General features: G+C 42.8%; 2 protein-coding genes across 4 annotated transcripts; both read right to left on the bottom strand.

Annotated features, from left to right (window-relative positions):
- Nucleotides 1–40699: 40699 nt before the first annotated feature.
- On the bottom strand, nt 40700–81098 carry RPF2 (ribosome production factor 2 homolog). Of its 3 annotated transcripts, none has more exons than XM_035698161.2 (10): nt 80946–81098; nt 78433–78565; nt 75499–75536; nt 69962–70001; nt 65192–65273; nt 64463–64539; nt 57569–57668; nt 47225–47327; nt 41655–41799; nt 40700–40895 (listed from the first exon to the last, which is right to left on the bottom strand). In XM_035698161.2, exons 1-10 carry the CDS (start codon nt 80966–80968, stop codon nt 40716–40718), a joined length of 921 nt encoding a protein of 306 aa, XP_035554054.1. In that variant the 5' UTR covers nt 80969–81098; the 3' UTR covers nt 40700–40715. The 3 variants fall into 3 exon arrangements, with proteins under 3 accessions (XP_035554054.1, XP_035554052.1, XP_035554053.1); XM_035698159.2 differs by lacking the exon at nt 80946–81098 and adding an exon at nt 80641–80930; XM_035698160.2 differs by lacking the exon at nt 80946–81098 and adding an exon at nt 79538–79678.
- Nucleotides 81099–93096: 11998 nt separating this feature from the next.
- Nucleotides 93097–106835, bottom strand: GTF3C6 (general transcription factor IIIC subunit 6). Its single transcript, XM_025444418.3, has 6 exons — nt 106472–106835; nt 106091–106171; nt 103640–103703; nt 103497–103541; nt 101323–101436; nt 93097–96226 (listed from the first exon to the last, which is right to left on the bottom strand). The coding sequence occupies exons 1-6, from the start codon at nt 106526–106528 to the stop codon at nt 95922–95924; spliced, it is 666 nt and encodes a 221-aa protein (XP_025300203.1). The 5' UTR covers nt 106529–106835; the 3' UTR covers nt 93097–95921.
- Between the last annotated feature and the right edge of the window lie 37344 nt (nt 106836–144179).

The raw sequence follows: 144179 nt of genomic DNA, 5'->3' as shown, positions 1-144179 counted from the left end.
CAAGGGGAAAAAGCTTCCTCTTCCTGCTGGGGCAGTCGACTATGGGCTCCTTCCTCTTGGACCTGCAAGGGGCTGAGGAGGAATGGTAAGGCACAAGAGCTTCTCCTGCTCCATTTTAAATGAGGTTGTCCTTTATTGATTTTCATGAGTTGCTGGCGAAAATCCTAAATTGATATTTGCAGCCTACTAATGAATTTGGATTTGAAGTTTGAGAAACACTCCAATTCAATCCAATGCTCTCATCTTCTAAGTGAAAAAACTGATGCTGGTAAAGAGGAAATGGCTGTATTGACTGCTCCGTGAATACACATATGTCAGTGCCTGAGAGTGACAAGACTCTAGGCCTTCTGATCCTCATCCTGGCCTTCCCTCAGAACTTCCTAAGACTTCTCTTGCCTTCATGTATAGAGACAAAATTCTTTCTATTTTAAGAGCTATCTAAGCTTAAAATAAAGCTAGATAAAATTCAAAATTCAGTCTCTCATTCTCTTTAGTCACATTTCAAATGCCCAATAACTCTATGGGACTATTTAGACCCTCATACTGGACAGCACAGAAATGGAATATTTCCATCATAACAGAAATTTCTGTTGGACAACACTGATCTAATGAGCAAGGTAATAAAGAGAACGCCTCCACTCAAATGCATTCAATCAGTCCTGGGCATTCCTGTTCAAATGAAGCACAAAGAGAAAAAAGACAAATCAGAAAAAGATAACCACGAAGCTAAAAAACATCATTTGACAAATTATTCAAAAGATCAGAATTAGTCTGGAGAAGATGAAAACACACTGTAAATGTGAAGATTATCTTCAAGTATCAAAGGACTGTCATATGAAGAAAGAATTAGTATTATTTGGTGACTTAAGGAATAGAATTAAACCCATGGGTCAGAGTTAGAGGGTAAAAGATTCTGGTTCAACAGAAGGAGGAACTTCTTGCATGACAGAGCTATCCAAAGGCAGAATGGACTGCCTCATAGAGGAGTGAGCTCAACAGTCTGAGAATGTTCAAGCAAAGTCTGAACATTTGCCTGCCATATAAATACTTAAAAAAAAAAAAATTGGGACACCTGGTGTGGCTCAGCGGTTGAGCATCTGCCTTTGGCTCAGGGCATGATCCTGGGGTCCTGGGATGGAGTCCCACGTCGGGTTCCTTGTGGAGAGCCTGCTTCTCCCTTTGCCTGTGTCTCTGCCTCTCTCAGTGTGTGTGTGTGTCTCATGAATAAATAAACAAAATCTTCTAAAAAATTTAAAAATTTAAAAAACTATGGAAAGAAGGAAGTTATTTGTCAAGTATATCAGGGAGGAGGTAGGAATCCAAACATAAATGAGTAGTTGGACTTGATGATCTTTGGAACTTCTTTAAACTCAAATAACTTGTCCTATCTCCTCTGATTGGTTTTCAGCCTCTGATGGAGAGATTCTGGATATCATGGGTAAAGTACTGAGTGTTCTGGACTATTTTGAGCAAGATCAGGTCAAAACTCAAGAATATAACAGGGTCGGGGGCAGGAGTACCTGGCTGGCTCAGTTGGTAGAGCATGCAACTCTTGATCTCGGGGTTGTGAGTGTGAGTCCCACGTTGGACATACAGCTTACCTTAAAAAAATGAAACAGGGGCACCTGCCTGGCTCAGTACATTTAGTGTCCAACTCTTGATTTTGGCTCCAGTTGTGATCTCAGGGTTGTGATATCCAGGCCCACATCAAGCTCCACACCTTATGATTCTTTCTCTCCCTCTCCTTCTGCCCCTCCCCACTCCCTCTCCAAAAAATAATAAAAATAAAATAAAACAAAAATAGGGATCCCTGGGTGGCGCAGCGGTTTGGCGCCTGCCTTTGGCCCAGGGCGCGATCCTGGAGACCCGGGATCGAATCCCATGTCGGGCTCCCGGTGCATGGAGCCTGCTTCTCCCTCTGCCTATGTTTCTGCCTCTCTCTCTCTCTCTGTATGACTATCATAAATTAAAAAAAAAATTATAAAACAAAAATAATTTGGGGAGCCTGGCTGGCTCACTTGGTACAGCATGTAACTCTCAAGCTCAGGGCTGTGAGTCCAAGTCCTACACTGGGCATGCAGCCTACTTAAAAAAAAAAAAAAAAAAAAAAGAATATGACAGCGTCAGAGCCCCAGAGAAAGAGAGAGAAAGAAGGTGAATGAGTAAGCAATGTAACTGAAATTAAATGGAACAGAGGGACAGAAAAGAAGATGTAGGAGAAAAAGGAGATCTTGAGAAAAAGGAAAGACAGAAGAAAAACCTGGGATGGAGAAAAAGAATAAGATACTTGTAAGAGATCTGGAATAAAAGGCACCTATAGAAGTGTTAATTTTGATTCTCCCTGACTCAATGAGTGAACTAATAAGTTTTTTTTTTAAGATTTTATTTATTCATGAGAGACACAGAGAGAGAGGCAGAGACACAGGCAGAGGGAGAAGCAGGCTCCATGCAGGGAGCCTGACGTGGGACTTGATCCCAAGACTCCAGGATCACACCCTGGGCCGAAGGCAGCGCTAAACCACTGGGCCACCCAGGCGTCCCAAGCAAACTGGTTCTTGATTTTAATAAAGAATACTTAATAGATTAAGTGGATCACTTGACATTATCACTCAGCAAACAATTCAAAAAACACTTATGAGGAGTAAGCACAGGAAACAGGAACTCAAGTTCTCTGACCTCAATTAATACCATTCAAATATAATATGAAGTACCATATTAAACATGTCTTAAAAAATTAAATAAACATGTCTTAAGATCAGGGTTGTTTTTCTTTTCAAAGTTTTCATTTTCCTTTGTATTATAATTTTTTAAAGAGGGGGAGGGGGAAGAGGGAGAGAGAGAATCTTAAGCAGGCTCCACGCCCAGCACAGAGCCTGACAGAGGGCTCAGTCTCATGACCCTGAGATCATGACCTGAGCCAAAAGACAAGAGTCAGATGCTTAACCCATTGAGCCAACCAGGGGCCCCATGTATTTACAATTTATTTTAAAAAAAAAGGTCAGCCTCCACCTCCACTCCTTTTCAGGTGCTCCTTCTTCTGGTACAGGGATATGAATGTAAACTTCTGATCTCAGGTTCTGAGTATTTTTCCAGTTACAAATAGTATAATCCCATTCTTTTATTTTTAAAAGTATGTGTGTGTTTTTCCCTGCAGGATAGGATTTTGAAGGTTTTTCTCCCCTGTTTTGTTTATCCACATTTTCTAACTTTTCAGTAGTAAACATTTATTTATCATATAATGAAATACATCAAAATATTTTAATGGAAAACAAATCCTTATGATAAATTTACTGCCCAAATGATCTCTCTGTTAGAAAACTTAGAAGTACTATTTAATTTCCACAATAGTAGTTAGTGCATGTCTGTACTATCTGATAGCTTCAAGTAATAATTGTAGTCATAAAGTCTTTATGAGATTGTAAGATTAAATTTTGACTCCTCTTTGACTCATTCTGGAACTGGAGAACTGTTAAACTCCTCTGCACTGTGGTTTCTGGCCACATTTCACTGTGGGAGTTCTACCCCAACCTGGCACAAATTAAGAATGATATGGGCTTTGATGGTCAAACAGCCTTTGAAAGCTTTCTATTTATTATATTTATATCTGCCAATGGTCACCTACTGATAAAAAAAAATTGAGGGAGTTAATATGGCAGTTATAATTCTCTCAAAACTAATAAGTCTCAAAACTTGACTAGCTAATTAGTGTCCAAATTAGCTACTAAATCCTCATTGCAGCTTCCTGAAGGTCAACGGGTGAAAGACAGAAGCTAACGTAAGCACCAGCGTAAGGTTATAATTTAACCAGTGGTTCCCATTTGAGATGACCACATTCCTACACAGAAAACGAAATGTTTGTTCAACAGTTTTATCTGTTTTCTTCCAGGGGATTTTAAGTTATTTACAACTGAGAATCAGGAATGTATTATTCTAGCTCTAGCTACTTTCTTTAACAGACTTCAGCATGGATCCAATTCACACATAAAGCCCATCAAAGGTGGTAGTCTGATATTTTGCTGTACTCCTTGACTCAACCCCAGAAAGATTAAGTCACCCAAGGTCACTTAGTTATGAGAAGAGGAAGGATTAGAACACAGAGTTCCCAGTCTCTGGGATAATCAAGGAGCCCTGTTTGGTGTTTTACTGAATCATGCAATCCCCCTTTTAGTTTACAACCATGACAGTCTCCAGTTCTCACATATCGCAGCTCGCTGTTTCAGTCCCTTGCCCTCTTCATTCACTCAACAGCCATTTTTGAGCATCTGCTCCTTGTCAGTCACTGTATTAAGCATTGATAAGATAACCAACACATTATAGTGTTGTGCCATTTACAAGCCACTGTCACACATACCATATCATTTGGTCATGTAGTGTGAATAGTGTGACCTATTCAAAGTCAAGAACTTGGACTCATTCATTCTTGCATCATCCGAGACTTAGTTCAGTGCTTGAACAATGTACCAAACATTCATTGAATGGATGAATAAATGCAGGAGAGAATGAAGGGGTGAATGAATATAGAAGTCCTCATATCTCTGGTCTATGCCATTTTTTATTTGGGATTGGCAAGCATTCACTTTCCTCTTTAACTCTTTTTCCTTTTGGAAAAGCTTTCTGGTTTCTACCCATTTCTTTCTCTCCTATAGAGTAACACCTCCTAATTATGCTCAGAGGCAAACCTCAGGTACCCAGAAGTCCCTAAAACTCCTATCTTTTTTCCTTGGCTAGGACCCTTGCCATTAATTTGGCAATTGAATTATAACACAAATTCTTGTCACTTGTCTTACTACTTAAGAATAATTTTAATTGGGGATGCCTGGATGACTCAGTGGTCGAGCATTTGCCTTTGGCTCTGGGCATGATCCTGGGATCTGGGATCAAGTCCCACATCAGGCTTCCTGCATGGAGCCTTGCTTCTCCCTCTGACTATGTCTCTGCCTCTCTCAGTCTCTCTCTCTCTCAGTCTGTGTGTGTGTGTGTGTGTGTGTCATGAATAAATAATAAAATCTTTTAAAAAAAAGAATAATTTTCATTGGAATAAAAGCTGTGAAATTAGGTTTTCCTTGTTAGATTTAGAAACCCAGAAAGCAACAAGTCAAGGATCCTAGAAAAAAACGGTGGAAACCATACCTAAGCTGTGTACAGTTAGTGCTCAAGGTGAGGTCAACAGACAGAATCAGAAAGTGGCCTGTGTCCAAGGATTGCTAAAAGAGTTTAAGCAATTATTTATTAGTCACACAAACAGAAAGCTTTTTTTCTTTTCTTTTTTTTTTTTTTACATACTTCCAGATTACCACAAGATTTTAAAAATTTTCAGGGCATCACCATGAAAACAGCCCTGAGGACAGTTAAGGCCCCAAGAAAACAATGGGCACCTTTCCCACCTAAAGTGGCAGTGGTCAACTTCCAGGGAAGGTGGCAGAGTAGGAGGATCCTAGGCTCACCTCATCTCATGGATACATCCCAATAACACCCACATCAATGTAAATAACCAATAAAATGACTCATAGAGAAGCAGAATATGCTCTACACAGCCAAACAGAGAGAGAGGGCCATATTGCAAAGGGTAGGAAGGGTGGAGATGCAGTCAGGAGCCAAACGGACCCATGGGACTGTCCACAGGAGGGAAAGACCTACCGGCCACAGAGAGGGGAGAGGAGCAGATCATATCCCAGGCATGAGGGACCCACATTGGGAAGACAAATTGCCATAACATTTGGTTCTAAAAACCTGAGGGGCCCAACTTTGTGGGTTCTTACAATCAGTGGGGCTTAATACTTGGAAATTTAAAAAGCAGCAGCCGTGGCTCTGGAAGAGCCAGAGGGCAATAGGAAGCTGAGCCCTTACCCTTAAAGAGCTAGCACAACAAAGAGCTCTGCTGAGATACAACACAGAAGCAGCAGTTTGAAAGACACCTGGGGTGTATGGGAGGAGATATGTTCTCTAATCTTGGGGCCTGTGCTAAAGGGGGAGGGATCTTCGGGAGACTTCTCCAAGAACAAAGGAGTTGTCAGGCATCATTTCCCTCTCACACTCAGTTTATTTTTTATTTTTTATTTTTTATTTTTTTATTTTTATTTTTTATTTATGATAGTCACACACACAGAGAGAGAGGCAGAGACATAGGCAGAGGGAGAAGCAGGCTCCATGCACCGGGACCCCGACATGGGATTCGATCCCGGGTGTCCAGGATTGCGCCCTGGGCCAAAGGCAGGCGCTAAACTGCTGTGCCACCCAGGGATCCCCTCACACTCAGTTTAGACACAAGAACACCTGTGGGAATCAGCACAGCACAGCACCAACACTCTCCACCTAGCCTGCTAACTGTGCGTCCCACCCCCCACACTCTTCCAGGACCAACCCTCTCCAGCCAGCCTCCTCCCAACAGCAGACCAGTACAAATTTTGCTAACGCTGCACTTCTTACCCTGCATTCTCCTATGGACTTGCCCCCTCCACAACACACCTGGTAGGGGTCCATCCAAGCTGCCCCACACGCATGGTAGTGTGCAAACAGCCCCCACAGAGGTCAGCATCACCCCAAATTGATTCCTGCCCTAGGAAAAGAGGGAAAAAAACACACAAACCAGTTTGACTGTGGTGCTACTGGGGGCTGGGGACAGACAACTGGTGTGACTGCAGACCTTGGCAACCAACTAAACCTTCTTGTGGAACGACTCAGGGAGAGTGCTCTATAGTTCAGTGCTACCACAGCTCTGACCAAAGCCTAATATGACCCAACTCAAGGCACAAGGCACAAGGCAGCTCCAGACTGGCCCACTGACAACACAGAGAACAAATCCTGGCCACAACAAGCAAAGAAAGACATTGCAGATGACTAAACTGAAGGCAAATGCAGCTCAGCCATAATAGTAGGGTGAACACAACACACATAGGAGACCCTTCTAAAGCACCGGGTTCCGGTGAACAAGAGACATTGTACTGCAGGACACTGCTGTAGGACCCCTTTTTCATAAGGCCACTTTCTTTCTTTCTTTCTTTCTTTCTTTCTTTCTTTCTTTCTTTCTTTCTTTCTTTAATTGGGTTAAGAGAAATTTATTATCGCACAATTATGGAGGCTCAGAGTCTGAAATCAAGGCATTGGCAAGATTGGTTCCTTCTAAGGGCTATATAGGAGAATCTGCTCTAACCTTCTTCCTTAGCTTCTGGTGGCTTCAGGTATCCCTTGCCTTATAGATGGTGTTCTTCCTATGTCTTTACATGATCTTCTCTTTGTACATATCTGTCTCTGTTTTCATATTTCCCCTTTTATCAAGGACACAGTCATGTTGGATTAAGGCCCATCCTAATGACTTCATTTTGACTTGATCATCACATTCCCAGGTACCAGGAGTTAGGATTTCAACATTTTGAGGTGGAAAATAATTCAACCCATAACAAGGCCACTACTTTCAAGAGTAGGAGACATAGCTGACTTTCCTAACACATGGAAACAGACACAAAATTAGACAAAATGAGGAAATAGAGGAATACGTCCCAAAAGAAAGAATGGGACAAAATCACAGGAAGAGAGCTATGTGAAAAGGAGATAAGTAATATACCTGATAGAGAATTTAAAGTAGTGGTCATAAAAATGCTCACAGGACTCCAGAAAAGGATTGAGGACCTCAACAAGACCTTGAACAGAGATAGAAAACTATAAAAAAAGAACCGATCAGAGATAAAGCACTTAATAACTGAAATTTAAAATACACTAGAGTGAATAAATTGTAGATTAGAGGAAGCAGAAGAAAGGATGAGCAATCTGGAAGACACATTAATGGAAAACAATCAAGAACAAGAGAGAGGGGATGCCTGGGTGGCTCAGTGGTTGAGTGTCTGCCTTTGGCTCAGGTCTTGATCCCGGGGTCCCAGGATTGAGTCCCACATTGGGCTTCCTGCATGGAGCCTGCTTCTCCCTCTGCCTATGTCTCTGCCTCTCTCTCTGTGTCTCTCTCATGAATAAATAAATAAAATATTTAAAAATAAAATAAAATATTAAAAAAAGAATAATAAAAAAATGAAAATAGATTAAGAAAACTCAATGACACCATCAAGAGTAATAACATTCACATTATAGAGATCCCAGAAAAAGAAGAGAAAGGAAAGGGGACAGAAAATGTATTTGAAGAAATAATAGCTAAAAACTTCCTAAATCTGAGGAAGAAAACTGATATCCAGGTACAGGATGCACAGAGAGACCCCAGCAAAATCAACTCAAGGAGATCCACATCAAGACACATAGTAACTAAAATGGCAAAAAAGGAGTGATAAAGAGAGAATTTTTAAAGCACCAAAGGAAAAAAAACAAAAGTTACATACAAGAGAAACCCAATAAGGCCATCAGCTTATTTTTCAGTAGAAACTGCAGGCCAGAAGAACGTGGAATGGTATATCAAAGTACTAAAAGAAAAAAACCTGCAACCAAGCAAGAATACTTTATCCAGAAAGTTTATCATTCAGAATAGAAAAGAGATAAAGAGTTTCCCAGGCAAACAAAAGTTAAAGGTACTCATCACCACTAAACCAGCTCTACAAAAAATGTTACAGGGATTCCCTGAGTGGAACGGAAAGACTGAGCAGAAGTAAGAAAGATAGAAAGCACAAAAGCGGTAAAATTAAGTATATCTATAAAAATCAGTTAAGGGAGGGATTCATGAATTTAAAAGATGTAAAAAATGCTACCATATACCTAAAACATGAGGGGGGGGTAAAATTTAGTGCTTATAGAATCTGTTCAAACTTAAGCAACCACTCATTTAATATATACTGGTATATGCTTAGGATGATAGAAATAAACCCAGTGGTAACCACAAATCAAAAACCAGTAACAGACACACACAAAAAGAGAAAGGAATCCAAATATATCACTAAAGAAAGCCACCAAACTGTGAGAAAAAGGAGCAAGAGAAGAATGTAAAACTAACCATAAAACAAGTAACACAATGGCAATAAGTACAGACCTACCAACAATTACTTTGAATGTAATTCAAAAGACATAGGGTGATAAATGGATTAAAAAGCAAAACCCAGGTGGCCCGGGTGGCTCAGCGATTTAGTGTCACCTTTGGCCTAGGGCGTGATCCTGAAGTCCTGGGATCGAGTCCCACATCAGGCTCCCTGCATGGAACCTGCTTCTCCCTCTGCCTGTGTCTGCCTCTCTGTCTCTCTGTCTCTCATGATTAAATAAATAAAACCTTAAAAAAAAAAAAAGCAAAACCCACTTACATGATGCCTACGAGAGACTCATTTCAGACTTAAAGACAACATGCAGATCAAAGGTGAAGGGATGGAAAATCATTCATCATGCAAGTGGAAGTGAAAGGAAAGCCAGAGTAATAATACTTATATCAGACAAAATAGACTTTAATCCAAATACTGTCAAGCAGGGCACGTGATGTGATGAGCACTGGGTGTTCTATGCAACTAACAAATTCTTGAACTCTACATCTGAAACTAATGATATACTATATGTTGGCTAATTGAATTTAAGTTAAAAACAGAAAGAAGAAGGAAAAAAGAAACACTGTAGAAAGAGACAAAGAAGGACGCTATTGTAATCATAAAAAGAATAACCTAACAAGAAGATATAACAATTACAAATATATATGCATCCAACATAGGAGCACCCAAACCATAAAGTGGCTAATAACAAACATGAAGAAAGTAACTGATAATACAATAATAGCAGGGGACTTTAATACCCTACTTAAGTCAATGGATAGATAATCCAAACAGAAAATCAAGGAAACTGTGGCTTTGAATAACACATTGGACCAGATGAATCTGACAGATATATTCAGAACAGTCCATCCTAAGACAGCGGAATAGACATTCTTTTCAAGTGAACATGGAACACTTTCCAGAATAGGTCACATGTTAGTTCACAAAACAAGTCTCAACATATTTAAAAAGATTGAAGACATAGCATCCATCCTGTCCAACCACAACACAATGACGCTAGAAATTGACTGCAAGAAAAAATGTGGAAAGAACACAGATATTGGGACACCTGGGTGGCTCAGCAGTTGAGCATCTGCCTTTGGCTCCAGTCGTGATCCCAGTTTGGGGATCGAGCCCTGCATCAGGCCCCCTGCAAGGAACTTGCTTCTATCTCTGCCTATGTCTCTGCCTCTTTCTCTGTGTCTCTCATGAATAAATAAAATCTTTAAAAAGACCAAAAAAACCAAAAAAAAAGAGAACACAAATATTTAGAAGTTAAATAAAATACTATTAAACAGGGCAGCCGAGATCCCTGGGTGGTGCAGCCGTTTGGCGCCTGCCTTTGGCCCAGGGCACAGTCCTGGAGACCCGGGATCCAATCCCACGTCGGGCTCCCGGTGCATGGAGCCTGCTTCTCCCTCTGCCTGTGTCTCTGCCTCTCTCTCTCTCTCTCTCTATGTGACTATCATAAATTTAAAAAAATAATAAAATAAAAATAAATAAATAAATAAACAGGGCAGCCCCGGTGGCACAGTGGTTTAGCGCCGCCTGCAGCCCAGAGTGTGATCCTGGAGACCTGGGATCGAGTCCCATGTCGGGCTTCCTGCATGGAGTCTGCTTCTCCGTCTGCCTGTGTCTCTGGCTCTCTCTCTGAATAAATAAATAAATAAATGTTTAAAAAAATACTATTAAACAATGGATGGGTTCACCAAGAAATCAAAGCACAAATAAAAAAATACACGGAGGGGCACCTGGGTGACTCAGTGGTTGAGCATCTGCCTTCAGGTCAGGGCGTAATCCTGGGGTCCTGGGATTGAGTCCCACATCGGGGTCCCCTCAGGGAGCCTGTTTCTCCCTCTGCCTATGTCTCTGCATCTCTGTGTCTCTCATAAACAAACAAATAATTAAATAAAATCTTTTTTAAAAATGTGGAGAAAAATGAAAATGAAAACACAATGGTCCAGTCTGTAGGATGCAGCAAACGCAGTTCTAAGAGGGAAGTTTATGACAATACAGGCCTACCTCAAGAAGTAAAAAATCTCTCAAATAAATAACTTAAACTTACACCTAAAGGAGTTAGAAAAGGACAAACAAAACCCAAAACCAGCAGAAAGAAGAAAATAATAAAGATAAGAGCAGAAATAAATAGAAATTAAAAAACAAAAGCAATAGAGCAGATCAATGAAACCAGGAGCTCAGCCCCACCCCCAAATCCCTCCCTGGACTGAAGAGAAGGATCTTCCACTGTCTCATGAGCCTGGTCTTTCCCAGTTTACCTCATCCTCTCTGCTTTCCCTCTATTATCATTTGAATGGTTGAGTCACCCAAAGAATAGAAAACACTAATTTGGAAGGATATATGCACAACTATGTTTATTGCTGCATTATTTACAATAGGCAAATTGTGGGGCCTGGGGGCTCTCGGCCACTAACAAGGCAACCCAAGTGTCTATGGATAGATTGAATAGGGATAGAAAATGTGGTATAGATAGATAGATAGATAGATAGATAGATAGATGATAGACAGATAATGAACTATTACTCAGCCATCAAAAAGAGTGAAATCTTGTGATTTGCAACAACACAGATGGATGGATCTAAGGGGTATAGTGCTAAGTGAAATAAATCAGACAAAGACAAATACGTGATTTTACTCAAATGTGGAATTCAAGGAACAAAACAAATGAACAACAACAACAACAAAAAGAGACCAAAAAAGACTCTTTTAACGATAGAGAACAAACTGAGGGTGACCGGAGGGGGAAGCAGGTGGGGAGATGGGGGGGGGGACACAGATGGAGGGGATTACGAGCACACCTCTCAAGGCGAGCGCCTGAGTACTGTAGTGTTGAGTCTCTAGATCATACACCTGAAACTGATACAACGCCGTATGCTAATGATACTGGGAATTTTTAAAATAAAGAAAAATAAAAAATAACCTCCCAAAGTGGCAACGGTCCAGTTCCTTCACACCCTTGTTCAACAACTACTTATTAAACCTCTACTTGTCAGTGTTAAGGATATAGTGCCTTAAAAAACCCAAAGCAAACCAACAACCCTGCAGGGCGGCCAGGGAAGGAGATGACGCTTCAGCTCAGCCCTGGAGCACACGCAGAGCTTCCAGGCAAAAGGTTGGGGGCTGCCCCCCACCCACTCCCCAACCCAGCTGGAGACCAGAGAGGGAGAGGGTAGGCCATGAAATCTAAGACACACACACAAAAGAAAGAAAGAAAGAAAGAAAGAAAGAAAGAAAGAAAGAAAGGAAGGAAGGAAGGAAGGAAGGAAGGAAGGAAGGAAGGAAGGAAGGAAGGAAGAAAGAAAGAAAGAAGAAAGAAAGAAAGAAAGAAAGAAAGAAGAAAGAAAGAAAAAGGAAAGAAGAAAGAAGAAGAAAGAAAGAAGAAAGAAAGAAAGAAAGAAAGAAAGAAAGAAAGAAAGAAAGAAGAAAGAAAGAAGAGAGAAAAAGAAAGAAATCTAAGACACAGGTCGGTGAAGGAGGGCCTGGGGGGGAGCAGTGGAGCTTTATCTGAGTACGACAGAGAAGTGAAGTGGCAGGTGCTGGCATGTTTCTCTCCCTACCACATTGGGTGGCGAGACCCTCAAGGTAAATCGGCCATCCGAAGTGGCACAGGAATGACTGTCCCTTTGCGTCATTTCTTTGGATGCCATGTTAGGGGACTAGCTATGCTGGGACCTATCGTTGCTTTACTACTAAACGCTTCCCGTTTAATAAAGACCCACGGGGGATCCCTGGGTGGCTCAGCGGTTTAGCGCCTGCCTTTGGCCCAGGGTGTGATCCTGGAGTCCCGGGATCGAGTCCCACGTCAGGCTCCTGGCATGGAGCCTGCTTCTCCCTCCTCCTGTGTCTCTGCTTCTCTCTCTCTCTCATTCTATGTGTATCATAAATAAATAAATCTTTAAAAAAAAAAAAAAAAGACCCACGGTGCCAGGTTTTATCCAAATTATCCCATCAAGTCTTCACGAAGACGTGCTTGGTGTCAAACATCTGATGCTAGTCTTTGACAGGAGACCTCAAGGACTCCACTGTCCCCCCGCCCGGCTGGGCTGCGCCTGGTGGAGATGACAGCCCCAAACCTGTTGGGAGAAGGTCAAGGTGAGGGTCTGCTTCTGCGAGGTCTCTCATCAGGGGCAACATCTGCGCCTAGAGTTGGCTCGAGTCAAGGTTGATGTCCTCCCTCCGCACGTCGGTAGGTGCCCAGGGGTAGGAAAATGGGGAGAACCCGGCCGGCAGGTCCTCAGTCCCGTAGCACAGAAGCTCCTAAGGGCTCGGCCAGCGCCCTGGGCCCCTGCAGCCCTCGTGTGTTTCTCCAGGGGCTCGTGGGAGAGGCCTTGGGGACGGGCCACGGGGGAAGAGGGGCCCTGCTCAGCGCACCCCCGAAACGCTGGGCGCGGGACCAGCCTGGAGCCCGGGGGGGACCTTCGGGGTCGGGGCAGGCCAGGGCAGCGCTACAGGCTGGGGTTCGGCCTCGGCCAGGCCGTGCACTGGGGGGCTCGGCCACTAACAAGGCCACGGCTCCCTGCACGGCGCGGGACCTCTGTGGGTGCGACTGTCTCACGTGTAAAACGGGAGCAACAGACCCGCCTCCCTGGGTTCCCGGGAGCACGCGGGGCACCGGCCTCGCCGCTCGGTGTGGTTCGCGGGTGACGCCGGGGGGCGAACGGGGCCCGGAGGACACGGGGCACCCGCGTGCGGAGGAGGGCTCGTGGCCGCCTCTGCTCTGCGGGTGGGCGCCAAGGATGAGGCCGCGGGGCCTCCGCCAGGGGACGCTTGCACGCGGGGGCCCGGGCAGCAGGCGCGAGCAGGGGGCGGCGCGGGGCAGCCGCCCGGGGAGGTCCTCTTGTTTGTGCCTCCCGGGCCCAGGAGGCCCGCCCCAGCCAGCCGCACGCACGCACGCACACATGCACACACGCACAGACACAGACACAGGCAGACACACGCACAGACACACGTGCACACAGACACAGACACACACATGTGCACACACAGACACACACGCACACAGACACACGCACACACAGACACAGGCAGACACACGCACAGACACGTGCACACAGAGACACGCACATACACGCACACACACGCACACATGCACACACGCACAGACATGCGTGCGCACGCACAGACACACGTGCACACACAGACACACACATGCGCACACACAGACACACACGCACACACAGACACGCACACACAGACAGACACACACGTGCACACACAGACACACACGCACAGACACACGTGCACACACAGACACGCACACAGACATAGGCAGACACACGCACAAACACACGTGCACACACAGACACACACATGTGCACACACAGACACACGCACACACAGACACAGGCAGACACACGCACAGACACGTGCACACACAGACACACACGCACAGACACACGTGCACACACACACACAGACATAGGCAGACACACGCACAGACACACGTGCACACAGACACAGACACACACATGTGCACACACAGACACACACATGTGCACACACAGACACACGCACACACAGACACAGGCAGACACACGCACAGACACGTGCACACACAGACACACGCACACAGACATACGGGAACACACACGCACGCCCACACACAGACACACGCACACACGCGCGCGCAGGGGGAGCGAGCGCTCCCTGGGCCCAGGGCACGGGCGCCCGAGCCAGCGCCCCCCGCGCCCCGCGGCCCCCCCCCGGAGCCGGGACACAGATGCCAACAGCAGGAGGCGGGAACGGCTTTGGGGGCTCGGGGAGGAGGGCGGAGGCGGCGGCCACCCTGGGCCCGGGCCTGGGGCTGCGGGGCGGGGAGGGCGCGGGGCTGGGGGCAGGGCGTGGCGGAGGAGCGGCCGCCGGGGCGGGTGCAGGGTGCAGAGGGCGCGGGTCCCCCTGCGGCGCCCGGGAGGCGCCCGGCCGTGGCTCAGGTGCCCGAAGCTTCGGGGCTCAGGCTTCCCCACGAGCAGGCGGGAGGGACCCTGAGACCGAGGGACGCGGGGGGGGGGGGCGGAACAGGGGGAGGCTGGGCGGCGGGACCGTGCTGGGCCCCGGGCATCGCAGGCCCTGGAACAGACGGGCTGGCACCGAGCGGGGTGCCCTGGGGTCCCCGGGAGGGGGAGAGGACCGCGTGTGGCCGGAATGAGGTCAAACCGCTGGAAAAATTGTGCCCTGGGGTGAGCGGTGGCCCCGCAATGTGACCTTACTTGCAAGTGGGCTCTTGGCAGACGGAATCCCGGAGGGTGAGGTCACCGTGCAGGAGGGGCCCCGAGTCCCGGGACTGTGGGCCTCGGGAGATGACAAAGGGCCACCGGCAGCAGAGGACAAGGCCCTGGGAAGACAGCCCCCCCCCCCCCCGGGCGCCTGGGGGCTCAGCGGCTGAGCGTCTGCCTTGGGCTCAGGTGGTGACCCCGGGGTCCTGGGATCGAGTCCCGCGTCGGGCTCCCTGCACTGGAGGGGGAGCCTGCTTCTCCCTCTCCTCCCCACTCATGCTCTCTCTCTGTCAAATAGATAAAATCTTTTTTAAAAAAAGAATTAAAAAATACCAGTGCACACGGAGACAGAGCCTGGCGTGCTGCACCTACAAAGCGAGGAATGGCCGGGCGGGCTGGCACCCCGGAAGCCCCACGGGCACCTCCTCCTGGAGAGCCTCTGGAAGGGAGCCCCCCGGCCGGCACCTCGACTCTGGACTTCCAGCCTCCAGAAGTAGGAGGCAATACATCCGTGTTGTTTTAAAGCCCTCAGTTGGTGACATTCGTCCTCGCAACCCCAGGACATCGACCAGCAGGAAGAAGGTGGCAGTTTGGGAGGCGGGAGAGCAGCTGAGCACCCCCACTGCCACGAGCGAGCCCCGCAGGGCGGCGAGGCTGGGCGGCCGGGGGCTGCTGGAGACACCCCACGCGGGGCTCAGCGGGCCTGGCCACCACCGGGCGACACGCAGGAGCGGGCAGGGGCCGCGCTCCGAGGGGCGAAGGTGACCAAAGTGTCACGGCCGGCGCCCGAGAGACCAGGCCCCCTGCCCTCTTTGTTCTGTCACAGGCGCTACTGCTCTCCCAGAGGACAAGAGGACACCCTCGGAGAAGATTCGGGAGCCTTGGTGTCTTCCCGGGAGAGAGGTGAAGGGGCCACACTGCGGGGTGAGGAGCAGGCCCCTGGTGGGGAAAGACGGGGTGACTCGCGGGACGTCTAGTGGTGAAAGAGAAGGCCGCGGTGGCCCGGCCCATGCTGTCCTTAGGACACCGTCCGGGGGTCCGTCGGCTCCAGGGTCATCTTGGGTCAAGAAAAGCTGATATCCCCCTGGTTTTCCCCTCTGCCACCCGGTGCGCACGCACGGGCCCAGCGGAGAGGGGGCTCTAGTGGGGCTCCACAGCCGCGCCTCGGCCTGTTTCAAACGGGTCCCTGCGGTGGCCACGGAGGGTGGGACAGAATGAGCGGGAGACTCAGAGAGTGGGTGCCTGTGACCACGAGGCGGTGGCGGCGCTGAGGGCCCAGGGACTGATTAGAGGCAGCGCCCTTTGGGGCCCTGGGGTGCTGATCCCTTTGGAGGGGGCCCCTCCGGAGGCCTGGGCCTCCTCGGCTCAGCAGGGGCCGTGGCTCCAGGGACCCAGGGATCCCCCCGCTCCTGTCTCCAGATCCGGGCGAGGTGGCTCCTGCCTCTCACCCAGCTCCCTGCTCCGTGAGGACCCAGCCGCCCCCTTGTGATACACCGACCCGACGCCGACGCCCGAGCTGACAGCAATTTGTTGTTGTTATCCTTTATTACTCCTGCGCGGGCCCCCTTGGCCTGCCTCCCTGGCACAGAAACAAAGAGGCGGCTGGTTAAAGCGCAGACCTGGGTGCGCTGGAGGCCTGCAGATCAAAGCCAGAGGCCGGGGTGGGCAGCCCTCTTCCCCGCCCGATAGGCATCTCCCTCCCAGCACAATTTTCACACCCCCCTTTCCTCTGTTTGCGCAGAGGGTTCCCCGCCCAACCAGCGAGAGTCTGATGCCAAGGGGAATTCACATGATTTATTAAGACTTGACAAAGAACACAGTTGCGTAGCATGAAAATTAAGAACAGAATCAAATCAAAGGCATGGGCGTTTTACCCTGCACACCGCCACCCACACTGACCAGTCTGCTGATGAAAAGGTAGGGGGGAGAGGGCTGAAGGGAGAGGCCGGGGAACGGGTGCAGGAAACTTTTCTTTGCTCATGTCTTGTCTAGGCCACACGAGCGCCTCCGTCTAGAGCCGCTCATGGCTCCTCCGTCTCACCCAGGGGTTCGACAACTGGTGAGGGCCGGGATAACATACTGGCAATACAGAGGAAACGCAAAGCTTTTGCTAATTCATTCAAGGTTTCTTGTGTTTTGTTTTTAAGATTTTATTTATTTATTCATGAGAGACACACAGAGAGAGGCAGAGATCCAGGCAGAGGGAGAAGCAGGCTCCCTGCAGGGAATCCGATGCAGGACTCGATCCCAGGACCCCGGGGTCACGCCCTGAGCTAAAGGCAGACGCCCAACCACTGAGCCACCCAGGCGTCCTTCGTGTAAGGTGTTGAACACCTGCTGTGTGCTGGGCGTTGTGTGAGGAAGGCTCTGGGGATATGAAAGATAATAATACACAATCCTTGTTCTTATGCAGCGGCACGGATTAAGGATTAAGGCCTAGACAAAGCACTCAGAGAAGGGAGTTGCAGAAACCTCCTCCTGGGGAAGTTAGGAAGGCTTCGGGGAGGAGGTGATCCTTCAGGTAATTCTGTGAGGTCGAGCAGGAGGTCCCTAAGTACTAGAAACACCATGTACCAACGTACAGAGTTGTAGAGAATATGTTTTGTTCAAAGAACATGAAGAAGCTGAAGGCTGGGATAATTTAGGAAGCGGTAGGGGATGGGGCCAGAGAGGCAAGCTGGGAACATAACTCTGAAGAACCTGTTCTACCACACGAGAAATTTGGATTTTATGTGAATGCAGCTCTGCTGGGAGAATGTAAGTAGGAGAGCTGCTCCGTGAGACTTTGGTTTTGCAATGATAGATTGGATGGGGCGCCCGGCTGGCTCAGTCAGTAGAGCAAGCAACTCTGGATCTCAGGGTCATGCATTCAAGCCCCATGTTGGGCATGGAGCTGGCTTAAAAAGTTAAAATAAAGGGCGCCTGGACAGCTCAGTCGGTTAAGCGCCTACCTTCCTGGGATCGAGCCCCACGTGGGGTTCCCAGCTGGGCTGGGAGCCTGCTTCTCCCTCTCCTCCCTGCTTGTGCTCACTCTTGCTATCTCTGTCTTTTTTTTTTTTTTTCAAATAAAATCTTTTTTAAGAAATTAAAAGTAGGGATCCCTGGGTGGCGCAGCGGTTTGGCGCCTGCCTTTGGCCCAGGGCGCGATCCTGGAGACCCGGGATCGAGTCCCACGTGGGGCTCCCGGTGCATGGAGCCTGCTTCTCCCTCTGCCTGTGTCTCTGCCTCTCTCTGTGTGTGTGTGTGTGTATGTGACTATCATAAATAAATAAAGAAAAAAATTAAAAAAAAAGAAATTAAAAGTAAATAAAAAATAAATAAAAATGACGAATTGAACTAAATAAATAAAAACGAATAAAAGAGGAATGGGACTAAAGACTGGGAAACCTCAAGGCTGGCGATCTAGGAGACCCCTGGGTGGGGGGGTAGGTTTGTCAAGGGGGAGACACGTGTACAATTCAAACCCATTGAGTGTGCTAGGGCCAGAAGTCCTTACCTCTACCGTCTCATGTTGTCCACTGTCCCCTGAGTGTCTTCTGGAGAGCACCCAGTGCACGGACAGAGGTTAAAGGAGTACGTGTGTCCAGCCAGGAACACCTGATGCGGCCACATCTCTCCTCGGCCAGCTCAGTTGCTGCACCCTGGCGAGGAAAAGCAACTTATTTTCACAGTTAGAAAATGTGTTTATGTTTTGGCCATCAAGAAGTAAAATATACAAGAAAAGAAAAGTTGGAAATAAGGGAAAAAAGAGAGAATGCCTATAGTTTCAGAAACTGCCATTAAACTTATGGTGGACCTTCTTCCAATCTTTTTCTATATACAAAAGGATTTTGCTTATTTTTTAAAAAAGATGTTATTTATTTATTCATGAGAGACGCAGAGACACAGTCAGAGGCAGAGGGAGAAGCAGGCTCCATGGACGGAGCCTGAATTGGACTCAATCTTGGGACTCCAGGATCATGACCTGAGCCAAAGGCAGATGCTAAACCACTGAGCCACCCAAGTGTCCTGGATTTTGCTTATTGTTACTTTTGTTTATTCTAGACATCCCCATAGGGGTTCATTGAAAATGGTGTTGTTTTTTTTTTCTTTGAAAATGGTGTTTTAAACATGTTATCATACATGGTTCATAAATATTTTCAGGGGCTGCATAGATTGCTTCGATTGGAAATAATTTATTCGAATAGGTTCAAATATGTAGGTGGTAAAAAAAAATTCAAAATGCAGGGGCGCCTGAGTGGCTCAGTGGTTAGAGCGTCTGCCTTCAGCTCAGGTCATGATCCCAGGGTCCTGGGATCGAGCCCTTCGTCGGGCTCTCTGCTCAGCAGGGAGTCCGCTTCTCCCTCTGCCCTCACCCCACCCATGTGCTCTCTCGCTTGCTCGCTCTCAAATAAATAAATAAAATCTGTAGAATCTTTTTAAGATTCTCAAAATGCAGGAAGGATACACATGAATAATAAGTCTCCCCCATGCTTATGTCCCAGCCACTCAGTTCTCCTCAAATATAATGCCAGTCTGCTGTGTGGTCTTCCAGAGATAAGCCACACATGTGCACACAGGCACCTACAAATAAATCTCCTTGCACCCTCTCCCTCGAGGTTGGCTGGCATATTATACACACGGTGGACACTTGGCTTTTTTCACTTATCAGTGCATCCTGGAGGCTTTTCCAGATTGCCAAATCAAAGCTGCCTTGTTCTTCTTACTGGAAATGCCATGTCTTAGCAGGCAACAAATAGCGGCTCTTCAAGAGCGCCGGGCCTCCCTGGAAGCAGTAACGTGCAGCCAGTCGGCTCATGCAGGAGAGCCAGGAAGGGCAAGTCGGAGGTTTCCATCCCCCGCCCACAGGCTGTGGTGCTCAGCAGCCACGGAGACCAAGATGTGTCCTGTTAATGAATGAGGACAGAAAATGAGACAGGAAGAGTGAACTTTGCTCAAGAAATGAGGTTGGTTTTTTTTAAAGACTTTATTTATCTATTCATGAGAGACACAGAGAGAGAGAGGCAGAGACACAGGCAGAGGGAGAAGCAGGCTCCATGCAGGGAACCCGACGTGGGACCCGATCCTGGGACTCCAGGCTCACTCCTGGGCCAAAGGCAGTCATTAAACCGCTGAGCCACCCAGGGATCCCCTAAATGAGGTTGTTTTCTGTCTCACATTCACTAGCTTGTGGGAGCACCCGTGCTCCAGGAACCTCCCCAGACCCCCCAGCCTTCCGCCACTCCAGCGCTTCGAACACAGATGGGCCACCCCACGATGGTGCGACAATGTTGCCCACCAACGTCCCCGCATCTCCTTGCCACAGCCCTTTTCTCTTCATTTGCTTGACAGCTTCCAGTTAGAGGCACAGCCTTCTGCCCTAGCTTTATCCTGCTAGCATTTTAATCAACGAATCCATGCACTAAATACCCAGAAAGGCACTCGAAATCTAAGGTTTGACATAAGAATCATACAGAGGGGGATCCCTGGGTGGCGCAGCGGTTTGGCGCCTGCCTTTGGCCCAGGGCGCGATCCTGGAGACTCGGGATCGAATCCCACATCGGGCTCCTGGTGCATGGAGCCTGCTTCTCTCTCTGCCTCTCTCTCTGTGACTATCATAAAAAATTAAAAAAAAAAATCATACAGAGTCCTGAAAGGAGGGCGATTACTGAAGGGAAGTGTAGACAGCAGCTTGAAGCATTTGTTGGGAGCGAGACTGTCCTATTTTCCTGAACTATCCAACCCCAGGCAAATGGAAAGAGTGGTTCATTGCATCTATAGTATCGAGGAGACCCCCAAATTCCATGTTACATGGCTCTTGATCTCAAAGAGTGCACAATCCTAGCATGGTGCTAGGCGCTATGGACAGATACAAAATCGAGGTGGGGAGAGCATCATGGTTCAGGCGGTAAGACAAGACATTGGCATGAAGAGCAAATACCAATGCAAGAGCTATCACGAGGTGGTAAAGAATGAATCTCAAAACAATAATTTAGATCAAGTGTTCTTGATTCCTCACTTGATCATGAAAGCAAATTTAGTGGGTGGTGTATGTGACCAGAATCTTCTTTTTTTTTTAAAAAAATGTATTCATTCATGAGAGACACAGAGAGAGAGAGAGAGAGAGGCAGAGACACAGGCAGAGGGAGAGCAGGCTCCTTGCAGGGAGCCCAATGCGGGACTCGATCCTGGGTCTCCAGAATCACATCCTGGGCTGAAGGCGGTGCTAAACTGCTGAGCCACCCAGGCTGCCCAGAATCTTTTTTAATAGAGTAGAATAGAATGTGTGGCACGTATTTTGATTATTGCTTTGTAAAGCTCCTTTTCAGTTATATATCTGTATGTTTACGTTTATGTGTATATATATCTCTCTCTCATATATATGATTTTTTTCCCAGTTACCTGTGTTCTGGCCGTGTTAGAAAATATACTTATTATTGTGGGTTATAAATTTTGAAAACAACTGACTTCCCAGGAAGAACTGATCAATATGCATTTCAGTAGCCAGGGAAAAATCCCTCAAAACTATAAGAGCTAGCACAAAGTAGGTGTACCAAAAACGTTTACTTAGGCTGCACATGCTACAAGACTTTAAGAGAAGGCCAAATAAAGCAAGTTTGGGCTCAAGAGCCCTGGATAAGTAAGGGAAAATTTGTAGTGTCCACATGGGTGCTGCTCAGGCAATGCACCTTGAATCTGGAATTCATCCACTTTGCTCTAAGTCGGCCCTCCTAATCCAGGTCCTTGTTATCTCTGGTCTGGACTCTGGCCAAGACCTCCTCAATGGCATTCCTTCTTCTGGTCCAGTCCTCTGTATCAGTTAGGAGTGCATTCAGCTGTAACAAGAATCCCCATCGCAGTGGGTTTTTTTTTTTTTTTCTTCTTCTTCTTAGGGAGAAGCAGGCTCCATGCAGGGAGCCCGATGGGGGACTTGATCCTGGATCTCCAGGATCACACCCTGGGCTGAAGGCAGATGCTTAACCGCTGAGCCACCCAGGTGTCCCCCCATCGCAGTGTTTTAAACAAGCAGGGGATTGTTCTCATGTAGCAAAAAGTAGTGGGGGTGAGGGAGCTGACCAGAGCTTACATAGCTGCTCAAAGGTGTCATCTGAACACCAAGCTCCTTCCATGTGCCTGCTCAATATCCTTGGCATAAAACCTTCGTCCTCATGGTTGCAAGAAGGCTGCTGCATCTCCAGGCATTGTATCCTTTTCCCAGATAGGAAAAAGAAGAAAGAGTGTAGGGCAAAGGGACATACCTTTTCATCAGTAAAACAATAAACTTTCCTGAGACCATTGGATTCCCCTCTGTAGACCTCCAAATTACATCCATCAGCCACTTGCAACACCGTCACATGGCCACCCCTCGTGCCAGGAGAACCAGTCAGTTTGCATTTTTGGCTGAACACATCAATGCCTTGAGCAAAAACCAAGGTTTTGTTGGCAAAAAATTAATACCTAAAAGCATCGGCTACATTCCCTTCGGCACAGCCCCTGCCTCAAACTCTTCAATGGTTTTTCACTACTCTTAAAAAGCGAATCTGAAATCCTTAAAGTTGTGCTGTTATGGACTGAATTGGGCCCCCCTACTCCCCCCACCCCCTTATTAAAAGATAAAATGAAGTATATGGAAATTTTTAAGAGTTTATTTAAGCAAAAATCATCTCAAATTGGGCAGCATCCAATCTAGCAGATAGAAAGGAACTCTGAGTTGCTGTACAAAAATGACTTTCATCGCCATAAGGGAGCAGGAACGAGGAAGTTATTCTAGGCGTAAAGGCCGTTGGTTGTTACAAGTTTACTTTCCTTTAGGGAATGGCAGGGGCCCATCAGGCAAATCACCTAACTTGTGCTAATCAGGCAATTAATTCCGGTTGGTGAAAAAAAAAAAAAAATTCCGGTTGGTGTAAATTTCCATTTCTGAGAGAAATGAAACTGTCATTCACTGTAAGTGAAGTCTTGGTTTGGTGACGGGAGGCTTAGCACAAGCAATTCCATTTTTGGGCCTATTGTCTTGTGTTTTAATTTCAGAATGTGACTGCATTCGGAGATAGGCCTTTAGAGAGGTAGTTAAGTTGAATGATGCCAATGGCCAGTGATTCGATCAATCGCCTAAGCAATGAAGCCCTACACAAAACCTTAAAAAGACCACATTCGGAGAGCTTTCCAGATTGACGAACATGTGGAGATTTAGGAAGAGAGGGACACCCAGACAGCAGGGACTCCCCGTGGCCTTTCCTCATACCTTCCATCTGGCTTTGTTCCTGAGTTATGTTCTTTCAGAGTAAATCAGTGTTCCAGTCGGTAAAATGTTTCTGAGTTCTATAAGCCACTCTAGCCCGTCTAAACTAATTGAACCTAAGGAGGGGATCATTCGAACCTCTGATCTACAGCCGAGTTGGTCAGAAGCACAGGTGATGACTTGGACTTGGCAACTGGCATCTGGAGGGTGAAGGGATGGGGCAATCTTATAGGACTGAGCCCTTAACCTATAAGATCTGATGCTGCCTCCAGGTAAATAGGGTCTGAACTGAGTTAATTGCTTCATGATCTGGGGAACAAAACACGTATCCTACATGTAGCTTTAGCAAACTAATACAGTTGCTTAACAGCTGAGCACACCTGCGTTCCTACTAACCTTAGACTCCCTCTGATGCCATTTTCTCTTGCTTACTGCCTTCCAGCCAGGCTGGCCTTCTCTGATTACTAGAACAGGTGAGGCTTGTTCTAGGCTCTGGGCCTTCGCGTGCACTGTTCCTTCTCTCTAGAGCTCTCTTCACCCTGCATTTTAAATGACTAACTCCCCGTCCCACAGATCTCAGCTAACATACCACTTCCTCAGAGATGCCTCCTTGACTGCCTCATGCAATGAAGGTGGTTCCTTGATATTCTCTATCCCAGACCATGGTATGTTTCTTTCATAGGTCTTATGAAAGATTACTATGATTTGTAATAATTTTATTTGGTTATTTTTGTCATTTTTTTGCCTTTTCCAGTAAAGTATCTCTAACTCCATCAGGGCAGGAACATGTCTAGTTCATAGATGTGTCCCTATGGCCTAGCACATCCTATACCTTCAATAAATAATTTCTGAAAGAGATAACAGGATGTTATCTGGTATTTCCTGTTGGTTAAATTTGTTTTTAACTATGTGTGAATAAGAAGAGGAATGGAAGATGGGTAGCAGTTGGATATAATCAACACCTACAAATATGCCTTTGGGACTTGGAGGACAACACTCTCCTGCTTCCTTCGAGCCATTTAATGCTTTTTACTGACCTCCTCGGCATGGAATGAAGTCGAGCTTCCAGTTGGCTTGTTAATGATTCTAGTAACAGCTTGGTCAGAATTTCATGAACCATAGCAAATCCTCCTCTAACTCTGCTCTAAACTCTACGTAGTTCATTAAATGAAGACATCCAAATATATTCAAACCCTTATGTGTTCCCTTTGCAACAATCTAACAACAAAAAACAAAACTCAAGCTATTTTAAAAGTTTTGTAGAGGGGCGCCTGGGTGGCTCAGTCTGTTAGGTGTCTACCTTTGGCTCGGGTCATGATCTTAGGGTCCTGGGATTGAGCCCTGCAACAAGCCTGCATTGGGCTCCCTGTGGGATGGAGGGGGTCTGCTTCTCCCTCTCTCTGCTCCTGCTTTCTCTCACTCTAGGTCTCTCTCAAATAAATAAATAAAATATAATAATAATAATAATAATAATAATAATAAAAAGTTTGTAGAAGGAGAAGATTATTCTAACCATTATGTGTCACAAAGGTTGAACTGTTCAACAAAAGAGTACCAGTGGGGCAAGGCAAGGGGTGGGGGGAAGACTAATAGTGGAAATTGGAATCTGCTCCAAGTCTTTAACACTGAGCCAGGAGTAAAAAGAGTCTGTTATAGTCTCAACATCTAACTTGAAACCTCAAGATTCAGAACAGTGATTGCCCTGCCTCGGCTGCCATAAATGTCTCCTTGTCTGAAAACTCCATGCCTGCCAGATTGTTGGAACAATGCAATATTATTTCAAAACTCTAAGTTTGTGCAAAAGCAGAGGGACGAACTAACCAAAAATAAGGACATAATAAAAATCATTGGAGTTCCATTAATAAAATTTATTTTGAAAAGTGTTTGTAGTTTCTAACCCAAATGATTCTGTTCCTCTGAACAGGTTCAAGGGAAGCAAAAATATTACATTTGCATGTTTCTGCTAAATGAATAAAATATGGACAGAGTTGGCCAATTGTCAATAATTAGATCAGGGTTTTACCTCTAAAAGAAATCCAAATATTAACTCTCCCATTTTTCTCATTTCATAACCATAGGTGAGCCTTATTTGAAAGGATCATTGTGTTCCTGGAAGGTTTTGTGCAAATAATATTTTTGGAAATGGAATGATCTAATATCTAAAGATGCCAACTATTTTACGGATCCTAATACTGAATTTTGCTTATAATACTAATAATTATGTTTGTAATAAAAATATTCACTTTTTAATTCTTCCGTGTTTAAAAAGCAGAATTTAGAGGCTCAGATTTATTTTGTATGATTTTTAAAAAATTATTTATTTATGTATTCATGAGAGACACAGAGAGAGAGGCAGAGACCCAGGCAGAGGTAGAAGCAGGCTCCCTGTGGGGAGTTCATTGTGGGACTTGATCCCAGGACCCTGGGATCACGACCTGAGCCAAAGGCTGACGCTCAACCACTGAGCCACCCAAGTGCCCCTGTCTTGTATGATTATACATGATGACCATGTAGGTTTTATCCCACAAATGCAAGATTGGCTTAACATACAAAACATTCAAACTACATCATATTGATAGAATAAAGGTCACACCCCATGGGGTCCTCTCAATAGACCCAGAAAAGCACTTGACAAAATTCAAGAGACTGTGATGATAAAAACACTCAACAAACTAGGAACAGAAGGGAATTTACTCAACCATATAGAGTGCATCTACAGAAAACCCCCAGCGAACATCACATTTAATGTGAGACTGAGTGAGGAACAAGATGAGGAACCAGACCCCACCTCTAGTCAATGTTGTGCAGGACATCATAACCAAGGCAATTAGGCAAGAATAAGAAATAGAAGGCATCCAGATTAGAAAGGAAGAAGTAAAACTATCCTATTAACTGACGATGTAATCTTGCATATGGAAATCCTAAGGAAGCCATGAAAAAAACTATTAGAACTAATAAATAGGTTCAGCTAGTTTGCAGAATACAATATCAATGTACTAATACAAATTGTGAGGCAGTTGGATGGCCCAGTTGGTTAAGCATCCAACTCTTGAATTTGGCTCAGGTCATGAGGTCATGAGATTGAGCCCTGCATTGGGCTCTGCAACCACCCAGGAGTCTGCTTCTCCTCCACTCCCTCTCCATCCACCCCTCCCCCCACTCACACTCTCTCAAATAAATAAATAAATCTTTAAAAAAACAAATATAAATTGTATTTCTACACAATAGTTACAATGAACAACCAAAAATGAAATAAAGAAAAGAATTCTACTTACAATAGCATCAAAAGAATAAAATAATTAGAAGTAACTTTAACAAAAGAAGTACAAGACTTCTACACTGAAGATTACCAATATCTTTGAAAGAAATTAAAGACCTACATAGGGGTACCTGGTGGTTCAGTTGGCTGAGCGTCCAACTCTTGATTTTGGCTCAGGTCATGATCTCAGGGTCATGGGATCAAGTCTTGTTTTGGGCTCCATCCACCTGAGCATGGTGTCTGCTTGAGATTCTCTCTTTTCCTTCTGCCCTTCCCCCCACTCATGTACTCTTCTCTCTCTAAAGTAAATAAATAAATAAAATCTTTAAAAAAAAAGACCTACATAAATGAAAAGACATCATAGGCTCATGGATTAAAAAACTTAAAATTAGGGGCACCTGAGTGACTCAGTTGGTTAAGCATCTGCCTTCAGCTCAGGTCATGATCCTGGGGTCCTGGGATCAGGCACCATGTTGGGCTCCCTGCTCAGTAGGGAGTCTGCTTGTCCCTCTCCCTCTACTCCTCCCCACCACTTGTGCTCTCTCTCTCTCTCTCTCCTTCTCTCTCAAATAAATAAATAAATAAAATCGTTTAAAAAAATTACAATTGTTGAAATCTTGCCATTTACAAAGACATCGATGGAGCTAGAGAGTATTACACTAAACGAAATAAGTCAGTCAGAGAAAGACAAATACCATATGATTTCACTCATATGTGGAATTTAAGAAACAAAACAAATGAACATAGAGGGGAAAGAAAGAGAGGAAAACCAAGAAACAGACTCTACTTCAGAGAACAAACTGACAGTTACAGGGGGCTAGGGTGTGGTGTGTTAAATGAGTGATGGGGGTTACGGATGGCACTTGTGATGAGCACTGGGTATTATATGGAAATGTTGAATTACTAAATTCTATGCCTGAAACTAATAACTAATATTACACTGTGTGTTAACTACTGGGAATTTAAGTAAAATCTTGGAGAAACAACAACAGAAACTTTACAATTGCTAAGATGGAAATATCTTCAAAGTGATCTACAGATTCAACACAATCCCTGTCAACATGACAGCTGACTTCTTTGTAGAAATTGGCAAGCTGCTCCTTTTTTTTTTAGTAAACTTTTTGTTGAATTGTAGTTTGTTTTTAAGAGAAGCATTTTTTTAAAGATTTTATTTATTCATAGACACACACACACAGAGGCAGAGACACAGGCAGAGGGAGAAGCAGGCTCCATGCAGGGAGCCCGACATGGGACTCGATCCCGGGTCTCCAGGATCACACCCCAGGCTGCAGGCGGCACCAAACCGCTGCACCACCGGGGCTGCCCTGGCAAGCTGCTCCTAAAAATTCATATGGAAATTCAAAAGACCCAGAATGGCCAAAAGAATAAAGTTTAAAGACTCACATTTCTCCGTTTCAAAACTCATTACTACAATAATCAAGACATTGTGGTACTTGCATAAGGAAAGACAGATAGGCCAATGGAGCAGAATCAAGAGTCTAGAAATAAACCCCCATATTTACAAATATTACTCATTTTTTACTAGGGTGAAAAACCACTCAATGGAAAGGAACAGTCTTTTCAACAAATGGTGCTGGGACACTGGATATCCATACGCAAAAGAATGAAGCTGGACCCCCTATATCACACCATACAAAATCAACTAAACTGGATCAAAGACCTAAATGTAAGAGCTAAAATTCTAAAAATCTTCAAAGAAAAACACAGGAGTAGGTCTTTGTGACATTGGAATAGGCAATGGTCTCTTAGACATGACACCAAAGCATAACAAAAGAAAAAAATGGATAAATTGGACTTCCTCAAAATTTAAAGTTTTAGTACCTCAAAGGACATCATCAAGAACCTGAAAAGACAACCCACAGAATACAAGAAAACATTTGCAAGTCATATATCTAATAAGGGACCTGGACCTAAGTATCTAGAATATATTAAAAAACTTTACAATTCAGTAAAAAAGACAACTCAGTTTAAAAATGAGGAAAGGCTCTGAGTAGACATTTCTCCAAGGAAAATATAAAAATACCAATAAGTGCATGAAAAGATGCTTAACATTACTGGCCATCAGGGAAATGCAAATCAAAATCACAACGAAAAGCAAATCGGCCTGAAAATAGCATTATGACAACTTGTTATTTACTGACAAAGAAGTATCCCTTTTTTTGGCAGATGAAATAAAAAGCATCCAAAAATACACAAAGAAATAGCATTTCTTATCTGTTAGAATGGCTATAATAAAAACGGGGCACCTGGGTGACTCAGTCGGTTAAGCATCTGGCTCTTGATTTCAGTTCAGGTTATGATCTTGGGGTTGTGGGATCAAGCCCTACAGCGGGCTCTGCACTCAGCAGGGAGTCTACTGGAGTTTCTCTTTTTCCCTCTCCCTCTGCCCCTCTCCCCCTCAAATAAATAAATAAATAAATGTTTTTTAAAAATGGAAGGATAATAAATGTTGGTTAGAATGTGAGAAATTGGAACACTTGTACAAGGCTGGTGGGAATATAGAATAGTACAGCTGCTGGGGAAATAGTCTGGAGATATCTCAAAAGTTAAACACAGAATTAACCACATAATCAGCATTCATTTGTCCCACTCCTAGGTATATACCCCAAATAATCAAAAACAGGAATTCAAATAAATACATGTACATGAATATTCATAGCTGCATTGTTCACAATAACTGAATGGCAAAAACAATCCAAATGTTTCTCAACAGATTAAAATCAGTGAAACAGAGTGGATGAACCTCAAAAAGATTATGCTAAGTGAAAGAGACAGTCACAAAGGGTCACATACTGTATCACGGTTTATATGAAATATCGAGATTAGGCAATTCCACAGAGAGCAAAGTGATAAGTAGTTGTCTAGGGCTGGCAAAGGCAAGGGAAATTGGAGGATGATGGCTCAGGGGAAGGTGGTTTCTTTCGGGATAACGAAAATGTCATAAAATTGATTGTAGTCACAGTTGCACAACTCTGAATATTCCAAAAGCCATTTAATGAAACACTTTAAATGTGTGAATTAAAAAAAATAAAATAAATAAAAAATAAAAAATAAAAATGTGTGAACTGACCCCAGATAGCCAAACCAATCCTGAAAAAGAAAAGCAAAGCTAAAGGCATCGCAATTCTGGACTTCAAGTTACATCACAGAACTGTTGTCATCAGGTCAAGTTATATTACCAGATGTATGGCATTGGCACAAAAACAGAGATCAAAGGAACAGAATAGAGAACCCAGAAATGGACTCACAGCTTTATGGTCAACTCATCTTCAACAAAGCAGGAAAAATACCCACTGGGAAAAAAAGACAGCCTCTTCAATAAATGGTGCTGGGGAAACTGGAGAGCAGCACGCAGAAGAACGAAACGGGACCACTGTCTTACGGTACACACAAAACTAAACTCAAAATGGATGATGGACCTACACACGAGATAGAAAACCATCAAAATCCTAGAGGACAGGCAGTGACCTCTGTGACCTCAGCCATAGTAACTTCTTACCAGAAATATCGCTGGAGGCTAGGGAAGCATAAGCAAAAATGAACTATAGGGACTTCCTCAAGATAAAAAGTTCTGCACAGCAAAGGAAACAATCAACAAAACTTATATCCAAAATCTATAATCTATAGAGTACTTCTCAGACTCAACACCCCCCAAAAACGAGTAATCCAGTTAAGAAATGTGCAGAAGACACGAATAAACATTGTTCTGAAGAATACATCCACATGGTTCCTAGACACATAAAAAGATGCCCCACATCACTCGGCATCAGGGAAATACAAATCAAAACCACAATGAGACAACCACGTCACACCTGTGAGAATGGCTAAAATTAACAACACGGGAAACAACAGATGTTGGCGAGGATGCACTGTGGGTGGGGATGCAGGCTGGGGCAGCCACTCTGGAAAACAGTATGGAGGCTCCTCAAAAAGTTAAAAATAAAGCTACCCTACAGCCTAGCAATCGCACTACGGGGTATTTACCCCAAAGGACACAAAAATACGGATTCGAAGGGGTACATGCACCCCCATGACTGCAGCAGCATTATCAACAATAACCAAACTATGGAAAGAGCCCAAGTGTCCATCAACTGATGAATGGATAAAAAAGATGTATTATATATAATATTCCACTGCATGTATATGCAATGGAAACTCAGCCACCAAAAAGAATGAAATCTAGCCATTTGCAGCAACAGGGACAGAGCTTGAGTGTATAATGCTAAGCAAAATAAGTCAGTCAGAGAAAGACAAATACCATATCATTTCACTCCTATGTGGAATTTAGGAAACAAAACAGATGAACACGTGGGAGGGGGGAAAGATGGAAGGAGAGAGGGGGAGGCAAACCATAAGACTTGTTGGTTTGTTTTTTTTTTTAAGATTTTATTTATTTATTTATTTATTTGAGAGAGAGAGACAGTGGGGAGAGCAGAGGGAGAAGGACAAGCAGACTGCGCTGAGCACGGAGACTGGCGTGGGGCTCTATCCCACAATCCTGAGATCATGAGCCAAGCTGAAATCAAAAGCTGGACGTTCAACTGACTGAGCCACCCAGGCACCCCCGTAAGAGACTCTTAATGAGAGAGAACAAAGTGAGGCTGGATGGAGAAAGGTGGGGGGATGGGCTAGCTGGGTGATGGGTACCAAGGCGGGCACTTGTTGGCATGGGCTGTCTGGAAGTGATGCATCGCTATATTCTACTCCCTAAACCAATATTACCCTCTATGTTAACCAACTAGAATTTAAACAAAAATCTGGAAGAAAAAAATGTGTGAACCATATGGTATATGAGTTATATCTCAATAAAACTATTAAAAAAATTAAGAGTGACACACACACACAAAAAAAAGCAAACTACTCCCATGGAGGAATGCTACGACTATTCCTGGTACTGAAACCAAAGATGCTTCTCCTACAGATGTTTCTAAAGAGGACCTGTTTTGTTTTGTTTTGTTTTGAATTTTTAAAATTTATTTATGATAGTCACACAGAGAAAGAGAGAGAGAGAGAGGCAGAGACACAGGCAGAGGGAGAAGCAGGCTCCATGCACCGGGAGCCCGACGTGGGATTCGATCCCGGGTCTCCAGGATCGCGCCCTGGGCCAAAGGCAGGCGCCAAACCGCTGCGCCACCCAGGGATCCCTAAAGAGGACCTGTTATTTTTTTAATATTTTATTTATTTATTTATTCATGAGAGCCACAGAGAGAGAGAAGCAGAGAGACACAGGCAGAGGGAGAAGCAGGCTCCCTGCAGGGAGCCCAATGCGGGACTCGATCCCAGGACCCCAGGGTCACGATCTGAACTGAACGCAGATGCTCAACCGCTGAGTCCCCCAGGGGCCCTAAAGAGGATCCTTCGAAATGTAGTAAATGACAGTCCTCACGATATCCTTCAATAAATGCAGCAAAAACTTCCATGAGGATATTCTCAGAACACTCTTTTGATTGAATCAAAATGCCACAAAGTTCCATAATATGGAAATTAGGCCTGGCCTCTTACCTGATGGTTCCAGAAGCCTTTAGGCAAGGGCTGAAGGAGATTGTGGAGGAATGAGAGCAGCAGTTTTATGACCACGGGACGTTTAACTTCTCCTTCTCTCTCTCCTCCTCATCCTCTTCGTCCTTTTCCTCCTCCTTCTGTTCCTTCCTTGTTCCTAAGTTTGCGCGACAGTCATAATTCATTGTGTGGCTTAGCCGTCCTGCACATTGTGCAGCTGTGATTCCACCATCTACCTGGGTTACAGCCTCAGTCGGTGTCACGTGAAATCCCTGTTACTGCTTTCGGCTGGGCAGGTGCAGGTAAACGCCGGGGTCCCCCCGCCCCGTTTGTTACTAACACGTGCCCTGCTTCCTACCCAGAACCACAGAAGACGTCATTTGACTGAAGCAAGATAACACGTCCTTCCTCTCCCAGCCTTCCAAGGAATACTTGACTGTGGTTTGTTTTTTTTTAAGATTATATTTATTTATTCATGAGACACAGAGAGAGAGAGAGGCAGAGACACAGGCAGAGGGAGAAGCAGGCTCCACGCGGGGAGCCCGACGCGGGACTCGATCCCGGGACCCCGGGGTCACGACCCCAGCCGAAGGCGGCGCTAAACGCTGAGCCACCAGGGCTGCCCTGTTTTCTGGGTCCCTGTGGTTAAACCCAGACTGAGGAGGAAAGAGAAATGTTGGTTGTTTTGTTTTCTACCAGTTGCCTTGCAAATTAGTGCAAAGCGCTGCGGTGGGTTCGGAAGCTGGATTCGTGTCTGCTCCAGAACTCCCTGTGAGGGACCAAAGGCACAGCCAAGCTTCGGTCCCATCTAGTAGGAAGTGTGTGCGCGTGTGTGTGTGTGTGTGTGTGTGTGTGTGTGTTTAAGGAAAAAGAAAGAAGAAAAAAAAAAACCCTCAGCAACAACAAAAAAGAACTTGGACCTTGGTCATGTTCCACGTCCCACTATTAACAGGTTAAAGTGAACCAGAACCTTCTCCATCTAACTGGCGCTCAGCGGTCACATTTATGACGCTGACGTCTCGTGGAATGAGTGTAAATGCCCCTTCCTGCTGATTATTTTTCGGGTACCCGAGACCCCTCCCGCCTCGGCTCACCCACGTCCCGGCTCCCGGGCCTCCCCTCCCCGGCTGTGCGCCCCAGAGCCTCGTAGGCTGCTTTCTGCTCGGCACTCAGGGCTCCGGGCCACCGCGTCGTCACTGCCAGAGGGCTCGTTCCCGGTCCTTCTAGCGGGGCAGACCCTCGGCACTCCCCACACGTGCTGGGTCGTCGGCCTCTCACGGCCAGCACGGCCTAAACCCCGTCCTGTCGGGCTGGCGTGCTTCAGGGCCTGGCGCTCGCCCGCTGGCTGCCTGGTGGGCCGCGTGCCCGGGACAGCCCAGCCAGTCCACGCCTGGGAGTCTCCCCCCAGGAGAAGCGAGAACATCCGTCTGCAGAAACGTGTGACACAAAGGTCCAGGGCAGCTTTGTTCATAGTCGCCAAAAGCTGAGGGCAGCCCCCGTGTCCAGAGACGTGACTAGGAGGCCAGAAGGTGGGGCGTCCACGCGGGGGGCTCGCGCCCAGCACTGAGCTGCTCACGGATCCTGCAAGACCCATGAACCGCCAAGTCTTCGTGCTGAGCTAAGGAAGCCAGTCACAAGACTTGCCCTTTTCTATTCCACTGACCATGTAACATTCCAGAAAACTGAGGGTGGCTCAGTCAGGTCAGCATCTGCCTTTGGCCCAGGTCATGACCCCGGGGTCCCGGGCTGGAGGCCCGTGTCAGGCTCCCCGTCAGCAGGGAGATCTGCCTCTCCCATCTTCCTTCCTCCCGGCCCCTGCCCGTGTGCTCTGGCTCTCTCTCTCTCTCTCTCTCTCTCTCAAATAAATACAATCTTAAAAAAAATTCCAGAAAATCTTCCTTAGTCCGTAGTGACAAAGCAGATGAGCGGTTGCCTGGGCGTGGGGCTTAGAGATAGTGGACTCCAAAGCAGCACAAAGAACCTTTTTGGGGTAATGAAAATGTTCCCATCTTTAATGTGCCAGTGCTGTCATGGATATAATGTGCAAATGCCCAAACTCGCCAAATGATATACTTTAAGTGGATGTACTTTCTTTGTTAAAAAAAAAAAAAAAAAAAGATTTATTTATTTTAAAGAGAGAAAGAGAGAGAAAGGTTGGGGACGGGCAGCGGGAGAGGGCGAGAGCCTCGAGCAGAGTCTGCACAGAGCCCGACATGGGCCTCAATCTCACGAGCCTGAGATCATGACCCGAGCAGAAAGCAAATCAGACGCTCAACCCCCGGCACCACCCTGGCGCCCCTAAATGGGTGTACTTTTATTATACAAAAATTATATTCCGGTTCAGCTGACAGAAAACCAATTTTGTTCAGTGAATGCCTTTTCCCTCCCCTCGAGAAATTATTTCTACCCCATCTGGCGAGGTTTGGAGATTTTCGTCACCCTCACCACCATCTTCTGAGCACGCTCCAGGAGCTCGGGCCCCTCTAAGGCAGGGCCCAGAACTGGGATCACCACCGTGCATGTGGTTTGGGGTATTTCGAGACCCGGGGCTCCGTTCCCTCTGCCTTTCTGCTACGTATTCCTGTCGGGCGGTGCCGTTTTCCGACTTCCCGGTCTCACGTATACTGTGTCAGCGAATCTGAGCTTATGTTTCTGTGGACCTTTCTGGAAGGCTCACACTGATGATGGACAATGGGTTTGTCCCCTGGGTCGCTTCCCAACTGTAGGACCGGATCTCCCTTTTCCTATGTTTGCTTTTCACATTTAAGTAATCCCTATGCCCAACATGGGGCTTGAACTCAGAACCCCAAGATTGAGAGTCGCAGGCTCTACCTGCCGAGCCAGCTGGGCGCCCCTACCCTGTTTATGTCCCCACCTCTGGATACTGAACTTCTTACTTATCTTACTAAATTTCTCCCTTGGCTTCAGTCCACCTTCCCAGCCTGCCAAGACATTTTCTATCCCAAGATACTTCACATTTGTCATCTAACATTCTCGCGGCTTTATGTCATCCACAGATTTAATACGTGTGTCTGCTTTGTCTTCACTCGAGTGGAAGATTAGACTGTTTAGGAGACGAAGGCCAAGGACGGAGCCGTGCGGCTCGCCGACGGCGATTCCCTCTGCAGGTGCCAGAGTTGCTCATCCACCAGCATCCTTTGGGGGAGCGGCCCCTCAGCGCTGGCTGGCCTCGGGGTTCTAGTTGTAGCACGTCTCTCCAGTGATTCACAAGAATACGCCGAGACTCAGATTTCCGCTGGAGAAGCCCCTGGACCAGAAAGGAGAAGACGGGGATCTCCAGCTGTGTGACGTCAGACAAGTTACTTAATTTCCCTGAGCCGGTTTCCTCGCCTGCAATCGTACGTAAGACTGACTGCACTACCCGTCTTAGGGGAGATTTTCAACAGCAAATAAGATGAATATGTGAAAATGCTTTCTGAAAATACTTCTGGGGGCCCCTGGGGGGCTCAGTGGTTGGGCGTCTGCCTTTGGCTCAAGTTGTGACCCCAGGGTCCTGGGATCGAGTGCCGCACCGGGCACTCTGCAGGGAGCCTCCTCTCCCTCTGCCTCTGTCTCATAAACAAATATTTTTAAAAAGTAAAAATACATGGGGATCCCTGGGTGGCGCAGTGGTTTAGCACCTGCCTTTGGCCCAGGGCACGATCCTGGAGTCCCGGGATCGAGTCCTGCGTCGGACTCCTGGCATGGAGCCTGCGTCTCTGCCCCTCTCGCCCTCTATCATGAATAAATCAATCAATCTTGGAAAAAAAATAAAAAGTAAAAATACAAATAGTTCTGGGATGGAGACTCCGAGTCACGTCAGCCCCCCGGACAGCAGGAGGACTCCTCTGGAGCCAAGCACGATGGCTCTCTTCCCCTCATAGCCTCCGCAGGGAAATGGCCCAGAGCTGCCACCTAGCACTGTGCCACCTGCCTTCTTAGGTGGAAGTCACACTCTGCCCCGCCTCCGCCACTACACGGGCTTCCCAACCGCCCTAACACGACTTAGAGACCACCACCGCCTTGGTAGGGTGCGTGGTTGTCTGTAACTGGATCCTTGTCCTTTTAAATCTCAGCTGAGCTCTCGGGGAGCATGGGCAGAGGACTCCAGTTTCTTTGCAACCCAGCCACTGCCCCTCCGCCCACACGGCCCCGCCTGCTGTCCACCCTTCCCACGTATCCCGCAGCCGAAGTCTTTTTTAAGATCTGTTTCTTTGAGAGACAGGGAGATAGTGGGAGAGGAGACAGGGAGAGGGAGAAGCGAGTTCCTTGCTGAACAGGAGCCCAACCCGGGGCTCGATCCCAGGACCTGAGCCGAAGGCAGACACAGACACTGTACCGACGGAGCCCCCAGGCGTCCCCTATCCACAGCCAGGATTCTGTTCTTGAGGAGCTCCCAGGCCATTTGAGTTTCGTTTGATTTTTCCAGATTCCATCTAACCCTTCCTGAAGGCCCCCCTATATGGAGGAACGTGCGGGCGGTAAAACTCAAACTGTTTGTGACCTGGGTGAGATTTAATGATGAGCCAAGTGGAGAGAAATGGGGCCTAGCGGGGACAGCAATGAATTCTCGTGCTTTCCCTCAGTGCCCCAAACCCCAGAGCTACCAGATGACAGGTTGTCATCTAAAGTGATGGCTCTCATCTGTGGGGTCACCTTGCCACCTCCTTGGTCAGCTGACTCTGGAGCGCAGGGATTGGGGTAATAACTTCTCAAGTTGACGGATGTGAATCTTCCAAGTCTATATCCAATGCACCGAGTAAATAGCTTGTTTTTGGAAACTCTGTGAGCTCACTTGCGGTGTTTTGAGAGGGGCAGAGGGGTTACCCGAATACAGCCCCGACTCTGGCTGCAAATCCCTTACCCTTATCTGGCATCCAGAGGTGGCCTCTGAAGCCTTGGGCTCCAGCGGAGTGGGAGGATGAGCCCTCAGAGCCAACATCTGCCATTGTTCGTTTTAAAAGATTTATTCATTCATGAGAGACACAGAGAGAGAGGCAGAGAGGCAGAGACACAGGCAGAGGGAGAAGCAGGCTCCATGCAGGGAGCCTGATGTGGGACTTGATCCCGGGACCCTGGAGTCATGCCCTGAGCCAAAGGCAGCCACTCAACCGCTGAGCCCCCCCGGGGGGCGTCCCTGCCATCCTGCTTCTTGCTGAGCTCTCAGAAACCTGATTTTGAGTTTGATCAATCCAAACCCAGTAAAGTACTTAAAGTTCAGGTGCCTTGATCTGTGCTTGGTAAAAGCCCTACCTGCCAGAAGGTTTGCATCTCCCCATCATCTGCCTTCTCAGCAGGACCCTGCAGTGCTGGACCTTTCTCCCTGTGTTTGGGACCTATTTTCTGATGCTCAGAGTGAAGGATGGAGGTGGGGGTGAAATGGGCTGGGAGAGGGAAGAGGGGAACTTGTTTAAAAGAAGCAGAACAAGAACAGAGTTCAAATATATTTCCCTTATTTTAAAACTTTTTCCCAAAGGGCTTTGAGAAGGAAAAGTGCAAATGGCTTCACTTTAACAAAGGCAGTTAAAATTAAAAAATAAGCTTTCCTTTGTTGGTCAAATGCTAGCAGTGGTTTTAACTTCTTCCATTGTAAAGTCTCTTTCCTGGCCCCACATGGGGGAAAGGGTGTGTGTGGGGGCACGAAATGGCTAAAAATATAAACAAAAGGAAGGAGAGCTCAGAAGCTAGATGATCAGATAGCTGAAAACTGACTTGGGTAGTATCTTCTTTCCCCTTTCCTAAGTACTAACAACTCTGGATTATGTTCAATACCAAGAAAACAAATAGCATTTAGGTCATAAAAAGGAACCAAATTCCATTAAATTGTATATAGCTTGGTATCAGTATTAACATCCTAAAAAAAAAAAAAGACAAATTTAGTATTTAAAACCAAAAAACCTGCCAAAATCCAAAGGGTTAAGTATAACTTAGTTAAGTAAAAACCAAGACAGGCAGTTTACCACCTCTACTGAAATGAATATATATTCTCCAACTTCTGTATGTAGTGTCCTAAAGTTCAAGGACAAGTGGAAATTAAATTAAAATGCACTTTTCCTAGAAGCAGCAAAATAAATGGTGGATCAGGGGTTCCAGATGGCTCAAATCCAACGAAATTTTTTTTTTCACCCGGTCCCCCCGACGACGAAAATTTTTCAAAGAAAAAAAGTCTCCCAACTAGATTTCAGTAATACTATATACTTTTCTTACTGAATTGGATGCATCCAAATACTTACTACTTTTATCATCTTGAGATAAAAATTACATAGGAAACAAAAGGCTGCATGACCAGATCTTAAAGAGGGTCGATTGAAACAAACACTCTCAGTGGTGCCTGGCTGCCTCAGTCAGCTAAGCATGTGACTCTAGATCTTGGGGGCTGAGTTTGAGCCCCACACTGGGTGTATAGATTACCTAAAAACAAACATTAAACACTCAATGTCCAACATACCAAAAATGTGGCCATCTCTACCAGCTGAACTGCTGGGAGAAGTGTTCCTAAAAGACGTCAAGGGATGGCAGGGTCCTTCACGTAGGTGGCTAGCCAGACCCACTGCTTTGCTGAATCACTGTTTCCTTAAGTGTCAGCTCAAAGTAGGGCATCAGGAATGGATTTATCAGAGAAGGGAAAAGATAACGAAAATCGAGGCTCTAGCTTTTGCTGAATGTCAGCAAACTCTTGTAAATGTGCACACACACAGGCATGAAGGAACTCCTTGACATGGAATTGAAAACCAAAGCATTGGGGCGCCTGGGTGGCGAAGTTGGTCAAGCATCTGTCTTCGGGACCTGGGATCAAGCCCTGAAGTCTGGCTCCCTGCTCAGGAGGGAATCCTGTTTCTCTCTCTCCTCCCCACTTGCACTCTTGCTATCTCTGTCTCAAATAAATAAAATCTTGGGCAGCCCCGGCAGCGCAGCGGTTTGGCGCTGCCTGCAGCCTGGGGTGTGATCCTAGAGACCCGGGATCCAGTCCCGCATCGGGCTCCCTGCATGGAGCCTGCTTCTCCGTCTGTCTGTGTCTCTGCCTCCCTCTCTCTATGAATAAATAACATCTTTAAAAAATAAATAAAGTCTTAAAAAACAGAAAGCATTTCTACCTCCTATAACAAATTAGTTTCTGTAGGTTTGTGTTTTTGCCACATGGTTGGTTTGTATTTGTATAAAGGAGCTTCTTTACCAGGAAGATAAATTTGAACAGTGAGGGAAAACAAATACGCAAAGAGGAAAAGGCAGTAGAAAGCTGCTTCCCATTTCCGGAGGCATAAGGCACATCTTCAAGAAAACCTCACAACCAGCCGTTAGGTTTTGGCTAACTCCTCTTTGGTATACAAACACCAGGGCCCTCACGGACCCTACCGTTAGCTGCCTAGAGCTACTCAGCACCCTGAAGTGCTCGGTCTCACACCTTCCCCAGGCTCCCCTTTCTCACTTCCAGCCCTACCAAAACGGCTTTGCTCTCCCAGAAGGGGAGATGGGGCTCAGTGGCAGTATCTCCTCAGATACCCCTTAGTACGGTAATGTCAATGGTCACATAGTGGACATGCTCGAGAAATGTTTCAAGACACAAAGTTAAAAATCTCAAAAGAAACTGGCAAAATAACAGAAGAGTAAAACACAAAAGTCAGGTTGTAGGTATGTGCTGGAAGATGGGGTTACCTTTCCAGGTAACTCATATTAAGTGCATATTCAGTTCCTTTGGGCCACTTCCACTTTCCACGGCTTCCTCCCTTTATAGAAAGGTTAACCCAGAAATTCTTTAAAATATCAATGGTTGGGATCCCTGGGTGGCGCAGTGGTTTAGCGCCTGCCTTTGGCCCAGGGCGCGATTCTGGAGACCCGGGATCGAATCCCACGTCAGGCTCCCGGTGCATGGAGCCTGCTTCTCCCTCTGCCTGTGTCTCTGCCTCTCTCTCTCTCTCTCTGTGACTATCATAAATAAATAAAAATTAAAAAAAAAAAAAATTTAAAAAAAAAGAGTATTTAAAAAAAAAAATAAATAAAAATAAAATAAAATATCAATGGTTGTTCCAGAGATCCCTCCTCACCTACCAACCCAATGAGACTTTGCAGGGGGTTGGGGGTGCGCAGAGGTAATACCACAACAGAGAGAGAAAATGGCCCACCAGGATATGTCTCATGTAAGAGGCTGACCTTCAACTTAATACTAGTATATCACTGTTCACAATATATATAATACATAGTAGAGATAAATAACCATGTTATAAAAATATACAATAAAATCTTGTAAGAAACTTAGAGATGACCGATGATTAATAACTCTCTTAAGAAAACAGACTACAGGGATCCCTGGGTGGTGCAGCAGTTTGGCGCCTGCCTTTGGCCCAGGGCGCGATCCTGGAGACCCAGGATCGAATCCCACGTCGGGCTCCCGGTGCATGGAGCCTGCTTCTCCCTCTGCCTATGTCTCTGCCTCTCTCTCTCTCTCTCTGTGACTATCATAAATAAATAAAAATTAAAAAATAAAAAATAAAAAAAATAAAAAAAAAAAGAAAACAGACTACAATTAACATTATTGGCTAATTCTATCAATTTTTTTTAATTCTCTTTGATTTTTTCTCCTGGTCTTCTGTTATCCTTTCTGCAGGTCGCTTCTTCAACCCCTTCATTTTCCTGGTTTGTAGTTTGCTTAGGTCTTGCTTCTGCATATGAATCCTTCCATAAGTTGTACCAAAAGTATCATGGGAGACATTTTTCTTCTTCTTTGGCTGTGAAATAAGAATATATAGATGTATATAAATATATATAATAGTATCTACTATCATAGCCTTGTAAAAATCTAGTGTACAACTATGTTACTAGCAATTCCCACTAGTGAGCACCTATTCAAGAATATAGTCTATTCTAGAGACCTTTCTTCTCAAATACATACAGATGACTTGAGGATCTTGTTAAAATGCATGTTATAATTCAACAAGTCTAGAGTAGGACCTGAGATTCAGCATTTCTAAGAATTCTCAGGTAAACTGTCAGACCACACTTCGGACAACAACACTATAGACTATGTTAACCATTGTCATGCACTGAGAGAATTTCCTGTGTTTAGCTTAAGGAATTGTGACTATCATTTCGATCTTTACGGGCATTCCAGAGATGCCATTTCTACTTGTTTTTAAGAACCATTCAGAAGTCAAAATACATTTTATCCCAGTATGGTTTACACAGCCTGTGCTCTAAATTCCCAATCTCCACAATGCCTCAAACAATTCTCTTTCTTGCTGAAAACTGACAGTCTTGCTACCAGAAAGCTCTCAACCACAGCTAACGCGTGGTTTCTACAACTCTCTTATTATCCTTTATGGTTGGCTTACTTGCTGCTTCCTCCTTTTCTTTGCTCTGAGAGTCTAATTTTATCTCCATTATTGATCTCTTTCTGTCTGTCCTTTACTGTACTATGCTGCAAACCCTTTTTGGAAAGAAGAGTGGAATTTACAAATAAATATGGCAACAATATGCAAGTTATAAACCTTGAGGGCTTTTGGCATTTTCATAGATAATTTATAAAGATCATCTGAAGCCAGACGTGTCCTCCTCAGAACCAGATCCAACGAGGGCCCCATCTCTTCCAATTCAATCCTTGGTGTTCTACAACCGGATTTCTTCAGCAGCAACCTGTATGAAGTACAAAAAAAAGGTCAAAATATATATATATTGTTGAGAAACAGAAAGTGAGATGAGCATGATAGGGGGTGAGGAAGAAGCAGGCTCCCTGCTCAGCAGGGAGCCCAAAGATGAGGACACAAGGCTTGATTCCAGGACCTGGATGTAGATCATGACCTGAGCCAAAGGCAGATGCTTAATCAACTGAGCCAACCAGGCACCCCAGAAATGGAATCCTTTGATTTGATTTCTTCATCTTATTTATAGATTTACATAATTATAAAAACAATTTCAAACCGGGCCTTTGAAATATTACATTTACATAATTAACAAATTCTCATTTCTCTAAGACTCCCATTCAGAATCTACTTTTGTCCATAGTACAGACACCTACTGATCTCTATAGATTGGAATGAACTTTAAAATCTTAATATAACAAAACCACAACTTTCTAGATTCCATACGTCCAAATAGCTCTGAATGTGGAAATAGATGAGGGACACAGTCAGGAGGAGGGGAAACTAACAAATTCTTTTTGTGAGTGATACCACAAGAACAGCTCAAAGACCTGAAGATTTGAGCTGACTCCATTTGTTATAGTGGCCAGATCTCAAGATGGAAAAAAAAGAATTTAATGAATAACAATGCTTATAAAAGATCAAACTTTTCACACTAAAGGTGGAATGTGAGAGAGGCAACAAATGACATGAGAGAGAGTAAAAGCACAGTAAGAAATACCAAGGAACAACAAACTCCAGGAAGCAGAAGTGAGTGTTCAGATGCTCATTAACAGCCCTTTGGGCCCCAAAGCATGACATGCAGACAGTCCACCCATTGGGAGGTGCACCTACTCGCTTTAAGAAGTCTTAATGATAAATATGCCGTATCAGACAGTTAGTTATACCAAACCGAACAAGGCAAAAACAAAACAAATATCAACCTAGGATATATAAAAAGCAGAAGTGTTAACAACAAACAGTAAAAGATAACATGAATATTCATATGGGACTTGAGGGGAAAAGGCCAAAACAAGAGCCCTTAGGCCACTCTGCATAATGGGGGAATTTGCCTATCTCAGGGCCACTGTGGGGGAAAATATTTTTAGAAGCTCAAGTTGGTGATATCAGGGCATCTTTCCTAAAAGCTGATTCAAAGCATATGGTGGCAGTAACCCTTTGACTCTGTTGTAATTCATGTACTTCTGCATCCACATTTTCAATACCTCCAAATAAATGGTATTTATAAAACTGAACTCCTAACAAGATTAGTATCTTGATTAGTATCTTGATTAGCATCTTGTGTTCAGTAGACTTAAGAAATCAGGGAAACTGTATATATAAAAATGGCAAACTAAAAATGTTTCTACCACTTAAGATGCTAATTTTCAGCTAAACGGAAAAGTTGTAGATCTAGAACAACCCATGGCATGCATGTCTGATGGATTCACATTACCCAGGCACCTTTTATCCATACAAGTATCCTCCTACCAATAATTTCTTCAATGGGCACATTTACAAGAAAACTTTCTTCAGTTTCTAGTTTTCTATGTAAGGTTTCTGGTAATAGACCTATAATTTTTAATTTTTCTTCTTTATTAAACTTTTAACAGTGAAATCTAGAATCTAAAATTATTATTTTAGAATCCAAAATTATTATTAGTCTTTTAAGAAAACAATCTGTTTACTCCTTCTCAGAGGGAATGTATTTTTTAGAGTTTTTATTTAGGGGCAGCCCTGCTGGCTCAGCGGTTTAGTGCCACCTTCAGCCCGGGGCCTGATCCTGGAGTCCAGGGATCAAGTCCCACGTCGGGCTCCCTGCATGGAGCCTGCTTCTCCCTCTGCCTGTGTCTCTGCCTCTTTCTTTGTGTGTCTCTCATGAATAAATAAATAAAATATTTTTTAAAAGTTTTTATTTATTTGACAGAAAGAGCAAACAAAGCAGGAGGAGCAGCAGAGGGAGAGGGAGAAGCAGACTCCCCACCAAGCAGGGAGCCCAACATGGGGCTCGATCCCAGGACTGTGGGATCATGACCTGAGCAGAAGGCAGACACTTAACAGACTGAGCCACCCAGGAGCCCCAGAGCAAATGTATTAATAGAGACTTACAAATGATTTTTGTGATCCCTCTAAGCAAAAAGAAGAGACTGACACTGACTCATTAAAAAACTAAATTAAAACCCTTTCTTTCACTTCCATCCCATCATACACACTGCACTTTATTTTTAAAGATAGACATTTCATTTCCAGGCCATCATGTCTCTAGCCAAATACCTACACCCAAAACTGTTACATCAAATGCCTATTACTCTCCATCTCAGATCCTAACCTTAAGCTTCATTTCCTTTGGTCTCCCTATAAGCTCTAAATCAAAACTGACATTCAATTCTGCAAGACTGTATGGTACAAGACGCAGGGACACAAAGACAACCCAACTCCTTCCTTCTCACATGGGCTCAGGCTATTAGAGATGTTGATGGGTAATTTCTGTATCTTTTAAAACATTATCTGCCTATTTCTTGAGAAAGACTGCCAGTACCAATCTTGTTCAAGTTGTAATTTCCCTATTTTTCTCCCTTCCATAACTCTCTCTTCTGCTGATGTTTTCATTACTTAAACTCCTTGCCTATGATGCTATTTGCTTTTTAAGGTATGCTAATACTTCCTTGTTTTGCATGTTTCTCCCCACAGAACCTAATGAATGCCATGGTAAAGGCAAATGTGGCAGTTACTAAAAATTTCCTGTATTATATTCATGGCTTTGACTTTACAGTGAATAAAATTCTCCAAGGAATATAAATGGTCACTTGCAAATGAAGAATTAATTAGCATATGATAGATACATGGGAAGAGGTCAGTACAATGATTCATTCCCTCCCAAAAGGTCAGATCAAAGGTTATACGAACATAATTTCATGTTTATACTTTTTCATCCAAAAAATTCAAAGCCATTTTCTAAGATTAAGCGTATTAATCTTCATAATGTGTATCAATGTTAACTGTTACCTTTTACTAATTACTTAAGGGCTGATTCCAAGTAAAAGAAAGAGGGCAGGACACCAAAGAAAGCATACCCTGCAAGAGTGCTTAAGGAGCCACACTAGGTCACACCACTTCTCTGGCATACTCCCACCTCTATCCGCAACCCTCTCCCTTTTATAAAGGAATTACTATTGATCTTAGAGGGACTGCAGAATTACCTAAATGGTATCACCACCTTTTGCAAAAGAAAAATGGAGGCCTAGGTTATGAAGTGACCTGCTTAGATAATGTGGCTAAGCCTGGCCCAGAGCCAGCTCACTGCTCAGAGGTGATGCTCATTCCTCAGACCACTGCTTCCTTCCTCTCCCAAGGGTGGCACAGCCTCTGCAGACTAACCTAATCTGCATCGAATGATTTTTCCCCCCTTACTAACAGCTTGCTCTCAATCACACAGTCCATTTTCTATTATAAATCAATAGCTAGTAGGTTTACAGGGCCTACATAAAACACCTGGGATTAAATTTACAGTAGGGTCTCTCATCTTGAAAGTTCAAACTTATTTTTTTCACTATGGGGCATGCTATGCTAACCTAATGGCAATTCCAACAATACTTCTTAAAGTAAGTGGATGGGTGGATATATGGAATTACACTGCTAATTTATCCATGTTCTGAAGTCTGATTTGCTAATTTTCTGTCCATTTTGTTTTATTTTCTCTGCATTTCTTTCTTCACAAATTAATATTTCTCACTAAATAGAAGTTTTGATACAAGTGAATACTCTTCTTTGAAACTGTTTACAATGAAAGGGTTTTAGATTACTGATGAATAATAATTCATCTCTCATTCTCAAAGATTTTGATTTTTATATTTTTAAGCTCCTTTGTAGCCCCAAGGTCTGCTGACACTTTTTTTTTTTTTTAAGATTTTATTTATTTATTCATGAGAGACACAGAGAGAGAGGCAGAGACACAGGCAGAGGGAGAAGCAGGTTCCATGCAGGAAGCCTGACATGGGACTCGATCCCAGGATCCCACCCTGGGCCAAAGGCAGGCGCTAAACCGTTGAGCCAGGATTCCCCCTGACACAAGTTTTCAAAAAAAATTTTATGTTATTGATTTTTCATCTTTCTTAATCTATAAATTGGAGTCATCTAACTTTATTATTTTTTTTAAAGATTTTATCTATTTATTCTTGAGAGACACAGAAAGAGAGGCAGAGACATAGGCAGAGGGAGGAGATGCAGGCTCCATGTGGGGAGCCTGACGTGAGACTCAATCCTGGGAATCTGGGATCATGCTCTGAGCCAAAGCCAGACACCCAACCACTGAGCCACCCAGGTGTCCCATCCTCTAACTTTATAACATAATATATTCTTCATAGCACCAAAGCTAACTTTGGAAACTTAAACAGACTTAAGGCTTTCAATCTCAACAAGCTCAAAAGATTACAAAATCTATCTTGCTTTAAAAAAATAAAAATGATTATAAAATCTCTAATTACATATGGCAATCATGTAGATATTTTATTGCATTTTGCCTACTATTATTATTTATCTAAACAAAAGCAAAATAGAAAAAAAAGAAATGATACTAATCTAATCATGGTGAAAAGAGTATCTCTGACTCAATACAGTTAAGACAAAAATGGGAATTATTGATAAGCAGTGAATATTTAAAAATAATTTATTTTAAATTAAAAATACACACACACACACACACACACACACACCATGCTTACCTCAAAAGGCACAATTGTAGCATGTCATTAAGCTTTTCAATGAAAATAAAATCAGTGTTAGGATTTATATTTATATTGTGGTAGAGGCATGGCTAGGTCTAGGCTGGAGAAAGAGGGTAAAATGAATCTAGCCACTGAATCTTCTCATTCCTTTCAGATTCCAGTTTTTAGGTTCAGAGTTTTGAAATTCGCTTTGGCTAGCCTAAGACTTGTGGCTAGGTGCTCTAAATTCAGTCAGGTAAAGGAGGGGCATCTGGGTGGCTCAATTGGTTAAGTATCCGACTCCTGGTTTCAGCTCAGGTCATGATCTCATGGGTCATGGGATCGAGCCTTGTGTTGGGCTCCATGGGGTGTGTGCTTGGGACTTTCTCTCCTCCTCCCTCTGCCCTTCCCCCTCAGCCCCCCCTCAAATAAATAAAAGATTGAAAGAAAGAAAAGAAAAGGAGATATTGCATGAAGTAGGGTCAAAGAAAATCAGGTTCTAAGATCAGAGGAGTGTAGCATCAGATGCTCTGGGGTCCTGGAAAAGCAGGGTTTCAGAGGCAGAAGTGGGCAGGGGAATGACAGATTTGAGGATCAGCATAGATCTGCTGTGCCACTGCTAGTTTGCAAGCTCTCCAAACAAACTTTTGACCCAACACCAATTTTAAGTTTAAGCTCTACAAAAGTCACACTAAAGTACTAACCCTGTATTCAAAAATATGCTAAGAAATGACTTACTTATAGCTTCGGAAGTAAATTTTCCCATTCAGTGCAGTGAAGTGCAGAACATACTCTAAACCAGCCAGACGGATATTTGATACTGTGGGGCCTCTGAAGAAATCTGAAAACAAATTTAAGAGTGTTAAAACAACAACAACAACAAAACTTTAACATGCTTGTAAATCCAGTTACAGAAAGCCACACTGTAAAATGCTCCACAATGTATCAATATTCACCTAAGAAGATAAAAAGGTGGCATAAAAACTGATCCCTGAAGAATATCAGTCCCATCCCTCTACCATTTAAGCTCATGACTTTACTGGTTAGTTCGTTGAACCATGGAATTTTTGACTTCTGAAGTTCTCACCCTAAGCCAATGCTTAGCATAGGAGTACACTGTATTTATATTAACTTTTTAAAAAATATAAGTCAAAGCATAAAATTTTTATCTATGAGTCAGGTAGGTTAAGATGGCAAATTAAAAAAAAAAAGATTTTATTTATTTATTCATGAGACACACACAGAGAGAGGCAGAGACACACAGGCAGAGGGAGAAGAACCAGGCTCCACATGCAGGGAGCCTGATGTGGGGCTCGATCCGGGGTCTCCAGGATCACACCTTTGAGCCAAAGGCAGATGCTCAACCACTGGGCCACCCAGGCGTCCCAAGATGGCAAATTTCTATGAGGCACCTGGGTGGCTTAGTCAGTTAAGCATCTGACTCCTGATTTTAGCTCAGGTCATGATCTCAGGGTTATAAGATCCACCCAGGCCTCCATTGCTTAAGATTAAGATTCTCTCTCTTCCTTTCCCTCTGCCTCTTGCCCCCCCCCCACCTCTATATTCTCTCTCTCTCTCTCTCGTAAAAAAAAAAAAAAAAAAGATGGCAAGTTTCTATTTTTTTTTTTTTTTTTTTGCAAGTTTCTATTAAAACAGCTGTTCAGGGGCATCTGGGTGGCTTAGTTACTTAAGCATCTGACCCTTGGGTTTCAGCTCAGGTCATGATCTCAGGATTGTGAGTGAGCCCCAAGTAGGTCTCCACACTCAACAGAGTCTGCTTGTCTCTCTCTCCCTTTGCTCTTCCTCCTGCATGTGTAATCTCTCTCAAATAAATAAAATCTTAAAACACACACACACAAAACCCAGCTATTCAAACTTTGACTATTAAATCAAATTTGCCTTTGTTTTCTAGTAGAGGCCAGCATGGGAGAAAATTCTAACAAGAAATCTCAATTATATGATCAAAGATAATAAACTAAATTGTTAAAACCAGAAAAGAACCACAGAGATCCATGAGTAGGCTGTATTCCCACAGTGTGGTCATCCTACCACTGATAGCACATGAGATGATCTTAAGTGATACACAAACAGATATAATTTACTATGTATTAATCATTTTATCAGATACCATTTTCCATTCATGGTAGAGACATAAAGTTTCCCTGTAAAAAAAGGAGTCAGGGTAAAGAAACCTCTCCAGTGAACAACACTATGAACACTACATGGGCTTGGCTAGTGTTATGAAGGTAGCATAGGAATGAAAGAAGTCTGAAAAACAGCAATCAAGTTTGGTCCTCTCAGTATACAGCTATGTAGACTGAACCCCAAGGAGGCTAAATGGAAGTACACAAATAACATTTAGCTAAGAAACAGTTACACATAAAAATTTACTCAACTTGGGGATCCCTGGGTGGCTCAGCGGTTTGGCGCCTGCCTTCGGCCCAGGGCGTGATCCTGGAGACCCGGGATCAAGTCCCACATCAGGATCCTTGCATGGAGCCTGCTTCTCCCTCTGCCTGTGTCTCTGCCTCTCTCTGTCTCTCATGAATGAATAAATTAAAAAAAAAAAATCTTAAAAAAAAAAAAAAGATTGTATGTAAAAAAAAAATATTTACTCAACTTAATTACTTAGGAAGAATTACAAGGCAAGTGATGTGGTAAAGAGATTGTCCCAATTTGTAGCCACCCAACCATTTTTTGTCTCTCTTCTGATTAGCTCAGAAGGGAATCATCTTGTGCATGGACATGCACATCCTTTGTTGTTTGCATTTTCTTTTTTGTGGTTAATTGAAAGAAAATCACTAACGTGCATAAAATAGACACAAGTGTATATATGCACATATATACACCACCCTTCCCTACTCTCCCAAACAAAAATCTCAGGGAAATTTTTATAAACAAAGTATGTACTTTTTCAAGGTATTCTCTCTCTCTCTCTCTATTTTAAAGATTTTCTTTATTTGACAGAGAGAGAGAGAGAGAGAGAGAGAGAACACGCACAAGAGTACAAGCAGGAGGAGTGGCAGGCAGAGGGAGGAGAAGCAGACTCTCTGTCCAGCAGGGAGCCCAAGGTGGGACTCAATCCCAGGACCCTGGGATCATACCCTGAGCTGAAGGCAGTTACTTAACACTGAACCCACTGAGCCTCACAGGCGCCCCTCAAGGTATTTTGACCTAAATTTGCAACATAATTAATGAACAAGTTTCCAATGATTTTGTCAAAATCTGACTCTCCTTCATGGGCCAAGTTAATAAAGCCTGCTCACTGTGTTGGTAGCACTAATAAAGTCAGTCTTTCTGGGGAACAAGATATGTACATTTCCGTTTACCTTGAAACAGCTTTTGTAATGCAAATGCTACAGGCATATGTGTTTTTTTCCATAAGCGTTTAAAAATGCAAAGGAAGGGGTGCCTGGGTGCCATAGTTGGTTGAATGTCAAACTCTTGGTATCAGCTCTGTGCAGTCTGATTAAGACACTCTCCTTCTTTCCCTGCACCCCACCTCTGAAAGAAGTAAACAAACAAATGAAAAGAACACAAAGGGAAAAAAAGAATGAAAAGAAGGCAAAAAGGTTTAAGAACATCGACTCTTCTTTCACACCATACACAAAAACTAACTCAAAATGGGTCATAATTAAATGTAAAATCTAAAACTCTTAAGACTTCAAGAAGAAAATCTTGGAAAAAAAATCTTTGTGATCTTGGGATAAGCAATGGATTCTTAAACGTAATATAGGAAGAACATACCATTACAGAAAAAAAATAGAAAAAAGACTTCACAAAAATTAAAAACATCTGCTCTTTGAAGACATCATTAAAAGAAAAAGGCAAGCCACAGACTGGGCGGAAACATTCAAAAATTACATGTCAGACAAAGAGACAAAGGATCTCTCTCTCACACACTCATATCCCTACTTTATTACACACACACCCCTCTTAGTGCCCAAGAAGATAAGTAACCTCCAAAAATAAATAAATAAGGCAAAGATTTGAATAGACACTTCACCAAAGATATACGAATGGCCAATAGGCACATGAAAAGATATTTAACATAATTAGTCATCAGAAAATTCAAATTACAACTTCAATAATAGCACTACTTTACTTTGTAGATTTGACTCTAGAAACACACTACTATCAGCATAATGTAGTACTGGCAAGCACATGGAACAGCTGGAGCTCTCATATACTATTCCTGAGAATGTAAAATGGTACAACCATATTAGAGAATAGTTTCTTTAACTGTTAAACAAACACTATTCAAATGACCCAAGTATTCCATTCCTAGCTAGGGATTTACCCAAAAGAAATCAAAGCATTATGCCCTCACAAAAGTTTGTACACAAATGGTCACAGCAGCTCAATTGATTAAAAAAAAATTTAAGATTTAATTTATTTATTCATGAGAGACACATAAAGAGAGAGGCAGAGACACAGGCGGAGGGAGAAGCAGGCTCTGTGTGGGAGCCTGATGTGAGACTTGATCCTAAGACCCCGGGACCATGACCTGAGCAGAACAGAAGGCAGATGCTCAAGCACTGAGCCACCCAGGTGTTCCCTGACTAAAATTTTAATCTAATCAAAAGCTGCAATCAATCTAAATGTCCACTGACAGATGAAGAAATAAACAAATTGAGGAACAGCTCTAAGTAGAATACTGCTCAGCAATAAAAAGAAATGAACTAATGATACAGCAAATCTCAAAACTGAGTGAAAGAAACCAGACCAAAACAACTACATACTGTATAATCCTATTTACCTAAAGCTCTACAAAATGCAAATAATCCATAATGACAGAAAGCAGATTAATGTTTGCTTAGAATACAGAAACAGGATAGATTGCAAAAGGCACAGGCTAATTTTTGGGTGTAATTCGTTCTGTATCTTGACTTCCATGGTGTTTTCACAGGTGTATACATGTCAAAATCCATCAAATTTTAAAACTTCAAATACGCAGACTTCCTTGTATGTAAATTATGCCTCAAAAGTTGTTTATAATTTAAAATGAAAAAATGTAAAGTAATCCTTAAAAATAAACAATGAACCTGTGTACTGATCATGATTATACAGAAAAGAACTATTTCAAGTGACTTCAAAACACAGTGATTTTGGGACACCTACGTGGCTCAGTCGGTTTAGCGTCCGACTCTTGATTTCTACTCAAGTCATGGTCTCAGGGTCCTGGGATTGGAACTCCTCGTAGAGATGCACCCTCAGCGTGGAGTCAGCTTGAGATTCTCCCCCTCCCTCTTCCCATCCTTATGCTTTCTAAATAAATAAATAAATCTACCTTTAAAAAAACAAAAACCACAGTGATTTGACCATATATTCCTTTTTCTTCTTTTTTTTTTAAGGGAGAGAGAGCAAGAGCAGAGCAGGGGGAGGGACACAGAGAAAATCCAAAGCATGCTCCACACTCAGTATAGAGCCTGACACAGAGCAGCCCTGGTGGCGCAGCGGTTTGGTGCCACCTGTAGCCTGGGGTGTGATCCTGGAGACCCGGGATCGAGTCCTGCATCAGGCTCCCTGCATGGAGCCTGCTTCTCCCTCTCCCTCTGCCTGTGTCTCTGCCCCTCTCTCTCTGAGTCTATGAATAAATAAATTAAAAAAAAAAAAAAAAAAAAAAAGGAACCTGACCCAGGGCTCAATCTCATGACCCCAAGACCATGACCTAAGCAGATACTGAAATCAAGAGTTGAGTGTTTAACTGAGTGAGCCATCCAAGTATCTCTGACCATATATTCTTAACAGGATATATTTTCTGGGGACACCTGGGTGGTTCAGTGGTTGAGTGTTTGCCTTCCACTCAGGTTGTGACCCTGGGGTCCTGGATGGAGTCCCTCATCGGGCTCCCCACAGGGAGCCTGCTTCTCCCTCTGCCTACCTCTCTGTGTCTTTCATGAATGAATGAATGAATGAATGAATGAATGAATGAATAAATAATAAATAAATCTTTAAAAATGAATAAAATCCTTAAAAAAGAATATATTTTCTACAAAAAATCCAAAAACAAAACCACAAAACTTTCAACTGCACTCAATATTCATATTATTCTTAATAATATGAATTTTATTTAGACTATGTATGGTTAGTACAATATAAAATAAATACATTACTACATTGGATCACTGAGAACCTGGATTTTTGTCATGGATGAAAGAAGGTACATACGTGAAGTCAATGAAGTTAAGATCTTATTGTCCTAAATTTGAGTTAGAAATTTCAATATGAACTGAGGAATATGTTTTATCTTAACAAACAAAACAGATTTGATAGTTCTGTTCATTAAAAAAGTGTACAAACAAGACCAGTCATGAAACAATCCCTAGCACACAGACTGTGATTTCTAAAATAATTTCTCAATTTAAAAAAGTTCAGGGCTCCTTGGAGAAACAGGTGATTCCAGAAAAGGAGCAATGAAAGTATAGGAGGAATCTGAAAAAATCAAAGGGACAATGAATTAAAAGGTATCGAAACTCAGAATATTGCTGAAAAGACTGATCCTAAAATGGGCAGGAATGATGGTTGAGATTAAAAAAAGAGATATTAATAAGTACAGATAAAGATAACCTGGTTAAATAGAAGATAAATTGGTAATGGTTGGAAGGAAAGCCCCAGCTTGGACCTTTTCTCAATGGATCAATTGCAAGTAAAAATAAGATCTCAGGTGTGGCTGTGTGTCCATGAGTAAATAAACTGAGAAAGGGCACAGAAGTTTCATTAGGACATTGATGGGAAAGACCAAGAGATCTGAAGTTAGAGAATAAATACATCAGATCCTGATTCTCTACTTTAGACAAATAAGTTAACTGATCCCAATTTCTTCATCTACAAGGGAATATTACCATAATAAACTGATTTTTGCTCCCTCTACCCTCCAATCCCTGCCAAATTCATAGCTAAAGTCCTAACTCCTAATGAAACTGCCTCTAAGGAAGAAAGTAAGGTTAAATGAGGCATGTCAGAAGGTTGGGTTCTGGTCCCATAGGATAGTGTCCTAAGAAGAGAACCTATAAAGCTGACACTCTCCCTCCTTTCTCTCCCTTCCGTCCTCCCACGTAGACATGAAGGAAAAGCCAGGCGAGTACACAGCAAGAAGCCAGTAAGAGTCCTCATCAGAAATTCTGATCTTGGACTTCTGCCACCAGAACTCTGAGAAAAAAAAAAGCCATCCAGTATATGGTATTTTTTATAGCAGCCCAAGTAGACTAATATGATTACCTTTGTAAAGTCGCAGATTACCTGACCTAATCTATGGCAGTCATTTTCATCAATATATTTTTTTCGAGTAAGAATTAGGAAATGAGAAAGGTTAAAAAAATTAATATCACCACTGATATAGACAAAGGCAATTAGAAAAAAACAACCCAGTTAGGTAGTTAAATTTTAAGGTAGACTTTAAAGGAACATTTAATAAAACTAACCTATTACTTAATATACTGTCATCTTTGTATATAAGAAATAGTATTATCAAAAAGTAACCAGGGACGCCTGGGTGGCTCAGTGGTTGAACATCTGCCTTTGGCTCAGGTCGTGATCCTGGAGTCCTGGAATCAAGTCGCTCATCAGGCTCCTTGCAGGGAGCCTGCTTCTCCCTCTGCCTATGTCTCTGCCTCTCTCTTTCTTTGACTCTCATGAATAAATAAATAAAATCTTAAAAAAAAAGTAACCATAAAAATTAGGACGCAATCTAAAAACAGATATTTTACTGATTTCCTATAAAGAAAAGCAAGACCACTAAGATTCACTACAAATCTATAGAGTATATTTAAGAAAGCATAACAAAAACAAAATTCAGAATGAACATGGGTACCAGGCATAAAAACACTGAAGTTATTAATAAGTTAACTTTTCTTTCTGACCAATTGCAAAAAAAAAAAAACAAAAACAAAAAAACCCCAAAACTTCCTCAAAGGAAGCCCTTGATAATAAAATTCTCTTTACCTACTGTTCTACTTTATTTCATATGAATACAAAACATACACCAAGGACTCTGCAGCTGGTCTTACTTCCTATTTATGTTAAAAACTAACTTCCCTTGGGACTTGACAATCTCACTTCATTCCTCTACCTTTCTTCTTTCCCCAGATTCCTTTTCAGTTTTCACTCCCTTCCCTTCACCATTGCATTATATGAGTTATTCCTGCCATCTAGTGGAAACACGAAATAAGTTTTTATAAAAACCACTTAAAAGCAAATGAAAGCCTTCTCTCTCTTAATAAGTATGTATTGACAGTTAACAATTCTACAGAAGAAGTAGGGGGAAGAAAGGCAGAAAATCTGCACCAATGGAGTACAAGAAAAAGGAAATCTTGACTAAAAATCACCCTTGATATTTTGGGATGTGTAATATTCAAAGAAGGAAATATTGGTCACTGCCTTTCATGCATTTTTTTTAATTCATGAAAAATTCAAGTAAATCTATAGCAAAGGCTGCAATGAGTCAATTGTTCAGCATAGGCAAGACAGTGGAGGCAGAGAAGCTCACTCAGGCTTCGGTTTTCATTTTGGCTCACCTACTTAACAGCTCTTAACCTCTCTAAGCTTCCAATTTCCCACCTGTAAAATGGAGTATCACTAAACTCAAGAGCTTTAGTAAGGTTTTAACAGGTTACAACACTACTCAGGTTTTTTTTTTCTTCTTAAAAAATAATTTTTTAATTACTTTTTAAAGTAATCTGTACACCCAATGCAGGGCCTGAACTCATGACCCCAAGATCAAGAGTCTGATACTCTACCAACTGAGCCAGCCAAGTGCCCCCCAAATAGCCATTATTAATGAGAGAAATCAGAAGTTTTGAAAATTGCAATCCCAACAATAAGACCATAAATAATCACAAGGAAAATGAAAGCAATGTGTCTGCCCACAAATGTTTTTCAGTTGGCTCAGGTTTTTTTTTTTTTTCTTTTTAAGATTTATTTATTTTAGAGAGAAAGAGAATGTAAGTGGGGGAAAAGGGCAGAGGGAGAGAGAGAATCCTCAAGCTGACTCCCCACTGAGCACAGAGCCCAACACAGGACTCTGGGATCACAACCGGAGATCACCACCTCAATCAGCTGCTTAACTGCCTGAGATACCCAAGGACCCCAGTTGGCTTAGATTCATAAAGAGCATGTCTCTAATTTAATTTATTTATAATAGGTAGTTTTTCCTGCCCATAGGTCCTGTTCCTGTTCTTTAATAAAAACAATGTGCACCAAAAAATAATAATTTATTTGTAACATATACTCCATCAACTTTCCAAAAGTAGTCTAGGGCAAAGTATATATAAAAAGCCAAAAGAAGGGATCCCTGGGTGGCGCAGTGGTTTGGTGACTGTCTTTGGCCCAGGGCGCGATCCTGGAGACCCGGGATCGAATCCCATGTCAGGCTCCCTACATGGAGCCTGCTTCTCCCTCTGCCTGTGTCTCTGCCTCTCTCTCTCTCTCTGTGACTATCATAAATAAATAAAATAAAAAAAAACTAAAAAAAAAAATTTTAAGTAGGATTAATATTAGCAACCTTTAAGAAATTAGAGAACAATAATGGCAGCTTTTCAATAAAGGGGAGAAAAAGTGATCTAAAATAGATAAACTTGGGGATCCCTGGGTGGCGCAGCGGTTTGGCGCCTGCCTTTGGCCCAGGGCGCGATCCTGGAGACCCGGGATCGAATCCCACATCGGGCTCCCGGTGCATGGAGCCTGCTTCTCCCTCGGCCTATGTCTCCGCCTCTCTCTCTCTCTCACTGTGTGACTATCATAAATAAATAAAATTAAAAAAAAAAAAAAAAAAAAGATAAACTTGGGATCCCTGGGTGGCGCAGCGGTTTGGCACCTGCTTTTGGCCCAGGGCGCGATCCTGGAGACCCGGGATCGAATCCCACGTCAGGCTCCCTATATGGAGCCTGCTTCTCCCTCTGCCTATGTCTCTGCCTCTCTCTCTCTCTCTCTGTGTGACTATCATGAATAAATAAATAAAATTAAAAAAAAAAAGATAAACTTAATGTCAATCCCAGACAATGACAATAACTATATGCTGGATTGTAAGGTGACTTCTGAACACTTAGGAAAAGATACAGTCAATACATAAATCATTAGGAACAACGGTAACTAAGTAACCTGTAAGACAACCTTACAAGATTATGAGAATAAAGCTTATGAAAATCAAGCTACATATAAAGTACCTAGTACACGCCTAGCACTTAGGGATGACAATGATAATGAGATAAAAGAAGCTGGGAAGTCAGGACTTTTGGGTGACTCAGTGGTTGAGCATCTGTCTTCGGCTCGGGGCGAAATCCTGGGGTCCTGGGATTGAGTCCCACCTCGAGCTCCTTGCAGGGAGCTTACTTCTCCCTCTCCCTACGTCTCTGCTTCTCCCTTTGTTCCTCTCATAATAAATAAAAAATAAAATCTTAAAAAAAAAGAAAAAGAGCTGGGAAGTCACTGAAGGTTTCCAGGGAAGGAAACTTGATCTGAAACTTGCAAGAATCAAAGAAATTAGGTAAATAAGAATGAAATCAGAAAAAAAAAAAAATAGGAATGTACCTAATATATTTTCAATAAGCCACTTTTTTTTTTAATAAGCCACTTTTTAAATGGAAAAAGGAGGGAGGAAATTAGGAGAGATTAGAAAAGGCAAAACAAAACTAAGTTATAAAGAGTTATAGTGTAAAAAGCCCAGACTAAGAAAAATAAGACTAAGAAAAATTAAAAAATTAATAGAGGCTTTTGAGTTCAAAGCAGATGATATATAATTATCTTAAAATTTAACTTTTCAATTTTCTAAATTTACTTTAATGATGAATAATGATGGGAAATGGGTATAAGCATTTCATAAAGCATAAAACACTTTATAAATAGGTTGATACTGAAGTTACTATAACATCAAAAAATAATAATGGTCTATGCAGTAAAGAATCCCTTAACTTCTCCCCTGCTCCTAGTGGGGAATAAAGCAAATAATGAAAACGGGGAAAAAAGAAAGAGATCATAATAAAGAAAAAGCTGTGTATCTACAGTCAAGTGGCAAAGTGCTACCAATGACAGCCCTAGATTGCCTACCTCAGCTACCCTGGGGCTAAGAAGTACTAAAATGCTTACCAATAAGAAGATTTTTCAGCCTTCTATAGTCTTCTGTTACATCAAAATCATCACCAGCAAATATTAACATGGGTTTTGTTCCCTCGGGACATTTACTATTCTAGGAAATGAAAAAAAAATTATATAATTATCAACTCTAAATTGTTTATAAGCTGATTTGAAAGTAGTCAATACTTCCTTTATGGCAGTGGACGCCACTGAGTAACCTTTGTTAAAGTCTCCTCTCCCATTGCTGTCATGTCTAAGTCAGCATCTCCCAAAGAGTCTGAGCAGCTTCAGAATCTCTGTAAGAGGTTTGAGCTTTAAAAGAACTGATGAGGGCAGCCCTGATGGCTCAGCAGTTTAGCGCCGCCTTCAGCCCAGGGCGTGATCCTGGAGACCCGGGATCAAATCCCATGTCGGGCTCCCTGCATGGAGCCTGCTTCTCCCTCTGCCTGTGTCTCTGCCTCTCTCTCTGTGTCTCTCATGAATGAATAAATAAAAATCTTTAAAAATAAATAAACAAACTGATGAAAGTCTGAGGAGCCATTTTGAGCAATGGGGAACGCTTACAGACTGTGTGTAATGAGGGATCCAAACATCACGCGCTCCAGAGGCTTTGGTCACCTATGCCTTTGTGGAGGAGGTGGATGCAGCCATGAATGCAAGACCACACCAAGTGGATGGAGTAGTTGCGGGACCAAAGAGGGACATCTCAAGAGAAGATTCTCAAAGCCCACTTAACTGCGAAAAAGCTTTTTGATGGTAGCATTAAAGAAGACACTCAAGAACATCATCTAAGAGATTATTTTGAACAGTATGGGAAAATTAAAGTGACTGAGATCATGACATGACTGAGGCCGTAGCAAAAAAAGAGGTCTTGCTTTTGTAACATTTGATGACCATGACTCTGTAGACAATTACATTCAAAAACACCAGACTGTGAATGGCCACAACTGTGAAGTAAGAAAAGCCCTATCTGAGCAAGAGATGGCTAGTGCTTCCTCCAAAGAGGTCGAAGTGGTTCTGGAAACTTTGGTGGTGGTCGTGGAGGTGGTTTTGGTGGGAATGACAAGTTTGGTCGTGGAGGGAACTTCACTGGGTGAGGTGGCTTTAGTGGCAGTCGAGGTAGTGGTGGATATGGTGGCAGGAGGATGGCTCTAACAGATTTGATAATGATGGGAACAACAATGATGGGAGATGGTGGAAGCTATAATGATTCTGGCAATTGTTAGACCCATGAAAGGAGGAAATTCTAGAGGCAGAAGCTCAGGCCCCTATGGTGGTGGAGGCCAATACTTTGCCAAACCACAAAACCAGGGTGGCTACAGTGGTTCCAGCAGCAGCAGCAGCAGCAGCTATGGCAGTGACAGAAGGTTTTAATTACTGCCAGGAAACAAACCTTAACAGGAGGCAAAGAACCGACAGGGAAGCTACAGGTTACAACAGATCTATGAACTCGGCCAAGCATAGTGGTGGCAGGGTGTAGCTGCTACAAAAAAAGAGATATTCAGACACTACTCATGCGTATGGGCAAAAAAAACTCGAGGACAGTATTTGTGAATAATTGTGTAACAGGTTAGTTTCTGTTCTGTGGAAAATGTAAAGCATTCCAACAAAGATATTTTTTTTTTTAAGATTTTATTTATTTATTCAGAGAGAGAGAGAGAGAGAGAGAGAGAGAGAGACGCGCACAGGCAGAGGGAGAAGCAGGCTCCATGCAGGGAGCCTGATGTGGGACTCGATCCAGGGTCCCCAGGATCAGACCCCGGGCTGCAAGCGGCGCTAAACCGCTGTGCCACCGGGGCTGCCCAGCAACAAAGGGTTTTAATGTAGATTTTTTTTTTTTTTTTTTTTGCACTCATGCTGTTGATTGCTAAATGTGGTAAGTCTGATCATGACGCTGAGTAAATGTGTCTTTTTAAAAAATGTGCCGTGTAAAGTTAGTCTGCTCTGAAACTATCTTGGTAAACTACCCAACCAGTGCAAAGTTAGAATTCCTTCAGGGTGACGCCAGGTTCCATCCTAAATTTATTTGCAACCTGTTTGGGCACAGAAGCCACCGTCTCCACAAACCTCAGTGTAGGTGAATTGACAGTTAATGCGTTGTGACCTGGAGTTCACCGTTCAAAAGGTGGCCCAAGCAGTCCTGGAGTTTATTTGGTTATTATGATTTTGACACATCCTATGCAATATATCTAAATCGAATTATGGTATCAGATAAAATTATAGATAGGATTAAAGCTTGTGTATCGTCCATTATCATGTGTAATCAATAAGTGACTTAAAAAAAAAAGCGATTTAATACTCTTCCCAAAAAATTAAAATTATTTTGTAAGTAGTCAATACTTATAGTGACTCGTTCTCATATTTTGACTATCCTAAAACTATATTTATGAACAGTGAATAAAAGCTAAAGACTTAAGACTGTATTTTCAACTTTTAAGCTAAAATATAATTTTTTGTTTCATTCCCTCACATTGCAAATGAATTAGTGGTCCAAGAATGACACAGGCTACTTTTTAACATTATTCTATACTAAGAATAAAATAAAAAGCTAAAACTGCTGCAAAACATACATAGCCCTTTAAGAGCCAGCATCCCAGAGTTAATTATTTATTTAAATTATTTACTACCACTGTTGCCTTTCCTACTGCATCATATAAACAGTATTTTTAAATGAAAGCTAATGTAAACAACCAACTAAACATTCACATGAAGTAACAGAATTTCATACAACCTATAGTATGGGCAATCCTTACTCAACATGGTTGAAGCTCTTACTATAAAAGATTTTCACCAGTTTGGGATTTTGTATACAAAGAATGTGATATGAATAATAAAAACCTTTAAAAGCCACCAAAATAAAAGAAAAAAATCTAATAGAAAAAATTATTTAACTGAATGACGAGTTTATGAAGGCGAATGGGTGTTAGTCTGAACTTTCCATTGATTCTAAGCACCTCTACTCTGGTTCCAATTAAGGACTGTACAAATCTAGAAACAAACAGACAAGAAACAAACATCCTCTGCCCTAGGACCAGATGTCACCTGTTGCTTCCCTGTTCACCATGACTTTTCTTGACATTCTCTGCTTTAAACTCTGAACCTTAACTCTCTACACTTAGGACGTGTGCCTAAGATCTGTCTGTGTGATCTGGGGCCTGAGTGGACCCACCAGACCCAGTGATTCTTCCACTTACTGTCTGTGCCACCCTTTCCCAGCTGCTCCTGCTCCCAGGTCTATGGGGCCTGTTAAGTGTACAGACGGTAGGAGAGAGTGACACAACATCCTGACCACAATGTGTAGTGATAAGCATCATTCTATGACCCAGAATACACATCAAAAAAATATAACTAACAAGTTATATGAAACAGTATTTAACATTTCGGTCACTAATATTTTTCACAGTGTGAAAACCCAGAACTAGAAGAAACTACAACAGATGAGCTTTATCTGAATAGTCTGGAAGGCACTAAAAATTCAAAACACTATATTAGTACTATGACTATAATAAACTAAAAACATCGTAATTATGTGACATTCTTGAACTAACAGTCTGAATTAAGTTTTTTAAAAAGATTATTTGAGAGACAGAAAGGGAGAGTACAAGCAAACATACACAGTGAAGGGCAGAGGGAGAGAGAGAAACTTAAGCAGACTCTGCGCTGAGCATGGAGCCCAATGTGGGGCTCAATCTGAAAACCCTGAGATCATGTCTAAGCTGAAATCAAGGGTCAGATGCTTAACCTACTATGCCAACCTACTGCCCCTGAATTAAGCTTTTTTTTTAACAGAAAAAAGGAAATAATTCTAATAAATCATATACATACTTACGAAATAAAATGTCCCCAGGCACCTGCAATATATATCTTATCCTATCTAAAATAAAACCAACTAGCCTTAAATTTTAATCATCTCATTCATTAAGGCTAATTTTACATAAAATAACCATCCCTAGAAGTTTGGCCACATCTTAGAACATAGATTCCTAGAATGACTCAATTTCCTGGTAGAATTGAATCACCTGTTGCTTGAGAGTAAATAGGAGGATGAGGTTTGGCCTGGCAATAAAAACAGGCAAGTGAAAAAAGAAATACTGGTGGAGAGGTCTTGAAAATAAGGAGGTAGATGTGAAAAAGAGATAATGTAACATGCAATTCCAAAACAAACTAAAAATGGAAGGCTATAATGGAATAATGAGGTGAAAGTGAAGGTCTAGCTAGTAGTCCGGAGGGGGGGGGGGGGGGGGGGTGTACTTGGGCGGCTCAGTCAGTTGAGCATCTGCCTTTGGCTTGCTCAGGTTATGACTCCAGGATTCCAGGATAGAGTCCTGTGTCCTACTCCCTGCTCAGTGGGGAGCTTGCTTCTCCCTCTCCCTCTTCCCCCTGCTCATGCTCTTTCTCTCTCAAATAAATAAGTAAAGGGGCACCTGGGTGGTGCAGTCGGTTAAGCGTCTGCCTTCGGCTCAGGCCATGATCCCAGGGTTCTGGGATGGAGCCCCATATCAGGCTCCCTGCTCATAGGGGAGTGCTTCTCCCTCTCCTACCTGCTCATGCTGTCTCTCACCATCTGTATTGCTATCTCTGTCTCTCTCTCTCAAATAAATAAATAAAATCAGGGATCCCTGGGTGGCTCAGTAGGTTTGGTGCCTGCCTTCAGCCCAGGGCCTGATCCTGGAGACCCGGGATCAAGTCCCACATCAGGCTTCCTGCATGGAGCCTGCTTCTCCCTCTGCCTGTGTCTCTGCCTCTCTCTCTCTGTCTCTCATGAATAAATGAATAAAATCTTTAAATAAATAAATACATAAATAAGTAAATAAATAAATAAAATGTAAGAATTAAAAAAAAATAAACTTAAAATAATAGTCTGTGTAGAAACTGCCAATGTAAGCATAGTGACTTTTACAGTTATGGATATGCTTCACAAGTGAACACTTAGTATTCAATTTAAATGGCTCTTGTTAAGAATAAGATCTGACAATAATAGTTCTGTGGTCTGATATAGAAGCTACACGGTATTGGAAGTATTTCTTTGCTTAGGAAGTGAAATGCAAAGAGTGGAGGAGTTGGCATGCATAATCAGCCAGTGCTCACACCCCACTAACTGGTGACCAAGTTAGCAACAGTGAAGGTGAAATGGGGATATAGTGCTCATCTCCAAGGAGTCATGAATTGCCCTAAAGATAAGCTGTAATAAAATGATAGCTCCCACCATAATAAAGCATCAGTTTACACACTTTACCAAACACCTTCCAAAGTATCATCTTCACTGATTAGCATTTTCACATATATCATCTCATTTGATATTGTTATATCTATTTAATTTTTTTAAAGATTTATTTATGTATTTGAGAGAGGGGGAGAGTATGAGGAGGGGCAGAGGAAGAGGATCTCAAGCATATTCCCCACTGAGCATGGAGCCTGAAGGGGCTTGATCTCACGATCCTGAGATCATGACCCGAGCAGAAATCAAGAGTTGGACACTTAATTGATTAAGCCACCCAGGTGCGCCTGATATTGTTATATACCTATTTAATACTTGATTGCGATTGAAGGTCAAGGAAGTAACTGATTTGTCATGTCACAAAAAATCATCTAAATGGCAAACACAAGCTTTCAACCCAAACATTCTGTCTCTAAATCTAATCTCAGGCCACTGTTCTACCTTGTACCTGAAGAAGCTGCTGTCGCTAAGTAAGGAACTGGTAAGAGCCTTTCTCAAACCCACTGAAAACTTGGAAGGCAGTCCTCTTTTTAAGGGAGCCTAGGCAAAGGAGTAAAATTATATATTTTATTATTTTACAATTAATTATATATTAATTATATATTTTATATATTTTATAATTCCCAACTATACCATGACCCTCAAAGACCCACAAATAAGAACAATTATGTAATTTTCCATTACAAAATTCAGTATGTATTCTTTCAACACTCTGGTTATACCATTTACTACATGTATGACTCCAGGTCACCAAGAGAATTCCTCTGGGGCTTAATCCCCAAATCTACCTAATAGGGAAAGTAATTTCAGGCTTACACAGGGTACCTCCTAAATCTAAATGAAGTAACTATTTGATGGAACAGAAGCCAGAAGCAGAATTCTGAGAGAGCAGAAACCCCGACTGGACCCAGAAGCAAAATCAGGACAGTTTTCTTGCCTTTCTAAGACTATTTACTACCTTCTATTTTATAATACCATTCAAACAAAGGAGTCACAAAGATGCAAAACTTAAGTACTGAACTAGCATTCTGGTGGCCAGCAGCCTTACTGTAGGATCAGCTAAAGTATCCTAGGTTTCAAACGGGGCTCACTTTTAAAACTCTGGTATTTCTGAAATTCCATAAAATAGGTTCTGTGACAATTCAGAGGGAGAGGATAGCATGTAAACTGTGGGCCCAGACAAGAGTTAATAATCACTCTGAAGTCTGTCAGGAGATCCCCATATGTATGATATTCTATATATATAGATAGATAAATATAGATATATTTTAAATATAGAGATCCCCATATGTATTATATTCTATATATAGATATAGATATATTTTAAAAATATATATTTTTTAAGATTTATTTATTCATGAGAGACACACAGAGAGAGGCAGAGACACAGGCAGAGGAAGAAACAGGTTCCCTGTGGGGAGCCCGATGTGGGAGTCAATCCCAGAACCCTGGGATCATGCCCCAAGCTGAAGGCAGATGCTCAACCACTAAGCCACCCAGGAGTCCCAACAGACCTTATTTTAAAAGATAAAATAAAACTCGCTTTTTTTTTTTTTAATCTCCGAGCACAGAATAAAAATAGTTTTCTTATTTAAGTTACACAACTGTAACAGTACTCTTCACCACAAGATGTCACTACTGCCCAAGAGCAATATTACAAAATGCTTTTTACTTTTATGCTATCTTACCTTAACATCTTTTAGAGAGACAAACTTCTCGATACCTAATTCAATCATATCCAGCACATGGTAATCATACATACGACCTAGAAGGAAAATACATTTTCTTGTTAGCATTTATTTTTCCCAAACATCCAACTTTAATGGTATGTTCAAACTGGCATGTTCAAAATGTTAGAATCTGCCTCTTTTTTTCTTCTTAGGCCCCACCAAATATGTTCCCTCTTTCTTAAACTTTCAATTCTATCTAGAATAAATAAATTGTTGCAGTCTTGGCCTTGAAAGAATCTTAAAAATCATTTAACCAAACTCCCTTATTTTATGAGTAAATAAAGGCCCACAGAGGGAAAGGGACTTGCTTACACCAGTGACTATGCCAGACTAAGTGTCAATACTTACCAGGGAAGGGTTAATTTATATGGCTAGGTGTACTACTTTGTTTTTTTTCTCTAACACTGATTTAAGAGGTACATATGTTTTATATTAGGAAAATTTCTGCAAATTTAGGTGAAGTAGTATTTACATGCCTATTCTTTACCTGCAGTCTGGTAGATAAAAAATTTTATTCAAAGTCACAAGAAGGAAAAAAAAAAAAGAGAGAAAAAAGGAAACATTTTCACAAAGAAATGTTAAAAAACTAGCTTAGCACTCACTTGTTACTCCTGAACCCGCAATACCATCAATTATTCTGAGTCACAAGCTGTAAATAACAGTATTTATAAAGTAAATGATATTTACCTATTACTAGATTATTTGGCCGCTTCTTATTATGGGAGCCAAACATAAATAAAGAACAATCTGACTTCTTTGAAAAGAATTCCTGTAAAACCAAAAAAACTCCAGTTAATGCATTAACTATAAGAACTTTAAAAACAGTAATGAGGGCAGCCTCGGTAGCTCAGCGGTTTAGTGCTGCCTGCAGCCCAGGGCGTGATCCTGGAAACCCGGGATCGAGTCACACGTCAAGCTCTCTGCATGGAGCCTGCTTCTCTCCCTCTGCCTGTGTCTCTGCCTCTCTCTCTGTGTCTATGAATAAATAAATAAAAAATCTTTAAAAAGAATAAATAAAAATAAAAACAGTAATGAATACTTAATGAACTAGATAGGAATAAACAATAGAAAAGGACTTTATTTCTAGCTTTTTACTTCAATTTTTCTGATTTGAGGTACCTAAGAAAAATATATAAATTGAAGACTAAAAATATACTGGAAAGTTTAGGTTAATAAATTAAATGAGACTATTTTCAACTATGCAGCTTTGGATTAATACACTATTTCATTTGTTGAATAAATGCCTTTATTCATTAGACATTACTGCTATCATCAATGGTACATCTTACCATGCATTAAAATACACATGAATAGGGACACTTCAGGGTTCAAAAAGCCTAAAACTTTTTTTTTCTTAAAGATTTTAAAAATGTATTTATTTGAGAAAGTGAGAGCAAGGTGGGGGGGAACATGAGCAGGGAAGAAGAGCAGAGGGAGAGGAAGAAGCAGACTCCCCACTAAGCACAGACCGGTGTGGGGCTCAATCCCAGGACCCCGAGATCATGACCTGAACTGAAGGCAGACCTTAACCGACTGAACCACACAGGGGTCCCTAAACCTCTAACTCTAGATGAAACGATCATAATCCTCAAGTTTTCTTTACAGGTTACAAGACTCCCTGGGGTGTGGACTCCTAGTTTGGTTTTCATTCATTCCAGTGTTTAAGCAGAAGCAAACGGGGCAAAAAACTACCAAACCTGCCTATCCACCTGATATAGAGGATGTAGAGTCAGAAAGTCCAAGAATTCTGGCTCTGCCATTTACTGTCAGATCTGGTCAACCTTTCTAAGAATTAGTTTTATCATGTGTAAATCGCAGACAATAAGACCTTCCTACAAAAATCTGCAAAGGCCACATGAAAGTCATATGGGCAAGTACCTTATCCTGTGTCTAGTACAAAGCAGGCATTCCAAAAAAGGATTCTTAGGGGTGCCTGGGTGGCTCAGTCAGTTGATGTCCAACTCCTGACTTCAGCTTGGGTCTTGATCTCAGGGTCGGGAGTTCAAGCCCTACACTGGGCTCTAGTCTGCCCAGTGTGGAACCCACTTAAAAAAAAAAAAAAAATTTAAGTGTCCAAATAAATGAAAATGCTTTCTTAAAAAATTTTTTTTTACATTCTTACTATCACTAACACCCCAAAGCCATCCATGAGCTACCTCTCACATAACTATAGTACTCATCTGTTGTTGTTCTCCATAAGAAGTCCAGTTTTTGTTCAAACTAGAGAAAACATTGTCAAATTATCTGCAAAAGGCCAGTAAATACTTTTAAGCCTTTTACAAGCTTTTTTTAAATAAAGAAACCCTAAAAAAAAGAGAAAGAAACCCTTTAAAAATATAAAAATTATAAAAATTAAAAAATATATATATAAAAATTATTCGTAGTTTATATATCTCACAGAAACAGGGATTTGGCCCACAAATTTGCCAACTCTGTTCTAAAGCAGTTCCAAGATCGTAGTATAAGAAATGTGCTACTGGAAAAAAAAAGTGCTACTGGAGGGATACATGGTCAGGAGGAGGAATTCAACCACATTTCCAACATGACCACTGTTTCCACAGCCATTCTGAGTTCTAGTAATCTGAGATTTTCTATGTCCAGTGAAATATCTGCTATCTCTGGAAGTGGGAGATGAAAGAGAGGAAAACTCACAATTTCAAGTGTAAGAAAAGCTGTCGTATCAAAACTAGATTTTTTTTTTAAGATTTTATTTATTTATTCATGAGAGACAGAGAGAGAGAGAGAGGGGCAGGCAAAGACACAGGCAGAGGGAGAAGCAGGCTCCATGCAGAGAGCCTGACGTGGGACTCGATCCCAGGACCCCGGGATCACGACATGGGCTGAAGGCGGCACTAAACCACTGAGCCACCCAGGCTGCCCTCAAAACTGTATTGAAAAAGAAGTACAGGTGGACGCCTGGGTGGCTCAATGGTTGAGTGTCTGCCTTCAGCTCAGGGCATGATCCCAGGGTCCAGGGATCAAGTCCTGCATCGGGCTCCCTGCATGGAGCCTGCTTCTCCCTCTGCCTGTGTCTCTGCCTCTCTCTCTCTGCCTCTCATGAATAAATAAATAAAATCTTAAAAAAAAAAAAAAAAAAAAAAAAACAGAAAAAAGTACGGGGATGCCTGGGTGGCTCAGTGGTTGAGCGTCTGCCTTTGGCTCAGGGTGAGATCCCAGGTCTGGGGATCAAGTTCCGCATCAGGCTCCCTGCTTCTCTCTCTGCCTATGTCTCTGCCTCTGTGTGTGTGTGTGTGTCTCTCATGAATAAATAAATATCTTTTAAAAAGAAAACAAGAAAGAAAAAGGAAGTACAGAATGCTACAAATTCTACATCACATCACTGCTACAAAGTGATCACTCAACTAAAAGCATCATGGTGCCTAGACAAAACAAGCCCTTGATAAGCAGTATATGAGAGACAGAATTTTGGGTTAGAGCCCTTACTTTCAATTTCATAATCTCTTCAACAAATGACTGAAAACTCAAAACTACAATGAAAGTAATTTTGTAAAAAACTGAATATTGGAACACCTGGGTGGCTCAGTGGTTGAGCATCTGCCTTCGGCTCAGGGCATAATCCTGTAGTCCCAGGATCGAGTCCCACATCAGGCTCCCTACATGGAGCCTGCTTCTCCCTCCGCCTATGTCTCTGCCTCTCTGTCATGAATGAATAAATAAAAATCTTTTAAACAACCCCTCAATATTGGGGTACCTGGGTTGCTCTGTCAGTTGAGCATCTGCCTTTGGCTCAAGTCATGGGCCTGGGGTCCTGGGGTCAGGCCCTAAATTAGGCTCCCTGCTTGGTGCGGAGTCTGCTTATCCCTCTGCCCCTTTCCCTGCTTGTGCTCTCTCAATAAATAAAATTAAAAAAAATTTTTTTCAAAAACTAAATATTGATTTTTCTTTAAAAAATGTTATAATTTTTAATTAGTAGTTAGTTGCTACATTGGAATTAAGATGTCCAATTTTGCCTTCTAATTAATTACTAAGATTCTATTCAAAAGTTCTTTCTTCTAAATTCACTAACCAGGGGTGCCTGGGTGGCTCAGTCGTTTGAGCATCTGAATCTTGATTTCAGCTCAGGTTATGATCTCAGGATCCTGGGCTGGAGCCCTGTGGTGGGCTCTGTATGCTCAGCAGGGAGTCTCCTTGAGGATTCTTTCCCTCCACTCCTCCCCCACATGTGCGTACCTGCGCACGCATTCTCTAAAGTAAGTATTTAAATAAAGAAATAAAAGAAATTCACTAACTAAAAGGAAAAACAAATAAGTAATGGTGTTCCCCTTAGGAGAACATAATTCCATTCTGATTTTTTTTCAGTATCTTTTACTTTCCTTTTTTTTAAAGTAAGCTCTAGGCTCAATGTGGGGTTTGAACTCATAACCCAGAGATCAAGAGTCACATGCTCGGGACGCCTGGGTGGCTTAGTGGTTGAGCATCTGCCCTTGGCTCAGGGCATGATCCCTGGTCCAGGATGGGAGTCCCTCATCAGGCTCCCTGCAGAGGGCCTGCTTCTGTCTCTGTCTCTGCCTCTCTCTCTGTATCTCTCATGAATAAATAAATTAAATTTAAAAAAAAGAAGAGAGTCACATGCTCTACTGACTGTGCCAGCCAGGCATCTCCCATTCTGACTTTTTTAAGCTCAATTTATTTTAACCCACTTATTCCCTTAAGATTTTCTTTAAAAGGAAGCAATAAAATCACATGCACAAAGTCCATCATTCACTATTCACTATTTACTATACACTATTCTTTATCTTCTAATTTCATTCACTAGCTTTTTTCATTTAGTTTGGTTGCCAATACACTCAAAAAGGAATTCAATTAGTAAAGCAACTGACAACTGTTAGCAACAGTTCAAGCAGCATTCCTTGTTCTAAAAATACCCAAAGAAAGAAGTCAGGTTTTGAAAAATAAAACCTGCTTTATAAAAAGACCTGTAACAAGCTTCCTTTAGATAATCTACTAATTATACACATAAAATATAATTCAATTTTTAAAAATTGTGAATGTATTTGCAAGCAGTGAATAGTAATACTAGTCATAGTGAAATGTAAGATCTATAGTCATATTTTTGAAAGTATAAGTCTTATTTCAAAATAATAAATATCTTATTTCTCCTCCACTTTGTATTAAAATTACCTCATATAGGATGATTTCTAATTCAAAACATCACAAATTAGGAATACCAAAGGAGTAGTAATTAGTTTGAGTAATCATTTATTTATACGCTCTCTTAAATCAGAAAGATTCTTGAGGTGCCTGGATGGCACAGTTAAGTGACTGACTCCTGGTTTCAGCTTAGGTTGTGACCTCAGGGTCATGGGATCAAGCCCTGCATTGGGGTCTGCCTTCATCTTGGAGTGTGCTTGAGATTGTATTTCCCTTTCCCTCTGGTCCTACCCTCCCTCCATGTGCCCTAAAATAAAAAACAAACAAAAAGATTGTTGTACTCACCAATGATGTCTGATCCTCAAATGGTCTTGTAATGTTTTTCCTAAGAATATTTTTAAAAGGTTACCTTAATTTCAATAATCTTAAGCTATTCACCCATAACAATTAAGTAATATATTAAGATAATTTTATGTTCAGATGATCAAAAATGAAACTGGAGGGATATTCATTCATTCAAACATGTATTTAGTACCTATCACGTACCAGGCACTGTTATAAGAGCTAAGGATCCTAGAAAACAAACAAGATTCTTGCTTTCGTGGAGCATTCTAGTGGAAAAATTAAATTTCAAAAAGTAGTAACTGTAGTGACAAAATTAAATAGGGTAGTCTGTTATGAAGAGTAGAAAATGAATATTTGAGCTGAGATTTGATAGATGAAGAATATGCTGTTGAAAAGTTTTGAGGCTAAGCACATTCTAAGAAGAATGAACAGAATAAGCAAATATCCTGAGATGGAAACAAGCCTAGACTATTCAAGAAATGGAAAGAAGGAGAGTATCACTGAAGCTTGGTGTCCAAAGGGAAAATGGTGGGGCATGAGATCAAAGATGTAGACATGGCCCAGATGATATAGGGCCTTGTTGGTCAAGGTAATGAACGTAGATATTGAGTAACAGGAAGCACTAAAGAGTTTCAGGAAGGAGTGATAAAAAGATCAGACTCGGGCAGCCCCGATGGTGCAGCGGTTTGGCGCCGCTTGCAGCCTGGGGTGTGATCCTGGAGATCCTCCTCCCTGCATGGAGCCTGCTTCTCCCTCTGTCTGTGTCTCTGCCTCTCTCTCTGTGTCTATGAATAAATAAATAAAATCTTTAAATAAAATAAATTCACCTTTAAAAATAAAAAAAAAAGATCAGACTCAAATTTTCTATTTAAAGGACTGTTCTGTCCACAGTGTGAGAATGCACTGTAGTATGGCAAGACTGGAAAGAGTTAATAAGAAGCTATCACAGAAATCCAGGAGAGAGAGAAATAAATGGTGCTTTGGACCAAGAACCCTAGTAGAACTGAAGAAGCAGTGAATAAAACGCGCTATTTTTCAAGTAAACAGGAAAGAAATACAAATATATTTTTTTCTTTGCTTAAATATGCATAAAGAAATTCTGGTAAAATACATGATAAACTGAGACGTAGTTGTTCTGAGAAGAGTATATTTTCACTTATAATTTTTGATTTCCAATCATGTAAACAAAGCTTCTATAAAATAGCTCAGGGATGCTGAGTGGCTCAGCGGCTGAGTGTCTGCCTTTGGCTCAGGGCATGATCCTGGAGTCCTGGGATCGAGTCCCACATGGGGCTTCCTGCAGGGAAGCAGTAAGTGTTCTTGAGAGTGTGTGTGTGTCTCTGCCTGTGTCTCTGCCTCTCTCTCTGTGTGTGTCTCTCATGAATAAATAAAATCTTTTATTTAAAAAAGTTCATAATTTTTAGGAAGCAAAATCTATATATAACATGATCTCAATTTTGTTTAAAGAATAAAATGGGACTCCTGGGTGACTCAGTTAGTTGAGCAGCCGACTCTTGATTTCAGCTCAGGTCATTATCTCAGGGTCCAGGGTCAAGCCCCACCCCGGGCTCTATGCTCAGAGGGAAATCTGCTTTAAGGATTCTCTTTCCCCCTCTCCCTCCATCTCTCTCCTTGTTCACATGCACGCACACATGTAAACATAAATAAATCTTTAAAAAAGAATTAACGTAAAGACATGAAATATCTGTACAGATGTGAAAAGGGATGAAGGGGAGTGGGAGATACCAGCTTCCAGTTATGGAATCCATAAGTCATGGAAATAGAAACGCCTGAGTGGCTCAGTGGTTAAGCGTCTGCCTTCGGCTCAGGGCAGGATCCCAAGAGTCCTGGGATTGAGTCCTGCATCGGGCTCCCGGTAGGGAGCCCGCATCTCCCTCTCCCTATGTCTCTGCCTCTCCCTGTGTGTCTCTCATAAATAAAATCTTAAAAAAAAAAAAAAAAGTCATGGGGGGATCCCTGGGTGGCTCAGCGGTTTAGCACCTGCCTTTGGCCCAGGGTGTGATCATGGAGTCCCGGGATCGAGTCCCGTATTGGGCTCCCTGCATGGAGCCTGCTTCCCCTTCTGCCTGTGTCTCTGCCTCTCTCTGTCTCTCATGAATAAATAAAATATTAAAAAAAGAGTCATAGAAATAAAAGACACAGCATAAACATTATAACAGTGACAGAAGATAGCTACACTTGTAGTGAGTATAGAGCATAATGTACACATTTGTCAAATCACTAGGTTTTACACTTGAAAATAATGTAACATTGTGTGTCAACTATACTCAAATGAAAAAAAGAAAAAATGTACAGGAAAAAATATGTCAGAATGTACATAGTGCTATGGGTGATTATTACATTAATCTAATTAAGAGAAATATTTATTACTCTCATAGAAGAAAAGTATTATTTTTAATGATGCAAGGCAAAGAAAAATTATTGCAGCATTTATGATTAATAGCAAACTATAATTCACAAATTAGCAAATATAACCTGTTAGAAACATGGAAAATGCAGATTAAACAAAGTATGATTTTTACTTCTTAGCTTAAAAATATAAACCAGGGGATCCCTGGGTGGCGCAGAGGTTTGGCGCCTGCCTTTGGCCCAGGGCGTGATCCTGGAGACCCGGGATCGAATCCCACATCGGGCTCCCGGTGCATGGAGCCTGCTTCTCCCTCTGCCTGTGTCTCTGCGCCTCTCTCTCTCTCTGTGACTATCATAAATAAATAAAAATTAAAAATAAAAAATAAAAATAATAATAAAATAAATAAATAAACCAGAAGTAGGTAATGGCCCATGGAACTTGTATATAGCACTCTGCCAAAAGGACAATCTTTTCAAAAAGTAATATAATTAATATGCTCTACTGGGCATGAAGTTGTACCCGGTAATCTTATGTCTAAGAATCTCATATAGGAACTAATTCAAAAGGATACCTCATTCCTGTAAAAATGGTCATTTAAGCATTATAAGAACAGCAAAAAAGAAAAACCCAAATTCCCCCAAATTAAGGTAAGTTACAAGTAAATTTTAGTGTAACCACTTAATAGACATTATACTGGCAATGAAAATAATACCTAAAGGATCAATTATCAATAGGAAAATAGTTACAATATAAATAAAAAAGGCTTAATATAAAATTTAACATATGGCAACAACACAGGTAATTTGGGGGCATTTTGTTAAATGAAAGAAGATAGACTCCAGAGGCTATATGATTCCATTTATGTAACATTCTGAAAAAGGAAAAACTATAAGGATGAAAAACAGTTCACTGGTTAAGGGGGAGGAGGAGGACAACAAGAGCACACTGCACTAAAAAATTTTCAGGATGGGGATCCCTGGGTGGCACAGCGGTTTAGCGCCTGCCTTTGGCCCAGGGCATGATCCTGGAGACCCGGGATCGAATCCCACGTCGGGCTCCCAGTGCATGGAGCCTGCTTCTCCCTCTGCCTATGTCTCTGCCTCTCTCTCTCTCTGTGTGTGTGTCTGTGTGTGTGTGACTATCATAAATAAATAAAAATTAAAAAAAAATTTTTCAGGATGATGGAACTGTTTCTGTATCATGAACTGTAGTGGCCGACACAGTTCAATGCATTTTTCAAAACCGATAAAAGTGTATACCACAGAGTAAATTTTACATACGTAAATTAAAACAACAACCAGGAGGGACACCTCAGAGTCCCTGGATTGAGTCCCACATTAAGCTCCCTGCATGAAGCCTGCTTCTCCCTCTGCCTATGTCTCTGCCTCTCTCTGTGTCTCTCTCATGAATAAATAAATAAAATCTTAAAAAACAACAACCAGGATGTGGAGAAAAACCCAAAACAGAATTCAAACTATAATAAATGACCCTAACTGTATTTTAAAGGAACAACACAGACACATTAAAGAGGCAGAAAAAACCTAACTCATGTTACATTGGAAAACAGTATTTGTACTGGATACTCTAAACTTAACTATTTACACATTTTATCCTCTAGTTATTTTGTTAATTTGTTTCTTATAGGGCTAGAAATTCTGAAACTATGTATGTACTAAAATGATACAAATAAATATATATGGACTATCAATAAAGAAAGCCAAGTTTCCTACTGTCAGAAGAAGAAAGTTACAAGAAAAGAAGAAAGGCTGGAATGAAGTCTGTGGCATCGGAATGGAACTGAAGTATTAGTATGAACTCATGATTCTTCAGGAAGTATCAGTATGAACTCAGAGTTTTTCAAATATAGATAAATATAAATTTAGATGTGTGCATGCATAGGCATCTAGGGACAATGACACTCCCACAGCAACAGAGTATACTTAGTGCCCAGATCTTTATTTCTAAATTATCAATTTCCAATATACAGAAACAGGTCTCCATAGAGAAGGGGTTGATTTCAGGGTTGCCACAAAGAAAAAGTAAAGATGAGCTTGGAGCATCTTGTGGCACCAGAAAGGAAGTACTCAAATACAAGGAGCATATTGAAAGAGGACAGGAGCCGAACTGAAAGAGATCCCAACGGCCAAATGTAGAAGTTGAGCAACAAAATAATAACGTTGGACTGTAACTCCAAAGAATAAATAACTGTAAATCCACACTAATATAAATGAGTAATTCAACAAGGAGAAAGGAGAGATTTTCTTCATAAAATTCCAACTAATAAATATATAACAAGGAAGATAGAAAACCACTATCAGAACACCAGGAGCAATCACCTCTGTAGACAAGATCCATCGATGGATGCTAAAATTTATAAGAAAAAGTGTGGAGAGAAAGGATTATTTGCATAGTCTTTACATGGTCTCAAAATATTTCCTCTAAACATTTATTAATTATAAGAGGAAAAATAGTTAATGTATAGTGGAGAAACCAAGCAGACACCACTTTAACCAAGGTTAATGCTACCAGCATAAGATATCCTGTGCTCCCTGTTATAATTTACTGAGAAAAGCACATCACTTTTCTGGTATTCTTGCCAAAAATGCATAAGGCTCCATCTATTCATGAGAAATTTAAGACAAATCAAATTGAGGGATATTTTACAAAATAATTAACAAGTATTCATCAAAATTGTCAAAGTCATCAAAAAAGGAAAGACTAAGGAACTATCACGAATGGGAGAGCAAGGAGACATGACAATTAAATGCAATGTAGGATCCTGGAAGAGAAAAAGGATATTACTGGAAAAACTGGTGCAAACCAAATCAAGTACATTATTATACCAATGTTAATTTCTTTTGATAACTATGGTTACACAAGATGCAACATTAAGTGCCTGAAGGTCATGAGAACTCTACTAATTTCTGTTAACTTTTCTGGAAGGCCATAATCGTTTCAAAATAATATATATGTACTAAGATTCTAACTATGTAATCATATTTAATACAAGTAAAAACACAAACTGGAACAAAATAAAATTTAAAAATACTAATAGATATATAAAGAACTATCATATTTTTTAAACAAAATAGTTTTCTGAATCTCCCATAAGGTAACTGTTACTTTTATAATAGAACAATGTAAGTTAAAATAAGTCAGTACTTACTTTTTATACAGAACACCATAAGGTTTTTTCAGTGCATACTGTAAAACATAATTTATAGCTTTCAAAACAAATTACATTCAGAAAAGCAGAAGTAAAAGTAAAATTGCATTGTATCAGGCATTATACAGGATCACAGGGTCCCAGGGTCCTATTCTAATGTCTTCTGCTTGGCTCCCTTTTAATCACTTATATAACCCTGCAACATAAGCTTAATATCCTCTTAGACTGGACTTTCTCAAAGTTTCTACGTCCTTTCAAAAATCTATACAACTCAAATAATTCCTTTCATTTCTTTAAATTCCCATTCCGTTCTTTCCAGGCAAACTCTTTTGACAGTAGAAAGAAAAGCAAAAGAAAATATAAAAAATAAATCCTATCAGGAAAGGCTGAAAGAGTTGAAGTAACGTTGTCTGAAGACCAGAGAAAGAGTCCCAGAAATGACAATCAGAACGCTAGTTGGAGTTTAAAACACAGCCCTTTAAAAAATTCCTGTCACTGAACCCTCATTTTTTTCTTACTTCTTTCCACTCATTCATTAATAATCACTTATTACCTTTAGGGTCAGTTCTGCTCTACCATAAGGAATAAAAAAAGATTTAAGGCATCCCCTTGCATTAGGGAAAGGGGTAAATAAGGGAAATAATGAAAAGAAAAATGATCATTCATCAACAATCAGAATTGATGAACAAGGGAAATTCAGCAGTAAAAGCTCTTTTTAAGTACTAAATCTTCTTAAGTTTTATTTGTTTTAGTGATCTCTACAGCCAACGTGGGACTCAAACTCACAACACCAGGATCAAGAGTCAATGCTCTTCCAAGTCAGCCAGGTGTCCCTTCAGTACTACAAGTTTTGATAATTCTTGACCAAGTGGTTCCCTGCTTTGGTGTCATGCACGTTACCACAGTGACAACTCAAGAATCATCAATATGAATGTTAACTACTGCAATAACCTGTAATATTGTTCTGTTCCCAAGGCTTACTTAAATACAGGGCCAGAATCCTACCAACACAATGACACTGACACAAAGGATGAGCATGTATTAGACATTCAGATATCCAAACTATAGTGTTTAACAAGCTTTTTGAGTTTAGTCAAGTATAAAAATCTATTCAATTACTTAATTTCACTCAAAGAACCTGTTGTATTCAAGGCCTAAATATTCAACCACCAACTAGGTGTCTCCATAGACTTGTGCCTTTCAATCACTGATTAAACATTTGTTGAGCATCTACCATGTTCCACAAACTGGGCTAAAAATCAGGTTATGGAGGTAGAAAAAAAACATAAAACTTTTATCTTCATCACTTATAATTATAGGACCTGAACTGAACATTATCACTTCTCTCTCTAAACCTGCTCCACCTGGTATATTCTCGAATTGGCATTGCCACTCAAGAATTCAATCCAGACACCATGGCCACACTCTTCTACCCTCAACATCCAGTCTCTCCGATCATCTCTCATTTTCACTGGCACTACCACACTCCAGATACTCATGATCTCAATAACAGCAATGGCTGAATCAGTTTCCTACGTTTGCTCTCAGTTTTCTCTGGTCAAACTGATTAAAAGGGCTGATCATGGGAAGCCCGGGTGGCTTAGCGGTTTAGTGCCTGCCTTCAGCCCAGGGCATGATCCTGGAGTTCCGGGATCAAGTCCCACGTTGGGCTCCCTGCATGGAGCCTGCTTCTCCCTCTGCCTGTGTCTCTGCCTCTCTCTCTCTCTCTCTCATGAATAAATAAATAAAATCTTTAAAAAATAAAAATAAAAAATAAAAATAGACTTAAAAAAAAAGAAGGGCTGATCATATCTGTCATCTCCAATCTTTCAATGGTTCCTTAGAGCTTTCAGACCAAAGCTCAAACTCCATGTACTATCTGGTTCCTGTCTGTTCCTCTAGCTCCACTGAGCCAACTTTCCTTCAGCCATCCCCAGTTATTTGCAGTTCCCCAAATGCATCATGATCGTTCACATTCCCTTTCGCACATGTTTTTTCCTCAGCCCTGGAAGACTTCCTCCTCCTCTCCCTCTCCTCCTACTTGCTCTAACTCCTTCTCCAAAAGGAAGTTTAAGTATCTCCTCTGGTAAGCGCAACCTGTGTGTGGCTGCCCCTATGGGATTTTAACTCTGCCTCCCATCCCACCCTGTACATGCTTTCACCGCAGCACTAAATTCACAATGCTATAGTTTATAATTCTTACTTGCCTGTCTCCCTTATTAAGCTCATTGAAGGGATAGGTGTGTCTTATATTAACTATTAATCCTCAGCACCTAGCACAGTACTTGGTATTGCTGAAGGAATAGACAGTGATACGCAGTTATTTCAGGTCACAAACTAGGTATGTCCCTTAAATGTTCCTTTAAATTGCCAAATTCTAGTAATCTAAATCAGGTGAAATTTACTAAGGGAACTACAGTATTTACTTTAAGGAAAATCAGTGGTTAGTGTCCTGCCAAGGCAAATAACCTCCAACTTGAGATTTTCTCTAAGACTAGCAGTTCTTAGGACAGGGCAAACTTATCTATGTATTTCTCCAGCAGCCTAAACTACTATGCTGAAAACTTCCTAAAATAATTTCAAAACCATCTGAAAAATAAGTGGGCAGGGGTGCCTGGCTGGCTCAGTCAGTAGACTGTGCAACTTTTGATCTCAGGGTTGTTAAGTTCAAGCTCCTTGGTGGGTGCAGAGATTACTTAAAAATAAAATCTTTAAAAATTAAAAAATAAGGGACACCTGGGGGGCTCAGTGGTTGAGCGCCTGCCTTCGGCCCAGGGCGTGAGCCTGGAGCCTGCTTCTCCCTCCGCCTGTGTCTCTGCCTCTCTCTCTGTGTGTCTCTCATGAATAAATAAAATCTTTTTTAAAAATTAAAAAAATAAAAAAAATTAAAAATAATTAAAAAAATTAAAAAAATAAGTGTATATATATACATACCACATCTCTAAGTACTTGTGTCACCATTGAATTCGCATTTCCCCCTTTAATCAACATTGCATTTTTAATATTTTCACTGAGTTTCGGTTCTCTCTTCTCAAGGAATCTCTTTGCTCTTTTCGTTTTGGGCTTTCTGTTCAGAAAAATCACAATTTATAATAACTTAAAACATTATCCTCATGGTACAAAACCACAACTTGGCTGAGGTGCAAATTCTTAAAAACCAACAAATATTACATAACATTTATCAGTTAGGATTCTACCATTAAACAAAATCTCACTTTTCAGGGAGATATTAGTAGAGGGTTTTTAGTTGTTACTATTAACTGTTAATTTTATTAGCTTTTGGTTTTTTAAAAAAGGCTTTCCTTTTTTTATATCCCCAGCAATTCTTATTACTGCTTTTTTCTAAACTTAAAAAAAAAAAAAAATGTGGGCAGCCCGGGTGGCTCAGCTGTTTAGTGCCTGCCTTGGGCCCAGGGGGTGATCCACGTCCGGCTCCCTGCATGGAGCCTGCTTCTCCCTCTGCCTGTGTCTCTGCCTCTCTCTCGCTCTCTATGAAAAAATAAATAAATCTTAAAAAAAAAAGGAAAAGGGAAAAAAATGTCTTTAAAGATTTAATGAATCCTGTGGCTATTTTTACTGCATTATTTTTTCTGCAGTCTTGCACACCAAAGAGCGATCTGTGAGCAGTCACTAAACACAGAGAGGCTACTAACTGCCTATCTTCCGTCCCGTTTTAAGACCACAATCCTTACCAGGAAGTATACAATACCCCACTCCAACATCACAGGCAAAATAGTCAAATATTATTGCCACCAAAGGGGGGGATAATGATGACTCATCATTTTATAGAGCCACTCTTAATGCTTATCTTCACCAAGATCCCAGGACACAGGTAAACTTATCTTCATTTCACAGATGAGGCAACTGAGGCCAGGGAGGTAATTTGGCCAAGGTCACACTATTCACAAGTAGGCCAATCTTCAAAATGAGCTAGATATGAAAACTCATCTAGACAAATCACTCTGCAAAATATGAAGGGACCACAAATTCATTATCCTGATTTTTATGATGGGACAGCAGGAATAGAATGTTTTTATACATTTCTGTTTTCAGAAAAAGGGCTTCACTTCTGCTTCCACCGTGTATCTTGCTTTTCCAACAGTTCTCTCCCATCTACTGAAAGAATTCCTCCTCTCTTAGGGAACTATGACCCTCCAACGTCCTCTCAGTCCTGTAGACACTTTGGGCAGAAAAAGAAAAACAGAATATACACATACTTAATTTACCACCCAGAGGGGGATCCCTGGGTGGCTCAGTGGGTTAGCGCCCGCCTTGGGCCCAGGACGTGACCCAGGAGTCCCGGGATCGAGTCCCACGTCAGGCTCCCTGCATGGAGCCTGCTTCTCCCTCTGCCTGTGTCTCTGCCTCTCTCTCTCTGTCGCTCATGAGTAAATAAATAAAACCTTAAAAAAAAAAAATTCTCCTCCAGATAAAGCGTCAAACAATATAAAGCTTCCAATCATGTACTGTTTGATGAAGACACAGGTGTGTTAAATCACGAAATGTGGGATCCCTGGGTGGCGCAGCGGTTTGGCGCCTGCCTTTGGCCCAGGGCGCGATCCTGGAGACCCGGGATCGAATCCCACATCGGGCTCTCGGTGCATGGAGCCTGCTCCTCCCTCTGCCTGTGTCTCTGCCTCTCTCTCTCTCTCTCTCTCTGTGACTATCGTAAATAAATTAAAAAAAAAATTAAAAAAAAATCACGAAATGTTTGGTATGTCTATACCAAAAAGAAAAAAGGGCTCTATGCTCTATATTCCGTGTGAGCTGTCACTTGTCCCTGGCCAGCAGCCAATGCAAATCACATGTATTTATGATCAGCTGCTTGTCCCTCATCAGACATAGAGAAGATGCGCAAAAATCTCTGAGTTAATGACCAAAAGAAGAATCTGTCGTTTTGATGGGGTCTCGACCCAGGCGTCTCCCAAGACGCAGCAGCGGGACGATGTAGGAGATCGATAAATATTTTCTGAACGCGCGGAAAACAAACATCGACCCGAGAACGAAAAAGCTCGCGCCCTTTCCTGCGTGCGGCGCAGCGAAGGCTCTACCCCCGCCAGGAATTCTCGCGGCTCCACGAAGCGCGATCAGGGCTCCACGTCCGCGAGGGCTGGGGGCGGGGGACCTCGGGCCCAAAGTCACCTGACGCCCGCGCCCGGACCCGCAGCGTCCCCTCCGCCGTCGGCTCCCGAGGCCTCGGCCGCTCGCGTCCTCACAGCGCTCGGGAAGCCAGGGCGTCTCCAGCCGGCCGGGAGGGAAGCGGCCACCATCCGGGCGCGCTCTCGGGCTCCCGGCGAGGGCACCCATCGGCCCGCCGCAGGCCCGCCCAACTGCCAAAGAGCGGGAGGAGCGAGGGGCAGCCCGGCGGAGCGGAGGCTTCCGCCCTCCTTCCCCCCGCGGGAGTCCCGCTCCCCAACGACCCCCGAGAGGGCCCCCAGCGCACTCACACGACTCGGTCCAGAGCGTCCATGGCTACGGCCACGCGGACCCGGCGGGAGGGGAGGGGCGCGCGTGCGCCGCGCGGCCACGCCCGATAGGCCAGCGCCCCGGAACGGGCGGGACCGGAACTTGCGCGGCACGCCACTTCCGGGGGCCGCCCCGTTCCCTTGGTTACAGATTTCGGTCTGGGCTCCTCGCCCGAAGTGGGCGCTCGCGGGGACACCGCGCGGAGCCGCTTCCAGCACGCGCCGGCGTGTAGACGTCTACGCGGAATGAGGTGTTCTCCTGCGGGGAGTCCCTCGGAATGCCGAGGTCGAGCTGGGCTCGTAGAGGATGTGCAGAGAGTAACGCCGCCGAGCCCCCCCCCCCGCCCCGCCCCGTTTTTGAATTGCCGCAGGTCACTGGGATTCAGTATATTCGCACAGGTGCAGCTAATCACCGCTACTGTCAGAACCCCTTTCTGGACCCCAAAGGAAACACCCTTCCAGTCCGGTAGCAGCCACCACCCGGGTCGCCGCCGACCCGCCGCTTCTGCGCGCAGCGAGCAGACGCACTCACGCCTGCCGGTTGCTGTGCGGCCTCCGCGGGGTTCACAGATGATCGTGTTGAAGGCTCAGGCGAGTAGCACGTGTCGGTACTTTATTATTATCATTGGTCACGAGAGACACCGAGAGAGAGAGGCAGAGACACAGGCAGAGGGAGGAGCGGGCTCCACGCAGGGAGCCGGACGCGGGACTCGATCCCGGGACCCCAGGATCACGCGCTGGGCTGAAGGCGGCGCTAAACCGCTGCGCCGCCGGGGCTGCCCGGGTGACGGTACCTCCATCGGTACATTTCATATTTTAGGACTGCATAATGTTCCATTCCACAAACGTTTGTTTATTCCTTCAAGAGATTTATGGATGTTTGGGGTTTTTTCCACTTTTTTTTTTATTATTATGAATTTGAACTTTTTTTTGACTATTATGAATAGACTATTTTCCACTTTTTTTGACCATTATGAATTTGGTTTCCACTTTTTTTGACTATTATGAATCTGGTTTGAACATTCACGTCCAAGTCTTTGTGTAGAGATTTCAGTTCTCGGGATCCCTGGGTGGCGCAGCGGTTTGGCGCCTGCCTTTGACCCAGGGCGCGATCCTGGAGACCGGGGATCGAATCCCATGTCGGGCTCCTGGTGCATGGAGCCTGCTTCTCCTTCTGCCTATGTCTCTGCCTCTCTCTCTCTCTCTGTGTATCATAAAATTAAAAAAAAAATTTTTTTAAAAAAAATCTCAGTTCTCTAGGAGTAGAATTGCTGGATCACAGGGTAACCCTGGGTCTGACACTTTGAGGAACTGCCAAAACTGTTCTCTGCCTGCAATGTCTTACATTCCCGCCTAGCAAAGGAACAGGGTTTGGTATTGGTATTTCTATTTCTATTTTTTATTTTATTTATTCATGAGAGACACAGGTCAAGGGAGAAGCAGGCTCCATGCAGGGAGCCGGATGTGGGACTCAATTCCAGGACCCCAGGGTAACGCCCTGGGCCGAAGCCTGCGCTAAACCGCTGGGCCATCCAGGGAACCCCTATTCTATTTTCTATTACCCCCACCTTCTGGTGTAAAAATAACACATTTATATTAGAGTGCTACAAGTTTGAAGTCTGAAATTAGTTTTGCAGATCTAAAACTAATATGTCGGAATCCCTGGGTGGCGCAGCTGTTTGGCGCCTGCCTTTGGCCCAGGGCGCGATCCTGGAGACCTAGGATCGAATCCCACATCGGGCTCCCGGTGCATGGAGCCTGCTTCTCCCTCTGCCTGTGTCTCTGCCTCTTTCTCTCTCTCTGTGACTATCTAAAAATTAAAATTAAAATTAAAAAAAAAAGAAAACTAATATGTCACAGTCATGCGCTTTTTGTATGAAGAAATAAGGACGTGTACTTAATATCATAAGCTACAGCTTTCTATCATATTATCTTTTTTCTCATGGAAGCAAAACATTCCCAATGTCCCATCTTGAAACTTTTAGCATTTGTAGTGATGAAATGTTTTGTAAATATACACCAATGACCTAGACTAATCCTTCCTTGTGGGAAATGTATGTTCTTTTAAGTTTACATGGAAGTAAAACACTTGAAATGCTATATGTACCATATTTCCTGAATTTTCTGTACGTGATCTCAATGACATTAGATCAGAATACTATAATCATATTTTCATGACTAGAGTTCATCGTGCATCAAATTGGGCAAGAAAAATTTGATTTTGACTGATAGTGTTCTCACCTGTGTAACAGAGATTTACAGGTTCTAATCCCTTAGGTTAGGAATCCTACCCATTCTTAGCATTACCAATTATGTGCAGAGTGACTGCACAATTGTAGTTTTTATTTTTTAAAGATTTTTTTATTCATGAGAGACACACACACGGGGGGGGGGGGGGGCAGAGGGAGAAGCAGGCTCCCTGTGGGAGCCCGATGTGGGACTTGATCCCGGGACCCCAGGATCACACCCTGACCTGAAGGGAGACGCTCAGCCACTGAGCCACCCAGCGTCCCTGACTCTGACACTCCTGAATCCCTCTTATAAAAGCCTTGTAATTACATGTGGCCCACCTGGATAATCCACATCATCGCTTATCTCAAGATCCTTTACTTACTCATAAAGCAAAATTCCTTTGGCCAAGTAAGGTAACACATTCACAGATCCCTGAGTAAGGACATCTTTTGAGGGGAGCACTATTCTATCAACCACAAGTTCCAGTTTTCCTACTCTTTAGCAAATACTGCTATGGTCCATCTTTTTTTATTAAGCCATACCTGGGTGTGAAGTGGTATCTCAATGTGGTTTTCATTTGCATTTCCCTGAGGGCAAATGATGTTGAAATCTTTTCATGGGCTGATTGGACATTTATAGGTTTATCTCCTTTAGAAAAATGTCTATTTAGATTATTTGCTCATTTTAAAAACTGTGTTGTCTTTGTTGTGGAGTGTACATAAATTCTTTATATTCTAGACATGAGACCTTTATCTGATACACAATTTGCAGATATTTTCTCCCATTGAGTATCTTCATTTTCTAGAGTGTCCTTTGAAGCAAAAGTTTTCAATTTTGCTGAAGTCCAATTTATCCATTATTTTCTTTCTTTCTTTTTTTTTTAATTTTTTATTTATTTATGATAGTCACAGAGAGAGAGAGAGAGGCAGAGACATAGGCAGAGGGAGAAGCAGGCTCCATGCACCAGGAGCCCGATGTGGGATTCGATCCCAGGTCTCCAGGATCGCGCCCTGGGCCAAAGGCAGGCGCCAAACCGCTGCGCCACCCAGGGATCCCTATCCATTATTTTCTTTCGTTGCTTTGTACTCTTTGTCATATCTAAGAAGCCATTTCCTAAACCAAGATGATAAAGATTTACACCTTTATTTTCTTTCTTTCTCTTTCTTTTTTCTTTTTTTGCTTTAGGCATGGTCTTTATTCACTAGGAATTGTATGAATATTACAATTTTCTTTTGCTGAAAAAATATAAAAATAATTTTATATAGGAATATATTAGTTACTGCAAATCTTTCTAAATCTCTGTAAATGTTAGAGTTCTAGAAGTCTGAAGTCTGAAATTAGTTATGCAGATTTAAAATTAAGATGTCGGGACAAAAAAAAAAAAAAAAAAGATGTTGGGACGCCTGGGTGGCTCAGTGGTTGAGCATCTGCCTTTGGCCTGGGGTGTGATCCCAGAGTCCTGGGATTGAGTCCCACATTAGACCCCCTGCCTGGAGCCTGTTTCTCCCTCTGCCTGTCTCTGCCTGTCTCTCTCTCTCTCTCTCTCTCTCTCATGAATAAATAAAATCTTTAAAAAATAAAGAAGACACAGTAACATGCTTTTTGTATGAAGAAATAGGATCATTTACTTAATACCGTAAGCTACATCTTTCTCTGTCAAATAAATAAATAAAATCTTTTAAAAATAAAAATAAATAAATAAAAATAAAATGAGTGGCCTACATGTATGTAGGTTTATTTCTGGGCCCTGTATTCAGTCTATTCAGTATTGCCTATTCTTTTGCCAATTCTCACTGTCTCAATTACTGTAACTTTATACCAAGTCTTGAAGTTGGGTACTGTCTATCCTCCTTTGTTTTTCAATATTGTGTTGGCTATTCTGGGTCTTTTGCCTCTCCATATAAACTTTATTTTGGGGATCCCTGGGTGGCACAGCAGTTTAGCGCCTGCCTTTGGCCCAGGGCGCGATCCTGGAGATCCGGGATCGAATCCCACGTCGGGCTCCCAGTGCATGGAGCCTGCTTCTCCCTCTGCCTGTGTGTCTCTGCCTCTCTCTCTCTATCATAAATAAATAAAAATTAAAAAAAAATAAACTTTATTTTGTTTAAGGAGTGATTTATTACTATTTTTTTTACCGAAGTTTATTCTTAAATGTGCAACAGGATCTAACAGTTCATTCTAGCTACAGGTGGCAACAGATACATGACAGGGAATCCAGATGTTTAACAAGAATGGAATTACGAATCACCATTGTCTCAAGCATAAGGAACAGCTTACTTTTTGTCAGATTACTTTTTCTTTTTTTTTTTTTGTCAGATATCTTAATTCCCCTGTGACCCCAGGGCCCATCCCCACAGCCTTCACTTTTAGCTCATTGGAGTTTCTCCTGCTCCTCTGTTTCTTGAATGCCTTATCTTTCTCATCCATCTGCTTGGCCTGCTTCTTGGGCCACTTGAGGGGCATTTTCTTGCCACCTTCACATCCAGGCATGGCACCTGCACCCCTTTCACAGACCCTGCCACCAGAAGCTTCTCCATATAAACTTTAGGATCACTTTGCCAATACCCACAAAATAACTTGTTAGGATTTTGATTGGGATTGCACTGAATCTAAAGAGCAAGCTGGGAAGAACTAACATCCAGACGATATTGTGTCTTCCTATCCATGAATATGGAATATCTTTCCATTTAGTTCTTTTTTGATTTATCAGAATGTTATTTTCCCCATATGGGTCTTGTATGTATTTTGATTAATACCTAGTTTTTTTCATTTGGGGGGTGTTAATATAAATAATATTGTGTTTTAAATTTCAAATTTCATGTGTTCATTGCTGGTAGATAGGAATGCAATTGCCTTTTGTGTATTAACTTCCATCCTGCATCTCTGCTACCATTGCTAATTAGTTCCACGAGTTTTTGTTTTTAAGCTTTTTTGATAGTTGCTCTCACATTTTCTACATAGATGATCATATCATCTGGAACAATTTTATTTCTTCCTTCCCAATCTGTATGCTTTAAGTTCCCTCTCCTTGATTGCATTACCCTAGGTAATCTAGGACTTCCAGTGCAATGTTAAAAAGCAGTGGTGAGAGGGGACATTCTTACCTTGTTCCTGATCTTAACAGGAAAGCTTCAAGTTTCTCACCATTAATATGATAGCAGTCTTGTAGACAGTCTTTATCAAGTTGAGGAAGTTCCCCTGTTTCATTTCTGATATTAATAATCTGTCTCTTTTTTTTAGCCAGACTTGAGTCTTATCAATTTTATTGATCTTTTCAAAGAATCAGCCTTTGTTTTAGTTGACTTTCTCAACTGATTTCCTGTTTTCAATTTCATTTACTTCTAATTTTTATTATTTCTTTCTTCTGCCTACTTTGGATTTAATTAGCTCTTTTTTTCCTAATTCCCTAACATGGAAGTTTAGATGATTGATTTTAGCTCTTTCTTCTTTTCTAATATACACATTCCATGCTATACATTTCCTTCTAAGCACTGCTTTCACTGTGTCTCACAACTTTTTTTTTTTTTTTTTTTTTTTTTATTTTTTTTTTTTTTTGTCTCACAACTTTTAAGAAGTTTTGTTTTCATTTAGTTCAAAACATTTCTAAATTTCTGAGAGTTCTTGCCCTGTGTTACTTGAAGTATGTTGCTTAATTTCTGAGTATTGCGGTATTTTCCAGCTCTCTGTTATTGATTTCTAGTTGTTTCATTGTGGTTTAAGAGCAGACATTGTATGATTTCTACTCTTAAACTTGATGTTTTTTGCCCCCAAATGTGGTCTATATTGATGAATGTTACATGTGAGCTTGAGAAGAATGTATATTCTATTGTTATATGAAGTAGTCTATAGATGTCCCTTATGTCCAGTTGACTGAGTTTTTGAGTTCAACCATGTACTTTAAAAAAAAAAAAAAAACACAACATTTTATTTATTTATTCATGAGAGACACAGCGAGAGAGAGAGGCAGAGACACAGGCAGAGGGAGAAGCAGGCTTCATGCAGGGAGCCCATTGTGGGACTCAATCCCGGGTCTCCAGGATCATGCCCTGGGCCGAAGGCAGGCGCTAAACCACTGAGCCACCCAGGCTGCCCGAGTTCAACCATGTCCTTCCATCATTTTCTGCCTACTGGATCTGTCCATTTCTGATAGAGTTGCAAAAGTCTTCAACTATTAGTGGATTCATCTATATCTCCTTGCAGTTCTATCAGTTTTGCCTCATGTATTTTCATGCTCTATTGTTGGACACATACATGTTAATGATCATTATGTCTTCTTGGAGAATTGACCACCTTATCAATACGTAATGCCCCTCTTTATCCCTGATAACTTTCCTTGGTCTGAAGTTAGCTCTGTCTGAATTAATATAGCTACTCCTACCTTGTTTGGATTAGTGTTACAATGATTAGGACCTGAGCCAAAGGCAGATGCTCAATCAGAATCACCCAAGTGTCCCTCATATAGACAACATTTAGTTGGGTCTTGTCTCTTGATGCACTCTGACAATCTGTCTTAATTGGTGCATTAAGAGCACTGACAGTCAAAATTATTGTTGACATAGCTGGATTCATATCTATCATATATGTTACTGTTTTCAGTTTGTTGCTCTTTGTTGTTATTTTTGTCTTACATTACTTTTGTCTTTTGTGGGGTTTTTTTAAAGATTTTATTTATTTAGGGCAGCCTAGGTGGCTCAGTGGTTTGGCACTGCCTTCGGCCCTGGGGGTGATCCTGGAGACCCGGGATCGAGTCCCATGTTGGGCTCCCTGCATGGAGCCTGCTTCTCCCTCTGCCTGTGTCTCTGCCTCTGTCTCTCTCTGTGTGTCTCTCACGAATAAATAAATAAAATCTTTATTAAAAAAAAAAGATTTTATTTATTTATTTACGAGAGACACAGAGAGAGAGGCAGAGACATAGGCAGAGAGAGAAGCGCGCTCCTTGTGGGAAGCCTGATGCAAGACTCAATCCCAGGACCTCATCACAACCTGAGGTAAGGATAGATGCTCAACCACTGACCCACCCAGGTGCCCCGGTCTTTGTGAGTTTTTAAAAAGATTTTTTTTTTTTTTAAAGATTTTATTTATTGGGCAGCCCAAGTGGCTCAGCGGTTTAGCACCGCTTTCAGCCCAAGGCATGATCCTGGAGACCCAGGATCGAGATTTTATTTATTTATTTATGAGAGACAGAGAGAGAGAGAGAGAAGCACAGACACTGACAGAGGGAGAAGTAGAGAAACTGGTGGGGGAGGAGTAGAGGAAAAGACAAGCAGACTTCTCACTGAGCATGGATCCCAATTTAGGGCTGAATCCTGCAACCCTGAGATCATGACCTGAGTGGAAATCAAGAATCAGACACTCAACCCACTGAGCCACTCAGGAACCCCAAGGTTTTATTTTTAAATAATCTCTGCAACCAACCTGGAGTTCCCACTCACAATCCCAAGATCAAGAGTTGCATGCTATACTGACTAGGCAGCCAGGTGCATCTGTATTTTGTGGGTTTAAATGGCATTTTATATGATTCCATTTTCTCTCCTTTCTTAGTATATTTGGTTAAACTTTTTTTAAGATTTTTTTTTTAAAGATTTTATTTATTTATTCATAGAGACACAGATAGAGAATGAGAGGCAGAGACACAGGCAGAGGGAGAAGCAGGCTCCATGCAGAGAGCCCGACGTGGGACTCGATCCAGGGTCTCCAGGATCACGCCCCGGGCTGCAGGCGGCTCTAAACCGCTGCGCCACCGGGGCTGCCCTTTTTAAGATTTTAAGTAATCTCTGCACCTAACATGGGGCTCAAACTCAAAATCCAAGATCAAGAGTCATATGCTCTACCTACTGAGCCAGCCTGGATCCCCTAAACTTCTTTATAAACTTCTTAGAAGTGCCTGGGTGGCTCATTGGTTAAGCATCCAATTCTTGATTTTGGCTCATGCCATGATCTCGGGGTCGTGAGATCAAGCCCCATGTTGGGCTGTGCTTGGCATGGAGCCTGCTTAAGATTCTCTCTCCCTCTGCTCCCCTCAATCTTACTCAATCTTTCTCATAAATAAATAAAAACACTTTTTAGTGGTTGTCCTAGAGTTTGCAATAAATATTTACAATTAATCTATGTCCACTTTTTTTTTTTTTTAAGATTTTATTTATTCATGAGAGACACAGAGAAGCAGAGACATAGGCAAGGGAGAAGCAGGCTCCCAGTAGGGAGCCTGATGCGGGTCTCAATCCCAAGACCCCAGAACCATGACCTGAGCCAAAGACAGACACTTAACCACTGACCCATCCAGGTGCCCCTCCACGTCCACTTTCAGATAACCATTTACTACTTCATGGAGTGTACAAATACCTTACAATACAAAAATACTCTTAATTCCTCCTTCCTGTCCCTTTTATCATTTGTGTCATCCATTTTACTTATACATAAGCACACATGTCTTAGTCCATCTGAGGAGTTAAAAGAGAATTTCCTATACTGGGTGGCTTATAGACAACAGAAATTTTATTTTCCACAGTTCTGGAAGCTAGCAAGTCTAAGGTCAAAGCAACAGCAGGTGTGGTGTCTTATGAGGGCCTATTTCCTGATTCATAGACAGCCATCTTTTCACTGTTGTCACATGGAACAAGGAACAAAGGAGCTCTCAAGAGTCTCTTTTTACAAGGGCACTAATATTATTCAAGAGGGCTTCATCATGACTTAATCACTTCCGAAAGGCCCCACCTTGTAATACCATCACCCTCAGAGTTAGGATTTTAACACATGAATTTTGGGAGAACACATTCTTTCTATAGCAATCCATATATACAAAAGCATAGTTAATCAAATATATTATTAGTATTTCAACAAATTTATCTGGTGATCAAGTAAGAATAACATTTTTTTTTTTCTTCTAAGATTTTATTTATTCATGAGAGACACACAGAAAGAGAGAGGCAGAAGCAGTCTCCCTGCAGGGAGCCTGATGTGGGACTTGATCCTGGCCAAAGGGAGGCGCTCAACCACTGAGCCACCCAGACATCCCCAAAATAAGTTTTGATTTTACCTTCACTTATTCCTTCTCTGATGATCATACTTTCTGTATGCAAATCCAAGCTTCTGACTCCTATCATTCTACTTCCCTCTAAATAACTTATAACATTTCTTGCAAGGAAGGTCTACTGGCAATAAATTCCCTCAATTTTTGTCTTTATGTACTTTTTGAAAGTCTCTCTCACATTTAAAGAATAATTTTGCAGAGTACTAAATTCTAGCTTGGTGGGTTTTTTCTTTCAACATTTAAAATATTTCATTCCAAATGTCTTCTTGCTTGCATAGTTATTGAGAAGTCACATGTAATTCTTCTTTGCTCCACTATAGGTAAGGTATTTTTCCCTCTCTGGTTTCTTTCAGATTTTAAATTTATTGTTGATTTTCTAGAAATGAAAATATCCCTAGACTTAGGGATTTTTTGGCATTTATCCTACTTGGTGTTCTCTGAGCATCCTGAATCTGTGGTTTGATGCTTGATATTAATTTGGGGAAATTCTTAGTCATTATCGCTTAAAAGTTCAGCTTTTTATTTACTGTTAAGATGGAGTGGTGACTTCCAGCTTCTCAGTGCCAGACCAGAAACCAGAAATGTGTCTGATAACATTTTATTGAATGCCAGATACTGTGTATTTTACTTTGTTGAGTGTTGGCTATATTAAAAACATTTTCAGTGTTGGGGTGCCTGGGTGGCTCAGTCAGTTGGGTGTTCAACTCTCAGTTTTGGTTCAGGTCATGATCTCAGGGTTGTGGGATCAAGCCCCACATTGGGCTCCACACTTAGCTTGGAGTCTGCTTGTCCCTCTTCCTCCCCCTCTGCCCTACTCCTTCACTCATGAGCTCTCTAATAAATAAATACATAAAATCTTTTTAAAATATATTCTTCAGGGGCACCTGGGTGGCTCAGTTGGTTAAGTGTTAAGCTGAAGGTTAAGCCTTCAGCTCAGGTCATGATCTCAGAGTCCTGGGATCGAGCTCCGTATTGGGCTCCCTGCTCACTGGGGAGTCTGCTTCTCCCTCTCCCTCAGCCCCTGCTCATGCTTGCTCACCCTCTCTCAAAGAAATAAATAAAAACCATTAAAATAATTCTTCAGTGTTGTCTGAGATGCAGTTACTTGGAAAACAGTTTGATCCTTTCAGTTCTTGTTTTTAATTTTGTTAGGTGAGACAAAAGCCTCATTTAGGCTAATTATGCTCTGAGGCAAAAACCCTTCTGAGTACTGTGTCCATGCTCCATGAAATATGAGGTTTTCTTTTTTTTTTTTTTTTAAACTTTATTTTTTTATTTATGATAGTCACAGAGAGAGAGAGAGAGGCAGAGACATAGGCAGAGGAAGAAGCAGGCTCCATGCACCGGGAGCCCGACGTGGGATTCAATCCCGGGTCTCCAGGATCGCGCCCTGGGCCAAAGGCAGGCGCTAAACCCGCTGCGCCACCCAGGGTTCCCGAAATATGAGGTTTTCTACACCGGCTGAGAACTGCAAGCTCCAGGGATTGTTCAGATGGCTCTTTTCCCTGCCTCCAGGGGCTTTCTGGCATACATGTTATCAAGTAGTCTACTGAAGACTCCAGAAGGGTTCTCTGTAGCTTTCTTGAAGCTCTCTTGAAGCTTTCTCTCTGTATTCCCCTGATATTCTGCTATGCAAGCTCCAGCTCTCTTGGTCTTGGGTTTCCAGTTCTATCTCAACTCAGAAAGACTTCTGAATTTCATCTGGACTCCTCCTCCTTCTACTGTAACCTGGAAATTCTCTCCAAGCAGTATCTAAGTATCTAAGGAAATCGTGAGGCCACCTCACTTGTTTCCTGGGGTGGAACAATTTATGCACCAAAGTGGGAATGACAGTGTGGCAGACAAAGTAAGGTCTCCCTAAAATGCCTAGAACTTATGAATGTTATATATAAAGGGTATTTTGCAGATGTGATTAAGTTCAGGATCTTTAGATAGGATGGTTACTCTGGATTTTCTGTATGAGCCCAACCTATTTACGGGGGACCTTTTAAGAGGGACATAGGAGTATAAGAATCAGAGAGATGATGACAGAAGCAGGTGAGAGAGATTTGAAGATGTTATACTCTTAGTTTTGAATATGGAGGAAGGGCCCTCAAGCCAAGGAAAAGTAGGCAGTCTCTAGTAGTTGGAAAAGACAAGGGATTCTCCCCTGGAGTCTCCACAAGGAATGCAGCCCTATCAACATCTTGATTTTATCCCCATAAGGTTTAATCTATTTAGAATTTGACCTTCAGAACTCTAATAAATTTAATGGTGTTTTAAGCCACTAAATTTGTGATAATTTGTTACAGCGGCAGTAGGAAACTAATATAATCACCAAATAGGAGCATGAAATATGATTAGAAAATAACAGTTTGTGGGGATCCCTGGGTGGCTCAGCAGTTTGGTGCCTGCCTTTGGCCCCGGGCGCGATCCTGGAGTCCCGGGATCGAGTCCCGTGTGGGGCTCCCGGCATGGAGCCTGCTTTTCCCTCCTCCTGTGTCTCTGCCTCTCTCTCTCAATCCTTGTGTCTATCATAAATAATAAATAAATAAATCTTTAAAAAAAGAAAACAGTTTGTGAAGACATCACGATAGTGAAAGAACTCTTATTTGGATTTGAGAAAACTAGGATCTTTGCTATCTCGACATCTTTATTCATGATATGCAAGTATGGCTACATTAAACCCAAAGTACCAGTTGTCCCCCAAAAAGAGAAACATTTTAAAAGAAAAAAATATACCAGTCTCTAGAAACTATCTATTGTCACTAACAAAGGTGTATGTTCACTCTGTACTGAGTCAATAATGTGTACTTCTAGATAATTTTATAAACAGGATTCTCTTATTCTATAAGGAAATAATGGTGGAAGTCATAAAAGAGAGACAGCAAATCCATTTTAGAATCAATGACATTTATGGAAGATAGTACATGCCAGACACATTAGGAAGTTTGGGCAGTTTCATACGGGAACAAAACGGAAATGAAAACAGTAGATTCTAAAAAATTATCAGCTGCTGCTGAATAGCTAACCACATGATACCATCAATAATTTGACTCAGCTGGCCACATCTGTCAATGCATTTGTTATGACCAACTATATAGTACATAATAAACAAATGCCTGGATATCCAAACATTTCCATATTGGCCTTAAGGAATAATTCCGCATGGAGCACCTTAGCAATATAATCCTATCATTATTTGTGAGCAAAAGCCAACCACTGCATTCAGTGCCAGAAGTAGTATTATAACAGCTACACAGAGACTGTAGTTCCAAGATTAGTTTGTTAAGTAATTCTGGTAAGTCAGTAAGACAGATCAATGGTGAAGAAATTCATTGGTGAAGTTCCAGTCTTACAAAATACTTCATGGTTGGAAAAGATTATTTTACTAAATTCCAAACATTTATTCTCATTTACAGGTAGGGAACTAAAACACATTACGTTCTCTTCAGAATATAAGACTTTATTATTCTCTTCAATTTCAGGTAGAAAGAACTACATCAGTTTAGATCAGTTTCTTTTAAAAAAAAAAAAAAGATTTTATTTATTTATTCATGAGAGACCGAGAGAGAGGCAGAGGCAGAGACACAAGCAGAGGGAGAAGCAAGCTCCATGCAGGGAGCCTGATGCGGGACTCGATCCCAGGACCCTGGGGTCACGCCCTGAGCCGAGGTCAGACGCCCAACCACTGAGCCACCCAGGCGTCCCTAGATCAGTTTCTTTAGCAAGATTACAAATCTCAAGAATCTTCCATTCTATTTCCTTATACTTTTCTCTATTTTTCAAAATGTGTAATGTATTAAATAGGATTAATGACTTACACAGGAGACAAGTTATTTCTCTCCCATAAAGGCGAGAGGTAGGTGGTTGCAGTGCCTTCTCTGCCTGAACAGCAGCAGCAGTCACAGGTTTGGAAGGACATTCACACTCACAAGACCCAATTGGCCTAATGGGACTGAATCCAGCACCAGATTAACTTAACTTTATAGGAAACAACACAGCAGCACGAGGCTTGTTTCAACAGGAGGCTTTACTCTGGCACCAAGTGTCAGTGCAGATATAAGGAAAGGAGATCATTAGGGTGGGTGCAGATGCCACGCTGGCTTAGAAACTTCAGGCTTTCCAAGAAGCAACATCTCTTGAAACAGCCATGAGTGTAGCTTTCAGGAATCTTAGTAATAAGAAACACAGTACTTGAGGCATCTGGCTGGCTCAATCAGTAGAGCATGCAACTCTTGATCTCAGGGTTGTGATTTCAAGCACCATGTTGGGCATGGAGCCTACTTAAAAAAATACAAACAAAATACACAGTGCTTAAGTAGGTCCAAAGTCCATATTTTCCAAAGGGCATTTAGAGCTGCCATAGTCTTCCTGGTCCATACAGTTTACCAATAAGGGGGTCTTTTTTTTTTTTTTTTAAAGTAGGCTCCAAAAAATAAAAATAAAAATAAAGTAGGCTCCATGCACAGCGTGGAGCCCAACTCAGGGCTTGAACTCACAACCCTGAGATCAATACCTGAGTTGAGATCAAGAATTGGATGCTTAACCAACTAAGCCACCCAGGCACCCCAATAAGGGGTCATTTTTAATCACAATACTGCCTGACATCACAGTTGATAATCTCTTATTATCTTCTCTAGTAGATTTCCAGAGAAATATGGCTAAAAGGTAAACTTGAAGTCCTTTTACAAGGGAGAAAAAGAAAGGGTTTTATTAACCTTCTTTATTCTTGGCAGTCCAGGACAGCATCATATGAGGATCCAATCTTCTATCTTGTTGCTCTGTCACTCATGGCTTCTATTTCCAAGGTTTCTTTACAGTCCAGAAAGCCTGCTGAAACTCTAGCTACCACATCCATGTTCCAGCAGGAAAAAAGAGAAGATGAACTGACTCATCTCCCTTTATGCCTTAAGGTTTAAGGAAGCTTTCTAGAGCCATCCACCACTCAACACTTATAATTCCCATGTCACTGGCCAGAACTTAGTCATATGGCCACATATATACATACGTACACATATATGGGCACATTGCTAACTTGAATAATTCTGGGATTATTAACAAAACAAAGAACAAATACTAGGTCAGGTAATGAGCAAGATGGGTCAGAGATACGATAATGGAAGAACCAAGAGATTTACTGGCTTAGAAGAGAAAAGGACCATAGACCAAGGAATGTAGGCAGCCTCTAGAAGCTGGAAATGGCCTTCAGATGACAGTAAGAAAATGGGACACTGATCCTTCAATGGCAAAGAATTAAAATCTGCCAACAACTAAATAAACAGGGAAACAGAGTCTCCCCACCCCTAACCTCCAGAAAATAATGAAGTCCTGCCAATACCTTGATTTTAGCCCAGGCCATGTGAGACAGCTGACTTACAAAACTGTAAGATAATAAATATACTTGTGTCATTTTAAACTGCTAAGTTTGTAGTAATTTGTGACGGCTGCAATAAAAAAAACTTATATACTTACCTTAATAAAACTTTCAATTTAAAGGGCTTATCAGAGAAGGGTCCCTATAGTCATTTATAGCAGATTTTTAAAAATTCAATTTGGATCTTGTCCTTAATGACTCTGGTATATTAAACTGTGTTATAATCAGAAATGCATGTATAGCCAATAAAACTAGTAAAATAGTGAACTGAAAGCTACACAATTCTTTTATATCAAAACTCCAAACAAAAAGTTCATGACTAGTTATAATGAGAAACATTTCATCTAGGAGAGATTTCTAAGGTAGTATCTTGAGTTTCCATAAAAACATAACCGTCTGTCTCAGAGGAAGGGATATCATCAAGAAGAGGACCAGAATTGTCTACTTCCAAGTTCAGTGATTTCTCCTGTTCATAACCCAAGCTTGAATTATCTTTCATTTGAATCTCTTCCTCTTCCAACTCCAAAGATTTATCTGAGGCTGGAGCTCCAATATCGTCATCTTCATTTTCATGCAGAAAGCTACATATCATGTTGGGTCTATAGGAGAAATCATTGTCCTTGATTTGCAGCCATTCCACACCACCTAACGAGGGATGGTGAGGGATAGGAGGACAAACCAAGAAAGAAGTATGAAAAAGGAATTTCAGTTACTTTACCTATATTTCCCTTTATTTTAATTTTTTTTTTTAAGTAGGGTCCATGCTTAGTGTGGAACCCAATTCAGGGCTTGAACTCATGACATTGAGATCAAGACCTGAGTTGAGATCAAGAGTCAGACACTCAATCAACTGAGCCACTCAGGCACCCCTCTCTTTAATTTAAATTTTCATCCTATGAATACATGTCATAATAAAACCCCAACATAAACCAATGAACATGGTGCCATAACTACTGAAAAACGATCACATTATTTCCATCTTACATGGAGACCCTGGAATGCCTATACTGTATGCAACATCAAAATTACTGTAAGTGAAAAACAAGAAACAGAGAAACACAAAATCACTACAAGTGAAATCTAGTCAATAATATTGTAGTAACTATATGGTAACTGATGGTTACCTACACTTATGATGAGCATTTTGTAATGCATATAATTATTAAATCACTATGTTGTACACCTGAAACTAATATAATACTGTATTATCAATTATACTTCAATTAAATTTAAGATTTTATTTATTCATTAAAGAGAGACAGCAAGCACAGGAGTGGGGGAGGGGCTGAGGGAGAGGGAGAAGCAGACTCCCTCCTGAACAGGGAGCTGGACTCGGCTCAATTCCAGGACCCCAGGGATCATGACCTGAGCTAAAGGCAAATGCCTGGGACGCCTGGGTGGCTCAGCGGTTGAGCATCTGCCTTTGGCTCAGGTCGTGATCCCGCTGTCCCAGGATCGAGTCCTGCATTGGGCTCCCTGCATGGAGGCTGCTTCTTGCTCTGCCTGTGTCTCTGCCTCTCTCTCTGTGTCTCTCATGAATAAATATCTTGAAAAAAAATAAAGGCAGATGCTTAACTGACTGAACCACCCAGGTCCCCCTCCAAAGAATTCAGACCATAAAAAAAAAAAAAAATTCACTAATCAACTTCAATTACTATTCCAAATTCCTTTTCCAGAGTCCAATTCCCAACTCAGAGATAATCTGAGCTCTTACTGCACCTTATGCCTTATAGAAAAGTCTGTCACTTCCCTATAATTTTCTCCTCAGTTTGCATAATAGATGATACTACCCTATCATCTTTCTTTTTCCCCCATCACCTTTCAACTCAACACCCACATGTCATTTTAAGTTAGAACATCCAACTATGAAATAAAACACCTCTCAACAAAAAGAAAGAAACTTGAAAACATTGTTATCCTTTTCATACTTACAGCCCTAGTCTAACAAAGAACTTTCACAAACAAGAATGGCACTCAGTGGGCAGTCTGCCTCCCGACACCCTCCCTCCCTCCAACTCTTGGTTTCAGCTCAGGTCATGACCTCAGGGTTGTAGGATTGAGCCCTGTATTCAGGCTCTGCACTCAGTGTGAAGTCTGTTTGAGATTCTCTCCCTCGGGGCACCTGGGTGGCTCAGTTGGTTAAGCATGTGCCTTCAGCTCAGGTCATGATCCCAGGGTCCTGCTTCTCCTCCTCCCTGCCACTCGCCCTGCTTGTGCTCTCTCTGTATCAAATAAACAAATAAAATCTTAAAAAAAAAAAAAAGATTCTCTCCCTCTCCTTATCCTTCCCCTTCTATCCATGAGCACACTAAAATAAGTAAATAAAATCTTAAAAATAATAATGCTTATCATTTCTTTCATCCATATGAACCTTTCAGTCAAATATTTTCAATGGATCTTCATTAATTTGTATAGCAAGCCTGAACTATTTATTGTCATGTTCAAAATTCCACTAGATAGGGGATCCCTGGGTGGCTTGGTGGTTTAGAGCCTGCCTCGGGCTCAGGGTGTGATCCTGGAGTCCTGGATCGAGTCCCACATTAGGCTCCCTGCATGGAGCCTGCTTCTCTCTCTGCCCCACCCCCTCTGTCTCTCATGAATGAATAAATTAAAAAAAAAAAAAAACTTAAAAAAAATAGAATCTTAAAAGAGTTCCATTAGATAGCTCTAATATACAGCAATTTATCTTGCCACCCTGTTCCCCACCGTAAACTCTTCTGTGACTGCTGAAACCTCCTGATAGCTGATGCCATGCCTTCTCATATGTTATTACCATAAAATCTCCTTCTATCAAAAGTTGACTGGTCCTTTTCTCTCCAATCGGCATCAACTATTCTTTCATTTTCCCCCCTGCAACAGCATCATTTACCTAGTCGCCAGATTCAAAACCTTGAAGCCATCCTACAGCTTATTTTGCTATTTAGCATAATATGTGTCACATACCAGATACTTAAAATAAATGGAATGAAATGGGTGTTGAGTCACATTCATACATGTGTTTCAGTGTGATTTACTTTAGAGTACAAATTCCCAGAAGGTGAGGACCACATCTCTTGCTAGTTTGTTCTGCCATGTTCCATTAACAACCGCCAACACGGCCCCCACAGAACTTCACTTTCCTGGTATTCGTGCCCGTGTCATCTCCTCCCACAACGAACAGCACATGGCAGAAATGGCAGACTGTGACTTCTAGGCTGGCTCATAGAAGATACCATGGCTTCTACCTTGTTGTCCCCATCACTTGACCTGGGAGAAGCTGGCTGCCACGTCCGGAGGGCGCTCGCACAGTACTGTGGGGACGCAACGAACGGAGGCCTCCCGTTGAAAGCTGACATAGCCTACCAAGCATGTGAGGGAGCCGTCCTCTGTATTTCCAGATCACCACAGCCCAGCCAACGTATTGACTGCAACCTTAAGACAGAAATCGAGCCAGAACTGCCTGGCTAAGCTGATCCCAAATTCCTGAGTCCTGGTAAAATATTTTTGTTATTTTTTTAAGCCATTTAGATTTAGGGGCACCTGGGAGGCTCAGCAGTTGAGCATCTGCCTTCAGCTCAGGGCATGACCCCAGGGTCCCAGGATCGAGTCCCACATCAGGCTCCCTGCAGGGAGCCTGCTTCTCCCTCTGCCTGTGTCTCTGCCTCTCTGTGTCTCTCATGGAAAAATAAATAAAAATTAATTAATTAATTAATTAATTAAAAAGTCTAGAGGTGATTTTTAATGCAGCAATATATCCTTGAACAGATGGCTAATGAATTTATGTGATTAAACACAATACCCAAATCTTCCCAAAGACCTATTAGATTATTAAAGACTACCGGACAGTAAATTCTACAACTTCCTTCTTCAAAAAAGAATATCTAAATAATAACTAAGCTATCTGATATGTAGCTACCTTTCAAGTTCATTCTAGAACTTCAAGTACCTCTTTTCTCCTGTTATTGCAGAGTGCTAAAGAAGAGATAAGTTTTGGGATATACATGTTAAGAACAAAGATTTTTTTATGCACTTATGTGTAATTGGTATAATTAACTTCTACATGATTAATATACCTTCACATGTTTATTCCTTAAAATACAATAAATCAAACCATAAATATTCATCACTAGAATCAGTCATGTCGACTAGAGTTTGAAATATGTCTTTGAGCAATGAGGGTTTTTTTTTCAAATTATGTGATTTTTAAAAATTGAAGTATAGCTGAGGGGCACCTGGGTGGCTCATTCGGTTAGGTGTCTGACTTTGGCTCAGGTCGTGATCTCTGGGTCCTGGGACGGAGCCCCATGTCTGGCTCCCCACTCAGTGGGGACTTTGCTTCCTCTCTCCCCATCTCTTTGCCCCTCCCCTGCTTATCCTCTGTCTCTCTTTCTCGAAGAAATAAAATCTTAAAAAAAAAAATTGAAGTATAGTTGATACACAATATGACATTAGTTTCAGGTATACAAAGTAGTGACTTGAAAAGTCTATACATTATGCTATGCTTATCACAACTTAACTACCATCTGTCACTACACAACACTATTACAATACCATGGACTGTACTTCCTAAACTGTACAATCCCCATAACTTACTCATGCATAACTGGAAGCCAGTTATCTCCCACTTTCCTTCAACCATTTTGCCCATCTCACCACTCCCTCCTCTCTGGCAACCATCAGTTTGCTGTCTGTATTTATAGGTCTGTTTCTGCTTTTTGTTTATTTGTTTTGTTTTGTATATATTCCACATAAAAGTGAAATCATACATTTGTCTTTCTCTTATTTCACTATGAGCAATGAGCTTTTTAAACTAGCAAGTGATTATCTCCACAAAAATGTGCCTGCTATGGGTGCAAGAAGCATAGTCTAAAGTCTCTACTTTGGGATAACCAGCAACTGGAGAGGGCTCAGTGGATGCAAATTAAGAGTGGAACTCATCAGGTCCAACAACTGTGGTCCTAGAGTCCCACCCTCACATATGAAGCCAGCTTCTTCTAGTCTTCCCCAAGACTTCCCCAAGAAGAAGACTTCTTCCCCAAGAAGATTGCCACTACTGCCACAAATTTTCAGGAGATTCTCTGGGGTTACACTTGAAAACCCAATCCTATCATCTCCACTTACAAAGAAGTTTTAATTGGGACGCCTGGGGGCTCAGTGGTTGAGCATCTGCCTTGGGCTCAGGGCGTCATCCCAGAGTCCCAGGATCAAGTCCCTGTATTGGGCTCCCTGCATGGAGCCTGCTTCTCCCTCTGCCTATGTCTCTGCTTCTCTCTGTGTCTCTCGTGAATAAATAAAATCTTAAAAAAAAAAAAGTTTCAATTAAGGGGGTAAAGGAGTGGTAGCTACTGAATTCTCTAGGCCTTGGAAATCTATCAAGTTTCTTGACAAACTCACAAACATTTCTAATGCAAAGCAAATAAGAGATTTCCTACATGTCTCCAGTGCCCTCTGCTACACTAGAGTTCAAATGACTTTTATCTTTTTTTTTTTTTAAGTAGGCTCCATGCCCAGAGTGGAGCCCTATATGGGGCTTGAACTCACAACCATGAGATAAAGACCTGAGCTGAGATCAAGAGTCAGGTGCTAATCCAACTGAGCTACCCAGGCACCCCTACATCTATATCTGGTACTTTTCATGGAGCACTCTCAATTTTCATATTACATAGCTGTCACTACAAAGTACAAGGAATGTCCTGGCAGCAATGTGTCATTGTCAAAGCCAAGAGTAAATCACCTATTTTCAGAGAACTAAGTGAACTAACCTACACTTTCTTCTCCTTCTTTCTTTTCTGTCAGAAGAGTTCTTGTCATGCTGAGCTTCTTCATTGTATGGCATTTATATTTTAGTACCGTTTTACTACTGCCTTCTGCATCACCTAGAATATAAAATGAACGGAATTATTTTACTGTTGATGCCATCAAATCATCATGTTAAGCCTCAATAGTTCCAGTTCATGGAGTCACACTAAATTACTTACTATCAAGATAGTGTAGTAAGTTCAAGATTTTACTCAACCCCCCTGCTCCCAACACAGAGAAATGACAGATAAAATACATAACAACTAGGCAGCCCGAGTGGCTCAGCGGTTTAGCACCACCTTCAGCCCAGGGCGTGATCCTGGAGACCCGGGATAGAGTCCCACATGGGGCTCCCTGTGTGGAGTCTGCTTCTCCCTCCACCTCTCTCTCTCTCTCTCTCTCTGTGTGTGTGTGTCTCATGAATAAATAAATAAAATCTTAAAAAAAAATGCCTAACAACTGAATGCACAGCTGGACCCAAAAACAACAAACCTCACCAGAGGACCAAAACACAAAGGTGTGAGTGAAATTAAATCTACCAATCCACTAGGCTTCAGCCTGAAGTAAAGAAGTGGGACCAGGAATTTGGCCTTACAAGGTAATGAGGTCTCAAATTCTACCACTCAAAACGAAGCACCAAAGTCAGACTTACTACCTGAAGCTAGAGACTGGAGTCAGGACATTCTCAATCACAAAAGAAGGCAGAGAAAAAAAACCTGCCAACCCTGCTGCCTGGGGTTACAGCTTTATAGGAAACTGTGGGTACAGGCAGGAAAGAGGACAAGGCTCTGAGCTACAGGTGTGAAGCACACTGAAAATTCCCACACGCTACTATGTGTCACTGATACGACACTTGAGAAAGGATCAGTGCACTACCTATTAGTTTGAGCCACATGGAACTGGTCATATTCAGTTCAAATCAGTCACTTCATATGGTCAAACCTAATACTCAGTAATCTAGTAATTCCATTTTTAAGTATATCTTAGAGACATTTTTGCACACATGCACAAAGAGACACAAAAATACTCATGGCAACATTTTTGCAGTGTGTTAATAAGCATAGTCACACACTGAGCGGGGGCACCTGACGGGATGAGCACTGGGTATTATGCTAGATGTTGGCAAATTTAGCAAATTGAACTCCAATAAAAAAAATTAAAAATTAAAAAATTAAAAGCATAAGCATAGTCACAGGCTCTGGACTAGACTGCCTGGGTTCAAATCCTGACTCTGTCTCTTATTTCATGTATGACCTTGGGAATGTTATTTACCTCTCTGTGCTTCAGTTTCTTCAAACATAAAATGAAGACAACAGTGGTATCTATCCCACAGACTTGTGATGAGGATTAAATGAGTTAATACATGTAGCATTTGGAATAATGCCTTACATATAGAAGGCATTCAATAAATTTTTGTAGTTATTAATAATTACTGGTAAAAATGAAGCAATCAACATATCAATAACTGGAGATTAAATTTAGTGGTATTGTCACAAAAGAATACTAAGCAACAGGGAAAACAGAATTCTACATACTAACATGCATAAAATCTCAAAATCTATCTCTAACTAAAAAAAAAATACACAATGAGGGCAGCCCCGGTGACGCAGTGGTTTGGCGCCGCCTGCAGCCTGGGGTGTGATCTTGGAGACCAGGGATCGAGTCCCACATAGGACTCCCTGCGCGGAGCCTGCTTCTCCCTGTCTGTGTCTCTGCCCCTCTCTGTGTGTCTATGAATAAATAAATAAAATCTTCAAAAAAAAAACACAATGATACATATAATATGCTATAGTTTATGTCAACTTTGAAAATATACAAAGAGGTGCTGTTCATTGTGGATTCATACATGTGTAATACAAAATCAGGTATAGGAAAGAAAAACATCAAATTCAGGGGAGTGATTATCAAGACAGAGAAAGGGAGTATGTTTAGAGGGGGTATACATGAGGCTTCAAATGGATCTGCAATGTTTTTTAACTATTTGGCAAAATGACAGGATTTGATAAAGCTAGACAATGGGCACATGAGATGTTTACTTTTAATATTCACTGTACAAAAGTAAGTTTGCAGTATTTCATAGAAAAAAAGATTTGAGAGAAAAAAAAGAAAGACTTGAGTCAGCAGTCTAAGCACTTACCATGTTCAACATTTTCTTCAAATATAACACAGGTCCCAAGAGTGTCTGCAGAGGGTTAAAGGCAACTTGTTGAGAATTACAAGTTAACTTTCTCTGAAAAGCATATTAAAAAAAGGAGTTTCATCTATCTGACATCCTCCTACCTTCATACTCTCCAGCAAAGACATAGTTGTCCACTTGCAGAATGGGCCTCTCGGTGTCAACTCCCTACAACAGAATACAGGATAATTTAAAAAATCATTAGAGACGCCTAGGTGGCTTAGTAGTTAAGCATGTCTGCCTTCAGCTCAGGGCATGATCCTGGGGTCCCGGGATGGAGTCCCACATCAGGCTCCCTGCATGGAGCCTGCTTCTCCTTCTGCCTGTGTCTCTGCCTCTCTCTCTCATGAATAAATAAATAAAATCTTAAAAAAATAATACTAATCATTACAAAAAGCCTTGCAGGGGCACCTCAGTGGCTCAGTTGGCTAAATGATCTCAGGGTTGTGAAATCCAGCCCCACATTGGGCTCTGTGCCGGCATGGAGCCTGCTTAGGATATTTCCTCTCTCACTGCCTCTGCCCCTCTCCCCCTTTCCTTCTCTAAAAAACCAAAAAACCTTAGAGGGTTGAGTGAAATGGGTGAAGGTACTTATTTTATAACTGAAAGTTTGTGTCTTTTGACTAAGTCCTGGGGATGTGGCATACCTCATCACTCTACTTAATACCACAGAGTACATTTAAAAGTTGCTAAGAGAGGGATGCGTGGGTGGCTCAGCAGTTGAGCCTCGTCTCACGGTGGGAGTTCCAGGAGTTCCAGGATGGAGTCCCTAGTCCCACATCTGGCTCCCTACAGGGAGCCTGCTTCTCCCTCTGCCTGTGACTCTACCTCTCTTTTCTCACAAATAAACAAAATCTTATAACGGGGGGGGGGGATTATCTGTGCAAAAAAAAAAGTCGTTAAGGGTAAATCTTAAAAGTTATTACAACAGAGGACCCAGCTAGCTGTTTGTAGAGCATGCGACTCTTGATCTTAGAGTTGTGAGTTCAGCCCCACGTTGGGCACAGATCTTACTTTAAAAAAAAAAACAAAAAACAACCATTACAAGAAAAAAATTTTAATTTTTTTCTTAAGATTTTATTTATTTATTCAGGAAAGACACACAGAGAGGTAGAGACACAGGCAGAGGGAGAAGCAGGCTGCACACAGGGAGCCCGATGTGGGGACTCCATCCCGGGTCTCCAGGATCACACCCCAGGCTGCAGGTGGCGCCAAACCAGCTGCGCCACCGAGGCTGCCCAGAAAAAAAAATTTTAACATGTGTAGTGATGGATGTTTAACTAGACTTAATGCAATGACTGTTCCCTCAGTACATATAACTATTAAATCCTGATGTTGTACACTTGAAACAATGTTTTTGTCTTGTTTTGTTTTGTTTTTTTTATTCATGAGAGACACAGAAAGAGTCACAGACATACAAAGAGAGAAGCAGACTCCTTGCAGGGAGCCGGATGTGGGACTCCATCCTGGGACTCCAGGATCACGCCCTGAGCCAAAGGCAGGTGCTCAACCACTGAGCCACCCAGGCGTCCCAAAACAATGTTATATGTTAATTACATCTCAATTAAAACAAAATTGAGTCTTCAATATGTAACCCTGCTTCCAAGGAGAGTGATCTCCAAAACTGGGAAACCTCTGGAGCTTGTCCTTGCAAGGGCGACAGAAGCTAAAAATGCTCTGATTCACAGCGGCTACAACCTGAAGGATACTTAATTCATATCCAAGTAGCCAGCTGTATTTCCATCAACATTCTCTTCAAGTGGGACCCCTGGGTGCCTCAGCGGTTGAGCATCTGCCTTTGGCTCAGGGCGTAACCCTGGGGTCCCAGGATCGAGTCCCACGTCCGGCTCCCTGCATGGAGCCCGCTTCTCCCTCTGCCTGTGTCTCTGCCTCTCTCTCTCTCTGTGTCTCTCATGAATAAATAAATAAAATCTTAAAAAAAAAAAAAGCTAATTTTCAAAGGGCATAAGCTCTAAGCCATGAAGCCTATATTATGTCTCCTTTCCTCCTAAGGGAATGGTTTTCTAGTTCGTATGCTATGTTTTAATATTAAAATTACTTTGCGAATTGTGTATACACGTTTTTGTAAATACATGGAGTATCTCTGAAAGGATTTGTAAGAAACTGGTAAAGTTCGTTGTCTATAGGAAGGGGATAAAGGGGAACAGGGATGGAAACTTCTTACTCTGTATCCTTTTTTACTCTACATCCTTTTGTAAATTGCTCAAAATAAAAAAAAATTATGTCATAAATAGTACGATAATAACCTTGACTAGAAGTATGAGGTTTATTTGAAGAGGACTTCTTGGATTATTACATTGACCATAAAACACACATATTCTTGGGGCACCTGTGTGGCTTAGTAGGTTAAGTGTCTGCCTTTGTTTGGGTCATGATCCTAGGGTCCCGCGTCGGGCTCCCTGCACGGAGCCTCTCTCTCTGTGTGTCTCTCATAATTAAATAAAATCTTAAAAAAAGAAAAGAAAAAGAAAGAAAAGAAAAAAGAAAATGTGCAGAAAGCCCCTCCCCCCGCCCCGCAATTCTAGAAGACTCACCAAAATCTTGCATTTATTTTCACATTTTGATAGAAAGTCTGAATCAATAATTCCGGACAGCTCCACCAGAACCAACTGCTCCTGGGGGGACAAAGCGGGGTCACCGCGCCGCCCGGGGGCGCGCACGCGCAGTCAGCGCCGACGCCCCGCACCCCCTCGGCGGCGACCCCGACTCGGGCACCCCGGGCCGCGCTCGCACCGACAGGCGGCCGGCGACCTTTGTCACCTGAGGGAACTGCCTCTCCTTCCCCCATCGCAGCACCGCGGGCAGCCAGGGCCGAGGCCGGCGGCGCTCCCGGGGCCCCCCGTCCCGCCAGCCGCACCCCGACTCCCTGCCCCACACGCCGCCCCCGCCGCGCGGGCCGCCGCCGCGCCACTCACGGCTTCCTCCTCGTCCTCGTCCGCGTCCTCCGGGATCCGCTCCTCGGCCGCCGCCATTGTCCCGCGCCTTCCCGGAACCTCCGCGGCCCCGGCCACGCCCCTCCGCGGCCGCCATCTTGGGTGCGGGCAGCAGCCGCCCCGGGCCGGCTGCTGCTGCGGCCCCGCGGACGGCTGCTGCCAGGACGCGAGATGGCGGCGCCGGGCCCTCCTCCTCGGCCCTTCCCGGGAGCCGGACGACTGTGGCTGTGGTGGCGGCCGGGCCGGGCAGGCCTGTGCGCGAGGACACCGTCGGGGCCACCGGCCCGGGGTGGGGGAGAGGGCTGGGGAGGGACGGAGGACCAGGAAGGTGCGAGCGGGCGGCCGCGGGGCTCAGCGGCTGAGCGGCGCCTTCGGCCCAGGGCGTGACCCCGGGGTCCCGCGGTCGAGTCCCGCGTCGGGCTCCCGAACGGAGCCTGCGTCTCTCTCCTCCTGGGTCTCTGCCTCTCTCTGTGTCTCTCGTGATTAAACAAATAAAATCTTTAAAAGAAGAAGAAGATTTAGAAGAAGGTGCAAACAAGGAGGCCGCCGGGTGAGAGGAAGGCGAAGAGGCCTCGCCTTGGCCCTGACTCAACATTGCTGGGGAAGAAATTTTTTTTTTTTTTAATTAAAAACTTGCATATATTTACTCACGAGAAAGAGGCAGAGACCCAGGCAGAGGGAGAAGCAGGCCCCGTGCGGGGAGCCCGACGCGGGACTCGAACCCGGGACCCCGGGGTCACGCCCTGGGTCGCAGGCGGCGCTAAACCGCCGAGCCCCCGCCGCGGGCTGCCCAAGAAATCCTCACTACCCGGTGAGCGCCGCTCCTCAATCCAAGTTCTCCTTGACCCGAGTCAAGGGCCGGTTCCAGTAGAGGAGTAAGGAGGGCGGAGGGCGGAGGGCGGAGGCCTGCCGGCTGGGGACCAGGAGGGGGAGAAAGAGACCCACCAGTGCCGCGGAAGCCCACCGCCCTAGGGGCTGTGATCCCGGGGGAGGGGAGCCTCGAACCGAATCTGCTTACACTCCAGGGGTGCCCCGATCCTGAAATGATCCTGAAATACGTGACCTCTGTTCGGAGACGGGATGATCTAGCTCCAAAGCGCACGAGCTTTGGGGTCGGATCCGGGGCCAGTTCAGCTGCATTGTCAGCAGCGAGGTCTCAGGCAGGTTGGTTAGTGCCGGGGATGAAATGACGTGATACGTGGAAGATCAATTTCGCCCGCTGTCTGGCACACAGTAAGCGTGGGGTTTTTTGTTGTTGTTGTTTGTTTGTTTTTTTAAGATTTTATTTATTCATGAGAGAGAGAGAGGGGCAGAGACACAGGCAGAGGGAGACGCAGGCTCCCTGCAGGGAGCTCCATGTGGGACTCGATCCCGGGTCTCCAGGATCAGGCCCTGGGCTGAAGGCGGCGCTAAACCGCTGAGCCACCCGGGCTGCCCCACAGTAAGCGTTTAACGTGGGTTTTCTCTCTTACTAGTGATATACAACATTTTATAGAGTGTTGACTTCTAGTGTGCGTGCTGCCAAAGCGAACACTGCAGTATTATTGACTTAAAAAACACTTTGCATGTATCCTTCCAGCTTCTTTCTACACATACTGTATTTTATTTATTTATTCGTGAGAGACACAGAGAGAGAGAGAGGCAGAGACACAGGCAGAGGGAGAAGCAGGCTCCATGCAGGAAGCCTGATGTGGGTGGGACTCGATCCCAGGACCCCGGGGTCATGCCCTGGGCCAAAGGCAGAGACACTCAACCGCTGAGCCACCCGGGCTGCCATACACATACTTTTATTATTATTATTTTTTAAGTTTGTTATTTATTAGTTTATTCAAGAGAGACAGGGGCAGAGGGAGAAGCAGGCTCCCTGCGGGGACCCCTAGGCGGACTCTATCCCAGGACTCCAGGGTCACGCCCTGGGAGGAAGGCAGCCGCCCAACCGCTGAGCGGTCGAGGTGTCCGTCTACACTTACTTTAAGTGTTAAATTTATACCCCTGTTTTTAGCTTGCTTTTCTCACTATATACAGTATCATGGATGCTTTTCCAAGTTCTCCATGGTAAATGGAGATCTGCATCATAGTTTTTAGCAACCATGTAGTATTTATTGTGTAATATTATTTCCCAACACTTGCATGGCCTGGCTGGCTCAGTTGGTAGAGCATTCGACTCTTGAATTCAGGGCTTTAAGTTCCAGCCCCACCTTGGGTTGTAGAGATTACTTAAAATATTTAAAAAGTATATATTACACAATATTTTATTTTTTTTTGTTTTTAATTTTTATTTATTTATGATAGTCACAGAGAGAGAGAGGGGCAGAGACATAGGCAGAGGGAGAAGCAGGCTCCATGCACTGGGAGCCCGACGTGGGATTCGATCCTGGGTCTCCAGAATCGTGCCCTGGGCCAAAGGCCCGCGCCAAACCGCTGCGCCACCCAGGGATCCCTACACAACATTTTAGTAAACATCTTTGTGTATTTTTACCCAGTTGCCCCATTAGAGAAATAGGATTCCATTGCTTAAAAAAAAAAAAAGAAAGAAAGAAAAGGTAGAGCACTTAACCTGCAGGAAATTGTAGATTTGAATTCTAGCTCTGAAGTGTCATAATTATGATCTGGGACAAGCTGCTATGCTTTCTAAGCTTCGGTGTTTTTATTTATTAAATGAAGATTAAGATATTTATATTTACTGTATATTTTTCATTTGAAGATCAGATTGTGTTGTATCTATAAGTGCTTTCTTCGTAAACAAAAATTACACAACTTGTCAGATTTTATTAGGGTAAAGAGGAAGATAAAGAAGAGAAGGACAATCCAAGTTGAGGGAACAGCAGTCATAAAGGCTTGAGGGATGAGAATATGCGTGCGTGTGTGATTTTTTAAAGATTTTATTTATTTACTTGACAGCACAAGCAGGGGGAGCAGCAGGCAGAGGGAGAGGGAGAAGAAGCAGGCTCTTGGGTAATCAGGGAGTCTGACTCGGGGTCCATCCTAGGACCCTTAGATCATGACCCAAAGAAAGGCAGACACTTAACCTACTAAGCCACACAGGTGCCCCAAGAATATGTGTGTTTTATGGTCAGTGTAATAATTCAGGAAGTCCTCTTCAAATAAACCTCATACTTCTAGTCAAGGTTATTATCGTACCATTTATGACATAATTTTTTTTTATTTTGAACAATTTACAAAAGGATCTAGAGTAAAAAAAGGATATAGAGTAAGAAGTAAGTTTCCATCCCTGTTCCCCTTTATCCCCTTCTATAGACAACGAATTTTTTTTTTTTTAGACAACAAATTTTACCAGTTTCTTACAAATCCTTTCAGTGATACTCCATGTATTTACAAAAACGTGTATATACAATCTGCAAAGTAATTTTAATATTAAAACATAGCATACAAACTAGAAAACCATTCCCTTAGGAGGAAAGGAGACATAATATAGGCTTCATGGCTTAGAGCTTATGCCCTTTGAAAATTAGCTTTTTTTTTTTTTTTTTTTTAAGATTTTATTTATTTATTCATGAGAGACAGAGAGAGAGCAGAAACACAGGCAGAGGGAGAAGCAGGCTCCATGCAGGGAAACTGGGACTGGATCCCAGGTCTCAGATCACGCCCTGGGCTAAAGGCAACACTAAACCACTGAGCCACCCAGGCTGCCCTGAAAATTAGCTTAAAAATGGAAACATCTTAGACAGAAAACAGGTACTTATTTGGGCAGAATAACTCATCAACATCAGCTTTGAAAAAGGGGAAAAAGAAGCCTTTTGGTGATTGGGAGGAATTTCAATGGTTTCTAATTAGAGTCCATTTTTCTATTTTTAAGATTTTTTTTTCAGTAATCTCTACATCCAACATAGGGCTCAAATTTACAATCCCAAGATCAAGAGTCACATCCTCCAGAGACCGACTGACCCAGCCAGGTGCCCCTGGAGCCCATTCTTAATACGTTCTATTCGGGGTAGCTAGCTGGCTCAGTCGGTAAAATATATTGACTCTTGATCTTGGGGTCATGTAGTTTAAGCCCTATGTTGGGCATAGAGCTTACTTCAAAAAAAAAAAAATTATATTCTCAGGGTGCCTGGGTGACTCAGTTAAGTGTCTGCCTTTGGCTTGGGTCATGATCCTAGGGTCCTGGTTGAGCCCCATGTAGGGCTCCCTGCTCAGCGAGAAGGCTGCTTCTCCCTCTCCTCTGCCTGCAGCTCCCCCTGCTTTTACCCTCTGTCTCTGACAAATAATTTTTTTAAGTCTAAAAAAAAAATAATGTTTTTAAACATTCTCTTCTCAATCTTAAAAAAGATAATAAGTCCCAGATGCTAGCTTAAAAAGACTAAATCATCCTTACTTAAAAATAGAAGCAATGGGGCGCCTGGATGGCTTAGTTGGTAAAGCTAGAGCATCCCATCCAACTCTTGATCTCAGGGGAGTGAGCCTGGGCCCCACCTTGATTCAGAGATGGCTTTAAAAAAAAAAAAAAAAGAAGACGCATAAACCAAATGTGGCAGATCTATGTATGGAATCTTATTTGCCGATGAAAAGAATGAAGTACAGATACGTGCTTCAACATGGATGAATTTGAACATATTACACCAAGAAGGCAGACACAAAAGCCACATATTGAATGATTCCATTTATATGAGATTTCCAGTTAGGCGAGCCTATATAAAGAAAAGGTCAGTTAGTGGTTACCAGGGCCTGGGGGGATGGGGATGACCAACTGGTTGTGTGGTTTCTTCCAGAAGTGATGAAAATATTCCAGAATTAGTGGTGATGGCTGCACAACTCTGTGAATATACTAAAAACCACTGAGTTGTATACTTTAAAAATAGTTTTATGGTATGTTTATTATATCTTAATATAGCTGTTATTTATTTTTGTTAAGGGTTTATTTATTTATTTATGAGAGACACAGAGAGAGGCAGAGATACAGGCAAAGGGAGCAGGCTCCATGCAGGGAGCCCGACGTGGGACTCGATCCTGGGACTCCAGGATCACGCCTTGAGCTGCAGACAGAGACGCTCCACCACCAGCCACCCAGGTGTCCCTGTAGCTATTATTTAAAACAATAGAAGCTGCTAGTTTTAAACTGAACAGGTAAGAGAAATTGCTTGGTGATTAAAAAAAAAAAATCTGGGATCCCTGGGTGGCGCAGCGGTTTAGCGCCTGTCTTTGGCCCAGGGCGCGATCCTGGAGACCCGGGATCGAATCCCACATCGGGCTCCGGGTGCATGGAGCCTGCTCCTCCCTCTGCCTGTGTCTCTGCCTCTCTCTCTCTCTCTCTGTGTGACTATCATAAATAAATAAAAAAATAAAAATAAAAAAAATAAGTAAAAAAAAAAAAATCTTTGAGGGGACCCTGCGTGTTTCATTTGGTTAAACATCTTCCTTTGGCTCAGGTCATGATTCCAGGGTCCTGGGATAGAGCCCCACGTCAGGCTTCTGACTTAGCAGGGAGCCTGCTTCTCCCTTTCCCCCTGTGCATGCTCTCTCTCTCCCTCTCTCTCTCTCTCTCAAATAAATAAAATCTTAAAAAATAAAATATTAAAATCTTTGAAGGCTGGATGAGAACCAAATACTATGGCAATTGTATAGCAGAAACATAATTATTTGGCCCTGGATCCAAAAAGATGGCTTAAGGATCCATGCTGGGCGGGGGTGGCGGGGGGGTGGCAGGGAGGAGTTGGTAAGGGTCAAGTGTCATTAGCTTGTTTTGACTGAACCCACTTTAAGCCTTATGACAGTCTCAAGAGGTAATTATTATCTAGAGTGATGTTCAAAATATTTAACTGTTAATATTTAACAGAATGGCAGGAAAATTTAATCTCTCATGTGAGTTTTCTCCCCTTTACACTCCCAGGTCATACATAGTATTTGGAGAGAACTTTCCTGTCTCCAGCCCATACTGGTTTCCACTGAGATTCCCATGGTTGAAGCCACACAGATCCTTCAAGTGCAGGGATTCTGTTTCCCAAAGCATAGGAATAATCCCTGCTGTGTGTGGGAACTTGGGTGTTTAAAGGTCTCACCTTGCTACGCAGATCCTAGCTAGGCGCCTGTCCAGGGCACTGCAAGGGGATGGAGGACATACCAGTTCACGAGCTCCTTCCAGGCCTCCAGTTTGAGATAAAGGCACCGTCCCCCCTCTCCCTCTCAGACATGGAACACAATTTCTTTCACTGAGCTCAGACTCTAACAATGGACAGGAAAAGGCACAGTCTCCAGGTAGCTCAGCTTTCCATTCTTTAGACCTCCAAGGCAGTGTTATACTAAGGGCCCGGCTACCTGCTTGGAAAGCCTAAGGGGGAAAATGTGGGGTATTAGTATCTCCATAAATTAGCCTGCCATATCAATGAAATCCTTTGGAAAAAAAAAAAAATCAAACCTTGTCTTGTAGGCTTTAAGAGTCAAAAAAAAAAAAAAGTTCACACCCTAGGGAGTTTAATGGCTCAAAGAGCTAACTGCAAAGATACTTGGTGGCAGTGGCTTGTCCCAAGATCTTGTGTGGTTCCTGGGGCATTGCAAGAAAGAGGGTGATAGTGAGAGGAATAAAAGATAATGACCTGGAGTCCTTCAGTCCCATAAAGGAAGAAAATGCATTTCAAAGTGTTCTAAGTAGTGAAGTTCTACTGCTAAGAAGTAACAAAATGAGGGAAAATTTACAAGTCTGTTTAAAAAGAGCTATGTTGGAGACAAATTACATGATTTTCTGAGCCACAGTTAGAGCGAATAGAGAAAAATCTATGGAATTTGGTGGAGAGAGTCAATTGTCTTTAATTGTAGTTAATAAGAGGAATCTTGGGAAAATCAGAAATAGAATTTTTAAGAAACTTAAATAGGGTGTCCTGCTCAATATTTAAAAGCCTGCCACTAGGAGGAGACAAATGAATTTAAAACGGCTTAATCGGTTCTTCCTCTAGAACATGGTTTCTAAATTGAGAAGAGCCTGTATGAAAAATACATTTAGGGCAGCCCGGGTGGCTCAGTGGTTTACCGCCTGCCTTCAGCCAAGGGCGTGACCCCGGAGACCAGGGATCGAGTCCCACGTCGGGCTCCCTGAATAGAGCCTGCTTCTCCCTCTGCCTGTGTCTCTGCCTCTCTCTCTCTCTCTCTCTCTCTCTCTCTCTCTGTCTCTCATGAATAAATAAAATCTTGAAAGAAAAATACATTTAGTAGCAGAATTCTAGGTGGCAGCGCCTGGGTGGCTCAGTTGGTTAAGCACCTGCCTTCAGCTCAGGTCAGGATCCCAGGGCTATGGGATAGAGCCCTGCTTTGGGCTCCCCACTCAGCGGGGAGTCTGCTTCTCCTCCCGCTCCCCCAGCTTGGGCTCACTCTCTCCCTCTCAAATAAATAAAATCCTTAAATTAATTAATTAATTAGTAGAAGTACCTGGCTAGCTGTGTTGGTGGAGCATCTCTTGATCTAGAGTTTGTGAGTTCAGACCCCATGTTTACTTCAGAATAAAATCTGAAAAAAAAATCACAGTTAAATAATAGTTCATATTCCACTAAATTCTTCTTCTATTCTTAATCTGTATCATAATCTGTTTTAGATCTGTAAGCTAAATGCTAGACCAGTGGCCCCCAGCTGCATCAGAATCACCTGATGGGCCTGTTAAAATCCAGATTGCCAGCCCCACACCCAGAATTCCTGATTCAGCCAGTCCAATGTAGAACAGAACAGAATATATGTATTTCGAACGAATTCTCAAATGATGGGGTTCTTCTGGTCTGGGGAACCACTGCCTGGATGTCTAGGGAAGTAAGCCACTTGCCAACAATCAGATTTAATGAAATATTGAGAACATACTAACTAAAATATTTCAATTTGGAAAAAAAAGTAACTTAGTATCAGAAATAAGGTTTGAAGGATCATTTTTGGAGGGCTTTGAATTCAGAAGAAAGCAGTTTATACTTAATTTGGTAGCAGCGTGGCACTTTTGGGAACTCTTGGGTTGTGTTGTAGGCAGTGCCCAAGTGAAACAGGGACGAGAGCAGACAGTGCAGGTGGCGTCTACAGGGGTCCTTCTCAAACCGGGACACAGGAACCCTATGTGAAGCTCCCCACAAACCGAAGATGTGCCCAAAGCATCCGTTTGGCTCACTGACAAACAACTAAAAGCTCCCTTTAATGTGAAAACAAAAATAGTTGGAAAAAGAAAATAAAAATAGATGGAAGAGGTTGGAAAATCTACCTGACCTTTTTTTTTTTTTTAAGATTTTATTTTATTTACTCATGAGAGACACAGAGCGAGCGAGCTAGCAGCAGAGGGAGAAACAGGCTCCACGCAGGGAGCCCGATGCAGGACTCGATCCCACGTCTCCAGGATCAGGCCCTGGACCGCAGGTGGCACCAAACCGCTGCGCCACCACCACCGAGGCTGCCCTCTACCTGACCTTTGAAAGATAACAGGAGTCTACCAAGAAATCTCTCCCAAGTGGGGAGAGGAAGATTCAAAAGCTGCTAAGGGGTCCGATCCCTAAGGATACCCTCCACCCTTCGGAAACGTTTGAGAAATACCGGTATAGGGAAAGGGTAAGAGGTCCTGAGGGGAAAGGAAGTGGCAGTGTGGGAAAACAAGCATCTAACTGTTATTGACTTAAGAGTACAAAGTTTAGGGCAGCCCCGGTGGCACAGCGGTTTAGAGCCGCCTGCAGCCCAGGGTGTGATCCTGGGGACCCTGGATCGAGTCCCACATCGGGCTCCCTGTACGGAGCCTGCTTCTCCCTCTGCCTGTGTCTCTGCCTCTCTCTCTCTCTCTGTGTCTCTATGAATAAAAAAAAAAAAAGAGTACAAAGTTTAAAGGTGTCACACTGTTTAGGTTATTGAGACGGGCAGAGGGAGCCAATGATGGCTCTGGGGGGAGGTCATCTGGCCTGTGGGGTTGGGGGGCCTGGAACGGGGAGCTTTTCTGCGGGTATTCAGGTCCCAGGGAATGAGACCCTGGGTTGGGGCAGTGACCAAGGAAGGGAAAAGAGGTCAGAGACATTCCAGGTGAAGAGCAGAGGACCCAGGAGACTGCCTCAATGAGGAGGCCAATAAGAGAAGGAAGTTTTTTTAAAATCCTCATTTATGAGCCTGAGAGGATGGCGTCGGTGACATGAGGTAGAGCCCCAGCTGCTCTGTCCAGACAGAGAAAGGGGGGATTACCTAGGCCCGTGGTTCTCAAGAGTGGTGCCCAGAGCCATGTATTACCCGGGGTTCTGTTCCAAATGCACATTCTCAGGCCCTGCCCCAGGCCACTAAATCAGAAAAGCTGGGAATGACACCCGACGCCCTGTGGCCTAACAGGCTCTCCGGGGGGTTCCGACGCCCCCCGAAGCTGAGCTCTGAGCCAGGCCAGTCAGGTTTCCTGTTTTGTTTTGTTATTTTGTCCTTTCAAGAATTCGAACTGAGATATACAGAGAGAATCAGCCTGTTGATTGTGGGGAGAGAAGCTGAAAGTCGGTTATAGAAAGAGGATGAGTAAGCCGGAATTATGAGTAACAGAAACTATAACTAAGTGAGGTAGTCAGCGGGTCGTCATAGGGACAGATGGTGACACCCTATGGTTGGGGAGACTACATTCCTGCTGCAGCCAAGAGTGACCAGGCACCCCAGGCTCTGGATGGCCATGGCGCTGGGCCAGTCCCCTGTTCATTTTCCTTCCCAATTGAAGCCCAATCATACTGCTATTCTTAGGTTCCTACGATATTCTTATCTCCTTTATAGTCACGTGAATCCTTAAAATAGCAAGACTTCCCATTGCTTGAGGTGACCTGAGTGGATCTGCATTCCTAAAACATGAAAAGTGGATAGAGCTCCAGAGCAGATGGAGCAAAAGTTTAAACTGATGAAAAGAATTCATTGAAAAATATATATGTGTGTGCACTTCTTTTTAATCTTTTAAAAATAAGATTTACTATCTTTTTTAAATTTTTTTATTTTTTATTTTTTTAATTTTTATTTATTTATGATAGTCACAGAGAGAGAGAGAGAGAGAGAGAGAGGCAGAGACATAGGCAGAGGGAGAAGCAGGCTCCATGTACCGGGAGCCCGACGTGGGATTCGATCCCGGGTCTCCAGGATCGCGCCCTGGGCCAAAGGCAGGCGCCAAACCGCTGCGCCACCCAGGGATCCCCAAGATTTACCATCTTAACTATTTTTGTTTAAGATTTTATTTATAATGAATAATTGAATGAATGAATATTCATATAATAATGATTATTTTATTTATATAATATATAATATTATTTTATTTATAATTAAATGAATAATCATTTGAGAGAGAGAGAACACAAGCAGGGGGACCAGCAGAGGAAGGGGGAGAAGCAGGCTCCTCAGTGAGCAGTGAGCCTTGATGGGGGGCCTCCATCCCCTGGACCCTGGGATCTTGACCTGAAGATGCTCAATCGACTGAGCCACCCAGGCGTCCCCCATCTTAACTATTTTTTAAGTGTACACTTCAGTAGTTAAGTATGTTCACACTGTTGGGCAACCACTGTCCAGAACTTTTCATCTTTCAGAGAAATACTTTTCAAAGAATTACATTTTTGAAGAAATTTATTGTTCTTAAACATTTTATTTAAGTTTTTCATTTTAATTTCAGTACAGTTAACATACAGTGTTCTGGGGATCCCTGGGTGGCGCAGCGGTTTGGCGCCTGCCTTTGGCCCAGGGCGCGATCATGGAGACCCGGGATCGAATCCCACAGTCGGGCTCCCGGTGCATGGAGCCTGCTTCTCCCTCTGCCTGTGTCTCTGCCTCTCTCTCTCTCTCCGTGTGACTATCATGAATAAATAAATTAAAAAAAGAAAAAACATACAGTGTTCTGTTAGTTTCAGGTATATGACATAGTAATTCAACAATTCCATATATCACCCGGTGCTTATCATAAGTGTACTCTTTAATGATGAAATCAATTTTAATACTGTCACCTGTCTACCTGAAAAGCTGAATCACTTCCAAAGTTCACCATCAAATCTGATGCTGCTCAGGTTCATACTTGGAAGCGAAGCGTTTTTGTTTTACTATTCTTATTCTTTTTTTTTTCCTTAATTTTTATTTATTTAAGTAATCTCTGTACCTGACAGGTGCTCGAATTCAGGACTCTGAGATCAAGAGTTGCACGCTCTTGTGACTGAGCTAGTCTGGTGCCCCTACTATTCTTCTTATTATTTTTAGCTCCTTATTCAAGCAGTCACTCTAAAAAACTGCTGTTAGTTGGAATGTCTTTTGACCTGTCCTTTCATTTCTCTCAGGTATTGCCCTGAACCACATCTAAACTTCCCACCCTACGATTTCAGTATTTTCCACGTCTGGTGTCTTTATCTTTTCTTTAATTTTATATTTCAGGGGATCCCTGGGTGGGTGGCTCAGTGGTTTGGCACCTGCCTTTGGCCCAGGGCGCAATCCTGGAAACCTGGAATTGAGTCCCACGTCAGGCTCCCTGCAGGGCCTGCTTCTCCCTCTGCCTGTGTGTCTGCCTCTCTCTCTCTGTGTCTGTGTCTATCATGAATGAATGAATGAATAAATAAATAATCTTTAAATAATAATAATAATAATTTTATATTTCACCTTTTTCATATTGATCTTCAAATAACAATAATCATGCAATTCAGGTAGAGTTGTAATTAGTAAAGATTCCAGCAACTGTTGGCAAATGAGGCCTAGCCCGGCATACTCAGTGCTTTAGATAGGACCCCACTCTTGGTCCTGGATCCTGGATCCTTGACCTCTCTCACCTGGTAAAACAGGGGTTGGATTAAAATAGATAATCTCTAAATTTTTTTCCATCCATGACATTGCCTATACCATTATATTTTGCTTTATCATCTTTTTTTTTTTTTTTTTTTTTTCTTGAGGTGGGATGGGGGATAGTTTGTGGGGAGAGAAGGACAGAGGGAGAGAGAAGATCTTTTTTTTTTCTTTCTTTTTTTTTTTCAAGAGAGAGGATCTTAAGCAAGTCGTACACTGGGGGCAGCCCTGGTGGCGGCGCAGGGGTTTAGCGCTGCCTGCAGCCCAGGGTGTGATCCTGGAGACCTGGGATCGAGTCCCACATGGTGCTCCCTGCATGGAATCTGCTTCTCCCTCTGCCTGTGTCTCTGCCTCTCTCTCTCTCTCTCTCTCTCTCTCTCTCTTGTGTGTCTCTTATGAATAAGTAAATAAAATCTTTAAAAAAGGGGGGGGGGGATCCTGGGTGGCACAGCAGTTTGGCGCCTGCCTTTGGCCCAGGGCGCGATCCTGGAGACCCGGGATCGAATCCCACATCGGGCTCTCGGTGCATGGAGCCTGCTTCTCCCTCTGCCTATGTCTCTGCCTCTCTCTCTCTCTCTCTCTCTCTCTCTCTGTGACTATCATAAATAAATTAAAAAAAAAAAAAAAAAGTTGTGCACTGAGCCTGGAGCCCGACATGGAGCCTGACACGGGGCTCAACCTCACGACCCTGAGATCATGACCTGACCTGCAATCAGGAGTCGGATGCTTAATGGACACAGGTACTGAGGATAGATGCTCAACCGACTGAGTCACCCAGGTGCCCCTTGCCTTATCTTGATGGCATTTCCCTTCAGTCAGTTCACAAAATATTACTTATTTAAGTAGCTTGGTTTTGTAGAATTAATGTTTTACCATCAATACATTTCAAGAGAGGAAGTCAGAGTTCTAAGAACAAAACTGTTATACTTAGGGTGTTACAAATGTTTTAATTTGTTATGACAGCTTGGTTTGTATCAGAACGTACCCTACCTTATCAAACCTTACATTCTTCCTTCCCGCCTATCAACCAACCCTTTTGTTCCAACCAAACCAATCTGTTGAAACTCTACATCCTGCCTTTTTTTTTTCCTTTTTGCCACAGGGCCTTTGCTACTGTCATTTGCTCCATCAGGCTGACCTTTGCTCCTCAGTCCAGGCCCATTACTTCCCTCAGAGGATCTTGTCCTGACTGCTTCCTCTAATATTACATTCATTCATTAAGCCCACATTTACTGAGCACTTAATGTTTGCCAGGCCCTCCTTCCATTTTTCCTATGAGTTTCTGGATGCAACTGTTAAATTCAATTAAATAAGGAGCCCGTTAGATCCAGGGAACTGTAACGAACCCACAAAAAGCAAACCAAAATCTTAGCCTGTAAATGCCTCAAGTTTACAAAGTTGGACCCTAAGGACAAGGAAGCACAAAGAGCCAACGGGCTTTAAGCTACAGCCAATCAATGAGTTTTTTTGCTTTGCTTCTACCTTTCCTAAGTCTCTCCCCAGCTCTTGTGGAGCACTTGTAACCATTTATGGTTTGGTGCTGATTCAAATAGATTTTTGCTCAGGGACGCCTGGCTGGCTCAGTGAGAGGACCTTATGACTCTTGATTTTAGGGTCATGAGTTCAAGTCTCACATTGGGTTTAGAGGTTATTTAAATAAATAAATTTTTTTAATCAATATTTGCTCAAATAAGCTCTTAAAAATTTTAATAGGCTTCAGTTTAATCTTTCAACGCAACTTTATTTTTTATTTTTTTTCAACACAACTTATTTTTTTATTTTTTTATTTTTTAAGATTTTATGTATTTATTCATGAGAGACACAGAGAGAGGCAGGCAGAGACCTAGGCAGAGGGAGAAGCAGGCCTCAAGCAGGGAGCCCGAGTGGGACTCCATCCCGGGATTCCAGGATCACGCCCTGGGCCTAAGGCAGACGTTCAACCGCTGAGCCACCCAGGCATCCCTCAACGCAACTTTGAATCATATTGTTCACATTCTGCTTTGTCTTTGCTCATTTATGTGTATTTTTTACCCAACGTGATTTTATTTTATTTTTTTTGGCTTCTTTGTATGTTCCTTAAAGATACTGAATAAATGGACAGATGAATGAGTTAAATAATATGAAACTGGTTTGATTCAAAGGAATTCAAAGGAAATACTTAACTAGAATTTAAGAGTCATTCTAAGGGGACACCTGGGTGGCTTAGTGGTTGAGCATCTGCCTTCAGCTCAGGTTGTGATCCCAGGGTCCTGGGATCAAATCCCACACTGGGCTCCCTGCAGGGAGCCTGCTTCTTCCTCTGCCTGTGTCTCTGCCTCTCTCTGCCTGTGTCTCTCATGAATAAACAAATAAAATCTTAAAAAAAAATTTAAAGTCATTTAATTTGACCACTTTGAGGGTTACAATGTAAATGATTCAATTGAGTGACCTATCTCTAGACTGTGTACTCCTTCTTATGCATGTTTGACCAAAATCACACATTTTTTACTCTTACTCATTCACCACTTATATTATTTCTTCTCTATAGAAATGAGTTGACTCAGTGACTGACACATGTTAAGCATTCAGAAGATGTTTGTTAATTATTTTTTTTTAATTTTTTAAAATTTATTTATTTATTTATTTATTTATTTAAATTTTTTATTTATTTATGATAGTCACAGAGAGAGAAAGAGAGAGAGGCAGAGACACAGGCAGAGGGAGAAGCAGGCTCCATGCACCGGGAGCCCGACGTGGGATTTGATCCCCGGTCTCCAGGATCGCGCCCTGGGCCAAAGGCAGGCGCTAAACCACTGCGCCACCCAGGGATCCCTTAAATTTATTTATGATAGTCACACACACAGAGAGAGAGAGAGAGAGAGAGGCAGAGACACAGGCAGAGGGAGAAGCAGGCTCCATGCACCAGGAGCCCAACATGGGATTCGATCCCAGGTCCCCAGGATCGCACCCTGGGCCAAAGGCAGGCGCCAAACCGCTGCGCCACCCAGGGATCCCGATGTTTGTTAATTATTAACGAGAATTAATGTATATTTTTTAACCTTTACAAGTAAGAGAACAAGTTTTTTCATGACAGGGAGTAGTCTCTCTCTCTCTCTCTCTCTCTCTCTCACACACACACACACACACACACAGATTTTATTTAGTAAACTCTCCATTCAGTTTGCAACTCCAACTCACCACTCCCAGATCAAGAGTTGCATGCTCAACCATCTAGGCCAGCCAGGCATCTGCCCCATACACAGATTTTAGAATTATGGTTGACCCTTTAACAACACTGAATGAACTACATGGCCCTACTAATACGCCTGTGGGTTTTTCAATACATTACTGTATTTTCTCTGCTTTATGATTTTCTTAATAATATTTTCTTTTTCTGTAGCTTACTCAATGTAAGAATATAGTATATAACACCTATAACATATGTATTATATATATAGCATATACACAACACATGTATTATATATAGGATATAATACATATACAGGATGCATCTTAATCCATTGTTTATGTTATTAATAAGGCTTCCTGTCAACAGTAGACTATTAGTGGTTAAGTTTTCAAGCAGCCAAAAGTTATATGCAGATTTTTTACTGTAAAGGGTGGAGACGGGCACCCTAACCTCTGTTTTGTTCAAAGGTCAACTGTAATCTAATTCTGAGTTTACAGTGGGTACTTTATAAATGCTTCTTGAAAAAATAAAATAAAATAAATAAACGCTTCTTGAGTGGATGAATAAATTGCAAAGCAAAATATTGTCTCTTAGAAGAATTTTCTTTTCCTAAGTCAGTGTTTCTTTCTTTTTTTTTTTTTAAGATTTTATTTATTGGGCAGCCCCAGTGGTGCAGCAGTTTAGCACTGCCTGCAGCCAGGGGTGTGATCCTGGATACCCGGGATCGAGTCCCACATCGGGCTTCTTGTATGGAGCCTGCTTCCCCCTCTGCCTGTGTCTCTGCCTCTCTCTCTCTCTCTGTGTGTCTCTCATGAATAAATAAATAAAATCTTTAAAAAAAAGATTTTATTTATCTATTCATGAGAGAGAGAGGCCGAGACACAGGCAGAGAGAGCAGCAGGCTCCCTGCAGGGAGCCCGATGTGGGACTCGATCTGGTCCCTGGGATCATGACCTGAGCCGAGGGTAGACACTCAACCACTGAACCCCCCAGGCACCCGAAAAGTAGACATTTCAAGCCTGAGTATTGCCTTATTACAGCATAAACCTGCACAAAGAACGCTTAGATCTTTAACCACATGCTGATGAGCAAGAGATCAGTATTCCGTCTTTTGTGCAGCTTCCCCATAATTAAAGTTACATAAAAAGGCAAGGATTCAAATAAGTCTAGCGTGTTTTCTCACTTACCAGAAAGTGTTTGTGTAGCTACAAAGGGCTGCAAAACACAGACTGTTGTAGCAACAATCGCATGGCCAGATCATCTCCTGTCCTAAGTCTGTTTGGAGATCACGTCGACTCCGAGGCTCTTTTTCCTTCTTCCTCTTGTCTTCAGATTGCTCACCTCCGATAGATGGAAAATATTCCCAAGACCAGACCGGAGAGTTTATAATTCGCCAGTCCCCTCCCTTTATAGAGTGAGATGAGCTTTGGCAACTGATGCCTTGAGGACGGATCCTTGACAGCAGGTGTGCCTGGGAAGCTTAGGACAGTTTTCCACAATGGGCTCCCTGTTGGTGTATCTGTATCCAGGCTGGATATAATTAATTGACTCTTTTAAAATTAGGCTTTCTTTTTCTCATGTGACTTCTGGAAAGCTAGTTAAGATTAGAATTTCTATTTCCCTATTTGTAAAAAGGAACTTAACGTTAGAATGTTAGTACTGCAAGGAACTGTAAAACAACTTAACATAACTTTAAATGTTTATGAAGAAGCTAGATCCAGAGGGGTTGAGGAACTTGCTTAAGGTCAAAGAGCTTGAAAGTGGCTGGATCAGGAATAAAGCCTGGAATGTAGTTAATTTTGTTGTTAACAAAGGACCGAGATTGAGGAACTACTGAAATCTTTGCTGGAAAGTCAAAAATTTAAATGCCATTAATTGGTATTTTACTTTTTTGGTATTAAATATTTCTGACAATGTAGCTCCTGAATAAAAACATAAAAAGGTATTTTTCTAATGTTTCATCTAATGAAAATATAACCTGAAGATTTGATGTTCAACATAAGATATAGAATTTTCAGTTTATTTAAATTTTTTTTTTTTTTTTTTTTTTTTTTTTATTCATGAGAGACACAGAGACAGAGACACAGGCAGAGGGAGAAGCAGACTCCATGCAGGGAGCCTGACGTGGGACTCGATCCTGGGTCTCCAGGATCAGGCCCTGGGCTGAAGGCAGACGCTAAACCGCTGAGCCACCCAGGTGCCCCTAAAATTTTTTTTCAAAGTTTCTTTAGATACATATTTTTTTAAATGTTTTATTTATTTATTTATTTATTTATTTATTTATTTATTTATTTATTATTCATGAGAGACACAGAGAGAGAGAGAGGCAGAGACATAGGCAGAGGGAGAAGCAGGTTCCTCGCAGGGAGCCCGACGTGGGACTCAATCCCAGGTCCCCAAGGTCAGGCCCTGGGCTGAAGGCAGCGCTAAACCGCTGAGCTACCTGGGCTGCCCTAGATACATATTTTTCATCATAATTTGGAATCATACTTTTAATTGATTTTTTTTATTTAAAAACTTTTTAAAAAGATTTTATTTATTTATTTGAGAGAGAGAGAGAGCACAGAGGGAGAGGGAGAAGTAGATTCCTCACTGAACAGAGAGCCTGATGTGGGGCCGGATCCCAGGACCTGGGATCATGACCTGAACTGAAGGTAGATGCTTAACTGACTGAGCCACCCAGGTGTCCTCAATTGATTTTTTAAAAGGTTTATTTATCTATTTTAGAGAGGGAGATAGAGTGTGCATTGGGGAGGGGCAGAGGGAGAGGGAGAGAGAATCCCAAGTAGGCTCCACATCCAGGGCAGAGCCCTACATGGGGCTTGATCCCACAACCTTGAGATCATGACCTGAACTGAAAGCAAGAGCCAGACACTCAACTGACCGAGTCACCTCCATGTCCCATGAATCCCTTTTTAAAAAATTATTTCATTACAAAAATAATAAAATAAAATAAATAAAAAGTTATTTCATTACAGGGCACCCAGCTGGCTCAGTTGGTAGAGCATGTGACTCTTGGTCTCAGGATGGTGAATCCAAACCCTATGTTGGGCATAGAGCTTACTTAAAAAAAAAAAAAAAGAAAGATAACAGAAAGAAAGAAAGAAAGAAAGAAAGAAAGAAAGAAAGAAAGAAAGAAAAGAAAGAGCAAAAAAAGTAAAAGTATATTTAAAGTATATTTAACTGCTATGAACCTTAACTATACCTAAAAATTTTTTTTAAGATTTTCTTTATTTATTTTAGAGACAGAGAGAGAGAGAGAGAGAGAGAGGAAGCAGAGGGAGAATCTCGAGCAGACTCCAGGCTCAGCGTGGAGCCCCACGTGAGGCTTGATCTCCTGACTCTGAGATCATGACCTGGGCCCAAACCAAGTCAGACACTGAACAAACTGAGCCTCCCAGGCACCCCTAGTTAAAGATTTTCTGGTATAATTTCAATTACACAGAAAAGTTGCGAAGATAGCCTTCTCTTTATAACATTTTATGTATTTCTATATACAGTTTTTTCTTTCTGAGCCACTTAAGAATACGTTGCAGACATGATGCCCTTCTAACCTTAATTCTTAAGCAGAAAAAAAAAAAAAAAAAAAAAAAACCACACCCAGTAACTGTAGAGTCAGCCAGTATCGGTCTTTTCAGCAACACCCACTCAGACAGATAATAATCATTGTTGATAGCATCATTTTCAAATTGTACATATTCTGACTTGAACAATGGTAGATAAAAATCTAGCCGTAAGAACAATTAATATAGTCTTCACTCAGGAGGTACTTACCAGCGTCCATGGGTGCCTCAGTGGATGGAAGCATAAAACATATTCACATTTTGCTCATTTTTGAGATGCTGGGCTCAACAAAGAATTCTCTCTCTCCCCCGCCCCTCCCTCATCTCTCTCTCTTATTTTCCCCTTATGCACCAAAGCATTTTTTTTCAGGGTGAGAAGAGGATTTAAAATAAAATTGTGTTTGCTTACAGATGAAGGATTGAAGGATCAAATCAGAAATCCAAAATGAACAGTTGTGAACTCTCTAAGAATTAGGTGCTATTTTCTGCCCTTTCATTATTGGGTTGGCCATTTCTGCTTTTGTTGAAGTTGGAGTGAAACTGAAGGATGTCAAATAGATCTTCAAGACGTTTCTCTTTCTTGCTTCTGTGGCATCGTCTTCCAAACGATGTTAACACTGGGTGGATGCTTCAGTACTAAGGAAATCTTTTCAACTTGTCACCTTGGTTTTTTTATATATAGATTTTATTTATTTATTCATGAGAGACACAGAGAGAGAGAGAGGCAGAGACACAGGCAGAGGGAGAAGCAAGCTCCATGCAGGAGCCCAATGCGGGACTTGATCCCAGGACCCTGGGATCATGACCTGAGCCCAAGGCAGACACTCAATCCCTGAGTCACCCAGGTGTTCCTTCATTGTCACCTTGAATACACATTCTATCCACATCGCCATGGGAATCCCCATGCCCCTGGCATCCATAACCATAGGTCTTGTGAGATTCTATTAAGGATACAGTGGTCAATACGGGTGTCCTTTTATTTAAAAAACTGCCACAGAAACTCTGAGTAGCAAAAGGGGACAGGAGGGCATTTCCAGTGCTATCCTTTGTGAACAAAGCACCCATGTGCAGGAAGTTAGTTATCTTCACCGTAGAGCTCAGCATAAATAACCAGAGAGCAAACTGGTCTCCTGGAAGGCAGGCTCATCTCTATGAGCAAGAGAGTTTCATAGCAACCTTTTTTCAGCAAATAGAACCTTATTCCTGGTTTTAAGCACAGACCTTTGAAACACACTTATTTTTCATATTTAAGGAGGACAGATTTGTGAAAGATAACTAAACCTATTATAACCTCATCATTCTGTGTTCTTTCTTTTAAGATTTTATTTATTCATTTGAGAGAGAGAGAAAGAGAGAGAGCGTGTGCACAAGCAAGGGGAGCAGCAGGCAGAGGGAGAGAGAGAAGCAGACTCCCCACTGAGCAGGGAGCCTGATGTGGGACTCGATCCCAGGACCCTGGGATCATCACCTGAGCCTGAGGCAGATGCCTGACCGACTGAGCCGCCCAGGCACCCCTCATTTTGTGTTCCTTGGTGTGAAACCAGCTTCTTACCATGTTGTGAGGGCACTGCCATCTTTCTGGTGCCAGTGTGGATTTTCTTAATTAAGATCTGAATAAAAGTGTTTTATAATGTGAGCACAAATGAAATGCACTTTGCTTTTGTTTTGCTGACAGTCAAGACTACTAGTAAAAATAATCCCAACTAACCTTATTGTCTGATGTAGAAAGGTGGTGTCAGTGAATATTTATCAAACACCCCTGGAATATGATACTCTTTTATGTATTCACAAATGTGGAAATAAATTAAAAAGTTGATGATGCCATTTGATTAGACTGCACCATGGTTTATGAGGCTGTGATATTTCCACAAAGATCATGTTTCTTTTCAGACTTTGAGTGATGCAGGATAGCAATTAGTCAAGGATAGGAGCATCCAACATTAAACAAAACATTTCCAGTTTACTTTTTAAAAAAAAATATGAGGGGAGTGCTGGGGATGGCTCAGCGGTTGAGCATCTGCCTTCAGCTCACAGCGTGACCCTGGGGTCCTGGGATCGAGTCCCACGTCAGGCTCCCCGCAGGAGCCTGCTTCTCCCTCTGCCTGTGTCTCTGCCTCTCTCTGTGTGTCTCTCATGGATAAATAAAATGTTTAAAAATACATTTAAAAATAAAAAATAAAAAAACGTGATTAAGTAATTGTCATTGGATCTTCCTTTTAACTTTGTTTCACATCATTTTTGGTTTAAAATGATATCTTTGGGGGCACCTGGCTGGCTCACTCTGCAGAGCATGTGACTCTTGATCTCAGGGTTGTGAGTTTAAGCCCCATCTGGGTGTAAAGCTTACTTAAAAAGAAAATAAACATTATATTTTTAAAATAATAAAATGAAATGACATCTTCACTATAAGCAAGGAATACCACTAAGTATTGTCTTAACTTTCTTTTTGAGGTGAGGGGGGGGCCGGGGGAGGAGCAGAAGGAGAGGGAGAGAGAGAATCATAAGCAGGCTCCATGCCACCCCAGGGAGCCCAACATGGGGCTCAGTCTCACAACCCTGAGATCATGACCTGAGCGAAAATCAAGAGCTGGATGCTTAACCGACTGAGCCACCCAGACGCCCCACTTAACTTCTTACCTAGATTCTCTCATGCTGTTTTTCAGTCTATATTTATTTTCTCGTGTGGTATACACGTAGGGTGTTTTTTTTTTTTTTTTAATCATTTGTTATTTTTAAGGAGGAAGGTGCTTGCTTCAATGCTACAGAACTCCTATAATGATTCCTCACATCATTTTCTATGGGGAAGTCACTCTGGTAGGTTGGGAACACAAATGAACATCATCAGTGGCTTTTCAAAAGCCCCTGATAACTTATTATTTTTTTTCAAAATATTTTATTTATTTATTCATGAGAGATATATATAGAGAGGCAGAGACACAGGCAGAGGGAGTAGCAGGCTCCATGCAGGGGCCCCACGTGGGACTCGATCCCAGGACTCCAGGGTCACGCCCTGAGCCAAAGGCAGATGCTCAACCTCTGAGCCACCCAGGTGCCCCAGTAAATGCCATTTGAATGATCTGCCTACCAAATAATATTGAAACTGAGTTTTAAATGAAATTTAAATGAATTTCAAATGAACTTCACATTAAACATGCTATTCACATAGTACCTACCACCTAAAATATTTGCTTTGACGCGTGTTTGTTAAACATTTGATCCTTTCTTCAGGGGTTAGATCAGGTGCATCTTTTTCTGTGAAGCACTTACTGGTTGTGACAGCCCTTGATGATGACTTATTTTTTGTACCACTCAGGTGGCTTAGCATATTGGGTCTACATCACATTAGGCTTTTTTTCTTTTTTAAGATTATTTATTTATTTATTTATTTATTTATTTATTTATGAGAGACAGAGAGACAGAGGGGCAGGGGTGGGCAGAGACACAGGCAGAGGGAGAAGCAGGCTCCATACAGGGAGCCTGATGCGGGACTCGATCCCGGGACTCCAGGATCATGCCCTGGGTCGAAAGGCAGGTGCTAAACCGCTGAGCCACCCAGGGATCTCCTGGGAAATAAAATCTTTTTAAAAAAAATTATTTATTTATTCATGAGTGACACAGAGAGAGAAGCAGAGACATAGGCAGAGGGAGAAGCAGGCCCCATGCTGGGAGCCCCATGTGGGACTCGATCTTGGATCCCAGGATCATGCCCTGGGCCAAAGGCAGATGCTCAACTGCTGAGCCACCCAGGCATCCCATAAATGTTTAAAAAAAGAAAGAAAAAATAAAATGTTTGTCCATGAGCTAATTGTGAACATATTGCACAAAGGTAACAAAAGAATAAACATTGTAGACATTGGAGTTGACTGTAATCTAATGGAATCATCTGGATGCATACAATGGAAAATATCTAAGAATGTATAATATAGGAATATAAATGCACTATATCTTGGGGCCCTTGGGTGGCTCGGTCAGTTAAGTGTCTGATTTTGGCTCAGGTCATGATGTCAGGGTCCTGGGATCAAGTCCTGTGTCAGGCTCCCCGCTCAGTGGGGAGTCTGCTTCTTCCTTCTCCCTCTGCCTCTCCTCCTCCTTGTGCTCTCTCTCAAATAAATAAATAAATAAATAAATAAATAAATAAATAAATAATGTTTTTTAAAAATGTACTGTATCATACATATACATTGTATCTCAGTCTCTATATTCAGAGGCAGAAGTCCTCAAAGAAGGAGAGAGAGACAGGCAGAGGAGACGAAGGAAAAGCAGGAAGAAAAGGCAAGATGAACATAGGTACCCAGAGGGAGGGATGGTGCTAAGTGAGGCTCTGGGGTGAGTGCGTGTGACCCTCGTGTGGTATATGGAGCTGCCCTGGATTGGAGCTCACACTCAGCAGCTCACGGAGCTGGTTGAGTAAGGGGGAAAAGGTCACCTGAAAGAGGGCCTTAAAGTTCAGTTTCTGAGAACATCACAAGCATTATACGTGTATAACTTACCTGTATTCAAAACAGTGCTTGAGGAAGACGAATTGTGCCGTAGTACTATTAGCTCACTAACATTTAGCGAACACGTACTGTAGGTCGGAGGCATATGTGTAAGTGCTTCACATATTAGCCCATTTCATCTCACAGCCACCCTACGAAGGAGGCGCTGCTACCTCTATTGTACAGACAGGGAAAGGGAGGCAATGATCTGTTGAAGTCACATATATCCCCAAGGTCCCACCGCTTGTGAGTAGCTGACCTGGAATATGAACATGGGCAGTTCAACTCAGAAACTGGTGTTCCTTGTTTTTTCGTTTTTTTGTTGGTTTTTTTTTTTAAGATTTTATTTATTCTTGAGTAACACAGAGAGAGAGGTAGAGACACCGGGAGAGGGAGAAGCAGGCTCTCTGCAGGGAACCCGAGACGGGACTCGATCCCAGGACCCCGGGGTCATGCCCTGTGCCAAAGGCAGACGCTCAACCGCTGAGCCCCCCAGGCGTCCCAGAAGCTGGTGTTCCTACACCTGATGTGACATGGCCTTCTCTTTCCACAGAGATGTTTACCCCCACAACAGATAATAAGGAGATTCCTTAGGAGGCTGCAGGAATATGAATCATAATAGTGAGCTTGCACTGTGACCACAGAAAGGCAAGGAAGGGATGAAACTGAAAAAAATACCCAGTGAAGAATTAATTTTTTTAAGATTTTATTTTATTCATTTGAGAGAGAGAAAGAGGGAGGATGCACGTGCAAGCACAGCAGGGGAGGGGCAGCGGGAGAGGGACAAGCAGACTCTGTGCAGAGGGCGGAGCCCCACAGGGGCTGGACCCCAGGGCTCTGAGAGCTCAGGACCTGAGCCAAAGTCAGGCGCTCTACAGAATGAGTCAGTCTTCCAAACACCCCTCATTTTTTTCTTTTTTAAGTAGGTTCCACACCCAACATGGGGCATGAATCGGTTGAGATTGAGAGTCGAGTGCTCTAGCGACTGAGCCAGCTAGGAGCCCCTCCATGTGAGAATCCATTAGACTCGCTAGGTTGGCTTGAACACTGGAGAAGAGAGGGATTAGAGAGGGAAGGATGACGTTTGTGTTGATAAGATTTCACTCCAAAAATATTTATTGAGCACTTCCTATGTGCCAGGGACTGTGCTGGGAAAGACACGGTGAGCCAAATAGGCAAAGTCCCGGCACTTACAGAGCGAGATTGTGTTACTAGTGATAAACCAGTTCTACAGGGGCACCCGGGTGGCTCAGTTGGTTGAGCATCTGCCTTGAGCTCAGGTCACGATCTCAGGGTCCTGGGATGGAGCCCCACTATGGGCTCCCTGCTCAGGGGGAAGCCTGCTTCTTCCTCTGCCTCTGCCCATCCCCACCGCTCATGTGTGCTCTCTTCCTCTCTCAAATAAATAAATATTTTTATAAATATTAAAAAAAAAACACAAAACCCGGTTATATATGCATAGATCATGTCTAGAAGGAAAGACAACAAACTGGTAACACTAGTTGTTCAGGAGGGGAACAAGATGGAAGCAGGGGCCTGTAGAGAAGAACTTCAGTATTAGGCCTATTGAATTTTAACGTTTTGTGTTATCTATTTAAAAATGATTTTTAGGGATCCCTGGGTGGCGCAGAGGTTTGGCGCCTGCCTTTGGCCCAGGGCGTGATCCTGGAGACCCGGGATCGAATCCCACATCGGGCTCCCGGTGCATGGAGCCTGCTTCTCCCTCTGCCTGTGTCTCTGCCTCTCTCTCTCTCTCTCTCTCTGTGACTATCATAAATAAATAAATAAAAAATTAAAAAAAAATGATTTTTAAAAAACTGATATAATAAGACTGTGTGCCATGTACTAGGACATATGTGTAAGTATGTATGTGTGTGTTTGCCTGTGTGTGCATAGACTTTTTGGCAGTTTGTACAAGAAACTGACAAAACTGGATGTTTCTGGGGAGGGAATTGGTAGGTAGGGAATAGAAGTAGGACAATGATGTCACTCTACACTCTACCATTTGCATTTTTAGTAAATTCAGTTATTGATTATGACTAAAGTTTTTTTTTAAGATTTATTTATTGAGAGAGAGAGAGAAAGAGAAATCTCAAAGGTGGTGGAGGAGGAGCAGAGGGAGAGAGAGAGAGAAATGGAAGCCAACTCCTCGCTAAGCACAGAGCCCCACACGGGGCTCAATCTCACGACCCTGAGATCATGACCTGAGCTGACACCAAGAGTCAGATGCTTAACTGACTTTGGACCCAGGAGCCCCGATTATATACACAAGTATTAATTAAAAACTCAGTTTTTGGGCCACCTGCCTGGCCACCTGCCTGGATCAGTCGGTAGAGCACACAACTCGCAACCTCAGGGTCGTGAGTTCAAGCCCCATATTGGGTGTGACACCTACTTAAAAAAATAAATAAATAGGGGATCCCTGGGTGGCGCAGCGGTTTAGCACCTGCCTTTGGCCCAGGGCGCGATCCTGGAGTCCCGGGATCGAGTCCCACGTCGGGCTCTCGGTGCATGGAGCCTGCTTCTCCCTCCTCCTGTGTCTCTGCCTCTCTCTCTCTCTATGTCTATCATGAATAAATAAATAAATAAATAAACCTTAAAAAAATAAATTTTAAAAATAAATAAAAATTTGAAATTGAGTTTTAGAAATAGCACAGCCCTAAGGACGTAGGTTTTATAGAGAAAGAAAATTGCACAGTTTCTCTTTTTTACAATTTTTTTTGGGGGGGCATAGTTGACCCATAAGGTGTTAGTTTCAGGTGTAGGACATGGTGATTCAGCACCTGTATACGTTACGCTGCGCTCACAGGGTAGCTCCCCGGTCACCGTGCAGCACGAGGACAGCATCCGCGACTATTCCCTGGGCTGTGCCTTTTATCCCCAGACTCCCTCATTCCAGACCTGGAAGCTTGTGTCTCCCACTCCCCTTCACCCACTCCGCCCCTCCCCCATGCCTAAAAATCACATGTATTTTTTTAATTTTTTTGGTTTTTTATTATTTTTTTGCACGTATTTAATATGTTTTATACACTAGTGTGCGTTCTCCAAGCTGTAACTTCTTCTTTCAAGATTGTATTTATTTATTTATGTATATTATTTATTTATTTATTTATTTTTAAAGATTTTATTTATTCATGAGAGGCACAGAGAGAGGCGGAGACACAGGCAGAGGGAGAAGCAGGCTCCATGCAGGGAGCCCGACGTGGGTCTCGATCCCGGGCCTCCAGGGTCACACCCCGGGCCGAAGGCAGGCGCTAACCGCTGAGCCACGCAGGGACCCCCCTGTGTATGTAGTTAAAGAGCAGGGGAAGGGGCAAGGGAAGGGGAGAAGGGATCTTAGACCTCAAGCAGGCCTCGAACTGGCCTATACCCAGTTGCCGGGGGACAGCTTGGTCCTCGTCTCCCGGGGGGTGAACACTGAGCCTCGGGGACACAGGGGACAGGCGAGCAGTTTATGAAGTGAAGACACAGAGGAAGCTCGAGGAGCGCGAGGGGCCCGTCGGGGTGGCCCTGAGGCCTGGGGGGCCGGGCCTTTATCGGAAGCCTACTCAGGGGAGTCAGTCCCTTCAGCGTTATCTATGGACATGGCCAGTGAGCAAGGACTCGGGATCCCATCCTGTGGCTCCTTCTTCTTCGGGGTCTGGTTACTCGGCGGTCACAGGAGGCTCTTGGAGCGGGGTCACCCTCCCCACCCGCCCCTGAGGGCCGGTGCCGCGTGGCCCTTCCTCTGCCCTCCTTACCCCCCAGCACGGGGGGCTGTGAGCTGCTGCCGAGGCCGCCTGCCCCAGCCCCAGCCCCAGCCCCAGCCCCAGCGAGGACTCGGGCCTTCGCTCTCTCACCTCAGATCACGACCGGAGCTGACATCGAGTCCAACACTCAACCCACTGAGCCATCCAGGCCTCCCTCCAAGTTGCAACTTCCACATTCTAAGAAAAAGTATGCGTGTGTGTGTGTGTGTGCGCGCGCGCGTGTCCATGCAGCTCGGGGCACCCGCAGCCCCAGCCCCGAAGTTGGGGTCTTTGGAAGGAAGGACATCGGAAGGTTTGGCCTTTGGCTAATGTGGGAAAAACTCCTCAGCTATCAAAATTCTCCAGATAAGCTTCCAAAAATTGCCGAGGGCAGTTTCACTTCATACAATAGACACTCTGTGGAAACAGGTTCAGCTGGTGGCAGCCTCCGCCCAGAGGCTGCGGGGGTTGTGCTTCCCCGAGAAGCTTCAGCTGGACTTTAAATCTGCAGTGATCCTCTCAGCCTTCATCAAATTGGACCATGAAGCCCTTCATCTTTCACAGGAGATCAGCTTGGTGAAATCGTGATGAGAAAATTTAGTTTTGTCGCAGATACCGTGACTTGCACGTTGCACGGCTTTCACGGCTCTGTTGTGGCACAGCTGGGCCACGGTAAGTCGCACAGAGAGTGTTCAACCCGACAGATTCTGGTATGGGGACAGCTGTCCCCACGTCAAGGTAAGGAACATAGGCATCACTTCTAAGAATTCCTTTCTTTTTTTTTTAAAGGTTTTATTTGTCCATGAGAGACACACAGAGAGAGGCAGAGACCCAGGCAGAGGGAGAAGCAGGTGTCACGCAGGGAGCCCGACGCAGGACTCGATCCCGGGACCCCGGGGTCACGCCCTGGGCCGAAAGCGGTCGCTCAACTGCTGAGCCCCCCAGGCGTCCCCATTGATCTGCTTTCCATCTAGTTTGCATTTTCTAGAATTTTATATAAATGGAATAATACAGTATGTACTTTTCCCCTGCTTCTTACACTCAGCATAATTATTTGGAGATGCATCCATGTTATAGGAACCGATTTGTTGATATTAAAAATTGAGATTATAGGTCCACATGTGGTTGTAAAAAAGAATACGGAGGAACTGTGTACCCTTTACAGTTTCCCCCAGTCGAAACCTCTTACATGACTGTAGTATAATTGAGGAGCTTGGCTGGCTCCGGTGCTAAAGCACGCGAGTCTTGATCGGTGAGTTCAAGCCCCATGTTGGGCCGAAAACTTACTTAAAAAACAACAACAAGGGACACCTGGGTGGCTCAGCGGTTGAGCATCTGCCTTTGGCTCAGGGCGTGATCCTGGAGTCCCGGGATCGAGTCCCACATCAGGCTCCCTGCATGGAGCCTGCTTCTCCCTCTGCCTGTGTCTCTGCCTCTCTCTGTGTGTCTCTCATGGATAAATAAAATATTAAAAAAACCCAACAACAACAAATAGAAAAAACACACAAAAAAACTGCGGTATGACATTACAGCCAGGTTATAGGCATGATACAATGTCTTAGTGTCTTTTGAATGTTTTAACTTCCATACAATTTTATCACATGTGGCTTCATGTTTCCATCACCACCTTCAAGATACAGTTTTATCACAGCAACGTTCTCGTGTTACCCTCCTGTAACCGCACCAACCTCCCAACCACTCCTCAAATCAGCAATTCCATGTTATTGCTCAGTAGTATCCCGTTGTATGAATAGGCCACAATTTATTTATTCATTTACCTGTTGCTTTACATTGGGTTGTTTCCAGATTTTTGACTATTAGGCTGTTACAACATTCACGTATGAGTATTTTCTTTCTTTCTTTCTTTCTTTCTTTCTTTCTTTCTTTCTTTCTTTCTTTCTTTCTTTCTTTCTCTTTCTTTCTTTCTTTCTTTCTTCTTTCTTCTTTCTTTCTTTCTTTCTTTCTTTCTTTCTTTCTTTCTTTCTTTCTTCTTCTTCTCCTTCTTTCTTCCTTCCTTCCTTCCTTCCTTCTTCCTTCCTTCCTTCCTTCCTTTTCTTTCTTTCTTTTCTTTCTTTCTTTCTCCTTCTTTTTCTTTCTAGTATTTTATTTATTTATTCACAAGAGACCCAGAAACAGAGGCAGAGACACAGGCAGAGGGAGAACTAGGCTCCATGTGGGGAGCCCAATGCGGGACTCGATCCCAGGACCCTGGGGTCACGCCTTGAGCACCAACCGCTGAGCCACCCAGGCAGCCCCCGTTTTATTTTTTTAAAGTAAGCTCTACATGGGGCTTGAATTCACGACCCCCTAGGTCAAGAGTCGCATGGACTGAGCCAGCCGGGCCCCCTGTGTAAAGTCTTTCTATGAACCTATGAGCTCTCTTGTTGAAATACAGAGGAATGGAACAGCTGATTCATAGGGTAGGTGGATTCCTAACTTTTTAAGTAACTGACAGACTTTTTAAAAGTGTTTGTACCCACTAGCAGTGCATACACATTCTCTCCAACACTTCAGACTTTTAAATTAACTGTAAAATTGCATTGCTCTCTGTTAAGTGACAATAATCCTACTATTGACGAAAGTCAGGTTACTTTTGGCAGTTTTGTTCCTTCCTCTAATACTTGTTATATGGCTACTATGTGGGACCCTCAGTGGCTCAGGGATTGAGCATCTGCCTTCGGCCCAGGGAGTGATCCTGGGGTCCCAGGATCGAGTCCCTTGTGGGGTTCCCTGCATGGAGCCTGCTTCTCCCTCTGCCTGTGTCTCTGCTTCTCTCTCTCATTAATAAATAAATAAAACCTAAAATAAATAAATAAATAAATGGCTACGATATGCCAGGCATATGGTTCTGGATCCTTGGTACATTAGCTGTCTTTTACAAGGTAACTAATCAACCCAACATTTAGCAGCTTAAAACAGTAAACTTTGTCTCACAGTTTCAATAAACTTGAAATTTGGCAGCACCTTAACTGGTTCTGGGTTAGGGTGTCATGAGGTTGCAGAAAAGATGTTGGCCCGACTGCAATCATCCAACGGCTTTACGGGGCTAGAGGATTTCTTTCCAAGATGCCACTCAAAACCTTGCTTTGGAAGTCCCACTTGAGAACTTGCCTAGGGTCCCGTTGGCTACCTAAGTCGCCTAAGTCAGCTCCAGCAACGTGGGGATGGTCAGGCCACCTTGGAAGCTGGCCTCCACACTTGGGAAATAAATAAAGCAGTATTTTTTTTTTAATTTTAAAGATCTTATTTATTTATTCATGAGAGTGTGTACACAGAGAGAGAGAGAGGCAGAGACACAGGCAGAGAGAAGCAGGCTCCTTGTAGGAAGGCCGATGTGGGACTCGATCCCGGGACTCCAGGATCACGCCCTGGGCCAAAGGCAGGCACTAAACCACTGAGCCACCCGGGGATCCCAAATAAAGCAGTCTTATCTCTGCCCTCAAAGCTTACATTCTAGTGGAAGCAGCTGGACAATAAACATGATAAAGAAATGAATAAAGATTAAGAACAGAGGTGCCTGGCTGGCTCCGAGGGTAGAGCATGTGACTTTTTTTTTTTTTTTTTTTTAAGATTTTATTTACTTATTTGACAGAGAAAGAGAGAGTGTGAGCCCACAAGCTGGGGGAGCCGCAGGCAGAGGGAGAAGCAGGGTCCCTGCTGAGCAGCGGGCCTGACACGGGGCTCTATCCTGCGACCCCAAGATCATGGCCTGGGCCAGAACCAAGAGTCAGATGCTTAACCAACTGAGCCACCCAAGGTGCCCTGAGACTCCAGATTCTTTGGGTTCTAAGTTTGAGGCCCATGTTGAGTATATTTTAAAAATAAAATCTTTTTTTTTTTTTAATATGTTGAGAGCAAGAGAGATGGTGACAGAAATAGGGAGAGAGCAGGAGGGGGTTGGAGAGGGAGAAGCAGGTTCCCCTGCTGAGCAGGGAGCCTGACTCGGGCCTTGATCTCAGGACCCGGGAAAACGACCTGAGCCAATGGCAGACACCCGATCAACCGAGCCAACCAGGCGCCCCTTAGCTCCCCCTCTGCTCCTCCCCCTGGCTCGCCTGCTCTCTCAAAATAGATAAAATCCTTAAAAAAAAAAAAAAAAGCCTCATATTAAAAATAAAATAGGATGTTCAGGGACACCTGGCTCAGTCAGTAGAGCATTCAACTCTTGACCTTGGGATCATATTTGAGCACAAGGGATAAGAGATTACTTAAAACAAAAATGAAATAAAAAAATACATTGGTTCCTGATTGGTGTTATGGAGATATTTATTTTTTAAAATTATTTATTTGGCAGAGAGAGTAAGCCCAAGGGGGCAGGGGCGGCAGAGGGAGAGGGAGAAGCAGCCTGCCCGCCGAGCAGGCAGCCCGACGCGGGCTCGATCCCAGGCCCCCGGGACCATGACCGGAGCTGAAGGCAGACGCTCTACAGACTGAGCCCCGCAGGCGCCCGTTATTGAGATATTTAAACAATGGCTTTGGCTGGTGAGGGAGTGGCCTGTGTAGGCATCTATAGGAAGAGCATTGCAGGCAGAGTGGGCGCCAAGGTTCTCAGACAGAATCGTGCCTGGTATGTTCCAGAAAAAGCAGAGTTGGTGTTCCTGGACGGAGGTGAGCAAGGGGAAGGCAAATGAGGCCAGGGAGGAGGAAGTAGGGGGTTGGGCACCTGCGTGGTGCAGGGGACTGAGCGCCTGACTCCTGGTCGGCTCCCGTCTGATCTCAGGACCATGAGATCCAGCCCCGTGTCCAGCTCCCCGTGCAGTGGAGTCTGCTGGACCTTCTCCCTCTGCCCCTCCCCCAAGAAAGAAGAAGCATTTAAGAAACTCAAAACAGAGAGGGGAAGGGGACACCTAGATCTTCTAAAGTCCTGTAAACCATCGTAATGACTTCCACTTTAAATGGAGTGAAATGGGGAAGTATTAGAAGATTCCGAGCAGGGGGTCTTCTCTTTTCCTTTCCCTCTTCCTAAGTCCCAACCTCGGGAAGGATTTGTGGGCGGATTTCAGGGGGAGCCACGGGTGGGGACGCTGACCTGAGCTCTGGACTGAGTGACAACTGTCCAGTCGCCCCAGGGCAGCCGAGGGGAAAGGATGAGGCCGGACAGCACAGCAGCACCCTCAGGCTTTACCACATTGCTAAATTTATTTAGAAATAAATTTAGATTTAGAAATACCACCAAGAGGGGGTCCTGGGGGGCTCAGCGGTTGGGCGTCCGCTTTTGACCCAGGGCGTGACCCCGGATCACGGCCTGAGCCAGAGCGGAGTGTGTGCAGAAGGGGGGAGGAGCAGAGGTTCAGGCCAACTGTGCAGCACCGGTCGGGGTCGGGGCACGATCTCACGGCCCCCAGATGACTCGGGTAGAAATCAAGTTGGTCGCCTCACTGGCTGAGCCCCCCGGGCGCCCCAATGCAGCCTTCCCAGGGAGAACCAACAACCATAACCGACACCCGACTGGCTCCGCTGGTGAAGCTGGACCCTTGACCAAGCGGCAGGTGGAAGGAAAGGTCGTGAGGCAACTGCTGGACGTTCAGCCGCCTGGAGGAGCCCCGAGGAGCCTGCAGGAGCATGGAGGAGCCCGGGCTCCCGGGCAGGAACAGCGAGGAGGAGGATTTCAAAGGAAATGATCTACTTTTTGGCTGTAAGAACTTTTTGTTCTTCCAGGAAGTGTCGGATTATGTGTATTTTGATACCATGTTTGTGTATTTTGATACCATGTTTTACTTGATGGGATGAGCACTGGGTGTTACATGTTGGCAAATTGAACTTAAAAAAAGTATCTTATTTGAAAATCCATGTTTATTGTTATTTGGCCTCAGTCTCTGAACCTTGGCCTCCATCGCATCCCTGCGTCGGGGCCGAGACGCAGTGTACATACTCCAGGCCTTCCCAGCGCTGCACCTGCACAGGGCAGATTTTGGTAGGAGGCTCACGGAAATTGGTGGGCATCAGCAGGATCGCTTTTTTTGCTGTTAGATATTCACATTAGCTACTCAAACACCACGCCAATATACATCTGTTTTGAAATCCATGGATTTCAGCGTGTTCTCTAACCAGGCCCATCCAGGCGCACAGATTTGTTTTGCCTGTTACACGATTCTTTCAAAATCTATATTTTATAAATTTGGAGAATAAGTTAGACATTCTTTATGGAAGTGCCCGTAGTCTCACAATCCCAGCATAGCACATTTTGGGTTCTCTTATCCACCTCTTGGCTCATTAAACTCAACATACCCAAAAGCAAACCTATTCTTTTAGCTCAATCCTCTTCCTTCTCCTGGTCAGTAGGACCAAGCCAGAAAACTCCAGGTCTCTTATCATTTTCAGTTGCTGTGACTTCACATTAGTGGTCACACTTCTTGCTACTTACAGATTTATTCATGAGACCCAGAGAGAGGCAGGCTCCCTCGAGCCCGGGACCCCGAGGTCACGCCCTGAGCCTAAGGCAGATGCTCAACCGCTGAGCCCCACCAGGCGCCCCCACATTTGCTTCTTCCTGCAGAGGACAACTGGTCTCCAGACATCCAGCCTAATGTCCTGCAATCCATTTTGAAATCTTAAACTTCCCCCACCCACCTTGTTTCTTCAAGTATTTTCCTCATTAGCGTCAAGTCTTTGGATGGAAATAAGGTCTCGAGAGGGGCTCAGATGTGGGCTGTCAGCAATACTCTGGGGGAGGGAATACATGCGTCGGTCCCGGGAAACAGGGATGGAGGAGCAGGAATCTAGATTTAACAGCACAGCATCCTCCACCCAGCGTAAGCACTTGCCCTCCTCTGTTCATTCGGCTCCTCCACATATATTCTTGCAATCTCTAGAGCAATTCACCATTCTCTCTCTGAGAAAAGATCTGAGAAATGCTATGTCCTTGCTTTTTAGGGATTTCCACAACCGGGAACAAGAGGACTTGTACTAAACTTTTCCCAGCCTCAGGAAGGAGGCAGGTGCTCCTCTGTGCTTTTGCACCTGCCTCTATCACGCAATTTATGCACTTACTTCCTCTGTGAGGAGACCCCTGAAGAGTTAGGGGGAATGATTATGATGCATTTATGCACTCTCAGCATCTAACACTTTGGCCAGCTTATAATTCATACTCTGATGAATTTTTGGCTGAACGCTCAGTTTTACCTGTACAGTGAACAGAAAGGTTTAGAGAACAAGTGGGTGGGAGGGCAGGAGAGGCTCCCAAGCCCACTCCATGCTGAGCAACGCCGCCCCCCCCCCCCCCATCTCACCACCTGGGCTGAACCCAAGAGACAGATGCTTTCTGAGCCACCTAGGCACCCCTGAAAAATTTAATGTTGTTGTTTATTGACCAAATAAACTAACCAGCACTCTAACTTTTGACACCCAGGTTGTTTCTACATTGAATTTTGTATAGGACTATATGCATATTTTTAAAAAGATTACATACATTTTGGAAATTTTTTTCAAGACTGATAATGGATTGTGAGGGGTGCCTGGTTATCTCAGGCATGAAGTGTCTGCCTTCGGCTCAGGTCACGATCCCGGAGTCCTGGGACTGAGGCCGGAGAAATCAGGCTCCCTGCTCAGCGGACTCTGCTCCTCCCTCTGCTCACTGGTATGTGCAGCACACTCGCACTCTTGCTGTCAAACAAAATCTTAAAAATAAGGATTGCCAGACAATTCTCTCTAGAACTACTTTTCGGGTTACCATAATTGAATTAGTCTTTATTTCCAGAAAGCCTCACGAGTGTTAAGATTTCATTACTTCAACCTCATTTTGCAGGGATTTGAATCCCTGCAAAATGATAAGGGCTAGGCAAATAGTTGAGTAGGAGATGCCAGAGAACCAGGGTCAAGGACATCAAGGGGTTAGTGAAGACTTCTCTAACTTCCAGGGTTCACCTCAACCCTTTACTGCTAAAAATTGTAAAGATGAAGGCTAAAAAGGCAAATGTGCTATGAGGGTTGGGGAATTGAGTTGTAAATAAAGGTGAAATAACTGAATTCCCAAGTTGTATGGGGAGTGTGATAAGGAAAAAGGTTGAGGCCACAACCACACAGTGATTAAGAAAATGAGTCAGAGGGGGTGCTTCGCTGGCTCAGTCAATAGAGCATGTGACTCTTGATCTCCTGGTTGAGCTAAAGCCCTACGTGGGTGTGGAGCCTACTTAAAAAAAAAAAAGTAAAACCTTGGGCAGTTTAAACAAGACATTTCTGCCCCAAGTGTTTGGGAGCCTGCTTCAAAGTTCCATTGCTAAACTCCCCCGAGGACAGCAATACTATCTTAACAGATAAAGACAAACCGTAGGACCATTTCAGGGATGCCAAAAGGGGGAGGGGGAGGTCCGATAAAATTCATCATCCATTCCTGAGAAAATGAGCAAACTATAAATATGAGACTATGTAGAGGACTTTAATAGAGGAACATTACAAACTCAGGCAAGCAAAACCCCTAGTGAGCAAAATGAAAAGATGTATTCTCAGATGCCCACTTGCACCCCAGTACCTCTCTGAATTTTGCTCCCTAGTGGTCTTTTCTTCACCTAAGCCGCCATCTGCCTTATTTCCTATATGCTACAGGTATTAGAGGTCCCGACCACTGCATTAAGAATTTAGCAAGGTGCTATAAAAAGAATTTAAATTACCTATAAATTAGCAACTGGAAAGAAAATTCAAATGGCATTAGCATCAAGGAACCTAAAATATTTGAATTCATCAAAGTCCTACAGATCACACAAAACCCGAGAAAAGTTAAATTTTAAGTGGACCCTATCCAACCCTAATAATCCAATCAGGCTTATTATGCCACTTTATCTATACTTTAAAAGAGATTTATTTCAGGGGAGGAGGGGCAGAGACAGAAACCCAGATACCACACTTAACAAGCCTGACACAGGCTTGATCTTGATCCCGCTGCTCCAAGATCACAACCAGAGCCAAAACCAAGAGTCAGATGCTCAATCAACTGTGCCACTGTAGGCGCCCCAGGCTCCTTAAAAATAGAAATTGAACGGCGCCTGGCTGGCTCGGCTGGTAGAAGATGAGACTTATTTATCTTGGGGTGTTGGGTTTAAGCCCCACACCTTGGGTGATATTTACACAGAAATACAGGTAACCGTGGAATAGCCCAAGCAGTCAAGAACTAGTCAAATAAGATAAAAGGTGTCCAAAGTAATTCAATGGTAAAAGCACAAACAGTGCCAGAGTAACTGCACGTTCACATGGGTAAAAAAAACCAGTTCATACCTCACACCACACAGAAATCTGAGACAGATGATGGATGGAAAAGCCCAAAATTAAGAAGCTTCACCACAATGTGAGGCTAGGTAGATTTATTGACAGAAAAAGATCCATTTAGAAAGTTGATAAATCAAGACTTGAGATTAAGAACTTCTACTCATCAAGTTGCTATCAGGAAAATGAAGAGGCAAATCAGACTAGAACATTTGCAAAACACTAGACAAGGAACTTGTATCCAAAATAAAGAGCCAACCTAACTTAAACGTACAGAACACTTTCAAAGAATATAATGGTGGGTAAAGATATAAGAGCATATTCAGTACTCAGAGAAATAGATTAAGATTGCACTACACATCCAGAAGCCACAAAAACACCTGTATGCACTGTTCATAGCAGCTTTATTCACGTTTTCCAAAAACTGGAAACCAGTATGTTTAACAGAACGTATAAAATTATAGTACATTCATACACAATGGATCCTACTTGGCAAAAATACATGGTTCAACCTCTGAAAACTTTTTATCAAGTGAAAAGCACTTTATGTATACCTGGATTCAATTAATGTAACATCTGAGACCAGCATCCCCTATGGGGCTTTAGGCTATAGTGAAAAAACAATCGGATAAATAGTTAACTTGAGAGTGGGAGTAAATTGCGGGAGTTGCCTAATTAGGGTTAAATGAACCTTTTGTCTTGATAAGGCTGAGAGCTAAAAAGTGTATCCCTTTTCTAGAACTGTGGTTAAGATTTGCATATTTCAACTTTAAATCTCACTTAAAAAGATGTGATGGATGAACCAGAGCAGAATTCAGGACTATTTAAGGTAGGATATGAAGACTCAATGTACTATATTGCTTGTATATTTGAAGATTCTCCAAATAAAATGGTTAATTACAAATCTCACCTATTTTCTGGAGTCCTAGCTAATCCTCGCAGACAGCTGTTACAGTCTCTCAAGGTATAAGGGATGGATTCCAAAAGAACAGTTTCCATTTTAACAGGACTAAAAGGGGGGATGAAAACATCAAATTTGAAGGTGGGGAGTCAGGAATTGGTGACAGTTATCTGGCCAGGACAATCAAAGTAAGGTCCTTTACCCCTTCACAGTGTAATACTACATTTGCGACATATATGTCTGAATCCACTCGATCACTTACCTGTTGCTGTAAAAGAATCTGGTGTTGGAGGTATAATACTATATCATATTATAGTTTTCTAAGATCCACCCTTTTTTCAGTCACTTCTCAGAAAACATTCTCTAAAACGCCTTTCCTGAGATCTGAATATACATTTTATAAGATTCTGATTTTCAGATTATTGTAGACACAAGAGGCTGAAGAACTGAACTTTTGCCAAATAAGTGATCATAAGATATATATCTTGGGGATCCCTGGGTGGCTCAGCGCTTTAGCGCCTGCGTTCAGGCCAGGGTGTGATCCTGGAGTCCCGGGATCCCCGCATCAGGGTCCCTGCAGGGAGCCTGCTTCTCCCTCTGCCTGTGTCTCTCATGAATAAATAAGTAAAATCTTAAAAAAAAAAAAAAAAAAAAAAGATATGTACCTAACATGGCAAAAATGATCAGGCTTGTAACTTTGTTCTAGTTAGCCAAATAAGTGAATGAAATAAAGGATGTTTACGACTTGCTCCTCCCCATCCCATCATTAAGAGCCTATTCCATAATAAGGGCTAGAACATTTTACCTTCAAACTTTTAACTCCGAACTCGCAAATGCACTTTCTTATTCTTACTACTTACCTTTCCTACTCTTTGATATATATCCCAGTTATTTCTTTTAAGCTTCACTTATGAAGCCACTAAACAAAACAA

This window comes from Canis lupus, chromosome 12, assembly GCF_003254725.2.
Source record: "Canis lupus dingo isolate Sandy chromosome 12, ASM325472v2, whole genome shotgun sequence".
NCBI classification, from domain to species: domain Eukaryota; kingdom Metazoa; phylum Chordata; class Mammalia; order Carnivora; family Canidae; genus Canis; species Canis lupus.
This window is presented reverse-complemented; position numbering and strand designations above follow the sequence as displayed.

Coding starts and splice junctions, on each gene's coding strand:
- RPF2 (XM_035698159.2), bottom strand. CDS start 80,768: ATGGTGGCCGCTTCCCTCCCGGCCGGCTGGAGACGCCCTGGCTTCCCG. Junction 78,566..80,640: donor GGTCCGGGCGCGGGCGTCAG/GTGACTTTGGGC, acceptor TTTTCTGAACAG/AAAGCCCAAAACGAAAAGAG. Junction 40,896..41,654: donor AAATGCCAAAAGCCCTCAAG/GTTTATAACTTG, acceptor CTTATTTCACAG/CCAAAGAAGAAGAAAAATGT.
- GTF3C6 (XM_025444418.3), bottom strand. CDS start 106,528: ATGGCGGCGGCCGAGGAGCGGATCCCGGAGGACGCGGACGAGGACGAG. Junction 103,542..103,639: donor CTTTGCTGGAGAGTATGAAG/GTAGGAGGATGT, acceptor AACCCTCTGCAG/ACACTCTTGGGACCTGTGTT. Junction 96,227..101,322: donor AGAAGGAGAAGAAAGTGTAG/GTTAGTTCACTT, acceptor ATCCCTCGTTAG/GTGGTGTGGAATGGCTGCAA.